This window comes from Rhinolophus sinicus, linkage group LG01 (assembly GCF_036562045.2).
Source record: "Rhinolophus sinicus isolate RSC01 linkage group LG01, ASM3656204v1, whole genome shotgun sequence".
In the NCBI taxonomy this organism is placed as follows: Eukaryota; Metazoa; Chordata; class Mammalia; order Chiroptera; family Rhinolophidae; genus Rhinolophus; species Rhinolophus sinicus.
In genome coordinates this window covers 191246441-191388169 of record NC_133751.1, presented here as the reverse complement: position 1 = coordinate 191388169, position 141729 = coordinate 191246441, and the positions used below count along the sequence as shown (strand labels likewise).

The following is a 141729-nucleotide window of genomic DNA, read 5'->3' as shown; positions in this document are numbered from 1 at the left end:
CTGGCTTCAATGATCTCTGCCTCTGCTCTGGGATGCCTCCTCTGCCGTTGTGTTGGTACTTCTCTGTTCCACGTCTGGTGACCTCTGACAGCCCCCCAAGAACTGGCAGGAGCTGCATCTAGTATCATGTATAACCCTGGAGCACTCAAAGCTTTCAACAAATGACTGGCACGTTTACCTGTCAGTTGTGCAGGAGTTAGCAGAACGTTGGAGCGTGGCTCTGGTGTCGGGCTGTCGGAGTTGAATCCTGGCTCTGCCAATGACCAGCTTGAACAGAGTTATATAGACTCTCAGTGTGTCCGTTTCTTCATTTGTAATGGAAGTAATAGTACCTCAGGGATTTGTAAGGCTGAATAAGATAATGCCTGTAAAACTGCTGAGGACTGTGCCTGTTAGCTGTCATTATTTATCATTATTAATCACCTTTTTAGGTTTAGAAGCCAATAATTTGCTCTCAACTGCCTATCTTCAGGTCATTGCTTTTCAACCTATGAACAACTAGTGTGTTGTAAAATCACTTTTATAAGTATAATATTACACGTTTAGAAAGGGTTCCCTGGACCCAATTCCAACGTGTGGGCCCCCAACACTAACAATTTTCCAACACCAACAAAGTGTCTAAGAATTCAGCTCAATTCTGACACTATCTACCAGGACATAGCATCAGATTTCCCAAGTTAAGGGCTCAGTTCTACAAAACTGCCCCCACCCCATACACACAATTTAGATACCAGCTGCCCAGACTCTTATCTGTGCTTCTGACCAACCAGCTATAGATTGGAGGCTCCAATGACGCCCTCCAACTCAGAACGCCAATCGCAAGACCTGTACCTCTGACCGACTGGCTCAAAATCAGACGTCCCACAACCCCCTTCTTGGGTTTGATTAATTTGCTACAATGGCTCTGAGGGCTCACAGAACTCAGAGAAACATGTTACCGACTAGATCACTGATTTGTTGTCAAAGGATATAACCCAGGAACAGTGAGATGAAGGAGATGCACAGGACTACAGATGTGGAAGGGGTGAAGTGCTCCCATGCCCTTTCCCAGCCTCCCACTCTCCCCACATCTCCACGTGTTCACCAACCCACGAGCTCTCTAAATCCCAACCTCTTGGGTTTTTATGGAGGATGCATTAATAAGACATGATCGAGTAAATCACTGGCCGTTGGCCACTGATTCAGTGTCTGACCTTTCTCCCCTTCTCCTTGGAGGTGTGTGTGTGTAAGTGGGGGTGGGTGAGACGTGGGACTGAAAGTTCCAAACCTTGAATCACGTGATTGGTTCTCCAGGCAACCAGCATCCCGTCCTCAGGTGCTTCCAAAAGTCACTTCGTTTGCATAACAAGAGACACCTTTATCACTCTCAACACTTGCAAAATTCCTGGGGTTTCCAGAGCTGTGAGCCTGGAACTGTGGACAAAGGCTAAATACACATGAGAAATAATATATTTGGTCATCTGAGTGAAAATCTCACTGACTATGTTGCTTATAAATCACAATATTGCCACGCTTTAAATATTGATTATAATTAAACAACAAAAGACAGGTATGTAGGAAGAAAGGAGAAAAATGATAGAAAATATTAGTGTCTCACATGTAATAAGGGTAAGTATTGTTCTGTGGAACTAGAGTTGTATGTTGAGGGGGTGAATGAGTGTGTACTATGTCGGGAGCTAAAATGTATTGCTTACAGTGGGTCACGGTCAAAAAAATTTGAAACCACCAGTTTAGATGAAATCACCATTCCTCAAAAATTCTACCCTTCAAGCTTTTCAACAACCTTGCTCCTCCTGACCTCCAAACACCACTTACTGTTCCTCACACACACCTTCACCCCTTCCTTTCCCTTCTGTCCCTCCTTGGAATCACAGAGACCCAGTCTTTCTCTCCCCCCTGATCCCTAAATGGCCTGCCCCTCCTCTAGGTCTCTTCCACTGTGGGATACCGGAGAGGTACTTTGGTACGAGACAAGTGGAAGTCAGCGGAGTTGTCTACAGATGTGGTCAGCCTCTGGGCTGAGAGGAGAGCAGGGGGCGGCAGGGCAGCGGGCTTGGCTTGTTGTAATCACAGTACGGAGAAGAAACTGGAGGAAGTGGCCTTTGGGTTTAGTGACAGGGAAGTAAAGGTAGGGGTCTGAGGGAAAAGACACTCCTGAGGGGGGAATGGGATTAATCTGGAGGGCAAAGAGGAAAGAAAGAACTACCAGAAGGAATATCTGGAAGGCGAGTCCCTGAAACAGTCAGGAGGCAGAGGTGCTCTGCACGGGCAAGGCTTGAGAAGAGAAGCGACGTGGGGCAGGCGAAGGAAAGACTGGAAGAGGCTCAGAGCCATGTCTGTGAGTGGACAGGGGCTCAGCCCCGCAAGGCCTGCCCGGAGACTGCAGAAAGGGGACCCGGAAATCACTCTGACCTGGCATGATTCCCCTCCGCCTCCCCGCCCCCTCCACGTAATCAGCTAAGTGAAGTACAAAACCCCAGGTAGCTCAGGATCAAGCCAATTCAGCTGCAGCCATCGTGACTTAAGTTACTGGTCCCTATAGCTCTGCTCAATGCAGTCTGAGCTGTGAGGCACCGAGGGATGCCTGGTTCCCGTGACAAAGCCTGATGTCCAGGCCGGTCTCCCTGCACAAGTCCGTGGCCCTTCTTAGCACAGCCCCCCCCCCCCCCCCCACACACACACACACTTCTCTTCTCCCGCCCAGTGTTCCTGTCAGGTTGAGAGCCCAGAAAATTAACAGACCCTCTCCACCAGCTCTCGGGCTCTCTCCTCACACCCAAACTCCAAGGCAAGGGAAAATGGTCGTGTCACCCAGAGACTCATCCTTGAAAGTATTTTAGTGGCTTAGTATTAGACTCCTGGGCTGGGCTGGCAGGACAGAGGACTCTGGGAGACGCTACTTCCATGAGCAGATGCCTTGGCCTCATCCCGTGGCCTCAATACCCTCAAGAGAGCAGGTCTGAGAGTCATATCACCTTGCACTCGGTTTGGATTTGGTCGTGACAGGCAGCCATGCCTCCATGGATTCTGCTTCCTCATCTGTACAAGGTAGGGCTGCTATTGAGGGACATCCAGTACCCTCTATAGGTAAACTGTTCTGTTACAGGTGTTCCACGGGGTAGAGACAGGTAAAGGAAATGAGCAAAGCCTGCCAGGTGTAATACAACAGGGATGGGGTGGGATGGGATGGGGCAAATGACCCTGTGCTCTTTCTCAAGGGGCAGCTATTGCTTCACTTCGGCCAATCGAGAAACTGGAAATCTGAGCTTTTATGTAAAAATCTCCAAAATTTTAAAGGCTGACACCTAATTTCAAAGTTTTCAACTGACATACAGGCCAAGCAAAAGCACCTGCAGGCCTGACTCAGCCTGTAGGTACCCGTTTTCCGCCTCATCCAGTGGTTCTCAAGCTTAAGCATCAGCAGGCACCCAAAGGGCTTGTCGAAACACAGCTGGCCAGGCCCTACCCAGAGTTTCTCATTCTAGAAGTCTGGCCCAGGGCCTAAGGAATTGAATTTTTAACAGTCTCCCAAGTGATGCTGCAACAGCTTCTCATGAGGCTTTGTCCATATTCTAGACAAGTAGAGTGATGATGATGATGGTGATGGTGATGAAGATCGCAGCTAACTTCTTAAAACAAGGCCTATATGTGCTAAGTATCTTACATACATTAGCCTGTAGTCTTCACAAAGGACCCAGAGGTAGGCATTATAAACAGCCCCTGATTACCAATGAAAATAGCTCAGAGGTGGTGGATTTGAAGCCAGACAGTGAGACACCAAAGACCACCTCCCCGCAACAAGGATTTCCAGACGTCCTCTTGTACAGTCCCTCATATATTCAGACCCTATAGATCATACTTTTTGTGGGGATGTCTCCACGAGTCAAAGTAAATTGTCTATTAGTTAATCATTCATTCAATGAATGCTGGAGTTTAAAATATAACTGCAAGTCATGCTAAAATGAAGAACACCACGAGCAAGGTGAAGGACTAGGGAGTGATGGAGGAAGAGGAGGGGTATTTTAAAATAAAGCAGTCAGGAAAGGCCTCTCCGAGGAGGAAGTGACATTTGAACAGAGACCAAATGAAATGAGGAAGTGAGGAAATGAGAAAGGATGAGCAGCAACGGCAAAGGTCTTGGGGTGGAAACAAGTGCGGCATATTTTAGGGCCAGCAAGACCAGTGTGTTGAGAAGAATGGGGAGCCGTGGGGGGTTTTGAGCAGGGGAGTGGTCCCTCTGGTTACAGGGTGAAGACAAGACTGCAGGGATGCAAGAGTGGAAAAAATGGAGCTGGTATCTACATGATAAGATGCTCAGAGATGCCCGAGAGATGAGCTGCTGCAACCTGCCTCAGCCTCAGTGGGTGGGGGAGGGAAATGGCGAAAGACAAGAAAGAGGAGAGGGAAAAGAAATGATTGCCCGATGCAAACATTAAAATTATCTGACAAATCAGGACATGGGAAGTTCTGTCTCCCTGAGGGGAACCCAGGAAGATAAAAGAAGAGAGGGGATAGAGCCACTTCTAAGGACACCCAGTGACCAGGTCTCCTGAGTTGCCGTCTCGGCACACAGTGCCCTACTTTGCTGGGAAGAGGGAACAACCCATGTGGGGTTTGCATCTGCAGAAAGTTGGTTCCAGTCCCCAGACCTCTCTCCTATTAAGCCTATCGAAAGTGCTTACGACGTCCCATTAGGGAAGATGGAAATATTTCAAAACTGGATTGTGGCGATGGTTGCACAACTCCATAGGTTTACTAAAAGTCATCTAATTTACTAGACAGCAAAATAATGGTATGCAAATCTTATTTCCTTACCGTTGTTTAAAAAAGAAAAAGCATGAGTTTGCTTATCACTATATATAGCCTACAGCACTTTAAAAATACCTGAGGTAACATCCAACTAGTGGAATAACAAGCATACTTTTGAAGAACACTGGAAACTATAGGAAAATAAATATTCACTGAATAAATGTAAGAGTTCTGTTTAAAAACAAACAGGATATAAAACCATGTATTATAATTTCAATTTTGTTATATGTATTTTGTGTATGTGTGTGTGTGTGAGAGAGAGAGAGAGAGAGAGAGAGAGACAGAGAGAGACAGAGAGAGACAGAGACAGAGACAGAGAGACAGAGAGAGAGAGAGAGAGAGAGACCTAGACATTAACTCTGGGTGCTGGGATTAAGTTTTATTTCTGTTTTTTTCATTCCAAGCTTTTTGATTTTCCAAATTTTTTACAATAAATATGAATGGTAAAGATGTCCCATTAAACAAGTGGGTGCAAAGTAAAACCTATATAAAATAGAGTTAAGGAAAAAAATGGCCGGAAAAGAGGTTACATGCCCTTATCACTGCCACACAAATTGTCTGTGTGTAAGACAGGAACGGGCAGAGACGAAGCACAAAGGAGAAGTAGAAGGAATAAATTACAATGTAAATCATGGACTCATAGGCTATTTCAACATTTTTCTCTTTGCTTATCGATATTTTCTCATTTTTCCACCATGAACATGTATTATTAGCCTAATGAAAAGGAGGCATAAAACCTTATAAATCGTTGGCATTGTGATGTTACAGATTACTTTCTGCTTTTTCATGGACTATTTCATTCTTGTTTTCCCACTGTGAAGACTTAATTTAGTTCAAAAATTCCACAACTATTTACGGAATGCTCGTTCTGTGCCAAGCACTGTCCTAGGCACGCAGGAAATGGAGACATTAATGAGGCAGATCAGGTCTCTGTTCTCAAGTAGCTCGTCCCACCAGCCAGGGAGACAGAGGTGGATGCAAAGAACAAAGCTGCACCTTGAGGGTCGCAGGAGTAGAGATGGAAATAGAAGGAACAAGGGGCGTTCAGTTAATTAGTCAGCAAAAACACTGTTTTTAAAAAGGAAATTCTATTCTTATTGCAAACACTTCTGACAAAAGTAGTCTTTCTTGTTTTATTAGTTTGCCAAGTACACATCTCGGATGGCCTGAGCTATGTGAGTGGGTGGGACTTGTAAGGATCTAATAGTTATTGGGCATTTGCTGTATATGAGGCACATGCTTTATATTCATTTAATCCTCACCACGGCCCAAGGCATATCATGAGGGGAAGGGGAGAACAGTTGATAGAAGATAAAATTCTATTGCCAAGCTGCCTGGATTCTAATCCCAGTTCTACTACCGATAGTTACATAACCTCCAGCACGTTTCTTAACCTCTCTGTGCCTCAGTTTCTTCCTCCATAAAATGGGCTAATAACAGTGCACACCTCATAAATTTTGTGGGAGGCACTAAACACATCATCACATACTCATTACAAATAGTACCTGACACAGAAGGCACTCTAGGATTTTATTGTTTTATATTTCTATCCCACCAAGTAAATAGTCTTGCTACTTTGTATTATCTTTTCCATGAAATGCTTCAATGTTTTTCTTCCTAAAGAGTCAATTTATGACACTGAGTCAGCAAACATTTTTGATTACCTACCGTGTACCCAGTACTGTCCTGTTTTGGGCAAGCAAATGCGAATGCACGTGACCCCACCCTGGACTTGCTCACAGGTTAGTGTAGGAGAAAAACACAAACACCAGTACCAGAACAGGGCTGGTAATTAGTAACAGTGGTTGCCTGAAAAGTTCTAAAGTCCCAGAAAACATTTTTTTCTCTCTCTCTCTACTAGTTAAAATGTGGTTCCCATTATCATGTTTATCGTATTTTCTATGAAGGACAGAAGGAATTAACGTTTCTTGGATGTCTGGTATGCGCAAGCCACGGGCGGGGTGGTGGTGGGGTTTGTCCATAACAGCAGAAGGCGCTGTGCCGAGGGCCATATCTGCATATTCTCCTTTCATCCCATGAAGCAAGTACAGTTATTATCCTCTTTTGACATGTAGGGAAATCAAGCTCCTTAGCTCAGAAGTCAAGTAACTCCCTATTGGTTATGCTGCCAAGAAATAACAGTGAGGATTCAAAATCAAGCCTGTGCCCTCGACATTCCTTCCAAAGTAATGTTCTGTGTGTCATCTAATTTAATTCCTGTGGTAAATCTTTGAGGGAGATGTCATTATGCCTGTTTGTATACATGAGGGAACTGATGCTCAAAAAATTAAGTGCTTTGCTCAAGGTCAACGTGTTAGTGACAGACCAGGTGCCTCCAAAACTGTGGTCTTTCCCTCGATGCTGTGCGGTCTCCCGTTGCCGCCTGTGTGGGGTAACATTGAACTTTCACCCAGGTGTTCAAGAGAGCATCTGAATTAGGATCTAGGAGATAGGAATTCTCATCCTGACTCTGCCATTTATCAGCACGGTGGCCTTGGACAAATTGCTTTTCCTCTTGGGGCCTGCCTGCCCTTATTTGTCAAGAGATAATATAAGGCTCACACTTCCCAGGAGTCCCCAGAAGAATGTCCTAGAAAATAGACTGAGAACAGATTCTGCTGGAATAAACCGAAGGTGGGAGCCTGGGGTGGTGCCGAAGGAGAGAAGAGGGAGGAGGTCCCCCAACTGTGCACCAGCCAGCTCTAGGGGGGAGGGTTCTCCAATCTTCCGTCTGCCAGAAGAGGAGGTGCAGGATGGCAAGTATATGACTTCTTCAGGACTGACTCAGACATTCTATTTCATCTTTGTCAACATCAGCAAATATTCATGGAATGCCATTTATCAGGCTCTAAGGTTACACACAGTCCTTACATCATGGGAGAGACAAGGCATACACACGAATGACAGAGCCAAGTAAGGAAGCATAGACCAATGCCCATGGGACTTTAGATAAGGAAGTAGGGCTAGCTAGGAGAAAAATGGCAAAGACTGTAAATGAGGATAGAATGGTCCTGCAGGGGGATTCAAGGAACGGCTCATATAAGAAAGAAGAGGAAATGAAGCCATCTTGCTCTGAGAGAGTTCTAGAAGGAAATAATGGACATGAATGGACACATTTTGAAGCTTATTAAGCCAGTTGCCTGTAGTGGAGGGTTTGCAAGATAATCTGGAAAAGTTAGAGGCCAGTCGTGGAGGACTTGAAGTGCCAGAATTAGAAGACTGTTTTTATCTTTTTATCCTCACAGAATTTTGAGCAGGTAGAGTAATGTGATCACAGCAGGGCTTTTCAGTATCACCTGGAGCCAAATACGACAAACAGGTTAAAATAGAGAGGAGATGAACAGTCAAGAAAAATATGACAAGGACAAGCAAAGATCAATTGAGTTGGAAAAGAAGACGCCATGGATGACCTTACAATGACACTCCCAGAGTGACTTACATGGAAACTAGGTCACAAAAGAGGAAGGAAAGGGTAGGCAGGGCTGTAATGAAAATGAAGAGTATTATAATTCCAGTGAGAAGCTTCAGAGTAAAGGGAAGGTCAATCAATTATGGGACAGGCTCAAGGCAAGTTGTATTCTTTTCCCCAATAGGTTAAAGACAGAAATAAAGAAGTTAGTAGAGAGAAGGTTCTAGAAGAACAGTGGTAGAAAAGACTCCCAAGGAAAGATAGATAGGGTTTGCCTGGACTTTCCCTCACCCTTCCCTTCCAAAGCTAAGCTATATGGATATATTTGGAAGTTTTAAGGTTTGGATATAGGACAAGTGGATGAGGTTACACAGCTCTCCACATAAACTCAGCTTGGCTCAATGTTCTCCACAAAATAGGATTTGAGGTTATCAGCTCTGAGGGAGATACATGGAGAAGAGATGGTGTTTTGGTATGGGTGTCCCCAGAAGTCGATTCTGAGACTAGGATTTGAGACAAGCAGTTTATTTGGGAGCTGATTCTAGGAAGCAGCAGTAAGGGTGCATACAGGTGAGACAGGGAAGGGCAGGTAGCCAGTGATGGATGCACTCTTAGGCCAGTGTCATGCAGCGTGTCATGCAGGGTCTTAGTTCCCGTTCCCCGCATAAGAATGCAGGATATGGTGAGGCCAAAAAGGAACACCCACGGAGCCATAGATGGGGAGTCATACCACTATAGTCTCTCTGGCGGCTGGGTTGGAGCTACAGGAAGCAGGAGCCACACAATCCGCACTCTGCCAACCAACCCCACTTATTGCAATCTGCCGTGCTAACTGCAATCCGCGCTTGCTAGCTTAGCCACGGAAATTATATCAGTGGCTAATGGCTAACCGGTAACAGCTGATGGCCAACTAGTCACAGCTGATGGCCATCTACTACCCGAGCCAGCACCTTTCCATGTGAGGTTGAGAGCCTGGAAACTGCTCTCTGGGACTCTGTCCCCATAGCTGGTGACCACTGTGGGAGCTACATCTGGTGGAGAGCTCTGGGAAGCAGCATAGAACACACTTCTTAGAATTATCCTGCAAGGGAAGTGATGGAGCCAGGGAACTTATCTACCAGCTCCCTTTAGTCATTGGTTTAGGGATGCTTCCAGGGGACACATCCTGGCAACACATTAGTGGACAGCGCCTGTCATGTGGGGTGTCATGCAAGGTCTCTGGTCCCGCTCCCCGCATAAGAATGCAGGATATGGTGAGGCCAAAAAGGAACACCCCCGGAGTCATAGATAGGGGAGTCATACCACTGTATTCTCACTGGAGGCTGGGTTGGAGACACAGGAAGCAGGAGCCACACAATCTGCAACCTGCCGTCTGCTTCTCTGCCAACCAACCTCACTTACTAACTGTAATCCTGTATGCTAACTGCAATCCACGCTTACTAGTCTAGACACGGCAGTTATATCAGTGGCTAATGGCTAACCGGTAACAGCTGATGGCCAATCAGTTACAGCTCATGGCTGTCTACTATCCAAGCCAGCACCTTTCCACGTGAGGCTGAGAGCCTGGAAACTGCTCTCTGGGACTCTGTCCCCATAGCTGGTGACCACTGTGGGAGCTACATCTGGTGGAGAGCTCTGGGAAGCAGCATAGAACACACTTCTTAGAATTATCCTGCAAGGGAAGTGATGGAGCCAGGGAACTTATCTACCAGCTCCCTTTAGTCATTGGTTTAGGGATGCTTCCAGGGGACACATCCTGGCAACACATTAGTGGACAGCGCCTGTCATGTGGGGTGTCATGCAAGGTCTCTGGTCCCGCTCCCCGCATAAGAATGCAGGATATGGTGAGGCCAAAAAGGAACACCCCCGGAGTCATAGATAGGGGAGTCATACCACTGTATTCTCACTGGTGGCTGGGTTGGAGACACAGGAAGCAGGAGCCACACAATCTGCAACCTGCCGTCTGCTTCTCTGCCAACCAACCTCACTTGCTAACTGTAATCCTCTATGCTAACTGCAATCCACGCTTACTAGTCTAGACACAGCAGTTATATCAGTGGCTAATGGCTAACCGGTAACAGCTGATGGCCAATCAGTTACAGCTCATGGCCGTCTACTATCCGAGCCAGCACCTTTCCACGTGAGGCTGAGAGCCTGGAAACTGCTCTCTGGGACTCTGTTCCCACAGTACCTTGCACACTGAGCATAGCGGTTTCTGCAGCAGGGTGTGGGCATTAGAAACATGCATGGAAAGGATACCAGCTGAGAAGATATGGCTTCAGCACCACGAGCATCTGCCAGAGACAGGAACTTGGGTTAACAAACAAAAAAATGTGTGAAATAGACAAGATGAGGTGTGTTAACAGTGGTTCTTCAGAAATACACAAAGGTCGTTCTTAGCGACAGTGAACATCAGTTCAGATTAAAGGGTAAGAATCTGTAATGATCTAACCAAGCAAAAATTGGGACTCCGTCATATTCCAGAAACACTTCACCATCCGAGAGAGGAGACCAGGGAATGCAGATGGTCAGAATCAGCTGTGACCAGGCATAGGCAAAGAAGGGTACAGCAAGAAGTTAGGGGATGAAAACATTCCGAGTTGTCGTTCGTGAGACCCTGCTCGCTGCGCCATTTGTCGTGCGGGAGACCCTGCTCGCTGTGCCATTTGTCGTGCGGGAGACCCTTCTCGCCGCGCCATCTTTCAGGCGGGGCGGCCTGTGGGGTCTCTGCTCCCACTCCCCACACAAGAACGCAGGATATGGTGAGGCCGAAAAGGAACACCCACGGAGCCATAGGTAGGGGAGCCATACCACCACGGTCTCACTGGAGGCTGGGCCCACCGGACGCCGACCTGCCGTCTGCTTTTCCACCAACCGACCGACTGACCGATGACTCTTCTCCACTCTCTCCTCTGTTCCTCTCTCTCTCGGCTCTCCTCTTCCGCTCTCCTCAGCCCTCCTCTTCCGCTCTCCTCGGCCCTCCGTAGTTGCAGCAGTTATACCAGCGGCCAATTGGCTAACCGGCCACAGCCGACGGCCAATCAGCCACAGCCGACGGCCATTCACCACCCGAGCCAGCACCCCTTCCACGTGAGGCCGAGAGCCTGTAAACTACTCTCTGGGGCTCTGTCCCCACAGAGTGCTGGAGACCCAGCAATGTGCTGGTTGCTGCAGCATCTAGACATGACATGGAGATGTAAAAGTAAGCACCACCATGGACCTGAGGAGCTGGAAATGGAAGATGATTGGTTCCACTGCCCTCATTCAACTGACGAAGGAGCTGAGAGGAACAGAACCAGGAGGTGACTAGGACACCTGTGACAGAATTACAACCCACATGCCCCGCCACTGCCATGGGCTGCTTTCCTTTGGGAGCCATCCCAGTGATTAGGAAAGGTCGAAACAGCAGATGGAGGGGAGCGAGAGGATAAAGAGAGTGAAATCAGAGCACGAGTGGAGCTGGAATAGCTGCCTGGTGGGTGCCAGTGGAGCCAAGCGACAGCCTTAAGTAGAAGGAGATGGTGTGGCTTTGCCATCTGAGTAGCAGTGGCTCCAGCACTCTCCTGTGGCAGCGTGGAGGCAGTCTGGTGGAAAGGGGATCTACTCGATGTATCTTGCAGCTGTGTTTGCAAAGAAAACAGTGTTTTTCCTTAGACTTGGGGGAGGTGGTGATGAAGATTACAGAGAATGAGCTAAAGCCCATTCCCTGCTTTCAACAAACCAGCTTTGGTGTTGTCAGAGATCAAAACAATAGATGTATCATCCATATGGATGTCACAGAGATGGTGTGTGGGGGAAATGTTTGCTTTCGGCAATTTAGCCCTGAGGAATTTGTTCAGTTAGACACCGTGAAGACAGACGTCCTACGTTTGAGAATAAGCCGAAAGCCCATGAGTCCTGAAAGCTGACCTGCTCAGTTTCACAGGACCCCAGAAGCCCATGTGTCTTTTCTGTATTTCCTGCACTGTTAAGGCATGACAAGAAGAACAAGTCTGACTCACTAATAGGTATGTCCCTCGCTTGGGGTTGGGGGAGTATTTAGGCCTGTGGACAGAGCGAGGAATTGCCCACATGAGGTCACATGACAGTCACGCTTAGAAATGATACATCAACCTGGTCTGTACGCTGAGGGTGGAGAGCCGCAGTCCTGGCCCCAGCGTTGGTCTCCTGCCTGTGGCCTCTGGGATATTTACTAACCTAATTTTAAAGGCTGTCGTAACTTGCCGTCTGGGATTTCAGGAGCCCTATTTCCATGGCACTGGAAAGCACCATCTGAGGTGATTGGCCGTCACCTGCAGTGACATCTGAAGTGAACAGCAGCAAAACAGGATGAGTCTCTAACCGAAGTGGGACCCTGAGGTACTGTACTGGGTGATGAGGGTGCCGGGGAGGGAAAGGCAGATGAGACAAGACTTCACGAGAAGAGGTACCTACTATGGGCAATTCCAACAAGGAGTCTAAGACCGTTCAATGGGGAAAGGACAGTCTTTTTAACAAATGGTGCTGGGAGAACTGGATATTCACTTATGAAAGAATGAAGCTGGACACTGACTTCATACCACAATCAAAAATTAACTCAAACGAATCAAAGACCCAAAAGTAAGAGCTAAATCTATAAAACTCTTAGAAGAAACAATTGGGGAGCATCTACATGACATTGGATTTGGCATGACATGATTTCTTGGATATGACCCTAAAAGCACAGCAAACAAAGTAAAAACTAGATAAACTGAACTTCATCAAAATTAAAAATGTTTGTGCATCTTAAGACACTATGAAGAGAGTGAAAAGGCAAACCACAGAACGGGCAAAATATTTGCAAGGCATATATCTGATAAGGGATGAATATCCAGTTTGTATAAACGACCACAACTCAACAAAAACAAACTCAGTTACAATAGGCAGGGAACTTAAAAGCTCTCATCCCAAGAAAAACACGTTTTTGTAACTATATATGGTGATGGACGCTCACTAGACTTATTGTGGTGATAATTTCTCCATATGAACAAATATCAAATTATTGTTGCACACCTGAAACTAATATAACTTTATATATCAATTATCCCCCCATTAAAAAGGAAAAAATAGGCAAAATTATAAATTCTGTTATGTATATTTTACCCCAATAAACGACAACAAAGAAAAGGTATTTAGTTCATAGCAGCGGAATAATAATATAGAATTTAGACCACATAGGAGCCCTAAGCCGCTGTCCTGCCTCAGAAGAGAGAGGAAAGTATTGTCTTCAGGGGAAGAACAGCATCTGGGCCAAGTGCATTTGGAGTAGGCTGAGGTGTAGCTGGGCCCACGCATGCTTGGAAAAACTACCAGATGCAGGAGAGTCTTTGCTTAGAAAAAAGAAACGTCAAAACCTCTAAGTGGCGTCATGGAGAGATTAGAAAGGGGTAGGAGGCACCATGCTAGGGAATGGGGAGGGTGCTGAGTTGGAGGAGATGTCCACTGGGGAGGAGCTGGCTGTTACCAATAGATTCTCTTTTTACATGACTAGTTCCCAGGCTTGGAGGGGGCATCAGGACCTGACCATTAAGTGTTGTCTCCACAGCGTGTGGCGAGCCCTCCCGTGGAATAGTACCCACGTCTCCCAGGGACAGATGCTGTCACTCCTGCACTTCTTTGCGGTACCTCTGTGGCCCCTGGTAACTTCCCCATCCAGCTGTGATCAACTTCCACAAGGCTGACACGGTCCTGACTCAGCTTTTCACATTCCCAGCTCAGGTTCTGGAAGTCACCCAGAGGAGGGAGTAGGATTCAGGAGAAACGTGGATGCCTCCTTCCTGTGTGCTTCCCCAGAGCGATGGTAGACCCTGAAGGCAGAGCTCCAACATATTTTGAGCCACGGGATCTAGAATCTACATTAATTTGGGAGAAAGGAGCTTTTGTCTTTAAGAAGTTTGCAGTTCAAGGAAAGGGTGTCATTCTATAGCTGTGACAAATTGAAAAAAAAAAAAAAAAAAGAGTGGTCTTTCCAGGATGAGGTTCATTGACACCCTAAAGCAGAAAACTGAGATGGGTCTCAGGAAAATAAAAATGAGGAAAGCCAGCAGTGGCCCAGGCAGAAGTCAAATTAAGCTCTCGAACCTGTTTTGGCTCAAAAATTAAATTTAGATGGGCTCCAATACGAGTAAAAGTAAAAGTGGGGGTGGGGAAAGTTTCTTCTTCCATTGCTGGGACCTAAAACCCCCACGAGTCAATGAGCTTCATGGAGACAGAAAATGTCACATTCTATCCCCTGGTGACTTGTATTCATAAGATGTCAGGCCCTTAGCAGGGTCTCACCACCCTGTGTAGAATGAATGATGGGTCCAATTAAAGAATAAAGAAGTGGAAAAATGACTGGATAAAGCTCCATTCCAGCCCACGTTTCACTGATAATGGTAATAAAGTGAAGGACAAAGTGGCCTGAAGTATTAGAGTATTTTGACTTTAACTTTAGTGCCCTTTTTGTTTATCTGGGATAATGGCTATACTTGGCTTCGTAATAAACAAATAAATGAACAAACAAAGAGTCTTGCATTGGAAGTGATTTACAATTTACAAAGCTATTATGCACACATTTTTTCCATAGAGCCTGTAAACCACCCTGGGCACTGGCATGACAGATACTACTTTTTCTTCTGACAAAGAATGAAACTGGAATTTAAATAACCTAAATAACTACAATCACAGAGCTAATCGTGGCAGAGTACAGATTTAAACCCAGGTCTGATTCTGAATGCTCTTCCTGACCTGTAGTTCTCGCTCCCAGGAGGGCTTACAGTCTGGAAAAATAATTCCAGCCATGTGTTCAGCCTGGTCGACTCCTGAAAGAGCCTTCTTGACCATCCAGGTGCCCATGAATAGCATTTGGTCTTGTTCTGGGTGGGTTGTTAATTTTTGACAAATTATGCAATTAAATTGGGAACTGTGTAACAAGTATTCACGTCTTCTCCCAGAACCAGAACCGTTTAATCCCAGGTCTCACATCTCTCACGAACTTCAGGAATTCCCATTTTCTGTGGCTGCCCTCTTCCCCACTGCTACGCTGTCACTTCTCTGCTCATTTCCCCGGACACTGGTCTTCCTTTTTGAATGTGAGCATTTTTGCCCTGCCATTTGCTGCTTTACTCCCTTCCAATGTCGGTTCTCCTCCCTCTTTACTTTTCCCCAAGGCTCTGGAGCTGCTTTCTTTGGAGACAGTCTGTACCCACTCTTTCTTTCCAGAGCTTGGGCCAGCTGGCCTCAGAAATCAATCAGTGGCCCATCAGAGACCCGGCTAGCAGCTGTCACTCCCACCATGGAATGTAGGTAAGTCCCCCAGAGGCCCATCAGTGCAAACATTTCATGAGTCAGCTCTGCTTTACAGAATCCTCCTATTTCCTGCAGGCTCCTCAAGCCTCCGCTATGTCTTTCTCTGGTAAGTCATCAATTTCTACTCTAGGAGTATGGATTCTTTGTTTTCTTTCTTTTTTTCTTGTTTTACAATGTACTGACTGATTTCCCAGGAAGCTTTTGTAGCCTCCACCATCTTCTTCGTTCTGCCCTTCTCACAGCTCTCTCTTGCCCATTTTGAAAGTTTTCCTCCTCCGTCTTATTTGGCGCTTTAACGTTTCAGCCAGCCTCCCACACCCTGAACTGTCATAGTCAGTGCGCTTCCTTCCCGATAGTTTCGGTGCTGGAAGGAGCTGCAGAGAACGTCCAGTCCAGGACGTCCTGACCCTGAGTCCTTGTGGTCCATCCATGGGGTTCTACGGAAGCTGTAGAAGTTGCATGCTCTGAAGTTTCATGCAAAATGTCATGCAAAAGTTTCGTGCAAAATGTCAAGGGTCTGGGCACTTTTCTGCGGAGAGAGTCCATAGAGCCTATTCCTAGAGACCATATTGGGATTCAGGCCCCTGATCTGGTCCAGCCTCCTCATTTCACAAATGCAGAAATGAAGATCCATAGACAGTTAATAGCTGGGAGAGGGGAATTAGGTTTGGTGCTTCTCTCATGTGCACTCTGCCATATCTGCATGGATTTTTCTGCCCTTTGAGACTTCCCTAAACACTGTTCCTCTATCCCAGATTTTCCCTTTGGAGTCTTGCTTTTCCACATGGGCACACACATCGAGTACTCCCTTTTCTGTACTCAGTGTTCAAGGCTGGCTACCCAATGTGTGGGGCCTGGCAGCGGGTGGGGAAGTCCATTTCTCCTTCCTTTGGGCCAGCCACCCCGGGGATTGTGACTTTGATGCCAAGGTGCCCTGGGTCCCTGGACTGAAGGGTCCACGCTCAGGTGTGCATGAACAAGCCTCGGCCCTGCAAGCCAGGAGGGCCGACACACCTCATCCCATGTGAGACACCACAGGGCAAAGCCCTGCTCCAATTCTCCCTGTGCCTGCACCCAGGCCAGGGTGGAGGACAAGCAGAGCACAGCCCACCAACATGCTGGACAGAGGGCAGCCACCATTTTGAGGCCAGACAGGGCTCAGGAACCAGAACTCAGAGCTCGGGAGGCAGTGGGAGGCGGACCCCACATGATCAGGGGCTCCAGGCCTCTTGGGCGTGCTGCACTGTTCCACCGGACATCACTTACAAGCACAGTCACAAGTGACAGTGGTAAGAAACTCAAGATGGCAACAGCAGAGCGAGTACCAGTCCTTTGGCATCAGCCACAGGCCCCTGAAGCACCCAGACTGCATTTCAGAGGTTTCTAAGTCCATTCACATCCTTGCCTTTATTCTGACCTCTGGACAACACTTAGAATTTACCAAATGTCTTTAAGCCCCATGTACAAGTGAAGACAAGACTCCAAGAGAGCAAGGGTAGCTTAAGCACATAAGTTCCGGACTTAGTTCAGACATGCGCTGGGCCACCTACTTCACCCCCTGGGCCTCAGTTTCCTAATTTGCAAAAGGAGGCTAATCATCTCTTTTTCAGGGTTGTAGGATTACAGTAAACAATGCATAGAACTCATTCTATAACGTGCCAGATGTAGTCTGAGTGCCCATAAAAGGAGTTATCAGTGTACCCATGGGTGTATCTGGCTTTCCCCCAAATCCTTTTCCTAAACACCTTTCACTGATTTTCTTAACTCACATGCCATCTCTACCATATTGGCTTAATGTTTTTATGTAAAACCATATTTTTACACTTACATTTATTTTATAGGATAACGTTATTCTAGTGTCATAAATGAAAGACCAATATCACTCACCTTAAATAGAAGGTAATCCTAAAAATAAATTCCTGGAAGATAACAATGGTATGAAAATGTATTAGCAAGAACGAACGATTAACGCCCCTGAGACTTCTCTTTGACTTCATCTACAGGAGTAAATTTGTCACTATTGCTTTTAATGGTATTGTGTGCCCTGCTGGTCCTTGTACCAGTTGCCATGATTTCTTGGATTTTCGTTTGCCTGTTATACTTTGGGAAACACTAAACATGAGATTAGAAAGTTGTGGAGCCAAGGTTCACAAGACATGTAGCGTGATTGCAAAAAATTAAAAACCCACACAAACCAATTCCAAATGTTTTTCATGGACACATGGATTGAAAGAATTCACATCAGTTCCTTTATAGTGATTGGCTCTGAAGAGGGAAAGAAGAGGACAAGTTTGTAGTGAAAGAGACTTTAGCCGTACTTGTAATGTTTTAGCTATTTTATCAAAAATGCTTGAAACAAATAGGAAACATTTTGTACAGTTGCTAATTCTTCATAATGAGAACATGAGTATTTAGCATTCTTCAGACTTTAATATGTTTCTTAATTTTGTTAAAATGTAAAGAAAAAAAAGAGAAAGAAGAAAAAAACTTTGATCAGACAAAATCTGATTTCTGTTAGGGCAGATAAGGTTGCTGGGAAAGATTGAAAACGCTTTCGTAAGTGAGGAACTGTATTAGTTTGCTGGGAGTGCCACAATAAAATCCCACATGCTCGGTGGCTTCAACAACAGAAATGGATTTTCTCACGTTCTGGAGGCTGGACGTCCAAGATGACGGTGCCGGCAGGTTTGGTTTCCTCCGAGACCCCTCTCCTTGGCTTGCAGACAGCGGCCTTCTCATTATGTCTTCACAGGTCTTCTGCCCTCTGTGCATGTCTGTGTTCTAACCTCCTCTTCTTATAATGACACCAGGAAGATTGGATTAGAGCTTGCCCGAATAACCTCAGTTTACCTTAATTACCTCTTTAGAGACTATCTCCTGATGCAATGACACGCTGAGACACTGGGGGCTAAGACTTCAACACCTGAGTCCGGGAGACACAGCTCAGTGCACAACGGGGATCTTAATCGCTGACCTACCTCATCGTCCAAGAGTTTCTTATCGCCTCTCTACAGAAGCTACTGCCCTCCCCGCCCCTTTCCAATGTCCCATATAGTCAGGGCGGTTTCCTGAGTGCCCCACTGCCTGCCTTTTATTGGTCTTCCCTGGCATCCACTTCTGTTTCCTCCAGCCAGCCTACTGAGTAACCCTCACCACGTCAGCCTACTTCTTCACCCCAGCTCAGCCCTGCCCACTCCCTTTGAGTCCACTTCTGTCTTGGATCCTCCACACAGGAGCCCACTGGCGCCGCCTGCATCCACGCTGCAACTCGGTAGCATCACCCAGCTCAAACTACGTACTCAGGGACAACACAGGCAAGACATTTCCCCATCTCAGATCTAGCCCCTGACTCCCCATGCCCCTCTCTCCTGTCTATTTTCTTGAGATGTGTCTCAGCGGGTGTGTTTACGGCCTTTCCTTGCCCATTCCCCTCTCTGTGTGTCTGATCATTTTCAGGTCCCAGACTATATCAGTCAGCATCCGATCAAAAGGGCAGAAACCTCTCTAGACAGATAGCCAGAAGGAATTGCATGTATGGACTGGTTTACCTGGGGGATTGGGAGAGCTGAGAAGCCAGACAGGGCACAGTGAGGGACATCAACATGGCGGCTCCTGTGAGCAAGGGTGACACCCTGGTGATGGTGAAGCAGCAAGAGAGAAAGAACTTGGGCCCACTGCTCCATGGGGCCGCCACACTAGCTCTGCACTAGGTGAGCCCGGGCTGGTAACGGGAAGAAAAATAACCTTCTATTATGTTGAAGCCACTGTTGCTCAGAGTTTCTGGTAGGGCAGCCAAATTCATATGCAGCAAATGCATCTCTTTTTATATTGTCTGTCTGGGAGCCATTTGCTAAGATAGCCTTTTCCCTTCCCTGAGGAGACAGAGCTGTGGCCATGTCCTTGCTATCTGAGATACATTTAGAGGCATCCATGATACTCAAATGAGTGCTGGAACCGGCTGTCTCTGTTTGCCCAGGAACAAGGGATTTCATGGAGGTGGACCTTTCAGTGCTTATTTGGGGAGAGTCCCAGGCAAACTGGGGTGAGCTGGTCATCCTGCCTTCTCCTCGTGCTTGTAGCAAGAGTCTACTTCCTCAAACAGAAAAGCACCGGCTGGAGTCCGAGCCCCATCCTCTCCTCCCATGCCTAGGTCCAAACTATAGCACAGGCCGCCACCCTCACTGAGTCTGATTGCTTCCCAGCATCTCTTTGAATAAGACCTGGCAGGTCCTTCTGTGCTCGCTGCTTCATTCATGAAGAGAAAACCCTGTCTCCAGCCTCAGTACGTTAAGTGGAATCGCCACAGAGATCTTCCAGTAGTCCTGGCCTTTGTACCTGAGACATTTTCCAAAATAACTTTGGTGTCTCTGGATCGGAGGCTCATGTAGCATTTCTTGCTTCCACGAATTTGCCTGACCACAAGAATGATGTCACCCCAAGTCGATGACAATGCGGTTCTCCTGAGCTACTGTGCTCTTCCTCTCTGAATGGGGAAGCTCTCAGTGAGGGGACCCTCCTCAGCAGGGCCTTTCTGTCATCCTGCTTTCCTCTAGGGTACAGCTTACTGGGCTGGAAGGAGTCGTGGGTTGAGTCCAGACCTGGTGCTTGGCAGCCTGCCTCCGCCTCTGTTTTCTCTATAATGTTGTGCAGGTTTTCTTACCTTGTAGAGCCTCAGGTTTCCCCATATCCATATGATGGGGTGCTATGGTAGGCCGAGAAATGGCACTTCAAAAGACATCCACGTCCTGATCCTGGGAACCTACAAGGGTTGCATTATTTGGGAAAAGCGTTTATGCAGATGTGATTAAGGATCTTAAAATGAAATTATCCTGGATTATTCAGGTGGGCCCTAAATGCCACCACAAATGTCCTTATCAGAGGGAGGTAGAGAAATTACGCAGAAATCACAGGACGAATTATCTTATGAGAAACACAATCTCCAATTCCAAAGATACTTAAAAGGACTGCATATCATGGGGGGCGCCCTTTTGAGTTATCATTTGAACAAGTTGGAATGGTCATTAAGGACACTGGATGTGTAATTTCCTGCCACTGCAAACTGGAGGGCTCACACAGTCCCATTGCCCAGTGTCCCCCAGCAGAAAGCCAGGGCAAAGGAGTCTGGGTAACGTAGTCCAAAGAGGTCAGTATCAAAAGGCATGGAGCAGAACAGAGGAGCAGAACATGAATCTGATGGGCAAATGGAGAATTATCAGCACACACGATATCTAGAGAAGGAGAGCTCATCAGTATGAACTCTTTCCAAGAAGGCTTTGCCTCTGTCTAGACACTAAAGTTGCTCTGAGTCTCAGTGTTCCTGACTGTGAGATGGCATAGGGTAGCAATGAGGGTTCTGTGATATGCCACATGGAAGGGCCAAGCACAAGGTCTGGTCCACACTGGAGGCCCCACATGTGTTACTCTCCTCTTTGCTGCATATGTCTAAACGGCCCTTTGACCAGATTATCTGTCCCATGATCTAATAGGCTGCACATCTCTCCCTCCCCCCTTCTCTCCCTCTCTCCTTCCCATCCTCCCTCGATTCATTCATTCATTCATTCATTCATTCATTCATTCATTCATTCAGTGTATACCTACTGAGCACCAGGTGTGACCACTGTAGATACCACAGGGGACAATGCAGATGTGGTCCCTGCCCCTTCTCCTTCCTTCATCACACACCTGTCCCCATCTCTCGGATCTGGGTCCCTGGTTTCTCTATTCTGATTCTCACGGATTTTATTTCTTCAGTGTCTACCTACCACCCACCTGTGACAGAATTGTGAGAATTGCCCTGGGGAGAAAGCTCCCTTGTTTTGACCTGGAGAAGCTGCTACTTAACTTTTCCAGGGACACTGAGCCCGATGAGCACAAGTAGGTAGAAAGTACTTGACTTTATTCTGACCATGAGTCCACGCCAGAATCGGCTACACAGCCACGCACGCAAGAGAAAAAGTTCCACCAAGAAAGACAGAGATGGAAATACACCGAGAGCCCAGAGCCTGTCTGAACTGTCATCAGAATGCCACAGGTTTGGGGATTGGGGGAGGGTAGGGTGGTTTCAGAGGCCACTAGATCCAGAGAATCTCTTGACTTGTTCTCATTCTCAGCCTTTCACGGTGCTGTTTACTGCCTTGCAATTCTAATAATCTGCGGTTCTAGTCGAAGTCCCAGCCTCTCTCTAGGAATCGGGTTTTGATCCGTAACATGATGCGGTTGGAGCAGGTGACTTCTAAGTTCCCATAGAGTAGTCCAGCTCAAATATTTGGAGTCTAGAGTTGTGGGAAGGCTAATGGGAACTTTAGGTTTTGGATATTCTGGCTGCTTCAATCGTTTTTAAGAATGTTAAAGATTCTGGGGTCTGGGTAATTTTCCTTCTGAGCTACCACCCAATCTACCGTTGGAGAGAACAACACAATTATCTTTCCACCAGAGGGCTTCACGTGGGTCTCCAGATACACCAGCACCGCAAAGTGAATGTCAATCAAGGCAAGAGTGAAGTTGCGGGTTGGGGTATGAGCCCAAGGGCTGGCCTGGTCCCTGCAGGGTGCGACTGAACTGGGGGTGTACTCACTTTGGCTATCAAAAGAATTAGATTAAACCTGATCCTGGAGCAAAATAGCAACTCTTTGCTGAATGCTTACAATATGCCAGATACTGTGCTAGGCACCCAGCAAGATTCTTGTTTAATTTTTACAATCCTCTGAGGTAGGTATTATTATTATTATTATTATTAGATGGCAAACTGAAGTTTAAAGGTTTAAGTAAGTTGTCCCAAATCCCTCAGCTATTAAGTGAAGGATCTGGGTCTGGGATTGAATCCCACATCTGTGTGACTCCGAGAGATTCCTGAGTAACCACCCGCTACAATCTCAGAACCCCCAGGGGACTTGGGAAAAGCTTTAGTTCATCATGTTTGCCTCTGAGGGACTGTTCGGTAGGATCACAATGTTCCCGATTTAAAGACCTTTGGGATAAACTTTGCAGATTTTATGTATTCATTACCCCATCTCTGGCTGTATTAAAGTCTCAGCCAGCACCCCCTTCCCCTGTTCCCAGAGGTCTCTGGGCCATGTTAATATGTCTGGCTTCCAAACTTGCTGGCTCCACACACTCTAGGCATTTCATTTGATGTCCTGTCTAAATTCTTTGGGAGGCTGCAGGAGGGAGAAACAGCAAAGTGGGCCGAAGGGCAAAGACCAGGCAGACGGATATCGAAAAATGTGATACACAAGCTCTTTTTGTTACCCATAGGATCTTTCAAAAGCCAATTATATTGCCCTTGGTTATCTTGATGTAGAGATTATCAACTTGGGCTTTAGGGTCAGCCAGACCTGGGTTCTAGTCGTAGTTCTGATGCCTCGCCAAAGTTACCTCCCCTCTTTGAGCCTCAGTTCCCTCATCTACATTGAGCTAGGAAGAAGGCCATCCAAAGTGATTTTGATCACTTCTGGAGCCCATGCATCTGCAGGGTTCAGCACCAGGCTTGCCACACAGTAAATGTTCCAAACGCGTAGCTGTTATTTGTGGTCCACTCTCATTGGCTGGCAGCTTAGCTGCTTCTCACTCATGTCATGCGGGGTGACGTAGGGCCATGTTCTTTCTGATAGGTTTAAAAGTTTGCTGCCTCAGGAACTCTTTTCTGATGTGGCTCCCCTTTCCATTTCATGAGCAGAAATAGGTACAGTGGCTTTGAGAAGAAGCGTGATTGACTAGCACTATTAACCAAGCACCAACTGTGTACAGAACACCAAACTAGAGGGACTTCTCCAATTATGGAGTAGAACATCTAGTTGGAGACATACAACCAATACTCACGAACTATCTAGGCTGCAAGAATACAAGACTGTGCATACCAGTGCTATGCTGACACAGAGGACAAATACTGAAGCTGCTTAAGATTCAACTAATGGCTCATCCAAATCCCTGACAGAGTCTCTAGGTACCTTGGGGATCTCATACTTGGTTATACATGCAAATAACCTGTGAAAGTCAAGATCATGTTGCTGGCACTCTGTGTGGGTGCCATTGCACAGGGGGGTGGCAATGATTTGTGCGTGGGCTGTAGTTTCCATTTCCAGAGGGCAGAGCTCATGTTTGGGCTCATAGGGTATTTTCCACTCAATAAACAAAAAGTGGCCACAGCAGGACTGGGGCAAAACGGTGAGAGGAAAGAACACTGCACTAGAGGTCAGGGGACCTGGGTCCTAATTCCATCATGACCACTAACTCCTTGTATGACCTTGAACCAGTCCCTTGTTCTTCTGTTGAGAGAGGTAGACCCAGATAAGGATTTCTGAATTGTGTTCCATGGTACCCTGAGGTGACTAGAAGTTCTGGAGCTTCAAGGGCACCGGTGGGTCAAGAAAGAAGACAGGTGAGTGGTGGTTTGGGACTCCAGGTTATCCTTCTCTTATCTTTCCCTATCTTCAACCAGAGCAGCCCCACTTACACCTTTTCACACACTGAGGTTCTAGGGTAGCTTTCTTGGAAAATCACCTAACTTGTCTCGCTCCATCATGTTCCTTTTTTTATACATAGATCAACTGACTCCCCGAGAAGTGAAGCAACTTGGTCATGGTTACCCAGGGAGTGGCAGAGATTTCTCTCTTTTTAAAAAAATGTTTGTTTATTTAAGTGTTTTCCCAGCACCCATCAGCTCCCAGTCAAGCAGTTGTTTCAATCTAATTGTGGAGGGCACAGCTCACAGTGGCCCATGGGGGGATCGAACCCTGGCAACCTTGTTGTTAAGAGCACCGTGCTCTAACTAAATAGGCCAACCGACACCCCGAGATCTCTTTTCTGATAATGCTGACTATTACTTCGTTGTCCAGGAAGAAATGTCACTCCCCATGGCCTGTAGTAAATTCTGAAAAGGGGTAAGCTGAAGGTAAGGCGGAGAGTATCCACTAGCAACGTACACGGGAGCACCAGCTCTGACAATGTCTGTCTGAACTCTGGGCAAAGCCCAATGGGGAAGCTGACACAGGATTGGGTCCTTGATGACTCTACTCACTGTTGATAAAGAAGGGGACCCAAGCCCATGCAAAGAGGCCTATTGGTCACTATGAGGCCTTTCTACAGTGGACATCACTTTCTCTACCCTCTAGCTTCTCAGCCCTGACCCAGAACTCAATATGACACGCAACCAGGGTTTCTTTACCCTTTGATGTGCTTCATTAATAGACTTTATTGAGCAGAAAGTAGACAGCTCGCCCATACTCCCTCTCTACTCTTGCACTATGTGGTACATTTTTTATAACCGATAAACCAATATTGACACATTATTATTAACCAAAGCCCATAGTTTACACGAGAGCTCCCTTTTTGTGTTGTATAGTCTATGTGTTTTGACAAATGCATGTCATGTATTCATCATCACAGTATCACACAGAATGGTTTGCTGTCCTGAAAATCTCCTGTGCTCCACTTTTCCTCCCTCCCCTTTTGTCCTCCCTCCAAACTCCTGGCAACCACTGACCTTTTTACTGACTTCGTCGTTTTGCCTTTTCCAGAATGTCATATAGTTGGAATTATATAGTAGGTAGCCTTTTCAGACTGGTTTCTTTCACTAAGCAATACACATTGAAGGTTCTTCCATGTCTTTTCATGGCTTGATAGCTCATTTCTTTTTATCACTGAGTAATATTCCATTGTCTGGATGTAGGATACACCACAGTTTCTCTATTTCCCTATTGAAGTACATCTTGGTCACTTCTAAATTTTGGTAATATGGCTAAAGCTGCTATAAACATTCATGTACAGATTTTTGTGTGGACATCATAAGTGCTCTACTCATTTGGGTATAAATACCTAGGAATGTGATTGTTGGATCATATGCTACAACTATGTTTAGTTTTGTAAGAAATTGCCAAACTGTCTTTTAAAGTGGCTGTACCATTTTGCGTTCCTACTGTCGTAGTATTTTTATTTGCTATTAAATGTTGTTCCAACTGGAGAAAATTTTAAACTTTAGATTATTAACATGAGTTTTATTGTTAATTTTATATTGTGCAATGCCAGTTTTAAATGAACTATAAGAACATTAACACATATGCAGAATCACTGAAATTACACAATTTGTATTTTGTAGCTCATACATGTATACATATTTCCTTCTTACCAAAGGAGTAAAAACACTAAACAAAACTAACTCAAGTGTATTTGATATGTGCACATTCTACCAATACTCTCTACCTTCAACTTAAAGGTAAGGAAGGACTCAAAAGAAAAGGATCTATGCATTACCCTGTCCCTTTCCTCATGTTGTCATTTTTAGCATAAATGGTTGGCTAATATAGGGAAGTAACATAAATAAGAAAGTTTCCTTGGTCATTCTGTTCTGCATTTAAAGCAAGTTGATTTGAATGGAAAGTGTGGTTTTTCAGGGCAGTCACCCTACTTACTCAGTGGTAGTCATGTTGATATGGAACAAGAGTGGGGAATTCTGGGGCTCAGTGAATCTCAAAGCAACCAGCTTCCATAACACGCTTATCTTGTACTTGTTTTGAATCGCACTGCGCTGCCATCTTTGCTTACAAAACACAAGTTCAAAGAGAGAATCGTTACAGATTTCAAGGTGGCTAGCAGAGCATGAAGCCAAACACAGGCCCTTCTGAGTGTTGGTCCCAGTGAGACTACATGGGTTGAAGACCCATGAACCTAGCCCTGAGTTTCCCTGAACCTTACCTATGCTGCTCCACTCAGTTTATAGCTCTGTCCTGACTTTCTGTTATATCACTCCTTTTTCTCCTTTGCTTTCATGAAGTCATAGGAACAGAGGTCTTTCTCCTATCATCTGTCTAATGTTCAAACCAGGACCCTGAATATCATTCTGCATCCTCTCTCTCCCTCAAAGTCCACATTCCATCACCAACCCCTATCAGCTCTCCTGCGGAAGCATCTCTTGAATCCTCACACTTCCCATCTCCACCGCAGCCACCCGGTTCAGCCTGCAACCCTTGCAATGGCTGCCTAATGGATTTCCCTGCTCCGATCTCTCCCTTCTAATGGAATCCCCAGACAGCAGCCAGAGTGAGCTTTCTAAGAATAAAATCTCATCAGGTTACATTCCTGCATAAAACCCTTCGATGGCCCCCAGACTCCTCAAGACCAAAATCAAGGTTTGTTCTTGGCTTACAGACTCCTGGTCTGGCTCCCGCCTGCCCTTGCAGCAATATTTCTCCCTGTTTACTCCTCACTTTTGGTGCTCCAGAAAAGTTGAACAATGTGCACTTCTTTGACTACTTCTTGCTCTTTCCTTCCCTCAGCGACTGGTACTTATTTCTCTCACGCCTCAGTGTAAGTTTCCCTACGGCCATATCTACCACTGCCATCATATCACAAAAAGCTACATCGTAATTACTGATTGGTATCTCTCACTAGATTCTAAGCTCTGAGGGGGCAGAGATCTTGTCTGGATCACTATAGGGTCCCTAGCACACTGAGTGTAGTGACTGTCACATAGTTAGTACTCCATAAAACCGTATCTGAAAGAATAAGCTCTTCCTGGGCCAACTGTGTCTCCGTGTCACAGGCCAGTGAGATAAAAGCTCTCTAGAGAGTGATTGGGTGAGTTGAGCCTGGGGCCAGCCTTTGCTAATTTATTCACATTCCTTGGCAGGCTGCACCTGATTCTTTATGTTCCTGATTCTTTATCCTTCATTGCCTGAGCAAATGTTTAGCAACTTTCCATTTGTCAGCAACAACCCAGGAAGCTGGAGGCCACAGAGAATTACTGACCTGTATGTGACATAAACATTTTTCAGGGACATCCCCTCTGCCCAGCACATACCCTTGTTAGGCCCAATCCAGAATTTTTCCAAGCAGGGTCCACCTAATCTTACGAAGCAATAGAGAGGGAAAAGGAAGTAGGGTAATTTATTGCCATCAAAAATTGTCAGCACTGCACACAGAAGAGTTAATCCAGAATGAAACAGAAAGCATTTGCTCAAAACTGATGTAACACTTTTTTCAAAGCACCTCAAATTGTTGCAAAACCTCTCTGTGTTATTTTTAAAAAAAGAAAAGAAAAACAACAATAACAAATAAAACAACAATAAAAACAGCAGTTTGGAGTTGGGAACAAAGAGTCCCAGATAGTTTCATTTCCAGACCACAGTCACTGCAAAACAATCCTTCAGAAATGCTTTTTAGGTAATAAGCCTATTTATGCGTCTCATTGGGTCTTTGTAACAATGCAAAAGTTCCTTCCATACTAATCCAAATCCTCAGCCTGCGTTTGAAGTTGTCTTTGATCTCAGCCTCTGCCTCTGCCCCCATTGTCGACTTCACATTTGTGGGTCCTGCATCATGCAGGCTCCACTCCTAGGAGGCAGGTCCCCAGGCTCACTCTCGTGAGGTCTTCATGGCTTCTCCCAGGGCATTTCCAGCTGTTATGCATCTCAGATGTTTCTCTCTGGTTTCTGTTATAAAGTTTCTGTTTGTCTCGGGTGTTTTGCAGTTTCCCTACCGTGTCTCTAAAAGAATATTTGGTTTTATTCTTCAGTTTGGGTTTTTTGGTGATTCCTGAATCAAATATTCTTACGTTTCATTAGTTCTTAGCCATCTTCCCTTCAAACATCGCCTCACCCCAATTTCTCTAGTTTCTCTTCTGGAACTCCAACAAGATAGACATGTTAGACTTTTTCATTTTGTCCTCCTTGTCTCCTAAGAACTCTTTCATAATTTCCATCTCTGGGTTCCACCTGGATAATTTCCTAGATTTACCTCCAAGTTCAAAATTTCTTTCTTTAGCAATGTCTAATCTACTGTTAAATCTGTTCATCGAATTTTAAATTTTAATGAATTTTTTTTAATTTCTAAGAAAATGTGCTATTTGTTTTATTTTTTAAATCTGCCTGATTTTGTTCACTTTCTAGATATTATGTTTTCAAAGCCTTGATTTATTTATGCTATTGGTGATTTTAACACACATAGTTTATGGTTTTCTGTGATGGTTCTATAATCTAAGGTTCTGGGAGATCCAGTCCTATTGTTTGATGGATCTCTGGACTCTTGCTTGTGGATTTTCCTGGCGTAGTGTGTGATTTCAGATTGCGAGCTCATCTGCAGCAGGGTTTAACCTGGAGAAACCAGTATGATCAAAGTGTTTGCTTCTAACACGGTATCAGTGGCACAGACCAAATTTTATGTTATTTCTTAGCCTAGGGATTTCTAGGTTGTACAGGAACTATTTATTCAAACCTCAAACCCACTAAAGGCTCATGCCAGTGGTTTTGAATTCTTAAGGGAGACATTTTCCCCTCCTGACCTGGAGTTCTGTTCAAGATAAACAAGCTTTCTTTCCATTTTTTCTCTGCTAGACATTGACTATTTCTGGTCTACGATTGTTTAAAAGATGTTGTCCTTCCCCAGTCTTGGCTGTATGTGGAAGTCTGCGTGCCAACACTCCACCTCCAAGAGGCTCAAGATCTTGTTTCTTCTCCCTGAACAGTATTAAAACCCAGGCCCCTGTGTAAATAAGACCGGCTCTAACACCAGCACCACGCCTCCACCCCCGTGGTTACGGCAAGGACAGCCCATGTGCTTACTTTTCTAGTTTTCAGATCCTTCTCGGTTTCTGACTGCTGGAGATGTTTAGACACTCAGCTTTGTCAGTAACAGGTAGCATTTCTTGTTGGTAAGCACTGTGCACCATGCTAAGTGCTTGGTCATATTAACTCATTTAACTCCCTGATACCCCTTGAGGTAGTGCTAATATTATCAGTCTCACTTTCATATCAGGGAACTGAGGCACAGAGAGGTAAAGTAACTTGCCCGAGGTCTCATGTCTAGCAAGTGAAGAAGATCAGATGGAAACTTAAGACAAATTAACTGCAGAGGCTGTGCCTTTCATCAATACGCTGTACTGCTTTCTTATTTAGGGTATGTAGGTGTTTTTGTAATGGCAAACTCTTTAGACTCCATATTGCAGTTTCACAGGGTTGCTCCCCAAACAACTAAATCAGGAATAAAGAAAGCAAGTGAATAGACGCAAATCCAGGTTCTATCACAGGCACTTCATCTACTTGCTCGAAGTAAGTGACTTACATTTGGGGGAAAGTTTAGTACATTAGAGTCATCAGGGACTTTAGAGATAATCTTTCCAAAGCGTGGTCCGTGGACCGTCTGTATCAGAATTAACCCAAGATACTTCCTTCAAAGGCAGATTTTGAGGTCTAACCCCTAACCTACTGAATCAGAATTCCTGGGGTTGCGCCCAGGAATCTGCCTTTTAAAACAAGCTCTGCATCAGGTTCTCACACTGGAGCCTGAGAACCACCACTTAGCATTTGCGTTTGAGCCTAACCTGAGTCCAAGTTTCTCCTCAAGGTCTGACCATGACAGGCACAGCCAAGCTCCCTTACTTTTCTGTTATGATCAGGTACCACACCCTTAATGCACAGGCGAGGGAGCAAACCCACAAAAGACAGCCCTCTGCTGGGGTCCCATTGCACCTGGGTCCTCCCAGCACACCAAATGCCACCCTATGGTATAATTGACTGGATTGCTGGTCTATCTCCCCATCTAGTCTGTGAAGGTAGAAAATATTCCTCTGTCAGCTTTGTATCCCTGATGTATAACATGGTACCTGATGTGTGGTCATCACTCAGTATTTATTGAATGAATGGATAAATCGAATTGAATTGTTCAAGAGCCACCTGTTAATCAATGATGCTGTGAGGGCTAGAGCCCAGGCTTTAATTATCCCTTTAAATCTTCCAGCCCTGCTATTCTAGCAGTCATTTTTCTCTCATTCTATTAGAGTCAGTGGAATTTCCTTTTCTTTCTTTCGTTTTTTTTTTTTTTTGGCCGAAAGGTAGTCTGAGGTGTGGGGTAGCAACTCATTCCTCCTCACCCCACAGAATACCGTGGTGACACAGGAATTGCTATCCGGGTATCTAACTGGGAGAGGACTGAGGGCAGGAAGGCGGCAGACGATTTAGAAGCTGCGATGGGAGAATTATGTGGAAGCTTTGTGGCCAGACAGTGATTGAAAGGGCACAACAGCCTCCAGACAGAAAGTTCATACTTGCTGGTGCTTGAAGGCAGGGCAGGTGGGCTGAGATACCAGTAGGCTCACCCCGATATCTTATGATCCTTTAACTTGTAGACTTGTCCCCTGTCCCTGCAGTTCCAGTGAACCCTGTGTCACAGCAACTCACCCCAATTTCCTGTCAATACTCCCCACCAACTGGTGTCTCTCCAAGAGATCTCAGCCCACACTCCTTTCTTCTTACCAGCGTTTGCCCCAACAACCCAGTCCCAAGTTTAGCCAGCCTGCTTAGGGTTGCGCTTCTGGGAAGAGGAGAGAGTCTGCCGAAGTCTTCCATTTTGTTTCTGGATGAAACATTTTATTCTAGCTCTTTCTATGTGCCAGGAACTGTGTGTGTTCCTCTGCAGGTTACTGAGAGGAAATGGACTTGGGTCCCACCCTGACCATTGAGATGGGAAGACAGACATTCACACACACTCACCACACCCCTTGCCAGGTCATCATTCAGGGGACGGTTTCTGACCTCATGTCTCCTTTGATGTCTCTCTGCAGGTGCCATATCTTGGGTGGCATTGTTTTAGTGCTCATGGGGCCTACGTGAAAAAGAACACTGAGGCTCCAGCAGTGACATAAATGCTTCACGGCCCTGGAATCCATGGTCTCCCCACAAAGCTTCCCCACACAGGAATCCAGAAACAGCATCAATGCTCCCCCCTCCCTCACACTACCTCACAGCGCTCCTGCTGTGACTCTGCAGTTTCTCCATCTCCCTGTGTTACAACTCTGACTCACACCGGACTGTATGGCTAAGGTTTTGCTCATCTGGAAGCGTCTGTGATGCTCTTGCAGGGGTGTGCTCAGCAGTTATCAATCATCCTGCCTCCCACCCCCACAAAATTTCCATGGCCTTAAGGAAACTGCTGAGTCCCAGTACACTAAGATATCAAACACCAAGTGACCTGCTTAGCTGTTTCCTGTCCTCTGTCCATGGATACTCATGTTTAGTTGTTTGTTTGCTCAAACGTATTTATTTAAGACAAAAGGAAATATACTGGCTCAGGTGTAAGGTGAAAACTCTGGGCATTTTGCAGGGACATTCATTATTTCCCTAGGCCCTGATTTCTCGCGTTTCATCTCTCAGCTCTGCTAACTTGGTTGGTAGCATCTCAGACCTGTCTCCCCGGGGGTGGCAAGACGGCCATAGCAGTCCAGACTCCCACTTCACCTCCATTCCAGTTCCAACGGAAGTGCCAGGACTGGTTCTCATTGGCTCTAACTGGTTGGGACTGGGTCATATGACCACCCCTGAACTGTTACTGTTGTCAGGCGGATGCGATGCACCCATTGGTGAGACCGGAGCTGCCTGCTACTCCCTCCTGTGGGTGGATTCAATTCCACCAGGACCACACAGACTGAAAGCAAGATGGGAGTTGAGAAAATGAAACTGAGGACCAAAAATATCAAATGTCTGTAACAACTAACAGTTTGAGCACTATAAACACTTCACATGCATTATTTTATTTAGCACCTAAGGTTATTTAATGACAAGAAAATCCAAGTTTTACCCCAAACGGTGAAGAAGGTGTGAGCACCCAGGTCTCCCTGATTTCAGCCATTTTCCCTTAAAGCACTCCATCCTACAAACCACTAAATCTTGAAACTGTCATCTTCTTCTACTTCTCTTTCTCCTTATTTCCCACATCCAATTGTCACCAGGTCCTATGGTTTCTACCCCTCATCCATACACACACACAGTCTCGACTCCATCTGTCTTTGCTGCCATCTTGCTGCCCCGTCCTAGGTGGCCAACATCACCTTTCTCCCAAATAACGACAATAGTTGCCTAAGGGATCCTGGAGTATACAGACCACAATACCCCACATTAATAGACTCAGACTAGACACAGCTCACAGATCTGCTTCATTTAAGCATGGTTTTTCTGAGCCAGCATTTTAAACTTGGTAAATTCTACATTCCCAAAACATACGATTATTTCCAGTTTCTCTTGTAAAACTGGAAGATCTGACAATATTAAGCATGCATCTCCCCACTCCGATAATGAATACAACCGCAGAGCTGCTGCCTGTCTTAGAAGGAGCATCCATGCTTTGGTTTGCCAGTGTTCTTTACCTGTCCTTGTTGTTGTCTTTAAGTAAAAATTAAGTATTTGAAGAAGTACTATATCCACAGGTTTAAAAGTCAGAAGGTACAAAAGGGGGTACAGTGAACAGTCTCCTTTCAATTCTTATCTCACAACCAAACAGATCCCCTCTCTTGTAGCCTTTCAGAGAGATTCTGTACATTAACAACCAAGCACACACACACACTCTTTTTTCCTTTTCTTTACAAAAATGATAATACACTAAACTCCCTGTTCTTTCACTTGCTGTGTTTTCTTAACAATGTCTCTTGGAGATTAGTTCGCGTCTGTACAAAAAAAAGCTTCCTTGTTGATTTATTTCTTCCTTCCTTCCTTCCTTCCTTCCTTCCTTCCTTCCTTCCTTCCTTGCTTTCTTTTTACAGCTGGATAGAATTCCATCATATGAATATACCATAGTGTATTTAATCAATACCCTATGATGGACTTTTGGGATACAGTAGTTCCCTGTTATTCACAGGAGATATGTTCCAAGACCCCCAGTGGATGCCTGATGCTTTGGATAGTACAGAACCCTACATATACTATGCTTATTCCTATATATACATACCTATAATAGCTTAATGTATAAATTAGGCACAGTAAGAGATTAACAACAATAACTAAAAATAAAATAGAACCATTAGAATAATATACTATAATAGAAGTTAGGTGAGTAGCATCGTTAAGTAAAATAAGGGTGACTGAACATAAGCACTGAGATAGAATGACAGTCGATCTGATAACCGAGAGGGACCCTAATTGACTAACAGGCAGGGTGTGTCTACGGCGTGGACACTCTGGACAAAGGGATGATTCATGTCCCAGCATGAGAGCTCATCACACTACTCAGAACAGCATGAAATTTAAAACTTATGAACTGTTTATTTCTGGAACTTTCCATTTAATTTTTTTGGACCACAGTTGACCTTGGGTAACTGACACCATGGAAAGCAAAAGCGAAGATAAAGGGAGACTAGTGTATTTATTTCTAATCATTTACTGTTATAAACATTACTATAAGAAATAATTGCATACCGGTGCTATTTCACATATAAATAAGAATAAATTCTAGTAGTAGAATTGCAAGGTCAAAGAGTATACATTAAAATGAAGCTTTGAACTGCAAGGGACAAAACGTGGTATCAGCAAGATTAAAGACGGCTCTTGCTACGCGACATGGACTGACCCATACTGATGTCTCGCATCCATCTCTTCCACCAGAGAATAAGTTCCAGGAAGGCAAGAATCTGTCTTATTGATCACTGCCTCCTTGATGTCTAGCACCTGCCTAAAACATACAGTGTCAATAAACAGTCTCAAGAGGAAGGGAGAGAGGAAGGAAGGGCTATTTTAAATAGAGGCTAGTTCTCGGGTACGATGACCTTGGAGAGGTCCTGTTCACTCAAAGGTCCTGATTCCATGACCTAATAGAATAAGAACTTGTCAGGCCATCTGAAAATTCTCCAAAGTACACTAAAGGGAAAATAAGAGTAAGGCAACACCAAGGTCAGGCCATAGGAGAGTAAGGGAGCTTCCTTCTGAGACAAGGAGCAGTATCAGATGCTACTCTCCTAGTTGGACGGAGTGGGAACAATATTGCAGAAGCTAGCCTCTCTCTATTCCAGGAAGGGAAAAGTTGAGCTGGAGATCGAAAGATGGTCCATCAGGGGAAAAGATAATCAACCCTCTGGCCTCGTTTTAGTTTTAACTAGATCCACATTTGCTCTCCAGCTTGGCAGAATGATGTTGACAAATGCCTTTCCTTTTCATCCAGATATTCCCCAGATGGCTTCAGGAGTCCCTGAATAGTATGTTTTGGCACAAATTTACCCATAGGATCTTCAAGAGGTCTTATCCCTAAGCAAATTCAATAAAACAAATTGAATAGTAGCTAGAATTTTCTCCAAACCCAACACTGAAGCCTGATACACTTTTTAAAAATGGAAGCCATCAGTACATCCTCAGTAAAATTTGTTGAATCAATGAATGCATGAAGACAGAGTGCTGGAGGTGTAGGAAGATTCAACTAAGGGTCTGAGAACTTCTTCCCTCCCAATTCAATAAAACCAAGTTTGGGAGGAGGAAGGAGAAAAAGAAGGACTAAGGGGAAAGGGATAGAGGAGAGATGCTTCTGACTGGAAGGAAGAGGCTGACCCTGGACATGAACCAGGAGAGCAGTGAGGAAGAAACTGTCCGTGCTCTGGGTGAGAGACAGACAGACATATCAAGGAGAGGAGAGGAAAAGAGAGGAGAGGCGGGAAGGTGAGGGAAAGGGAGAGGGGAGTTAGGGACACATAAAGACCTGCGAGGCCACTAGGGCACTGCCCTCAGCCCCTGCTACACCCCCCTGAACATTCCTCACGGAAAAGGCAGGTCTTCCTAGAGGAAGCCCACAAGAGCCCAGAGGAGGCTGCCTCCTGGGAGGTTATGGGAACGGGGGCTGCGGGCAGGCCGACTGCAGAGGCGTTTCGGCAACGGTTTGCCCTGGTATGTGAAACATTTTTCCTGCTTGGATAGTTGGCAAACATTTTAGAGGCAAAATGGAATTTATTAACAGAAAATATTTGTCAAGGATTGCTTCCTCTCCCCTCCCTCTGTTCTTTTCTTCCTTTCCTTTCTTCTCCCCCCTTTTTAAATCTTCCTTTTCCCAGGGTGGAGAACTTCATCAACAAGGTTCTTTCATCTTCTTTTGTGGTTTGGATCTTTAAGCCTGGCTTGAAAGGAGAGGGAGATGGCTTTAGGGGAAATGCTCGGCCCTCTGCCCATAGGAGGGCTTCCTTCTTTACACGCAGGTGTCAACTTTCTCTCCTGGCAAAGCCTGGGCTGATACGGAATTGTCTTTCCAGAAGAGTTCCTTCTCTTCACGCTGGCAGGGGTTTAGAGCCTTAAAGACCTGGGTCTGAATCTATAATAACTCGTAGTAGTGTGGCTTCCATCTTTTTCAGCCTCCATTTCCTTAGGAGTAGAATGAGGTGGGAATAATACTTATCTCTTGCCATTGGTGTGAGGGTGAAATAAGAAGTGTATGTTAAGTGTCTGCTACAAGATCTGGCTCAGAGTAAAACCTCAATGAATGTTAGTTCTGTTCCTTCTCATACAGGACAGAGACCCTGGTGGTAACCTGCTCACAGGGTTACTAAACAAAGGTTCAGAATCTGGTGGCTTTGGGGATCAGTTAGTAAAGGAGAGGTAAGACCTCGCCTTCATAAAACCTACACTTAACCAGAGGCAGCAAAAATAGATAATGTTTAGTAAGCGTTTACTAAAGACCAAGTGTTCTAAACACTTTACCGGTGTTATTTAACCCACACACTATCCTACTATTATCACACAGCTCACACTCACAGAGTGGCTGAACCAGCCTTTGAACCCAACCATCTGGTTCCCCAACCATGACAAATGTCCCGTGGCTGCAGCAATGAAACGGAAACACAGAGTCATATTCTAGAAATTGAATGGGCTGGAGGGATCCGCTTTCCCAGACCTGTTTTGCAGAATATCAGGTCAGTGTCCTGCCACCAGGAAAGAGGGGCATGGTCAGATCTGCTGGTTGCCAGCCTCACTGCCCGTGAGAACCATAGGTCTTAATTTCAATTCCCCAATGGGAATGCAGCCCAGCCAAAAAACCAAACAACATTTTCTGAGCACCTTTGATGGGTGTGGGCCCTGCGGGAGGCATCAGGGAGTGCATACGCCATGGGCGGCGAGGCCTGAGGGTGCAGGGCCCTTCACTGTGGAACAGGGAGTAGGCTTTGTTGGCCATGTTAAGCTCATCTCTGCTGAATTGGAACATGGCAACTGCAGAAACACGACTCCAGAAACCATTGTTAGGCTCTGTACGGAGATGCAGAGGAAGAGGGGCCTGTGGCTGTGTCTCTTGAGGGTTTCAGAAAAGACTTATTTGCAACGACCCTGAGAAACCATGGGCTGCATTCCATTTTTTCCCATCTAGGCAGAGCCCAGCCATACCTGTACACATGGGTACAGCCATAGCAGTTCTTAAAATATTGAAAACCATCTGCACGACTTGGTGAGGTGCCACTACCCCAAACCCCACCAGGGCCCCTGGCCGCTGCACTCTCTCCTGGCTCCTCCAGACCTCTCCCAGCCCAGCAACTAAAGAGAGCCTGGGGAACAGGGTCCTGCTCTTGCCCTCAGTTGGCTATCTGTTAAGCTTGATCTAGGACAAAAGTCATTCTTACTGTTTGTAAATACTTTGAATGTCACCCCCAGGTGAAGCTACCCAAATGAAATGAGGCATCTAAACAGAGCCACATGGGGTCCATCTGGATGTCACACACACCCCTCCCCTCCTCGCCAGGAGAAATCCTGCAGAGGAAATCTGAAGGGGTAAGAGATGCAATCCAGTGGCCAGGAGAGTGAGGGTTTGGACTTCAGCTCTGATTAAGGGGCAATCCTCCTGCAGCATGCTGGGGTTTAAACACAGGGCTCGGGCGCCTTGCACAGCCTTCTGCCCTCGGCTGCCCTCTGGCCCCTCCCCAGACAGACTCAGAGGGCAGACCTAGCAGCCAGCGGCCACATTATTAATACTCCTTGATCTGCTGGACTCCCTGTGGTTTCCCTGCCAGCGGAGCAGCCCTCCCCTCGTTGCATAGGCTCAGGGCTTATGCTCCTAGACAACACGTGCTGGAAGAATGCAGGTCAGAACAGCCACAGAGGGCTCCCAGCAACCCATGAAATGCTCTGCCTGCCAGGGTCCTCCAAAGGTCATCCAGGCATGATTGAGAACAGGAGGCTTTCACTGGGATCCAGACATTTTGCAGTGACTTCCAGGAGATGGTGTCGCATATCTTGTGACAGTTGGAAAAGGGTTTCTTAGTCCTCATATAAGTCCCTCCCATTCAAGGGAGAAAGAGCATGTTGGGACAGGGTGGGAGGGCGGGGTGGGAGCTACACACCCATACACCTCCCCCTATATTACTGTGGAGAGGCAGGGGCCCGATGGCAGCTCATTTCACTGGCTCTGGAGCCAGACCATCGTGGGTGCACATCTGGGCTCTCCCCCGACCAGCTGTCTCACTCTGGACAGGTCATCTAACCTCTCAGAGCCCAGTTTCCTCATCTACACAATGGTAATAATAATAACTTAGGGTCCTTGTAAGGATTAAATGAGGTAATGAATGTATTGTTCGTTCCCTCTCTCCTTCATCATATTAAGTTGGGCAAGAAAACAAAAACCATCTCCCTAGGCATTCCAATATTCATAAAGTTTAGGCATGTATTTCTGCCTGCTCCATTCTTTCTACCATATCTTTACCTGGTCTATGCTCCCTGGGTTTTCCCATCTCCGGTCCTCCCCGATAAAAGAATAACAGAGTGAGAGATGCCCAGTCAGTCAGGAGATGGTTCCTAAGCCAAGCAGACATTTCAGAAGGAATGGTTTCTGCCAGTCCGTACTCCGTATCAGGATCCTCCCACATGGTCAGTGTTTAACCTGGAACTTTCCCTTCTAGGAATCAAAGTGAAAACATTCGAAGATTTAAAGGTTTAAAGACTTGAAGATTTATAGGCAAGGATAGGTGACGTGTGTGTGTGTGTGTGTGTGTGTGTGTGTGTGTCTGCGTACTTGACACATATTTATTTGACATTTAAGTTGTGATATCTATGATGTGTCCAGTAAATTATGCTAAACAAATTAAATAATTTGTTTATTTATGCTAGCACACTATCAAGCCATTAAAAATTAGGTTTGAGAAAATACTGAGAAGGAGAGACTCTTAAGATATAAAGTACAGTGAAAAGTCGAGACGCAGAACTGTGTTTATGGCATGATCTCAAATATCCAATAGAAGGGGAATTCTGGTCAGTCGTGAGTGTTGGAATTGGAAGTGAGTTTTATTTTCTTCATTACAAAAGTAATCCATGTTCACTGTAGAAAATTTGAAATATGCAGAATAGTATAACCAGAAAAGGCTGATTTTGATTTTAAAATCTCTTAAAAGAATGGTTGGTTTCCAATCAACCCACCAAAAACATGAGCAGTCAAAATGATCAGCTTCTCCACTCGCTGCTATCACCTCCAATGTTTGTAACACTACCCTTGGTACGTACCTACACACACACACACACACACGCATGCGTGCACACACACAAAGCACACCCCGAGATGTCACCAAGCCACAAGGTCAAGTCCCTTGGGGGACTTGCAGGAGCCTGAGGTGAGAAGAAGATGCCTGCTGGAAGGAGAAAGGAGAAAAATCAAGGAGGTGGGGGGAGGAGATTGTGATGGAGATGTGAAGGGGCTTCTAGAAATAAAATTCCTACTAACGTCACCTTCACTCAGAGAGATAAGCTGGGAGTCTTTGCCAGAGGCAGAATTTTCTACAGGATGATTGGAGCTGCCGGTGCTTTAAGAACAAGACAAGCGGCTGTCTGGGAGGACTTGTTGGCTTACCCCACAGCACCAGGTAGTCCTATTGCCCGATAACAAACAGCCCTGCGACTTGGTCACTTACTGCGCGCACGTACCTGCGGTTGGGCAGGCTGGGGGGGGGGGGTAAGGGGCGTCTCCGTCCAGCGCGCTGTCAGCTGGGAATCCTGGACCGAGGGCTTCAGGATGGCGCCCTCACACGGGTGATGGGCACTCAGCCCTTTCCTCTCCACCGGCTGCTCTGGCTTCCTCTCTGCCGGCCTGGTGGCTGGGTTCCAAGAGCAAGCACCCCAAGAGACAGGGAGTGGAAGTACCAGTATCTGAGGGCCTGGGCGCAGACATTGGCACAGCCCTTGGTCTATTGTATTCACCTGTCAAACAGTCACAAGGGAGTCACAAGGGGAGGGGAGACATGACACCTCTCAAGAGGAGGAGGGTCAAAGAGTTTGGGGGCGATGTTTCAAAACTGCCACAGGGGGGCACAGACAAGGTCACTTCTTGGGGGCTCCTCCAGGCCAAGCTGGTCGCAGCGTCGCGGCCCTCGTGAGGCGGGATGGAATGAGAAGTATGTGGTGGTGAGCAACCTCAGGCCCTATCCATGAAGCCGCAGCCTGCTCTGGCCTGGGAAAGGAAAGGCCGGCTGCTCTCAGTTCTGCCCACCACCCCAGCCCCACAGCTGGACAGTCCAGACTCCAGCTCTCCTCCCACCACCCGCTCTGTCTGAGGACTCGGAACAACCTGCTATGCCTGATGGTCCCCAGGGCCCACGTGAGTAAGTGGAACGTGCTGTGACTTTTCAGAGCCAGCTCTAGAAACCAGAGGATGTCAGGGACCACTCGGAGGTCCTGCTCAGAGGTTCCCGGCAGGAGACTCAGGCCACTTTCTCTCCGTGGGAATGCTGAAGGGACTGAGGAATGATGAGGGGGAGGAGGGGCTAGTAACACTTTGTCCAATCAGTGTGCAGCCCTGTGGGACTGGTCCTCTCATGGGACTTTAACTCCCATAGCCTCTGACAAGGGTCCCCACCAGTGGAGTCCAGCCCCTCATACTCAGAGGACACCGAGCAGGGAAGAGGCTGGCCTGAGAGAGTGGGGATTAGAACCCAGTTCTCCTGGTCCCAAGCCAGTGCCCCTTCCACCAGCCCATCTCTTAACGGCACGTTCATGAGTGAGGTACTTACACACACAAGCTCATCTTTGATGAGAAAATATTTTCAGCCCAGCTCCTCCGCCAGAACCCCCCAATAGCGCATCTAAACATTTCCTCTAAAGAAGCCAGTAGCTGAGGAGAGAGCTGCAAAGACAAGGTCACCTGGTCCCACTCCCAACTCAGCATCCCTACCCACCCCCACCAAAAGTGAAACTTCTCCAAAGTCACCAGTGCCATCTTTTGTAAAGGTGGGAATTGTACTTCCTGTGACATGACACAGCCAAGGCTGATATGCCATAACAATACTCTTCCAAGGAACTGCTCTTAGGTGAGAACGATGATGCGGGAAGCTTATATGTTTATAGGGAGGCCACTTGTGCCCCCTCCTCACACACCCCATGTTCCCCACGCCCAGGGTGAGAAGCACAGCTCCTGAGCGGGGGGAGTTGCTAGCTCACCTGAATATTGTGCCAGCCAGTGGGAGGAGGATTGGCACCTGAATCCAGGGGCTGGGCACAGGAGCCTGGAGTGTTAGAGTTCTATGACCATATAGCTCATCCCCCAGGCCACCCCATGAGGCTGTGCAAGTTGTAACCTGCCTCAGGGCACCCAGATGAAGGGGCCAGTGAAGGTGAAATTTGGCCTGGGACTGACTTGCCCGGACCCTGTGCCCCTCACCCATCCCCACTGGCAAGCAGAATCCATTCTGGTTTGCAATCATTTAACAAATATGTATTATTGACTGCCCTTCGTATCCACAGCTTCCGTATCCACGGCTTCCGTATCCACGGCTTCGTATCCTATCTGTGGATGCAAACAACCTCAGATGGAAACTATTTGGAAAGAAATGTTACATTGTCGCTAACATGTACCATGTAGTTAGGTTGCTTCTGTGCTGAACATGTACAGACTTTTTCCCCTTGTCATTATTCCCCAAACGACACAATATACCAACTATTTCCATAGCAGTTACACTGTATTAAGTATTACAAGCGATCTAGACATGACTTATGGGACGGTGTGCATAGGTTATAAGCAAATACGACTCCATTTTATATACAGGACTGGAGCATGTGTGGATTTTGGTAACTGCGGGGGATCCTAGAACCAGTCCCCCAGACACCGAGGGACAACTGTACAGTATGTGCCTGGAACTGTTATAGACACTGGAATAAAGTGAAAAACCAGGCAAACAAAACCCCTGCCCTGTGAAGCTGCTGATCTCCTGGAGGAGACAATATAATGTCAGGGGATGGTGAATGCTGTCAAGGCCAGTAACGTGGAGAAGGGATGGAGAGTGTGAGAGGGCTGTTTTAGACACCCTGGTCTGGGAAGAGCTCTCTGGGGACATGATATCTGAGCAGAGACCGGAATGGAGTAAAGGAACCACTAGGAGATGGGGCGACAGCAAGACCCAAGCCAAGGAGGTGTCCCTAAGTGGGAGGGCCTTGGTGTTTCAGTAAAGGGAAGAAATGTAGGAAATGAACCCCGAGAAATAAACAAGGGCTCCGGTTATCTCTACACTGGTGTAGAACCTAAAAGGAAGAAGGTGGGCTTGGCATTTGTTCAGTACTGACAATGAGCCAGACACCTGCCTTATTCAGCTCTCAAAACCATCCTAGATGGGCACACACAGGCTCAGAAAAGCTACTGGATTATACAATATTTAGTGGTGAAATTGGGACTTGAACTCAGGAACACGTGATTTCACAACCCATTCTGTTTCTACTGTGGCATGTCACCTTCTGCAAAACACGTTTTTTCTCTTAGAGAACTGAGGCACTTTTATCTAAGCAGTTACTGTACGGCCTGTTGTCTGAGCATTAGACAAAACCATGGCAAATGGCTGCCCTCTGGGCGTCAGCCTTGACAAGTGCAGACAGCAGAGCCTGGCCCTAACCTGGGACTGACCCCTCACCTCCACCTTCTTCCCAAGGCTCTGGAAGGGCTGAGGGCTGTGTGGCCATGAGACACCCAGAGTCCAGGACAGAGAGAAATGGGGCTGCGTGGCAGGAGGTGTCTACAACCTCACCTCCTCCAGGTCTGGGCCTTTGAGTCTCTTTCTTGGAACCAAAGGAAGACTGAGAAGGCAAATGAAAAGATGCCCAGAGGCAGAGCAGAGAGCACGGTGCCACTTTTAGAAGTTCAGCGAGTTCTGTGTTAATTCTGTGGTAATGCCCTCAGAAACCTTTGTTTTTTAGTGAAGGTCCTCGAGAATCAAGGTCAAGAAACCACCCAGTGACTGAGATGGAATTAATCAGCCATATCCTCTCTCTTCTCCCTAACATGGAAGGACCAAAGGACAAACTAGAATAGTACAGGGGCTAGCTAGGTAGAGCCCAGGGCTGACCCATTTAACCAGAAGGTTCCACCATGGTGGGCAGAAAGGGCAGGGTACGGCCAACTGGCTTTAACTCAGCTTAAATCCCAAAGCACCAGGCCTGTATTCATGCTGCCCGGATATGAAAAAGGATTTGGGGTGTTGGTTGTTGCTTAGGACAAAATTGCTCCCCTTCCAGTTCTGAAAATCCAAGATGTATTTTCCATTTACTTAACAGAGAAAAACTTCTACCAAGTTTCCTTTTAGTTCTCCTCCATCCCCTTTTCTTTCTTTCTGTTTTTATTTCCTAATCTGTGTTTGAGTGTTGACACTCTCATGCTCTCCCCACCCCCCCTCCCCTTTCCGTCATAATCCAGTGCAAATAAATGTTTTTCTTTGGGGCTCAAGAGGGAATTTCTGACATCTGGGAACCTGGCCGAGGTATATGTATTTATAATACCTGAGTGCCATCTCAAGAATTCGCTTCATCACTCTGGTTCTTTGATTATCATCTAATCAGATGCAAGGGCAGAAACACTTTCTACCGTGGCACCAGCCCCGACAGAGATGTACTACCAGCTGCCACAGCCTCTGCCCCGGTTGTGCAGCTCAGAGACACCATCAGTCATCTTCTTACCAAGCAAAAATTTTAGAAGCACCATGTTTCCAGAAAAATAAATAGGACGCTCTAAAATAGACATCAATCATAACATTTGCTCTTAGCTTCTTTGAAAAAAAGAAAGAAATGAGCATTGGAATAGATCAATCTGGGATTCACGCTTTCAGAATGGGATTAAAAAAACACACAGATGAGTCCGAGGCTGGCAATGATGCAAACACATCAGCTTCATGTGTCGAATTGCTTTTCTGATTCGATGTATTTATGAGCGCCCTACGGCCCGCCTCAGAACAGAGACATGGAGTAGTGAGAGACGCTTTGTTATCAGGCAACCCTGGTTTCCAATCCTCACTCTGCCACTTACCAGCTGTGCATATAAAAATACTTTTCTGAGCGTCAGTTTCCTCATCTATAAAATAGAGAAAAAAAATATCCAGCTGCTAGGCTTGAAAGGATTCAGTGAGATAATGTCTTAGAGCCCTTGATAAATGGTAATTTCCCTCATTTCCACATCATTGCCTTGGGTGCAGGAGAGAGATGATTCACACAGGTATTACCACACCCTAACCATCAGGAAGATTACAACCTTGTTGAACAGACAACACTTAGTAATACATAATAAACTGCCACATTGGTGCCAGGCTGGAAATAATCCACACACAAATAGTAAGGGCGTAAGGGGACTGGCTTGGCTGGGGACACTTCACAGAGGAGATGGGCCTTGAAGGACCGGTAGCTTGGTATTCCAAGGCTGGTATTCCAGGCCCAGGTGTGGAGGGAGAAGTCAGCCTGACATGCTGCGGGAGAGGAGGCAGGCAAGACGAGGCTGCTGAGAGAGCAGAAGCCCCCGATGCCCCTGGATATGGCGGGGGCGGCGGTGGGATGGTGCAGGGGCGTGGTGTGGAGACGGTGGGAAGCCGGGGAGAGGCAGGTGGGCATGACTTCATCAGAAATGGGGTTAATTGTAGGTTCTCATAGCATGAGGTCAGAGTTTTAAGGAATGAAATGCTAAAGGTCATGCAGGAGGAGGGAGTGGGAGAATCAACAAAGTGGGGGAAGGGAGGTCCACCGATGGCTTGGACATGGGGGGTGGAAGGGAGGAGTCAGGGATGGCTCCTGGTTTGGGTCAGGAGGGCCAGGGAAGTGAACGCTGGAGACTGAGAAGTTAAAATGGGGGGGGGGGGGCAGAGAAGAAGGCCATTTGGTCCATTTTGGACAAGTTTACGTGAGACGACTGAACAGAGCCCTCTGGGTAGATGTCTCAGGGAGCGCACACCTCTCGAGGGCGGAGCCTGGTGCCACTTCTATTTCGCTCTTTCTCCCACTTCCTCTCACTTTATTCCAGCATCATGTTTCCTAAAAACCTTCACTGTTTGTATAACTGGGTCTGCCTGGAGGCAGGAAGTCATGCAAACTGCGCAGAGGAAGCCAGATGCTTGCTTAGTACCTGTGCTTCTTAAGTCTTAGTTGAGTCCCTGAAATATTAGGTTGGTGCAAAAGTAACTGCGATTTAAAAGGCTAAAAATAATGGCAAAAACCGCAATTACTTTTGTATCAACCTAAGTCAGCTCGTGGTCCCCCAAATGTGGTGTTCAGACTCCCTCATCTTTTTGCAGAAGAAAATGAAGAGTTTCTGGAAAAGGACCTGACTCCACATCAGGCAAAGTCTCACATCTCAGGTACAGTGGACGCCTCAGAGAACCTTTGAATGCCCAGGTTACTTGGGGGTGTTCTTTATATGCTTAGTGATATCCTTCCCTGATCACGCCTATGCCAAATATCTCCTCCCAGTTGGTACCTTGCCATTTCTCTTTCCTGAATGCACCCCTGTATGTACCCCTGTATGAATGGTCAGAGGCACCTGGGATGGAGCCTCTTGCCCACGCAGTCTGCCTCTGGCGAAGCCCACCGTGACCTACTGCAGTTGACCATGGCTCCGGCTGGCAGAGCTGTGTGGGGTTCTGGGCACCGGAAAAGCCAGCAAGCCCAGAGGCAGCCAGCATCAGGGATCAGGGAAGGAAGGCAGCTCCAGATGGAAGCAGCAGTGTGTGAAGATGCTTGACTGCAGGCCAGCCCCCGGGTGGGGGGAGAGGTGCGGGGGCTTGGAATGCCCTAAAAGGTTCCAGACCAGTGGAGAAGGGCTGCTAGGAAAGGCTGAGAGCATCGGCGTGCAGACCTAAAGGAACGTCTGGTATTCAGCACGTGTTCGTAAGATTTGGGGAATGACAGAGTCCCCAGGATTGATCACCCTCACCCCAAAATTCCCATGTCCACCCTCCAGCCTCCTGCCATGATTACCAAAGCAGTGTTTCTTGAACAGAGATGGAAATCTGCCATAGTTCTTGGGGGCCATTCATTCAAGATCCCCTAATGCCTCTATTGCCATCTGTGCAATGTTGAAAAGGATGGTAAATCCAACTTCAGATTTTTCTAGATGACTAGAAGGGAAAAGGTAAAGTGCAATGAAATGGATCAACGTCAGAGAACAGAGAGAACTCCTCAGCAGTCCGAGAGGGTGTAAGGTACAGACCACACACTCAGAGTGAGTTTTAGTGTCCTTTTGTGGAAGAGACAACCACACTGGGCCTCGGTTTCCCCATCTATGAAATAGGGAGACCATTCTCAGCCTTGCCTTATTGATATCACAGAGAGTAAAGCCCATATGAGATGCCGAAGACCTTGACATGTCGAAAGGGCCTTCCTCCCTAGATCATCTTCCAGAAGCACGAGATGGGTAAATGGAGCCAGAGCTACCTGTAACGTGCTACCAGCCTGTGTTTACCCTTTCGGCTGACAACACTTCGCCTGCTTTCAGATAATAACCTACTTTCCTCCCACCAAGGGACCTGGCGACTCCCAAGACGTGGTGATGCCAACCGCTCCAACACCAGCCTCCACTGAATCTCCCAGGTAGCAGGTGCAGGCTCCTCCTGGAGGCAGGGACCAGCCATGTGCCCAAACGGAGGTGAAGAGAGAACGCTGAGGTCTGGCGTAGGGGCAGGGAAGCCTAAAGCCCCTTCTCAACCTGCAGGTTTCAGTGCAGCCCTAGAGGAACCCTGGAGTCTCAATGAGGTGTCTCAGTGGGGGATGGGGGGTAGGCCTGAACTAGTTTGGGGTCTCCAACCCCTGTCTCAACTGCAGCAGCTCTGATGTTTAAAAATAAATAAATAAATAAATAAATAAATAAATACACATATATATATATTTCTGTATATATTCTGTATATGCTTTTGTGTGCAAAAGTGGTTTTGAGGGTTTAATAATGTTTATGAAACTGTACTAATATATTTTATAGATAAAGAAATTAAAGCCTAGAGAAGAAAGATTGACTGTACTCAATATTTCTTTAGAATCAGACACCAAATTCCACAGAATTCTACCGGGAAAAGTGCCCACGCTGCTGACCCCAAACTGATGTAATATGCACATAAGTCCCATCTATCCTTATATGCTTTTTATGTCTTTCTTCAGCTCTCCCCATTCCTTCAATTCCTAAGTACTCCTGGGATAGGCAGAGATGCTACTTAGGAAAATGTCCCCTTTGTATCCTCTGTCTAGGAGACTGCAGACCCTCCCCTCAGCTCTGTTTTGTGCACTCCCATCATTAACACTCTGTAATTGGTACATCTAGATCAGGGGCATCCAAACTTTTTCAACGTTTTTCACCAAGGGCCATATGCGGTAAAATACACAAACAGCCGGGCCACTCACTCGAGGTGAAGTACGTATTGCCTCACCAGGTTTATTTAAGTAAACTAAATATATTTTTGGAATTTGCTGTGGGCCAATTAACAATGGATCGCGGGCCGTGGTTTGGACACCCCTGCTCTAGACGATGAGCACCTTCAGGGCAGGGACCAGTTCTAATTCCATAAACCTGTGTAGACTCCATGTTAAGCACAGTGCCAATAACTCAGAAGGAGCTCAATAGATGGTTATAAAGAGGGAGGGAGGGAGGAAGGAAGGTACTTCTGCACAGGCATGATCTCCTGGTTTCTCTTCTCTAAGTAAGCTAACCCCCCATCCCCCGCCCCGAGTTTGTTTTTTTTTGGGTTACAGAGGGCGAATACTGTAAATTCTCTCTAAGGGGAAAGCTGGGCAGATGTACTTGGGAACATTAAAAAAAAACTAGGTTGGCATTGGAGAGGAAACAGCCAATATATTTAGCTACCCATGGCATGCCAAGGCCTTATTGAGACAGAAATAAGCACTGTAGGAGGAATCTCAATTAAATATTTTTCTAAGCAGTCAGTTCTGGGCTTTGCCTGAACATGGATATAGAGCTGGGGTGAAGCATAGGACAGAAAGCCAAAAGGATTCTGACTCATCTTGGGGCCCAGCTACTTACAACATGAAGTTGGTGATTCCAGGGGTAAGGGACTGGCCTACCTTCCATGGTCCAAAGGGCAGGACACCCTCCTTTCAGGCCCTTTCCAGACTCCCCTACATTGGAAGGACCCATCCTCTCCCCCACACCTATTAAGTACCACCATATACCTGAAATATTCTTCCTATGAGCTCCACGCAAACGTTTCCATTCGTCAACACTCCCTGAGAATCCTGCCTCATGGAGAGAGTGTTCCCAGAATGAGGGGAAACAATGGAATTTTGGGCAACCTGCTTATCTTTGTTAAAATTCGCAGCACTTCCATCCAGAGGCACAGGGATGATCACCCCCAGCTGATTGGGGTTTGGGGCGGGGCGCTTTGTCCAGGCAAGGTGAGGGTGCAAAACGGTACCTGGCGGTGCTATAGGCAATTCAGTACAGAAGCCAGGTCTGTCTGCCAACGCACACACGTGTGAATAATAGCAAGTATCTTTCCTTTTTCATATTTGGGATCACACTGCTTTGAAAACAGCTTTTCTCAGTTAAAACTGTATCATCAACATTTCTCTATGTCATTGAGTGTTCTTTTACAACGTGATTTTTAACATCTATATAGCATGCTCTCAGTGGGAAGTCAGACTTTATTTAGCCAACCTCCAGCTGTTAAGCATTTAGATTGTTTCCTGTTATTATATCGCTAAAATGAACACCCTCAGGGCACAGCCCTGCCTTCATTTCTAATCATTTCTCATCATTTCCACAGGCAAGATGGCCTGATGGGTAAGAACAACAGCCTTGCAGCTGTTGTCACTGGATCTCAATCCCAGTGTCACCACGTTTTTATCATTAGACCTTACTCACACGATTTAACCTCTCTGGGCCTGACTTTCCTTATTTGTAGAATGAAGATTTACTTGTAGAAAATATTACTAGCACTCACCATATACGGCTGTCCTGAGGATTAAACAAATGATTCAATGTAAAGCGCTTGAAGCACTGCCATCCTTGCCATCGTCATTGAGAAAGTACTCCATAAACTTTGACTGATTATTACGTCTTTGCGGTTATGGTCCTTGAAGAATTTCTAGATTAATAACTTTATACATATGTAAGGCCTTTGAAACATATTACCCAATGTCCTCCTGAGGGATTGTGCCAATTTACATTCCCACGAGCAGTTTGTCAAGACGTCGGCTCGTCCACAGTCTTCTGGCTCTCTTCTCTGAAAATACCCAGGGTGTTTGCTTTCACCGACCTGGATTTCTCTGCAGTGGTAGGATTTAGCACTATTGACCCTTCTGTCTTGAAACCCTCAATTCCCTGGTTCTCTCCCTGTTTTCTGGGTTCTCCTTTGATCTCGCTGATCTTTCCTCAGGCCCAGGCCTCAGCAGTTCCCTTCTTCCTTCTCCACACCCTCTTTCTTGGTGCCCTCATCCACTCCAATGTCCCTTCAGCTTTCTAACGGACACCGCTAGTCCTCACCCATCACTAATGTCTCAGTCACCCACCTTGTGGGAGTCCCATCACCTCAAGTCTCCGGGTCGAACACCAAATCCACCGTATCATGCTCCCCTTCCCCCACCTCCCCCAGGCAAGCTCCTGGTTTCCGTCTTCCTGTCACCAAAGCCTGAAACCTCAGCGGGGCCTCTGACTTCTGCTCCTCCAGCATCTAAGCGGTCATCAATCACACCCATACATTATTTTTCCTCCGTGTCTCCTGGAGTGTCTCTGCCTTCCCATTTCTAACACTATCACTCTTGTTCAAACTTTTATCATAACATAGATCCTCTTGCCAACCAGCTCTCTCCTCCTGCACACACTTCCTTTGCTCAGCTTTAGCATGGATCTCTGTAAACGCCCAGCCACCCCCGACCCCCTACTCAAGGACCCTGAGCCATTCTCACTGCCTGAATGAAGCCCATGCTCCTGCATTCGGCATTCAAGGACTTCAAAGACCTAATCCTACTCTATATTTCGGGCTCTGTCTTCTGGACATTTTCTTTTGCAATTCTCTCTGGAATGTCCATTTGCTCTAAATCCCACCCGTCATCCTTTGAAGCATTCTCTTCCCTGAAGGCTTTTTCTGATCACTCTAGTCCACAATAATAACTCATTTTAGTTAGGACAGCTGGGCTACAGGTACTACTTTGAGAAACACTCAAACTGGCTTCAACCATAAGGATATTTGCTAGCTCGCATCAACGGAAATCTAGAGAGTAGCTAGTGGGGTCGGCTGTAGCAAACACTGCCGCTAACTATCTCTTCTTCTTTCCTTAAGAGAACTTCAATTTTGTTCAAGGTCCCACCTCTCCTTTACAACAGTCATGTGCTCCGGGGAAGCTGATCTCATCCTTGACTTGAGTAAGTGGTGATTAAGGGCACAGGTGCTGGAGCTTGAGTTCAAAATTTGGTCTGCTGTTTTCTAGCTGTGTGGCTCCTGGGCAGATTATTTAAACCCTGTATTTTCATTTCCTCCTGTATACAACGAGGATACTAATAGTACTTCTTCTAGAGCATTACAATACATGGAAAGACCTTAGAACAGTGTCTGGCATGTAATAAAAGTTGTATTATGGAGTGCTTGCTATTTTCACCCCAACTAAGATGATAAGACAATCGAAGCATTCCCAGGACACTTGCCATTGCCAGGTTCGGGGTAGCCATGGGATCTAGTGCTCAGCACAAAGTCGTGAGGGCCATCTGCTGGGGACCTTCTGGGGAGGTGATCCTAATTCTGAAGGAGACACAAGGTTTCCCGACCCTTGTATTTTCACGGCTGGGCCACGTCTGAAGTCTGACGCCTGGGATGTGCGGCCTGAGGGGAGTGGGCCTCAGTGTTGGTAAACGACATCGTCAAGGACGCAGACGCTTATCTCTTTGCTCAGCCCTCTGCCATGTGCTGGCTTCTTCCAAGCAGCAAGTTGGTTGCCACAGGCCCGTCATCGTGTTCCAGGCACAGAGGGATAGAGAGAATGCCCCCTTCTGTGGCTCTTCAGGAGCGAGAGAAAGTTTCCCATGGGCTGCCCAGCACACCCCCATTCCTGCCTCATTTGCTAGAATTGTGTCACTTGGTCTTTCCTGAACCAACCAATGGGGAAGGAAGTAGGATTTTCTGTAGCCCAGTGAGGGCAGACTTAGAGCTGGGAGCGGGATCATCAGCTTCCAGCAGCTGCTCCACTGGATCCTTTGTCCCCTAGAAGTGGTGTCAAGATGAAGGATTTCCACGCTGGGCTCAGCACTGGGTTGTAGTCCTGGCAGCTGCAGGCTAGCTGTGTGACTTTGAGCAAGTCACTTAACTTCTCTGGGTTGGTGTGCTCATCTTGTAAGTGGGAATAGTAACCCTACCTTGTTATAAGAATCCCATAAGGATATGGGAGACTGTCCTTTGTGAGCTTGAGTTGCTCTATAAATGTAAAGTGTATGAATTTTAAGGGGCCGCTGACCTCCTTTACAAGTTTACTCTTAGACAACAGAGCTCTAAAGCCAGCAGCCACTTTGGGAAGTGAGTGGGGAATCTGTCTCCTTCCTCTCGCTGTTCTTTCGAGCTGCCTCATCTCATAACCCGCCACGGGTCATCTGTCCATCTCCATCCCTGGAACCACAGGCCTCTTTTGGAGTGGAGAGTATTTAGGGAAGAAAAATGTCCTGCCTCCTTCAGATGCCCACACCTACCTGCCCCTAATTTCACTGCCAGGAGGGCTACGATGTTGCATTTTCATCTAGAAGCTCTAGGCCATCTTGCTTTTGATCCAATCTCCTGGCATCTGTAAAGGCCAGGCAGGAAAGGTTTTACACAGCAGCTGTCAAGAGCATGAGCCCCAGAATCCGCCAGGCTCTGAGTTAGAACCTCAGTGGGCTGGTTGACTGAAGCAAATCATTTAGCCTCTGGACCTCAGTTTGCCATCTTTAAAATGAGGCTACAAATGTCTACTTCCTCGGCTGCTCAGAGAAGATAAAACAGGTAAACCAGTTAGCACTGTGCCTGGCACGTAGCAAGAACACACCAAGCAGAAGCTAGGCTTTCTGTCATGTTTATAGCAACTGTTGGAGGAGATGCGAAGAACATAATTCCAGCTCCTCTCCAGCACTTGAGCAGGGAGGAGCTTTGGACAGAGAATAAAGAGATCTGAGTTCTCAGTCCTGGTGCTGCCACCATGAACTGTGTGATCTTAGGCAGCCCTTTCCTCTCGGGGCTTCCACGTCCTCATCTATATAGTGGCAGGGGCGGCATGAGCTTACGCAGCTGCTCATGAGTTTTCCTTTTGTGGCTTCCAAGTTCTTCCATGACAAGACTTTCAGAGTCTCCTCCTGTCTATCTGATTTTCCATATTGGCTCCCAGGACTGTCCATGTCCTGGCATTTACTCCAGGGGGCTCCTCACCGCTTCCGGCATAGACACTTGTGATGCAGGGTCTCAGCTCCCGCTCCCCACATAAGAACACAGGATATGGTGAGGCCAAAAAGGAACAACAACGAAGCCATAGATAGGAGAGTCATACCACTATATTCTCAATGGCGGCTGGTCAAGACACAAAAGCAAACATCTGCCAGCACCCCAACAGGGGTCTTCCTGTACCCCAGTCTTTCTGGCGGCCGGGGAGACACAGGAAGTAGGATCCACACGATCCACAATCCACCATCCACACTTGCTAACCAAGCCACCCACCCCCTAGCATAGCCACGGCAGTTATATTAGTGGCTAATGGCTAACCGGTAACAGCTGATGGCCATCTGATTACAGCTGATGGCCATCTAATAACCGAGCCAGCACATTTCCACGGGAGGCCGAGAGCCTGGAAACTGCTCTCTGGGACTCTGTCCCCACAACACTGAATCTCCAGATTGGCGCTGTGGCTGTCCTCTCACTTCCACCCCGGACTCCTCCTGCGTTTCTGAGAATCCTGTCCCTGCCCCCCACCCCACCCCACCCTCGCCTCCAGGCCTTTGTGTCCTCTCACTTTCTTGTCCCTTGCCAAAATTCCTGGTTCCCTAAGCCAGGTAGGAAAGTAGTTTACTTTGACCCAATCTGGCACTTTCTCAGAACCTCCCCTGCCTCTGGAGTATTTTTGGTGTTTGGGCAGGGCCCAGAGAGCTAGAGAATTCCTTTCCCTCCTTAGCGTGGGTCCCTGTGTTGGCATACCAACAGCCCCAAATATTTAAAGCAATCATGAAAATGAGCTCAGAGTCTCATGCCAGAGCCTTGAAAGGAATTAGGCTAAAAACAGGACAAAGGACGAGGTGAGGCTGAATGGAAAATGCCATGAAAGGCACTGCCCGGCACAGCCAGGGCCCCGAGCTGTCCTCACTGGCTTCATTCATCTGTAGCCAGGCACCGCGCGGGGCAGAGGGGATGCAGAGTTAAATGAATCATCGTGCTTGACCTTGAGAAGCTCCCAGTCCAGCCAGGGAAGCGACACAAACAATCACCGTACAGTGTGGAAAGTACGGACAAGATGCCATCAAAGGGACAATGGAGCCACCAAGGAGGGGTCATCAGCTTCGGGGGAGGTCAGGCCTGACTTAGGACAGGTGCTCACTAGGGTACCAGGCAGAAGGTGGGGGAGTGGGTGGGGAAACAGCAGATGCAAAAGCACAGGAGCGTGAGGCGGGGGAGGAGAGGGACAAAGTGCTCAAGCGCAACTGCGTTGTAACCTGTGAAGCCCCAGCCTCTCCATTGGGCATGTTTATGCACATGTAACGCACAGGACAGACACTGGAATGACACCCAGCCTTACACTCTAACATTTTTTTAAAAAAATGCTGACGGAGATGGACACTTGGATGCATGTAGACAGAAAGAAAGTCCTGGGCAGGAAGCCTTCATCAGAAGGGGCTGTGAGTGCGAGCCCAGTGTTGTGTGTGCAGGGGCCGGGGTGGTGGGGCTATGTGTCCACGCAGCAGCACCTTTCCTGTGATCAATACAGGAGATTGGGCCCCTGCTGGAGGGGAGATGGGATTTCCCAGATCCCTGGCATGATGGAAGAGAGTCAGCTTGGCAGGCTGGGAGAGCTGGCAGTCCCCCAGCACCTGGCGCAGGGCCGGGAAAGGTGCCAAGGTCAAAAGTGGTTGCCTGAGTCAGCGAGCTGTGGTTAAGGGAGCCCCAGGGCCTGCTGGTTACCAGGAGGAGATGGAAGAGGCAGGGCAGGCCCAGCGCCTCCTCCTGCCAGAGCACTTCCACGTCCTCAAAACAGGGGTAAAGAGTAGCTTTGACCTGAATCTTGGGGTGCTGGGCAGCCACAGGGAAGCCTCTTTTGGAAAGAAATGAGCAAAATGAAAGTGATGTGAGCAGAATGGTCATCAGGTGCTATAAAAAAGGAAATCTGTTATGCCCAACACATCTGCTAATAACAGTGGTGTTATTCTTCTCCATCACCATCTTCTTTGTTTGTTTCAATGGTTCCAACATTTACTGACCATCTACTACGAGCCAGGCTATATTAAGCCTCATTGGCACGTAATCTTCAAGAGATTAAGTATCTTTACCGATCTCATTTTACATGAAAGTCCAGGATGCCGTAAAACTTAAAAAGTGGAAAGTGTTAGGGGCTGAATGTGTCCCCCTAAAATTAATATGCTGAAGTCCTAACCTCTGGTACCTCAGAATGTGACTGTATTTGGAAGTAGTGTCTTTAAACAGGAAGTAGAGTCTTTAAGTGAAGTCATTAGGGTGGGCCCTCATCCAATATGACCAGTGTCCCGACGAGAAGAGGAAATTTGGACACAGACGGGTGCAGAGGAAGGACTGTCATGCAGGGTGTCATGCAGGGTCTCTGGTCCTGCTCCCCACATAAACACGCAGGACATGGAGAGGCTGAAAAGGAACACCCAGGGAGCCATAGATAAGGGAGTCATACCAGTATATTCTCTCTGGCGCTGGGTTGGAGACACAGGAAGCAGGAGCCACACGATCTGCCACCTGCCGTCCGCTACTCTGCCAGCCAACCTCACTTGCTAACTGCAATCCCCCTCTCTGCAATCCCCAATCCACAATCCGCACTTGCTAGCTCAGCCACCATCTACTGCTAGCGTAGCCATGGCAGTTATATTAATGGCCAATGGCTCACTGGTTACAGCTGACGGCCAACTAGCCACAGCTGATGGCCATCTGATCACAGTTGATGGCCATTTACAACCTGAGCCAGCACCTTTCCATGTGAGGGCGAGAACGTGGAAACTGCACTCCTGGTTCTGTCCCCACAAGGACCATATGAAGACCCAGGGAGAAGCAGCCCAGGAGAAAGGCCTCAGAAGAAACCAACCATGTCAACTCTTTGACCTTGGACTCCCAGCTTCCAGGACTGTGAGACAATCCACTTGTGTTGTTTGAGCCGCCCAGTCTATGGCCTTCGGTCTTTGCTAGGGCAGCCCAAGTGGACTCAGGCAGGGAGCCGTGGCCCAGGACTGTCTAGAGCAGGGGTGTCCAAACTTTTTTCAACGTTTTTCACCAAGGGCCACATGCAGTAAAATACACAAACAGCAGGGCCACTCACTCGAGGTGAAGTACGTATTGCTTCACCTGGTTTATTTAAGTAAACTAAATATATTTTTGGAATTTGCTGCGGGCCAATAAAAAATGGATTGCTGGCCGCAGTTGGTTCGCGGGCCGCAGTTTGGACACCCCTGCTCTAGAGGAACCGGGAGAACCCTGTCTGCAGGGAGCACAGGGTGCCGCATAGGGGAGCTGACTGCCACATGTCTTTGTCTTGCCCTTGGCTGCAGGGATCCTGAGGATCCTTCAGCATCCTCAGCAGAGCTCTGAGGGTGATAGCCCCCCATGCACGGGGTGGGGTGCTGCAGCAGCGGCACAAGTGATGGTTTCTTCTGTGACAGGACCAGTGCTTGAAATCAATGGTATGAAAAGCTGGAGTTTAAAGAGATGAAAACACAAGACCTAAGACAAAGCAAAGCCATCGCAATCTTTCTACTCTACAGACCTTTATACACCAATCGCCACGAGAGGTGGGGTCAAAGGGGCAGGCCAATATTTCCACCTGGCTGGAGAAGCAAAACTGGTGCCCCAGAGGAATCCACGTTCTCACGTGAAATGGACCAGAGCCCTGAGGATGGGCCTCATGTGACATCATCAGGCTGCATCAGTAACTAGCAGTCACTCTGTTTGGGCTCTTGGATTCCCAGAAGCAAGTTCATTTTCACAGGCAAGAGGCAAAATATATTGTCTTAGGTTTGGTAAAACGAAAAGCGGTGTATCCAGGGAGTGGGGCAGGACAGAGGCTTTCGGGAATTCCAGCTGGCCCGACACAGGTGCTGTGGAGGCCCAGCTGGCTCTGGAATCTGCAGTCAACATGGAAATCACCAGAAGCGCAGGAGGAGTGAGGGCATTAGTTTTACAGGATGGCGGGGCCTGAGGATGTGGGGAGGGAGGCATCCTGAAACTTTAAGGAAGTTGGGTTTCTGTGTTGAGAGCAGACTTTAAAATAGGTTAGGACAAAGAGAAGGGCTGCTGAAGACAGGGATCTGAAATGAGGAGGACGTCCTGGAGGAGGCACTCTGGGAGCCGGGCTCCAAAGGAGGAGGAAGATGCAGCTTGAAGGACAGAAGAAGGTGCTTTTTCCCATGGAAAATGTGAGAGAGAAACTCAAGAAGGTTCGGTGGACAGAAGGCAGGAAGCCATCAATGACGAGTTTAAGCTGGAAGGGGAGCCTTGGGCAGCAGTGAGAGGGGTGCGTGCATGTGTGTGCATGCGTGTGCGCATGCGTGTGTGCGTGTGTGTGAGCGTGTGCGTGCGCGTGTGTGTATGCACGCGCATGAGTCCTGGGACTTGAATGGGGAGAATTACCTGGTCACACATCTCCTGGGAGAAGCTGGGCTAACAGCGCCAGAGCTAACAGCTGGGATTTGGAGAGGGCTGGGGGAATTAATTCAGCAGGCACCTTCCCTGGTGAAGGGGGAGCAGGGAAAAAGGGTCATGAAGGAGGCCTTCTGGATTTTCAGTCAGACCTATAGTGTCAAGTTTCAACTCCAGTGATATCCAAATGCCTCGTATTTCTATTTTATCATTTCCACACTTACTTCCAGTAAGCAGAGCATGCCATCTGCGCAATGTTGGGCCAAAGAAATAAAACCCAAGAGGAAATTGCACTATGGTGCAGCATAATCAGTCCGATGTGCCTGGGGTAGTAGCTGAGACGTGTGTGTCTTCACTTACGGTATCTAAGTGTTAACACCCTGATTGTTCTGAAGCTGGCATTTCCCATTTGCTCTGGCTGAGGGACAGCTCCAGAACGAACCGTGGAGGGGCAGCTTTCCGGACTCACCGAGCTTCTCTCCCTGCACCTAAGTCACATGGCTCCCCAGTCCCTGCAAATGCTCCTCATGTGCGGACAGGTTATACAGTTCGAGACAAGACACCAGCAGGAGTCCGGGTTTGAGCAAGAACCAAATAGTGCAGCAGGGAGGCAATGCGAGATAGATGTCAAGTGATAAGGGCAGGAGGTGACCTGCCCACTCTTCCCAGCTGTGTCCCTTCTTAGCCCTGTTGACGTGTCCTCTGCAGCCCATGGGGGCAGTGGCCCATCTTGGGCAAGTCATGTAAACTCTTCAGTCCTTAGTTTCTTCCTGTGAAAAGCAGGCTTAGGAATGCCGACCTTGCAGGGCTGTAGGGAAGGTGAAGATGTTACATAGGAAAAGCTCCTAGCAGCGCCAGGCACACAGCATGCACTCAGGAAATGCTTTCAATGATAATACCAACAGCGAACACTTACATTGTGCTTACTACATGTCAGGAATGGTTTCAAGTACTTCGCATCTATGACCAACTTAATCCTTCACAACCCTGTAAGGCAAAGTCCATTATTACCTCCCCATTACAGAGGAGAATGCTAAGGCACAGAGAGCTTCTGTAACTTGTCCCTGGTCACAGAGCTGCAGCTCTGGATTTAAACTCAGGTGGTCTGGCTCCAGAGGTTGGTGTGAATAAACAGGTGAACTAAATCAAAAGTCGTTGTATTGGCAGATGGATGGACAAAGAACGTGGATCCTCAGGAGCTTCAGGAAGAGGTGGGTTATCCAAGTAGCATACTGACAACTTGAAGACTGGGGGTTCTAATCCTGGCCCCCACGCTGCCCAGTCCATCATCTTGTTGCTCTGCAGTGGCCTCACCTGCTCTGAGCTACAGGTGAAGGCTGCCTCCTTACAGAAACAGGGACAGCATGCCGTCATTTGGAAGGTTAGACTGGAAAGGACCCGGAGATCACCTAACCCCTAAGTTTATGTTTGAGGGAACTGAGACGAGAGGGGAAGTGACCAGCCTGGGGCCACGCGGTGCCTGCTGAGACAGCCCACTCCTTGCCCAGCACTGTTTTTACTATACCCTGTGGCTTCTTCTTCACACCTGGAAAAGTCACATCTGGAAGCTGGGTGAGAAATTATGGGTGGAAAAGCAAGTTTTAAGAATTGAACACATTGCGTGGCAGATTGTTTTACAATGAGAAGGTCTTTCTTTGTTGCAAGCAAGTTCCTGTATGAGTCAGGTGACGTCATCAGGCCTTCCTTGCCTCTCCCCTACCCCTGCTTGAAGGCACAGGGAGATCACAAAGGAGACAGGACACCTGTACAGAATGCACCTTCCTTGGGCCACTTGCTGTTTCCCAAACACACCTAGAGCATTCCACATTCCCGCCCAGGGACACTTGCTCACGACGTTCCCTCTGCTTGAATCCTCCCTCCCCAATCAGTACCTGGAGAAACCTTCCCCAGCTTCAAGGGTGCAGCTCCAAAGCTGTCCTCTCTGTGAAGCGTCCCAACCATCACAGCCAGAATGGACTTTCTGAGCTCCAGAGACACTTCAGGCCAGCACGTGAGCCAGACCTGGGTGGGAATCTCCGTGCTCTGCTGGCCCCAGGTGTGACCTCTGGGGAGTACCTTAACAGTCCGCCTGGCTCCATTTTTCCACTTATCTAGTGGGGATGACAATAATCCTCTCCTTGTGGGTTTACATATATTAACACAGAGCACAAGGCCTGGAGCTCAATGAATGGCAGACATGACTGCCTCCCTGGGAGGTCTTCCTGCACATGCTGTGTTGATTTATGGCTGTTTGGGTTTGCATTTGATCTCTCCTCCTACAGATACCTATCTTGTCAGGAGCTAGGCCAAGTTTATCCTTCCACTCTGGCTGCACCCTGAGCCCTGCACAAACTCAATGCTCAGTGAGCATGTGTTCAATTGAAGTGAACCGGACACAAACAGGATGAGTTCGTTGTAGCCAAGAGCAAGGGGTTATAGCTTTTGCAAAAACCTTCGGCGACTGCCTTTCTAAATAAGCTTCAGACGTTCTGGGTAGAAATGGAGAGTGGGATGTCACTCCCAGCTCTCATTACTGGTTTTCTTACGAATGATAAAAACAATAACAATAATCTCCACCCACTGAGGACTTCAAACAGTCCATGTCAGGTCCTTTGGACGCTTGGCCTCATTTAATGCTCACTGAAATCCCGTGAGGTAGATATTATTATTCCTATTTACGGATGGGGAGACTGAGGCTCAGAGAGATTACATCACCTCCCAAAGCCCAGACACCAAATGTACAGCTGCGCTGGGGTCTGAATCCGAGGCTGTCCCAACTCCTGAGTCCACATTCCCAAGTCCAGGGGTCTGAAAACTCCCTCCTGCAGTCTGCCCTGGTTTCTGTAAGGCCATTAAGCCAAGAAGGGTTTTTACACTTTTAAATAGTTGGGGGGGGGGGGAATCAAAAGGAGACTAATATTCTGTGACATGCAAAAATTACATGAAATTCAAATTTCAGTATCCGTAAACAAAGCTTTATTAGAACACAACAACATCTGTTCATTAATGTATAGTCTGGCTGCTTTTGTGCTATAAAAGAAGAGTTGGAATATTTGCAAGAGGAGGCTAAATGGCCCTTAAAGGCTGAAATATTTACTATCTGGCTCTTTACAGAAAAGGTTTGCCGACCCCTGCTCAGTGCCATGCTGCCTCTTAAGGGTAACCATCCTGCAAAGACAACTTCCTTTCCAGAAAAGTTATGCTACAGAAAGGGCGCCCATCCCTGCAGCAATCCATCTTGGTCTTGGATTCTGACGTTCCCTCTGCATACTGAACCAGCCCTGGGCTCTCCCAGCTGTCACCTGGCTTCCAGTGCAATTTGAAAGACAGAGCTGAGGGCAACCTTCAGACTCTGCCAGGCAGGGACAGGCCAGAGCAAGCCTGGGAGGAGAGGGAAAGGGATTTAGACCCAGAAGTCAGCTTGACTACTTTAACGCCTTCACCCCTTGATTCATGGTTTCCTGCCACATCTTGTTCAGCTGTGAACGTGCCTGGGCTCCAAGCAGGGACAGGCAGGCTGAAACCCATGAAAGTACAAGGGCCTCATACCCCACGATGTTTTAGCTGGTCTCCACCCTGGCCAGCCTGAAGAGGCCCAGCTCAGCAGAGCCGCCTCTGGGGGACCGTGGGCCATTCCCTCCTTTTCCGAGCCTCAGTCTCCTGATCTGTAAAATGAGAGGTTGGCCTGGCTGTTCTATTCCCCGCATGGCCCCCACACCTGCAGAAAGCAGGTGTTCCCCTTCAGATTGCATACAAACTCCAGGAAATTCTACAACAGCCTCTGCCCTTCCTGTGGGGTGAGTTCCAAAGAGATGTTGCTCTTTGTGGCCTTCTTTCGTTCAGCAGAAATGTTTCAGCATCGGTTGTGTGTCCATCTCTATAGAGATATGAAGGAAGTCAAAGTAACAGCAGAGCTTTTACAAGATGTACCAGATGAGAAGCTACAGAACAATCCCAGCGAGTCCAGATTCCTCGGACAACGCCGAGTGCCTGCCGTACACTGGGCACGCTCCAGGTGCATCCCACCTGCGTGCGTTCACTGAAGCCACAACACACTGCTGTGGCCCAGGCAGCCCCAGGCCCATTTACAGATAAGGAAACTGAGGCTCTGAGAGGTTGCTTGAGATGGAAAGGCTATTAAGAGGTGGCGAGGCTTTCACTGCAGGTCTCATTGGTTCCAAAATCTGTGTGTCCTGAGTGGATACAGGATAGGGATGTTAAGACAAATCTCTTTGAGAAGAAAAACCTTCATTCCACACTTATACAGCGGCAGAAAGCACTGGACCAGAAATAAAAAATTCTTCTAGGCCTAGCTCTGCCTTTCAATGAGCCACACAGCCCTGGGGGAGACTTTTTCCCTCCCAGGGTCTCAGGAGAAGCTGGACAATGTAATTTCAAAGGCCCCGCACTCTGCTTCTCTCTGCGCTTGCTTCACAGATGCCGTACTTGGGTGCAGCAGGCTTGTTCAGCTCTGGCCCTGAGCTGCAAAGCTCAGCCCTGGTGCCCATAACAGCACCTTGAAAAGACAGAGAAGCACTAATGAAACTCAGTGTTTGAACTATATGGATTTAAGCCACAAAACAAAAATTTTTTTTAATGGAGACTAAAGATGTTATAAATAGATGCTGTCTTCCCTTCCTAGTTCCATCACCTTGGCTTTCACGGAATTCTTTCCAAGAGGAACTTGGAATTCTGTTGAATTTGAGTGTTCAGAGCCTCCTGCAGCAGGAAACGAGACACCTGGATGTGGAAAAGGAAGCTGGGAAAGGGGTGGGGTGGCAGAAGGGGACTGAGGCCTGGAGGGTTTAGGTGGCTGTGGTCATGAGGCCCTGTGCTAAGAGCTGGTGCAGAGCAACACCGCACAGACCTTCCAGCTGCCTCCTCAGGAGCCCTAGGCTGGTTCCTATTAATTAATTGCTTGATTATTGATCATCCTTTCAATCTTATGGGCTGAAAACTAAAGTGATAAGAGAAGAAAAATTAGCAAGACTATTCACAGATTTTTAGATGGGGAAAAAAATGAGGGCGCTTCTAACTTGACACCCTTAGCAAACAAAAAGAAAGTGTCGGGGAAGGGAGGTGACTTGTCACGGCTTGCTGGCAGGGAGCTCAAGACTTCCAGAGGCCCTGGGCCCTTGTTCTTTGGAGGCTCTCCATCACGTCAAGCATGTCTAAATGTACCCACATTGAAAGAAGTTTGTCCACGTAATGGCTAAAGCATATTTCTAATTTAGCTTTTGAAGTGGTTTGACTATCAGCAATTTATTAAATTTATGGTTGCTTGTGCGTCCCTGGTATTTTAATAAATATTTCTAATTTAGCTTTTGAAGTGGTTTGACTATCAGTAACTTATTAAATTTGTGGTTGTTTATGACTCCTTGGTATCTTAATATTTGTAGTCCCTGGAATTCCTGCAAAATACAAAAACCTCAACTAAAAGTTGTTTTCATAGGAAAAATTTAAATGCTAAATTTAATAATTAATGAAGGTGACATAAGAAGTTTCGGTTAAATATGTTAATTTTGATCTTGCAATTTCTTTTTGGTATCTTTTTTTTGGGGGGGGATTCAAAGTGTCTTAACGCCTACAAAGCTCAGAAGTAATAGGCACTGAGAGCTAGTGACAGCAGAGGTAGAAACTCACACTCACTACTTCTGAAACCAATGCACCCTCCAGAATGCCAGTCCTAAACGAGAAGAGAGATGTGCGCCCCCACCCTCATTGGCACTGTCAAACAGAGCGCCTCCTGTCCATTCCCACCTCCACAGGTGCTGCTGAAGTGTGGAGGTGATGGGAGCCAGGGGGTCTAATGCCCTCCTCCCCACACAAACCATTCCTGAAATAACCTGCTGAGCAAGGGGCTGCCCCTCCCTCTTTTGGCACCTCCCATGAACCCTTTTTTTTTGGTGACTCCATAAATCATCAAGGCTCTGCAAGAAACCCATGTTCAAGGTTTCCCAGAATCACCATTAAGTAAAACAAATGGGGGGGGGGGGTGATGCTTCTTGAAGGCTGACCCAGACAGAAGTAGAAAGAAACTGACAATGTAAGCTAGGAACTGCAAGCGGGTGCCAATCAGATCTTTGGTTTCCATAACGGAGCACAACTGCTCTCCTGCAGCCTCCTTTTCATTCCACTTGAAGCTGCGGGGTAGGGAACGGAGAATGCTTTGGAGGGGCAGGGGGGCTGAGAATGCGTACAGATGAAGGTGAGTCAAGGTTGGGAGCAGCAGATGAAAAGCTTCCCCGTCATAATCACAACTTCTCTTTACCTTCAGGGACCCAAGGGAGGACTGCTAGGCAAGAGAGAGAGTCTGTCACACAGGGTGTGGCAGCACAGGGACTGCTGTGTGACCCCTCTGACTTCTACACCTGAGAGCACACAGCAGACAGAGCCAACCAATTAGATATGCAATTACCCATCCCTGCTATGTACAAGTGTCGATGCATTATTTATTGATTGCACCCCTTATCCACTTAATTAATTCCTGGACTCGCTAAATGTTTAGCCTGTGTCCCTCAGGCCTCTTCAGCACAGGCCCCGTGAGCAACCAGAAAGCACTGGACTGAGCTTAGTTCTGCAGTCAAATATAATAACGATAATAATAACAGCTAGCACTCCCAGGCTTCTCTCTTGCACCAAGTATTTTGCTAAGCACTGCAATCTTGTCTCATTTAAATCTCAGAGCAACTTGCTGAGCTAGGGATCGTTGTTATGTTCACTTTACAGATGCGGACACTGAGGTTTGAAGATGTTAAATACCTTCCCCGAGTCACAAAGCTAGGGAGAGGCAGAGGCAGAAATACCCAAGTAGTGGGGCTCAAGTCCACCTTCTGGGCTAGACCCCTCCACTGCTTTCTGACTGTTATTACAGGTCAGCTGGTGACCCGCACTCACGCCCATCGTGGGATGAGGTAGGAATCCTCCACTGGACTCGGAGTGGTCATTCATAAAGCACCTGTCCCCGGGGACTCCGTATCTCCTTTCTCACTCCACACCACTCCCCCGTGGCATATGCATGCCATGCAGCTGGAACTAGCTTCGCTTCGCATACCCTCTCGTTTGAGCGTGTAGCCACCTACGGGGTGGGCAGGCAGGCAGGCCCCTCTACTCCCACTCAACACATGGGGAAAATGAGCATAACAGGGGTGAAGAGACTTGTCGAAGCCACTGCAAGCATTTGGTAGACTTGCAATTCTAGCCTAGTTTCCTAGAGCCAAAGCCATCTCCTACTGCTGCTGGTACTGGATACCTCAAGGTCATGACAAGGGAAGGAGACTCTCCAGGGTCCTTGGTTCTATGGCTTGTTCTCCTCTCACCAGAGGTCAGAAAACAGCTCTCTGGCATTCTCCATAATAACTGACAATGGCAATTCCTTCCTAGCCTACACTCGCCCCTTAATCATCTGTTCCTTTGGATTATGCAGTTCCCCAAACTGGCCTCATGCTTAAAGCACTGACGTGCCCCTGGAGAGAGTAACACACCAGCTCCCTAATTCTTTCATCTTGAGAGAGTTCCCAGTCCCTTTGGGACAGGAAGGAGACCACTGAGCTAAAAGGCGAGGGGGCAGGGGTGAGGGAGACAGCTGAGGGGAGGGGAGGAGGACGGCAGGCCATATAAACCGTCCCAGTTCTGCCAAAGTTGGTCCAGCATATTACAGCCAGCCTGCTGACCTTGGGGAGTAGGAGACGGACGCCTCCATTTTCTGACCTTTGCTTTGACCCTCTCTGCTTCTTCTCCCTCCCACTTACCTGGACCACCTCATTCTTGTTCTAGCAGTGTTGAAAGGATGCCAGGATTCACCAGGGGGATCAAGTGATCAGGGTGGGGTTCATGGGGAATGAGTTCTCTGTCAGACGCAGCCTGGCTGCAAATGAGGCAAACTATTTACACAGGGTCCTCAGAGTCAGAGGAATCGTCCCAAAGGCTAAATTCCCAAAGAAGTCCATCATTTCTCAGCGCAGCTAGCTTACCAACTACCTTATGTGACCTTGGGCAGATTGCCTATCCTCTCCAAACTCAGTTTCCTCAACTGCAAAATGAGGCTAGTACAAGACCTACCCCACAAAACTGGCTGAAGCTCAATGAGACACTCCGAGTTCGTTATAAATTCTCAGCCAACAGATGTCGTTATTCCTCATTCACCAATCACTTTACCCCTAACTGGCTGTTGCACGCAAAGTGCGTACCGGATTCCACCATTGAATCGTTTTATTGGAAGAGATAAAAAGGCAACACGAATTTAAAAAACAACAAACATGTTAGCATAAGAGAGTAGGCTTGGAGAGAGTCCTGAATTGAAGTCAACAGCAGCCTGGCCAAAGAAATGCCAAGTTCTCTAACCTTTGTACCACACTTCAAAGGGCATTGGCCCCTGACTCACAGGTAACACAAATATTTATTACTCTAATGTACTTCTTTGTTCAATACACTCATCCCGTTTTCCCTGGGTCTTCTCCACATTCACCAATATTATGGCTGCCTTTTAAGCAGTAACCCTCAAATTTTGAGCGTGACAAAATTATGATAGTCATCTGTTTAAAATGCCAGTTTCTGGATTTCACACCTAGAAACTCTGGGGTGGGCCCCACAAGTCTGCACCTGTGGGTGACCCCAGACCCATTCTTACAGATTAAGTCCCAAAGGGCACGAACCGTGTCATTTAACTACCCAATGTATTGCCAATGCCCAACTTTTGGACAAGATGCTTGCTAATAAATGAGAAATACCAGGAAGTCTGAATACTTGCTTCTTAAGGAATATACATTTTGTCCTCAACATTATTTCACAACTTCAACCAATTGCGTAATTCCCACCCCGCCTTAAGAATGAAATTCCAGCAACGTCAGCTTTCCTGTATGAACTTTTCTGGCTCCTTTGTGGCTCCCCAGCTCCCAGACCACACCAGCACTCACTTTACACTACTCCTTCTGTTGACTTGACTGCTCCTTTCGCCACCAGTAGTCTCCTCCCATTCCTTGAGAACAAGGGCTTGTCCCCTTCTCTTTCCACCATCTAGACCGGTGGTCAGCACTAGCTCAGCGCCTGTTAATGGAATGACCCACACAGGGGATACGATGGGACGGCCGGGTGGTAAGCACTTCAGGATGGGAGGAGGAAGCGAACCCTCTGTGATGTTGTAGTATAAAGACTTCCCCATCCGAGGATGAGCCATATGACTATGTGGTTGTTTTTTAAGAAATGGAGACTTCGATCTTGTCCATGGTTTGGGGGTTTTGAGAAATTATTTCAAGGACTGGTCATCAGCAGATGTTCCTTTTACTGTCTCTTAGTCCTTCATACCTATTTGACATCTTGGGGCACGTGTTTCATCGGCTCATGTCAGAGACCACTCACACTAAGATTACCTTTGTTTACATCGCAGAGTATCATAAAGTGCACAATTCTCCATCAATGTCTGGTTACCTCGCCAGGAGCACATGCTTCCCACACTGCTGCCCTCCCACAGGGCCGTGTGGTTTGATTTGGTCAAGGAACGTGCGCAGCAGTGACCAGCATCACTCCCAGATGGATGCTGTAAGAACAGGTTTGTGTTTTGAATGTCCAGGTCCCAGAAGGTTGACAATGACAAGAAGAGCCCCGAGCTGACCCACAGTGGACAGAGAGGATGGGCAAGCAGCGAACAGTTTTGCTCTAAGCGCTGGCATTTGGGAGTTGTTATACCACATAACCTGGCCTGTCCTGGCTCGTGTCCAGATGCCTGCATGTCTTTTTTTTTTTTTTAACTTTTATTTATTTAAGTGTGTTTTTCCAGGACCCATCAGCTCCAAGTCAAGTAGTTGTTTCAAACTAGTTGTGGAGGGCGCAGCTCACAGTGGCCCATGTGGGGATCGAACCAGCAACCTTGTTAAGAGCACCGCGCTCTAACCAAATGGGCTAACCAGCCGCCCCCTGCATGTCCACTTTTTTCAATCAGTGAAAATGTTCATGCACAACTAGCCTGGTTTTATGATTTTAAGAAAATATATTTCTTAAAAATACCTCCATGAGCCTTAGTTTCCATTCCTGTCAAGTGAGGGAAAGAATAACAACATAATAATATCAAATGTTAATTGGATGTTTATCATGTGTCAGGCTGAGCACTTTAGAATAACAGCCCTATGAGGTGGTGTGACTATTATCATCCTCATTTTAGAGACAAAGGGCCAGAGGCCTGGAGCGCTTAGGAAAGTTGCTCAGGGAAACACAGACACTAAGAATAACGTGATGGATGGATGAAACGGCCTGTGGGAGCCTCGTCTCTTGACCTCTGTGCTGCACCTGTGGGGTCATGGCTAAGATCCTCTCCTTCTGACTCACTAGGGCTGTGACATTGCCATATGGTAACAACTACCCGAGGATTTCAATTTTGAAACCAAAACCCATTTTCACCACTGCCCTACTCTTGTGGGGTTAAGAAAATCGTTTCTACCGCTTTCTGAATGTCCTGAAGGAAGGACTGGAGAACCGGAGTGAGTGCCCCAGTCCTCACAGGAGGACGGCCCCTCCCGGGTTCAAGAGGTCCCTCCAGCTACTTCCCTCTCCAAAGTCGCTGTCTTGCTGTGTGAGAAATGTGCCGCCAAAGCAGAAAGCCTTCTTGCTCTTGCCAGGTTTTTATATATGGATGAAAATCGCTTACAAAAGTGATGGCCAGGGAGGGGGACCTCTCCTGGCGGAGGCCAGGGTGAGGGGTGCGGCCTCATCTTGTGGCTCTGGACTCAGGTTCGTAGCCCCAGGCCCTAGGGAACTTTGTTCCTTTTATTCTGCTAATCCTTACAACAGGCACTCCTTAGCCCCTAAGAAAGGAGCAGGCATAGGAGTTTTCCCAAGAGTGGAAGCCCTGCTCCTTTCACAGAACGGCATTGGCAGAACATAGACCTCCCATTTCTCGAGACCACTTAGACACTGCAATAAACGGACCTTCCTGCATCCATCTCCCTTCTTCTGTTAGACAGAAACCCAAGGCTTTTTGAAAGATCATTTTCACTCTCTGTGGCCTGGTCTCTTAATGACCTTGCTCTTGAGAATGAAAAAAAGCTCACGAGTCCAACTAACCTGAAGAGACTGGTTCCTTCAAAGGGTCAGAAATGTCAAACCAAAGGCCTCCAGTCTCTTAGCCCCTGGGCAGTAATGAACGTCTCATCCACAAACCTGTGCCCACAAACCCTGAACTCCCGAGGCCTGCTGAGATGTGAGCCTGGGTCCTCCTCATCAGCGAGGGCCTTGAATCAGGCTTTGGCTCTGTCGCCACCTACTTGCAGGACTGTGGGTAGGTCACTGCACTGCTCTGGATCTGCACCTCCTTCTCTTTAGAATGATGGAACTGGATGCGGCAACCTCAAAGTAGCCCCCCCAGCAATGACTCAGGATGCTCTGAGGTCTAGGATTCTGGGGACAACGTGGACTTAACTGTCTTGCCTGACTGTTAGCAAGAACGGCGTCATTGGTTTACCTCTTCCCATCCACTCCCGCCTCCCTACATGTTACTGGAAGGCTGATTTCTTAATTTCTGTTCCCTCTACCTACCTGCCCCCAAATGTCATCAGCCACTTTGTTTGGATCCTCAGCAGCTCTGGCAAAAGGACATGGCTGAATTGCTGTTGGGGTTTATCTGGGAATTTCACTCATCTGTCTTCTCTTCAGTAGAGTTCATGGAGACTGGGTTCCATTCTGGCATCTCTAAGGGAGCAGAGCTGAAGCACGAGGACAAGATTGGGAATTTTTAGGGTCCTAAGCAACGTGATTTGAGTAACCCCTTCTGTTTTTCTACAAGACTGTTCTACCAACAGCCAGTGGCCAATGGCAGAAACAGGTCAGCCTCCTGCTCAGGCCTGTCTGACCACAACCCCAGTGCCCTCCGTTCAGATGCCCCCAGGCATGTCTTCCTTTGGCCTTTCTCCCTTCCCAGTATCCTGCAGTACTCCCCCGACCCCCAGCTGATCTTGGCCCTGACTCATTGGTGCTGAGTCAACAAAGAAAAGCAGACCCTCAGGCAGCTGGACGGTAGACCTGGGCCAGAGCCTGCCCGAGTGGAGGGGAGGGCAGGTAGAGGCGGGAACCCATCAATCAGCCTGTCACCAAGTCTTTGCTGAGTCCCCCAAGGACTTGGTCCCCTGCCGAGCTGCATGGTGAAGTCCCAGAAGGGAAGACAGGAGTCTCTATTTTTAGCAATTAAAGATATGTAGTTGGAGCTGTTTTGTTTTTGGGGTTCCCAAGTGTGCTAACCCACGATCACTCACAGGAGGGAAGTTTGCATACTGCCTCTAACAGCTGCCACCATGGAGTTTAGGGAAAGTTGGAAGGGCGCAGCCAGGGTAGGGTTTTGAAGCTGTATTTGCAAAGGTTTGGATGTAAGATTATGTGAGCTGTTCTTAAGAAACAGAGGAGGTAATGGAAATTACGGATTTTAAAGCCCAAATCCACACCTTTGCTACCTCCATTGCCACCAGCCCCCACATTTCTCTCCTACGGGATTGCTGGGTGTGGGGCACTTCATTTCAGTAAAAGAATTTTTAAAATGTCCCTGCTAAAATGAACCGACTATGCTACTCTCCTTTCTAACCCCATTTGTTCCCAGGGTTGCATTTGCAGAGGGGGCTATAGGTCTAGAAGAGATCCAGGGGCACAGAGAAGAGACTTTGGGTTGAGGAGGTTGCACTTTAGAATCCCAGAGCCCTAACTCAATGACTTATCAGTTGTGTAACTGAACTGGGGGCAGTTATTCAATTCCTCTCAGCAGCTTCCTGCTGAGGATTAAAGCAACCTCACAGGGCCTTGTGAGAAGGGGAACAGCTGCTAGCACTTCAGTCACTTCTGTTAGGGAAATGGTACCTTCATAAATGGTATGAGTAAACATGAGAATGGGAGAAACAAGCTAATGGGGGTGGGTGGGGGGGAGGCACCAGAGAAAATGTCTTTCTCATTCTTCTGAGTCCAGACTTGATGAGCAAAACGTATCCAGGGCTCCCTCTGCTGTCCATTCTCCGCACTCGTCTTCCTGTATCATCTAAGATGCCCCGATTCCTTAGTCCCAGGCACAGGCTGTGCACTCGCCGGGTTTCATCAGTGTGGTCATGTTCACACTTTACCACCACCTCTTGGAAACATGGTTTCCTTTCCATTCTGTTGCTCTTCCCCTAGTTTTCTGCCTTTGTCTCATGCCTAAGTTGGCACTCCCATTATCAAAACCCTTCACAACATGCCACTCTGAGAACCTGTCTCTTTATCTGTGAAAATAAAGATTCTTGGAAGTTCAAGCCAATAAACGACAGAGCGGAAGATGGATAACTTCTGGATCCAAAGCTCACCCTTTTTCCAGGAACATTATCCCTCTCTGAAGTGTGTCACCATAGACATAACGTTTAACTTCTCTAAGCTACTTTTCCCTCTTCGGCTGTAAATAGGGGAAACAATCACACTAATCCCATGAATTTGGTGTGAGAAGGGTAGACACTGCGGGAGAAACGGAGAATTGGCAATAAGAGTACAATCCAGACTCGCTGTGATCTTACAGCACAGGGTGCTCACGTCGTGGGAAGTTGAGCATGGCGAGTGCTGAGCAAACAGGACATGACAACGGGTAGGGCTGGGAAGGTACGCAGCAGTAAGGTCACAGCCAGCCTTGTAAAATAGTCTCCCAACCCCAGTGCAGGGCTGTCATGAGGAGTAAATCAGTTTACGCAGGTCCAGCCCTTAGAACACAGCCAGGCTCACAGCACGGTGCATGTGTTAGGTATTCCCAGTGAATTCTCCAACTATTAATCACAGCTTAGAAACTAAAGCAAGGAAATAAATATATGAACTGAACAGCCTTAAGTTGATGAGTTAAAGGACAGTTGCTTGGGAGAAAAGATTAGAATAAGAACATTAGGAAAGAAGTGAAGACCCATGTCCCACCCATATAATATTGGCCTTTGAATCTTAACATATTACGCCATTGCATGTGCACGTGTAGAGGTACACACACCTCCCCTGGCTCCCTTCCAAATCATATTTCCACTGAGCATCCCATTGGCTCTTCCCAGTGGTGGCACCATTAGGGTGTCTCCCTGCATTAGTGTAACCTTTTGACCTACTTTTGGGGGGCTGCGCTCTCACTTAGCTCCCCCCATTGGTTCATGTCTTACTCTAGTTACTCAATTATGAAGGCCAGTGTGTATGATGGTATACTTAATACTTTTATCCTGTATTGAGCTTTTTAAAGAGAAAAAAATCCTTTAAAACTCTGAAAATGTGTTCAGAGACCTGCACACCCTAATTTGAGAACTGCTTGATAAGTAAAATCTTACTTAATTAAATATATTTTAACAATGCATTATCACTGCAGAAGTTTTGTTTTTACAACTGGTAAAAATAATTTTTAATATCATTAACAAAATGAAAATACTAAATTAAAATTTAGCAGACTAGAAAAATACACCCAAGTTCATCTTAATTAGTTAGTAGGTTATTTGTCCCAAAAGACCTATACTTATTAACTCCTTTTGATCTCCTTCTTTACCTTTGTCCGCTTGATCACATTATGGAAATTTAAAAATAACGTGGTACTTACTAAACTGTTATACCAGCTCTTAACCATTTTATACTTGCCCTCAAGATGAATCTGCCAAACCTTACACTTGTCAGGCTATGTTCCTTCCTTCTAGTAATACTGTATCACCCCCTAGCGTTATACACAATGCCTGCAGCCAATACGTGCTGACCAATTTCTTTGCTTTTTTGAAGGGACGAATATCTCTGTAGGTAAGTACTTTCCTGATTTACAGATTAGTTTCCAAAGAATATATGTAAATCCATTGGGTTCCAACGCCAAAATGCACCATACAAACCTTCAAAATATCTAGAGTACTGACTATACTGTGACATCCTATGGAGGATGCTTTCCAAACTCAGTACAAAACCAACAGTAAATACAGTAACATACACACGATTACTGTTTTCCCGTTGACATTTTTAAGGTACATCAGTGTTTAATGTCGATCTAGGAAACAAAACAGTGCAGCAGATGTCAGTAACAGAACAAACACAAAGGGGTGGCTCTAATTCAGCTCGAAAGGTTAATTTTTTTTTAATGATTAGCATGTTACTATTATACCTTGAGCTGCTGAAACATTTCTTGATATTTTAAGTTTCTGCTTCATAGAAATAACTATTTAGAAATTAACTCCCGTTTCCCAGCTTACAATGATCCCGGCTTGCTGGCTCTTCTTGGTCATTGGTATTGACTTTGCAGAATTTGTCAGCTCTTGATTTCCTCTAGTCAGTGTTTCTCTAAGTTCAATTAATTCATTTTGTTCCTTAAGAACATTTTCAGAGCCATCACCTACTTACCTAGTACTTCATATCTTCGTCAATGGCCCAGAAATGCTAAAAAATCATGTAGTTTTTTTCTGTATGTTTATCAATATTAATGTCCCTCTTTGTCTCTAGCAATGCTTTTCTGCCTTAAACTCCACTTGGTCGAATATTAATAATACAGCTCATTTCATGGCTTAGTTTGCAGGTTGTATCTTATCCTTTTACATTAAACTTTCCTGTAACTTTTTCAGTGTGTCTATGTCCTTATATTTTATTTATATCAGATTCCTTTATCTTCAGGTATGCCTTTCTTTAATCTATATTTTGTGTATGTAATCCCATTTGACTATTTCAACATTTTAATTGAAGCATCTATTTATATGTAGTTATTACTGACACACACGTGTATATATGTATATGCTTAATCTACCATCTTACTATGTATTGTATGTCCTCCTAGTTCTTTTCTTTTCCCTTCCAATTGCTTTTTAATTCTTTTCCCATTCTATTAACTTGTTAGTTAATACATTATTTTCTATTTTTAATATTTTTAATGATTACCAGAGATTACATGTATTTGATTGTTTTACCTCTTCCCCAAGTGTTAAGAACCTTAGAACACTTAAACACTATTTACCCTCTTTAGCAACCTACATGCAACTGTTGTCATACATTTTTTCTTTTAAAGTTTTATTGGGGAACAGTGTGTTTCTCCAGGGCCCATCAGTTCCAAGTTGTTGTCCTTCAATCTAGTTGTGGAGGGCGCAACTCAGCTCCAAGTCCAGTTGCTGTTTTCAATCTTTAGTTGCGGGGGGCACAGCCCCCATCCCATCCCATCCCATGTGGGAATTGAATTGACAACTTCCTTGTTGAGAGCTTGCGCTCTAACCAACTGAGCCATCTGGCTGCCCCTGTAATACATTTTAATATAACCCCCAAATTTACTGTTATTTATAGTCTACATTCATTTGTATTTACTTACACATTTCCCTTTTGTTGACTTTCATTCCTTCCTGCATCTTCAAGTCTCTACTTTATGTACTTCCTGTCCAGTGGGTGGGTCTGTGGTGATACTATTTGTTTGAAATTGTCATTTCACCTTCATACTTTAAGGATATGGAGAAGAGCAAAGAATTTGAAGAACTTTGAAGACATGAATCTATTGTCTTAAAGTCTATTGTTATTAAGTTGACTATCTTATTGCTGCTTGTTTCTTACTGGCTGCTTTTCAGATACTCCTTTTCTCTTTGGTATCATACTACGACGATATTCTTGTGATTTTATTATTTTGCCTAAGACTTACAGCGATTCTTGATTCTGCGGCTTTGTGTTTTTATCGGTTTTGGAAAATCCTGAGCCATTATCATCCTTTTTCTTGGACTCCAATTATCCATTATTAGAACTCTTCATGCTCTCTCCTTTATCTCTTACATTTATTTGTACTTTTCCATTGGTTTTTTGTGCTTCTTTCTGGATATTTTCTTTTTCTAGTCACTAATTCTCTTAATCAGAATCTAACTTGCTGTTAAACCCATCAATGGAGTTCTAATTGGTTTTTAATTTTTTAGTACCAAGAATCTTTTTTTGGTAATGAAATTCTTAGTCTTCTTTTATTTCCTTGTCCATATTAAGCAGTTTTTTTAAAGTCAATTTCTGATATTATTTGAATACCCTGGGGATCCTTTTCAGTTATCTATTGTTTCCTTAGATTTTAAAAATCAAACTTTAAAATACTGTCTCCTTGTATACTTGTTTTTACTTGGATGTTAAGACATCATATGTAAAAAAGTAGAGATAAGTTGAAGCTTAGGATCTTTTTTTTTCCCTTCCCCCAGAGAGGATTTACATTTGCTTCTTGTAAAAACTTAGGGCACTAGTAATTCTAAATTAACTGAATCCAATCATGTATGAAGATGATTTGGAACTCATCTTTAGTCCCTGTGAGGGTTTATTTGTTGTTCACTTCTCCTCTCAGGGTGTAGACTGCTGGAGTCTTACTCTATATTGGGATCTCACCAAATCAAAGGAAGAGCTCACACCCAAGCAAGAACCAGGGCAACTTCAGGGAATCTGAGGCAGAAATTCAGGGTCTGTCTCTTAGGGTTCTTGCCCTAAGACTCAATTCTAATTAGCCACTTCTCTCTGTGTCTGACTGCCCAATTTATAAATTCCTGGAATAATTCGATGAGTTCTAGTTTGTGTCATATGACAATCCTTCTGTGGCCAAGGGAAAATATCCTGTTATTGGTAATGCTACTGTAACCAAACGGAATGGAGGTAAGCTGCTCAAAGAGATTCTGGGAGACAAAAATAATGTTAATACAGAAAATAAGGTAGAGGAAGGAATAGATGACATAGAATGGGGAACAAATTTAGAGAATATCACTTCAGCTCTAGAAATGTCAAAACACGTTACTATGAAATATCTGGTTCAGGGTCCTGGCAGGAAACAGATGGGACACTCAAGTGGGGTAATTAAAGGAAGTTGAATAAAGGGACTAAGGGCAACAGTGTGGTCAGAATTAAGGAAAATCAATAATGGATGAAGTCTTCCAGGACTAATAATCCCGGGGAGGCATTACGACCTTAGACCTACAGGAGTAAGGGGACAGAGTACTAAATCTCAGGGAGAGTGGCTGTAGATACAGGAAAGAGTCACCTAACAGAGCTGTAGCCCTCAGTAGCACAGTCGACCTGAAGCAACTCTGCAAGGAGCAGCAGGGAAAATACCATGACTCCACTTTCTTTCCAACTGCTAAGTCTTCTCTGGTAACTTCCATTTACTGAACCTAACCAGAAGTCAGGGAACAAGGGAACCCATTGCTATAGGCCATACAAACCAGAGAATTTCCCAGAGTACAGAGCTGGATGGTAAAGGTGAGGTATCTGGAGAGACTCCCTTTTCTGTTTGTTGGTTCAGTGGCATGAAGAACCCAAAATGATCAGAGAACTGTCTCAAGGTTTCAGTTCAAATGGAACCAAGGTTGTGTTCCCTGGAAGAAACATTACTTCCTTATGCACTAAGACCTCCAAACTCACCACTCAAGTCTCAAGCAAGGGAAGCAAAAATGCCTTCAATGGGCAGCCAATTAGCTCAGTTGGTTAGAGCACAGTGCTCATTAACAAGGTCACTGGTTCAATTCCCACATGGGCCAGTGAGCTGCGCTCTCCACAACTACATTGAAAATGACTTGACTTGGAGCTGATGGGTCCTGGAAGAACAGCTCCCCAATAAAAATTAAAAAAAAAAAAAAAAAAATGCCTTCAATGAGTCAACTAGCCTAATTCTGTGATGTGAGTCCCACTTCCATACCTTTGATGTCTTGACTCATGCATCCTGGCTATGGGGGAGAAAGCAGCATAAAATGACAGGTTTAAGGTATATACTGTAGGATAGTACCTAACCTCACAGTGAGTTAACTCCTAGCTGGTCCAGCCTTTAGCAAACCACTAAGTTGTGTTCAGCACTGGCCTCTCATTCCAGTTTGCATCTCTGCAGAGATAATAGCCAGGTCACCCTTCTTACGGGAGGTCCATCTCTTTGAGCTCATACACAGGCTGTCTCTGCTATCATGACTTTCATTCACGGGCCTATCGTAGTGGCTGCCCCCCACAGAATGGGTTACCGAATTTATCTGGTTTGGGAGAGCGATATGCATAGTGTATGCTTTCTGCTGGGCATTTACATGGGCTATAACTATCAACTCTATACTCATTCTAAGAGTTCTATCCAACAATTCTTGCAACATCTTTGTCACCAATCTTTGATCCTTGTTCCTTCCAACTCTTTGACCAGCTGACTAACCCGTTAACCACTGCTCATGAATCAGTAAAAAAAATCTATACCCAAGCCATCTCTTCTTGTACGCAAAACGAGTATTACCCTAAGTTCTGCCCACTGGATTTCCCTCCACTACTGCTTTCAGGGTTACCTCTGTCCACTTTCAGCTAATGCCAGCATAGTGACTGCATCGATCCATAAAGCATTTTCCTCTCCCATTAACTGATAGAAACTCCCCAATGAGGCCAACTGAATTAAGGGAGAAACAGCGAGGCAGTAGGAGCATATGCCTGTATGTACCCAGTCATTATGTCATTGGTGTAACGGATCAATATGATCTTCTGAATTATCAACACGGTCAAGATCCTTCAGGATTATGAGAATAAGTTGATAGCCCTGAAATAAAGCAACTAAAGCATACTGCTGTCCCTGTAAACTAATTTTGATTACTTTGCAGATAAGGATGAGGGGGAAAAAACCCCCAAGCTGGTGTTAGGTACAATTCTAGAGGTTTGCACTTGACCTTTCCAAACCTAACAGCCTTTCCTCCACTGGCCAAGGGACAAATGAAGAAACTCCCCCCGTTTCTAAATACATATATTCTCATTCTACATTCTGGGCATGGGGTAACAGGATGGGAGCCATCATGCCACATACCCACTGACGACTCAGTCCACGACATCACCTGTCATTTGACCTCCAGAAGCTCCCACTCTGACCATGGTAAAATGGCCTCAGGTTTCCATGGGGAAGAGTTGAGAAACAGTTTAGTGTATTCTTGTGGCCATGTTATAATGTTCTTTTAAGAGTAGTACATTGGCAAGGTGGTTTGAGGGACAAAATACAAGTGTTACTTTTAAATTAGTGGTTTACAGTAAGTAGTAAAAATACAATACATATAATTCCATTTTGATGTTAAGGACACTTTTCCCTCCTAAAATTATAGCCAATCTCTGACTTTCTTTTGGAGATTTTTGCTGTCCTGTGTACTCTTGGTGAGACTAAGGTGCCATGGCATGAAAATTAACCCATTAGGCCAAGTGGATGCACTTTTCAGGGTTTTTGACTCTGGAAGTGTCAGAAAGACATGAGATCTGATCCCACTGGGGATTGCCTTAGTTCTTCCCATTGATAACTGTGAAGACGCCTGGTTTCTTCCTCTTACAAATCTAGTCCTATTCTTTTATCCTGTGAAGCACTATTACCCTCCAATAAATCTCTTCTGCTTTAGTTAGCTTGAATCAGTCTCTATCACATGCAATAAAAAAACTCTAGCTGAAAACAGGTGGGAACCGGGGCAGCAGCTCATTAACTTTTCCTGAAGCTCAGTGCTCTTCCTTAGTGTAAAACTCAGTTCCTGTATCATTTGATGCCAATTCTCTGAAGAGGGTTGGTTCCATTTACTTTATCATCTGTTCCTTTACCCATAGTGCTTAGGGTAATCCTATTATGTATGGTTCCTGTATCAACATAGCTAACCCATAACATTTTCTCCAGACTGGAATGCTAGAATTTAACCCATGGCATATAGGTCCACATGATTTCACATAAACACAAACAGCACAGGCAAATCCGATGCAAAAAAGCAAAATAAACCTTCCCCTTACAAGGTATATCACAAGAGCCCAAAGAAAACTTGAACCAGAGCGCTCTATCATACGGGCATGTTATGTGGTCAGGTGTGTGCATACGCACACATACAGGGTATGATGGATACCTATTAAAAATATTGCTTTAGCTCCTCTTTCCCCTTCGGCCAAAAATCTACCTTAAAAAAAGCTTCCACCGTCAGAACATTACATCTGTTCCTCCTTTCCCATCATAATCTATCCTTTGTCAAAGGCAGTTTCCCTCCTGATTCCCTCTGTTGGCCTAACATCCCAACTGAAAAACAGAACCAGTATGTCCAAAATTAGTATTCTTTCCGTCCAAGATTGCGGACTTTTATTTACCTTGGGTTCCTCCTGGACCCCACCCATCATTAGTGAGTGTTCTGAAACCCATTTTACCTTGAGAGAAAAACCATCACACCCATTTTACAGATGAGAAAACTGAAGTTCAGAAAAGTAATAAACTTGTTGAAGGTCACTCATAAGACATTTAAAACTCCCACTTATCCATGTTCCTAACTATGCTACACTGACTTTTCTCATCCTGATGTTTCCAAAAAATTTTTAGAAACATTTCCCAGTTCTGGGGAAAGAAAAAATAGCATTTTGATTGAAGCAAGCATATAATCCCTTTGGAACACACTCACCAGTTTTCCACACCAGGAGTTTGTAAGTTTAATGAGGCATGCTGTTTCAACCCTGCTAGTGAGCTGAGTGGTGATCACATCTGTACTTCAGGGTGGTCAGTGCATACTGGTTTATTTAATGAATGGTCTCTACCCTCAACTAATCCTTCATTAGCTGAACCCACAAAAAAGACCTGTGTCTTTGGTGTCAGCCGTACCATCCACTTTCCTGACACTCTTTCAAGGGCCCTGGTCTACAGGGTTGATTGTGGCACGACACCAACCTGAGCCTTGACTCATTTTGACTATGTATCCCAAAACATATCAAAATTTATTTTCTCTGTTGTTGAATTTTGGCCCAAATGCTAACAGCAAAATGGCTCTTGGCTTTCCAGAGGAACATAGTACCAGTAAAGCATTTTTCAACTCCTTGGTTCTGGTTGCTATATTTCAAAATTGCTGTTGCAGATGTATTATTTCCCATCTTAGTTGGGTCTTCCCCAAATCCCTTCTCAGTTCTCAGCTGCAGTTCTTGGTTCCAGATCTTGGTCTATAATCCTCATCTCTTACTAATCCTTAAAACAAAGCTTATGTATCCCCACTCCACATCTCCACACCCAAAACAAAACTTGCAATTAAATGTGCTCCCATTTTGGCTTTGTGGCTACCTGTACATTTATCAGAGCACACAGTAATATTTAGGATACAATGAGATTTAAACTTAGAATCTAGCGAAGAACACACTTTATTCACATTTGTATCCCGACGCAAAGTCAATGAAATGACTCAGACTCAAAACAACTGTGAAAACAAGCCAGGGGGTGGCTGCTTTTGTAAGAGTAAAACAAAAGTGGGGAATCTTTAGTCCATTAAGATAAAGAAAGCACATATTCTGAGCCCATAAAATGTAAGGCAGCCTCGTACAGACCAGGAGCCAGAAACCTAATTTTCAGCCCTACTGCCACCAGCTGCCTCCTATAACCTTGAGATAGACATTATTTCCTTAGCCACAAAAATATTTACTGTTTCAATAGCCTCGAACTGGTGTTTGTTCCCCATCCACTCTTCTATCACAAAAAATGTTAAAAGCAATATAAAATGTCCACGATTATCAGTCTGGACCAAGAACACACGGGTTCAAATCCCAACTCCATCATTTACAAGTTACATAACTTTCTCAAATGTAAACAGGGGTATTGTCTACAATTCAAAAAGTCATGGGATTAAATGAGACTCAGTATTCAGAATACTCAGTCTCAACAAATGTTAATTACCTCACTGCTTACAAAATTCTCATTACTCTGTATTGTTTACAGAATCAAATTCCTAAGCAAAGTAACACAACAGCTTTCAAGTAAGACTCCAAATTAGTCATCTTAGCTCACATCACATACTCCATTCTACTACCAGGCACTGTTCAGGACACTTAAGCAGAGGTTAAGTAACTTAACCTAAACCACACAGCTACCTAAGCGTTTGGCTGAGCTGGTACCTCTTGACCACAGCCACCTAATGATTATTCAAAACTCCCCATGTTGATGTGAAATCCTAGCACCAATCTGGGGATTCCTGAAGACCTGTCAAACATTTCTAACAATCCTGATTTGTCAGCTCTGGTCCTACTTCTACTGCCTCACGGTACCTAATGATGTTTCACAGTACAAAATCAGTTAGCACCATTTTGTTACAAAATTCAGATCCACACATTTACTCATGAAACATTTAAGCCCACTAATGTGCAGGAATTATACTAGGTAATGAGGTTACAATAATAAACAAAACTGTTAGGGACAATAACCCAAATTAAAAACCCTCCAGTTATTACTATTGGCCTAATAGGAGCTTTGCACAGGGTGTTACTTAGAGAGGTATTGTTTGTGCCAGAGTCAATGCTGAAGTGAAGGGAAAAAAATCTTACGTGCACAGGCCATATAGAGCATTTAATAAACCTGGATATGGGCCCAAGAGAAAGATATAGGAAAACTGGCAGACAATTAAGTGACAAATAAAGGTGATGAATATTAATCATCTTAACTATTCACAACTCTTACATACCTTGAAGGAACTTATTTTATTAGTGTGACTATAACAACTTGAATAATTCAAGCCGGCAAATCCTTGTGTGCAAACTGAAAAATGAAGTGCAGCTATTTGCAAAATTTGTTCTGAAATTCTAATTGCTTCACACCGATTTCTGCAGACACTGATACAATGGTCAAACAAAATACCAAAAGAGAAAGTAAGTCATCCTACCTTTAGAAACATTAAGAAAAATATTAACTGTGATTTTAAAACAAGTTTGCACTATTTTAACCAATGTATCTCAAAGGAGTTGAATTGGCAAAAACAAAAAAGCAAAACAAAAAACAACAACTTACAAAAAAGCTAAGACACATACCTAGTCTGTAAGGCTTATATTCTTATGTCATGTATCATTTGGCTACTGAAAAATTAGGATTTTAATCTCCAAGTCTTTTTTGAGAAAGCAAAATCAATGCAATGCAAACCGTAACATCTAATTAATAAAATTAACAAACCCAAGTAATTTTGTTACATAAATTAACCCATTTATTCTAGGCTAGCAAGGTTTCAATTGTGGAGCTTCTACTGGTCTTTCAATTCCTTCAGTCTTCTGATGGCAGACTTTACTGTGACAGCAGAAGTGGTGCTGGAAAGAAAAACAAATTTGGTTCCGACATAATTAACTTATGTTAACATGTGAAATGGCTAATGAGTTTATCTGCCTCATTTTTACATTACAATCTTAATGATGGCATCCTTTAAGAGTCATATCTTCAGGCTCTTGCAGAATTAGATAGGCAATATCATGCATCCGATTTCTCAAACAGAGCATAAAAAAATAAACTTGGAAATACAGTTGCAAGAGGCTGGCCTAAACTTATTAAAAGGGAATGAACAAAATGTCAGAAGAAACTAATAAATTATAAGATGGTACAATAAATAAGTTATCAAGAAAACATCTAAGGCAGTACAGAAGACTAAAGTACATTTTGGAAAGAGCTATTAAAATGACTACAAAAAATTTTACAAGACTCAGGAACTGTATCTGAAAAACACAAGCCCACCCCATATGGTGGGTATATGAATACTAATTCATTTTACTGTCACAACCAAAAGCACCCTAGTCCCCATTTTCCCTCTACTCTCATCAAAACCTCACAAGGCGCTTATATATCCATAATTCATTTCAACATTTTCCGATATTTTACAGCGTTTCAGTTTTAAATGTAAACGTTCAACCACACCAGCCAAATCATTTTATATGAAGCTGGTTAATATATTAGACAGCACAAGTCAAGACAATGGCCAGAGAACACCTCAGCCTTCAGGGTCGGCAATGAATTCCAAAATTAGAGGCTTTAGCTTCCAGAAATGGACAACCCATGAGGCTGCTCAATCACTAACCAGCATACAGAGGTCAATCTCAGCCGTGACCACCTGGACCTTGTCAGGATCACAAAGCGGAAGAGATCCAACCAATATTGTTTAGAATGGCAAAGGTATGGTGGTCCAGATAGCCTCAAGGTTCCTTAGACAGTAATAAGCCAACTGACCTCTTCATTTTTTATAAAAATTTGCAATGCATGTTAAGGTTCTGTATAATTTCAGTCCCACTAACGGACCTGTACAATATCATGACAATGATGGCCCTCCCCTAATTATAAAATTCGAAATTAACATGAATCAGACTTTATTTCAGTAGTTTCCTTTCTATTCTTTGACGTAAATGAAAACAAACCGTAACTCCCGAGTCCTGAAGAAACAAAAGCATCCCTACTTTATTTTAATCTTTTTAAATTATTAAAACTAGCCCATACAGCGTTAAACCTGGAATACGACATGGTCCGCACACTTTCAAATACCACAAAGAAATGGACTTACTTGTAGGTCCAGGCACCACCAGCTACTGTTTTCATGCAAGAACCACAGTGCCAGATCCCCACAGCTCGTCTCTTCATCTTGGTCTGTAAGAGAATCAATTTCCTCTATGAACCAAATAAAAGCCTTTTACCTTACGAACACGCTGGAGTCTAAGCTACAGTAGAAAACTAAAGTTGGCGCATTTAATTGGGTTATGTGTGTTTCTAATATCCCTGAATTCTCGAATGCAAAATTTACAGTCATCGTGCTGGCACGGCCAGGGATTATGAAGAACCCCCTCCCCACAAAACGACAAAAACAGACTGCTGTACACAGTCCTTTTGCACACAGTAAACATACAAGTATTAAATGAAAACCTCTAGCAACACCACTAGACAAAACTGACAACTATTTCCCACAAAGCAGGTTGTACTCACGCTGGGACTCTCTGTCGAACATTTTTATTACCCTTTAGCTCCCAAGTGTCTTTTTTAAAATGAAAAACGTTTTACAAAATCTAAAGTTCGCAACAATACTCCATCATAACTGATGAAACAGCATGAGCAGTTCTAACTGCTGTTTCTTTAACAGGGGCCTCACTACGGAAGGCAATCTCCGCTCCCCCTCCCCCGCCCAGAGACCATCTTACTTTGCCACAGAAGGAGCAAGTGTACTTGGCGTGCTGGCTGATTTCAATTTTCTTCACCATTTTCCTGAGGGAGGCGCCATAACGGGTCCCGTATTTACCGACGATGCCGACCTTCTTCGTGCGTTTAGCCTGTTAAGAGAGAAACCAGCGACTTTAGGACCCAGATACGGAGACCCCGTCCCCGAGTCCCGGCGCCTCCGTAACCTTTTCTCCACCGCCTCAGGCCCCTGCCTGTGCCTGGCTTCCCCATTCCATCCCGACGAAATTTAGGCCCAGGGAGAGTCCGGGTCCCGAGGGCTCCGTTAACGCGGCCAGGATGGACCAGGACCCGCCAAGCCGCCCCGCCCCTCGCCTAAGTCCGCGTCCGAGAGGAGTTCTGAGGGCACAGAAGCCGAGGACACAGGACAGGGCAGGCAAGCAGAGATGGGTTAGGGCGAAGAAACCAAGACAAAAACGGATGCAGGCAGATAAACTTCTAGGCCTCACAGGGACCAACACTCACCATGTCGCTTCAAACCAGGCCGGAACCCAGAAAGGAAGTGGGGCAGTGCGCAGGCGCAGTTTAGGCGGACGAGCGGAAGTGGCGAGGGGTAGGCCAAGCTAGGATATGAGCTCTATGATCCGGAGGTTTCCTCAAACCTGCGGCCTTCTGGGGAATGTGGCAAGCAGTCACTCCGCCAGGTTTACCGTGATTCACAAATAGTAGCAACGAGCTATAGTGGCAGCACCTTAACCCATCCACATTATTTTACACATATCTCACAAAACCCTGCAAGGCTGGTACTATTTCCTCCATTTTATGAATAAGGAAAAAGGCAAGTTTTAAGTGACTTGCTCACTGGCTCTTGGCTTACAGAAGTGCTTAAATCTTATGATTCCAAGTCGCATTGCTTTCTACATTATACCTTCTGAAAGCAGCAGGCCTTGTGCAGGGGGCTGGTATAGTGTTGACTAAAAACCAAGGCTCCACTCCGATGTACTATACTAATGTAAGATGTTACCAATATGGGAAATTGGGTGACAGGGTATACAGGTACTGTCCTTACTGTCTCCTCAATTTTTATATAAATTTATAACTCTTCTAAAAAATAAAGTCTATTTTAAACAACCACCACCTAAAGTCACCACAAATCACCTCCACGAGGGCAAGGCCGATGTGTCCACCTCTGCAACCCAGGACAGCAGAGCCTGGCACTGCTCTGCAGCGTGGATACTTGTTGAATGGAGAAATGGTACCTTGCATGGTATGATGTTGAGATGGGTTTGTAAAGGGTTTTATTTGTCTGGGCTTCTCTGCTTTACAAGGTCAATCCCCTTATGTCAGAACTGAAAAAGGCTTTAGAGATAATCTAGCCTATTCTGGAAATTGGCCCAGGGAGGTTAAATGACTTGCCCAAGGTCATGTAGACAATAAATGACTTCCAGACCAGTGCTCTACTATATCACAAGATTCAAGCTGTTTCCTCGGTTTCAAAGTGGGTATACAACTTATAAGATTCTTGGGAGGATGAAATAACATTTGTGAAGTGCTCTAGTGGACATTTCTAAGCGATTGTTAACTGTTATTGAGATGATGATGGTAAGACCTGATTTCAATGTCTCGATACCTTTTCAATCCTGTTTCCTCTTCTGCCATGCTCAGGGGACTACAACAGATCTACTTTCTACATTCCCTTAATAATATGCCCATCTCTTTTCTCAATTTCTTTACCTTGGATAAAATGAACCTATTACAGTCATAGCTACTGCTACCTAAGTTTCCCTCGAGGGAGCAGGATGCCCCTACCACAGACTTCACGTAGCCTTTGCTTCTTTAGGGTGAAGAATAGCAAGGGGCCCAGGGAGCAAGTCTCTCCTTCCCCAATAGAGAAATACACTGCAGTTGGCGGCGGAGCGGGGCTGATTCCTGGAAACCTCTCCGCCAATACTATACCCTGCCTCCAGAAAATTATAAATTAAAACAAAAATGTATTCACATTGATGCAAACAAATGGGACTTGTGGAAGGAGGGTTGAGCACAGACTCTAATGTTCCCGTCTGTGCTTCCTGCCAAGCAGTGGTGGCTCACTTGTCCTGGGTGAGTGGGTAAGCACGGCCAGCCTCGCGCTGGGGCAGCCCAAGCTGAAGTGAGCTCTCCTGAGCTGGATCTAGAGTCTAGTTCAGATCATCATTTAGCACATTTACCACATCCCCACCCCGTCCCCTGCATGAATAAGAATGCAATAGACTGGTTGAAAACGAGACACTCTGTAACAGGAGGACATGTTTCACGTTCAAAGCAATTTTGTCAAAACTGAACAATTCTTTTTAAATAGCAAGCTTGAGGGTGTGCAAATAGCACTCTCATGAATCAGCTCTCAGTGGCTTCAGAGAATTGTGCCTCTCATAAAATCTCCATTTTTCTTATCTGTAGGCTAGTAAATCTCCACCCCTATTAGAGGACCATCAGGTGTAGAGATGGTTAACTGTAATGTGTATCCATAAAAGTCTCAGTGAAAATCTCTATTGAGTCACTCCTGCTCCTCAGAAGCACTCAAAATTCACTTTCACCTTTAGAAAAATAAATACGTTAAAAGTTGGCTTCAGAGAAGAGTTCTTTTAGCTGTTGAGTCAACCAGTTCTCTTGGGGCCACATGGAGCATTATATTCTTGAAGGAAATCTAAGGTGCCAGCATCATTGTGAATTCATGTCATGCTGGAGATAGAAAGGGCTTATTCTGGAGACCCAGGCTCCATGTTGTTCCTTCACTTCCGGCCTGAAGGGCTCTTGCTTGCCCTTCACTGAAGTGCCTGGTGGATACAGAAGAGCAAAGTCTACACAGAACTGTTAAGAGCCTTTTGCCCCAGCTCTACAGGGAAGAGCTGACTCAGCAAGAGGGGGGACAATGTTTGCCAAGACCAAGACCTGGACACCTAGAAAGAATCAGGTGTCTGAAATGAATTCAGCATGAGGATTCTTTTCTTTCTCACTTCTCTCCACAGATTTATTTAAATGCATTCTAGGTCTTTTTTTAAATGGAGATTTCACAGAGCATTGACACAGGTAATGCAGCCATCAGGATGGGAGTTACTCTGCAACTCTTAAAAGAGATAAGATAGCAATGGCCAAATAGTTTATGTGAAATAAGCCATTTTCAGTACAATTTTTGTAAAAACAAATTCTATGTAAAGTCCTCACTTAACGTCATTGTTTCTGTGATTTTAAGTGAAAAGATGTATAAGGACACCAATTTTACCATAGGCTAATTGATATAAATAAGACAAATTCTTATGGCATCTCATCAACATTATAATGAAGATGTTGAATGAAGCGATGTTTATTCAAGAACCTGTTGTATGTTTCTATATAATTGTATGCTTGGGGAATGTATTACCAATGGCTCCATCCCAGATTGTTTATATTGGTTATTACCTTTAGGAAGTAGGGCCAGGAGTAGGAGGGATGAGAATGTAAGACTTTCATTTTTTATTTATACATTTCTAGGTTAATTGTCACATCAAATTCAGAACAGTGAAAAAGGCACTGCAGAGCAGTATGTGAAGGGAAATTCTCTTCAATAAGTGGTGCTGAGATAACTGCATATTCATATGGGAAAAAAATTAACCTTGACCATACCTTACCCCATGTACAAAAATAACCTCCAGGTGGAATGTAGATATAAACATTAGAAGCACAACAATAAAGCTTCTTGAAGATATTAAATAAATAACCTTGGGGTCATGATTATACAGGTGTTTATTTTGTAATACTTTGTAAAGCTCTAAATTTGTCTTATGAACTTTTTATGTATTATATTTCATCCCCAAAAAGAGGGATGAAGACCGGAGGAGGAGTACCTGGTACTCAATAAAATCTGTTTAATGGGTTGGGGGGAATGTGGCAGAGAGTCTTACAAAATCAAGTAACTGTTGGCTGTCATAATACCCAAAAGACTGTGCATCACAGGCTTCTCAATGATTTCCACTATGATTAGGCATCAATTCCTTTGCTGAGACCCCCGCAGGAAAACGCACAACCAAAATAAAGCGTAAGTATGAGACACTACTCCAATGAAACCCCTTTAAGCTTCCAAGCCATGTTTTACCTTATAATCTTGAACTTGGTAAGAAGTGGAACCATGGGGTAAAAAATAAGGTTAGACGTCTTTTTATCCTCTTTTCAGTTTAAATTTCACCTAAATAGAGCTTCAGAAAGCATCAAGGTTCAATAGACAAGAATGCACAGAGAAGGCAAACCTTAGCCGGCGGTGAGGGGATGGCACCTCCAGTTCTGATTCTCAGCTCTCCCTCTGACCTAGAAAAAGGCTTGTGTGAAGCCAAGAAGACACAATTAATTCAAGCACAAGTGGATCAAAGCTAACAGGATCTTCCTTACGCTGGTCCCAGGGACAGAAATTAACCAGGGTCACTCAGGGTACAAGACTCCACTTAATGACCCTGGTAAGGGGAAGCAGAGACAGTGTGAGTGGACCTGGGGGGACTTTTAGTAAAAAATTGTCCCCTTTATGGGGATAATTGATGACAGAGACAGGAGTGGAATGAGATGGGCTCAAATTTTCTTCATTCTAACTGACATTTCCAGAAAACATTCTGGCTGCTGGGGTGTATATGTCTGGATCAAGCTGCCAAGTACAGGAGGAAAGGGAGTTAGTGTGGAAATCCTTCCTTAAACCCACAGGTATCCACTCTCTATATAAATAAATCCAAGTGTCTTTTACTGAATCACAGAAATGGCCAGATGGCTCTCTATAAATTTCAGAGGTACATTTCAGACGGTTTAGTTGAAAACATATAGGCTACAAGGTATAAATAAAATTTGCTTTGGAGGAGCTCAGGGACATCTCAGAGAAGAGTTTTTCTCCAGAGCAGCTGAAACTGAGGTTCAATTAGAGGCCTCAGATGCAGGCTCAACAGGCCACATTTACTAAAACCACAGAGGAATAAATAGTGGTTTCAAATACAAGCACCAAATTGCAAGAACAAAGGGCAAACCCTCCAATGACAGGCACTGATCTGGCACCTTGCAGTATCATAAGGGCCACTCTGTTTGTCAGGCTCCGAGGTGAATACAGCCAGGATTTGTTCATTTAACAACGATCAGTGAGTCTCCTAAGCAACAATGGGTATGTGTGTTTCAAAATCACCTACACACTTCACTTTTACTTTTAAAGCAAACGCATTGATCTATAAATAGGTCATAGATCGCCTAGCTACATTCCTGGAGTAAGGGGGAACTATTAATAGAAGTAAGGAATGAGATCCTATGATCTCATTCTCTAAGCCATTTAAAGAACCTGACCAAGCTCCAGCGGAAAAGCTGTACCCAAACGTCTCTGGACACCCTGAGGGGTGTTGAGTGAGCAGCAGGTGAGTGTCTATTAATGTCAAATACACATTGGATTTTGAAGTATGGAAAAAAAATAATGTAAAGTTTCTCAGTGACTTTTTAGTAGCGATTACACATTGAAAAGACAATATTTTGAACATATTGGGTTAAATATTACTTATTTGATCCCTCTTTATCTTTAAAAATAATTTACCAGAAAATTAAAATCACATATGGGGCTTATGTTACTGGAGAGTGCTGCTGCAAACCAGGGGTTAGCCAACTGTGGTCTGCAGGCCAAACCCTGCCCACCACCTGTTTTTGTATGGTCTGAGAGTTAAGTGTGGTTTTTACATTTTTAAATGATTAAAAATAAATCAAAAGAATAATAATTTGTGACATGTAGAAATTATACGAAATTCAAATTTCAGCGTCCATAACAGAGTGTTATTGGAAAAGAGCCGTAATCGTTTGTTTCCGGATTATCTATGGTTGATCTGGCATAACAGCAGCTGAGTTGAGTAGTTCCAACAGAGCTGTCCTGGCCCTTCAAGCCAAAATTTTTACTATCTGGCTATGCACAGAAAACGAAACCCCCGCTCTAAACACTTACTTTTTAATCTTTCTTCTTAGGATATGTAACTATTGCCTCTCCCATGATATGATAACCTCTGCAGAAGTGCATACTTTTTCTCGTGTGTTTGGCGAGTTACTGCCAGCACCTAGAACAGTGCCTGGTACGTAAGTATTTGGTGAATCAATGCATTTTCAAAGTCTGTATTTCGGGGAAGCATCTCATTATTTAAAGAACATGAATTACTACTACTACAACCTACTGTCTGCTAATAAAGACCCAAGCAAAGCCACGTAGAATGAGGTTGGAAAGGAAACGCTGATCCTGGGCCTGGTCACTTGCTGCGGACGGAGACAGAGACCAGCACCCCTGTAATGCCAAGAGGAGCACAGGCTTTATAAACAAAATGTCTTCGTTTATTTTAATGAATTCCATGATTTTCAAATGCTTTTTTTGCCCCTCTTACAGGGGAGAGGTAAAGCTGTCCCAGTTATCAAAAAATTCAAATCTCCTTTTCTTCAGGGGACTGCCCGTCAGTGCGCTTTCGTCCAGCGGGTCTCCTGTGTCCTGGGAACTACTTCCTGATGTTCCTGAAGCACTTCCGGGGTCAACGGACTCTGCTGCCTCGAGAAACGCCTCGTCGCTTCCATCTTCCTCAAAGGACTTCTGGAATAGGTCATAGATCGCCTGCTGCTTTGGGTCCTTCATCAGAGAAAGAAAAGGAAAGACAAAAGAATCCAGGTTCCACACTGACTTCCTGCCACTGTGGCTGTTGAGAGCACACACAGGTGAGGGAAGGGACTGCACATTTCACATCATCAGCTGCTGTATGATGCTGTGAGCAAGCCAGCTCAGTAAACTACTCATCACTAAAGCAACCTCACTGCCTTAGTGTCTGAGCTCTTCTGTTCTGCTCTTTGGGAAAAGAAAAAAGACAAGAGAGAGAAGTGGTTGTCCTTTCAGATGGAAGTGATACTAAAGACCATTAAGGTCAGCCCCACGCCGTCCACATGTCGTCCTCTAGGGTCTTCTCATCACCTTCTGAACAACTGCAAGGTCAAGGAAATGCCACCACGCAAGGCAGCCTATTCCAAGTAGAAATACCTGTTAATGTGCATTTGATTATGATGATGGTAACTCTATGTGCTAATTTGGGCCAGGCATAATTAATGGAAGCAAATTCAAAAATCAGATTAATATTTCACTTCCCCTCTCAGAAGGCAGGATATCTTAGTGAGACATAACCTCTTTTGCTTTTGTCTCCTACATAGGAGTCAGTATTTTCTTTTTCTAGTAGTTGATGAAATTTTCAGCCCTATTTTAATAAAAAAAATTGACCTAATTATTAGTCACAATAAATATTGATCAACTCCATTTATATTATCTTGCACCTGAAATTCAGAGTAACTGAGGGTAAGGCCAGTATGAATTAATGAATTTCTATTTGTAACTAAATAAATAAACTCTTAAACTCATTATCAGTAGCTGAGAATCCTTTAAAAATAAGACTCTTTTTATAGGTCATATAATAACCAAGCCTCTGTTAAATATTTACCATTCAACTGAATTCAACTCTCCATTTAAACCCATGATCTCCAAGTCTTAGTCATCCCAATAATTACATTCGGAAGAAAGGATTTAGCTGCTAAGTAAATGTAAATGAAAGACCGATCCTCAGACTCCTAAATCTTAGTGTCACCTATAAGATTTTGTTGATTGAACTCAGCCTCTGATGCTTGGCAATTCCACAGGAAAGACACGGCACCTCGGCTTTCTGACAAGCAATCCTAGGGCCCCTTTCTGTGGGAGGCTCAGACCTCTGTCCAACCTCTTTTATTAGAAATGATTCCCCCTAAGGAGTCGCCCTCCAGCAGGCAGTACCTCCCGGGTCCTCACCTTCCACGCCAATCACCTGAGCAGGTGAAAGACAAGGTTTTGGAAGTCTTTGTGCCTCTTGCTTCTCTCCAGTGAGTGACATTGAAACGGAGAAGAAAGAGGCTGTGGCAGCAATTGGGCCGAGTGCTAGGCCAGGGCAGGCTTCCTGGGCACTGGCTGTCCTCTCTGGAGGCCAACAAACTTCCTCTCAGCACCTCTGGCAAGGCCCACCTGGCCATGGAAGGATGCTCACTGGCCTCTTACTCTCCTTGATAATAAGAATGAATGCTGGGCCGAGTTGGGAAGCTGTCTAGCTTGGGATGGCTTCACAAGGCCCATAACTGTGGGCAAGTCTCACTGTTCTGCATGTCTCAGTTCACCCTTCTATAAAAATGGGAGGCACTGAGAATAAAATGCACCGACAGAGGGGAAAATATGTTATAAAAAAGCAATACCCGATTTTGAACATTCCTTATTCTGTGCTGGGGACATGTCCCCAGGGCTGCCCTGCTATGTGGTATTGCTATGTACTTTCTGCAACAATTCAACAGTTGCCACGGGGTGTTTTCTGTCAGTTCCTAATGGCCTGATGGAAGAGGCAGCATTTGGAACCCTAGTTTTATGAGACTCTCTGAGGGAAGGTCAGAAGTAGGAGTTGTCGGGGGTGGTTGGTTAGCTTAGTTGGTTAGAGCGTGGTGCTGATAACACCAAGGTTGCCAGTTTGATCCCCGCATGGGCCACTGTGAGCTGTGTTCTCTTTTGAAAAAACAAAGTAGGAGTTGTCAGTGCCATCACTTCTCCATAAGGACGCACAGTGGATTGAACTGAGAATGCTGCAGGCTCCGGGGCAGGGCGAGGCCCCAGGAGTGATTCATATCTTCCCACTCTGGACCCACGGGCTGGGCGGGCAGCTTAGTGCCTCCCTGTGCCCCAGTGGCGAGGAGTCATGTGCTGCTGTTACCTTGCATACGAAATCAGTGGTTTCTGTCATTTCTGAAAAATTGCTCTCGGAAACCCCGGCTTCACCCAGAATTTTCATCTTCTCTTGAATCAAGGGCCTGGTGGAGAGAAATGAGCTGCAGTGAATCCAACCTGCACAGAAACAGCAGGCTGATGACAATGAGACCACCCTCCGTGTTCTTGGGGTGGGGGGCTGCGACATAGTGTTTCACATCTTTGTATCCCTCAAGGCACAGTGCCCATCCTGAAATATCTGCCTCCTCTCAATGGTAAGCCACCCCATTTAGGGCTCAGATCATCAGGTTCAGAATACTTTCTGAGGGAATATGTGTAGGAAATAAATGCTGCCTCATTACAACTAAATCTTGAACTTGGTCTTGTTTTGAGATGCCCAACTAACAAGTCCACTAAACCAACCCCGGGCAGTAGGGACGAGCTGCACGCCCGGCAGTGGTAAGACCCCTCAATCACAAGGCTGGAAACAGATGAGTGGTGGAAACTGAGACAATCAAGAAACTTAGTACCAGGAAGGGGGAACTGGGGTTGGGAAGGAGCATTTTGGGATTTTTTGCTTAGATAACAGACATGAACCCCCAGCTCTTTGACGAAGCACGACATGGCCCAGAGTGAGCCACTTTCTCCTGATGGCCCAGCAGCTATAAGATGGCCTTATCATACCAACGCGCAACATAAAGGGGCAAAGGGGGCTGTCACCTGTCTCAACATGCCTTCACGGCGCGGAACAGAGTGTTTTACAAATGCCATCTACATTTCATCACAGCCATTTCTCCTCCCTGTCTCAAGACAGTGGGAAAGGAGCCACAGTCCCTGTTCCTACAAGATTTGCTCCTGCACCCTGCAGGTCAGCAGTGAATGCTGTGAAGGAGCCAAACATGGTCATGATGAAAGTGGGAAAGTGGGAGGGCATTCCTAACAGATGTTCTGTGGGGATCCCTGAAGCCTACTGCAAAAAGCAGAAGCAGTTAGAGAGCAAAGGAAATACATAATCTGTGTCAAGCCTTGCTCAACCCCAAGTGCCGAGCCAGTGGCCGGCCATACCAAATGTAGTCGTCAGCCGTGCCTCTCGCCACGAGGTAGTGGATGCCCACGGAGCTCAACTGTCCAATGCGATGCACCCGGTCCTCAGCCTGCATCAGCACCTATGAGGCCCGGGGATCAGGTTGTTTGTAGGTCAAGGCCTGAAGCCGCTCAGCCCAGCGCAGCAGGCAGCCCCTTGCCCCGAAGCCCCACCACAACCCTTCTTCCTCAGAGGACTTCACTGCCGTGTCATGTGGTGGAGGACCCATGAGCCTCTCCCTACAAACGACCTGCCATCTGCCAAAAGACAGAACCAAACAAAACACTGGTCAGGGAATTAAATCTGCAGCTGGATAGCTGGGGGTGACCTTTCTGTGTCGGGCACGGTACTAGGTGCTGCAAAGGGGACGCGAGCTTTGCTTCTGCCATCAGGCTGGGAAGAAGGACAAACCAAGGAAACGTGGCATACATCCCTTCTCCCTCTCCGTGAACTAAAAACAGTTATCTCCCAGCTACACAAACATGTTAGGAGGTAGGGTAGTTTTTGATATGGTGGACGCCCTACAACCAAGAGCACTGTCTCCGTTATAAAATGCCCTCCACCTGGACGTCCCCCCATCATTAAAGCAATCACCTGTGTGTGGCCAACGACAGCAACTCTATGTGAGAACATGAGGGGAAATCAATTCTTTCTGGAGCTCAGGAGAAAACGTAATGAGTCCAAACAAATGTCTTCTACCTGCTGTCCCAGTTCTCAGCTAATCAGATAAGGCCAGTGGCACAATGATCGTGTTCAGGGAACACCCACAGCGGTCGCCCTGTTGTGGCCCCTGTGGCTAAGGCAGCTCACAGGGATGGTTACTAAAGGGGGCACAGGGTGGAAAGCCAGAGGGCTGGGCTGGGGCCTGGGGCTGCCACGAGCTTCCCTTTGGTGACACATATGCACCTGAGCTGTCTGTGCCCCAAATGCCTCATAGAGATGTGACTTCTACGATTCCTCCTATGACTTCAGTTTTCCCATTCAGTTTTCAGGCGGAGTCGTCCTACTACTCAGGGTTGCTGTGCAGACCTAACAGCTAACCAACAGATGTGCGCGTCTTCACTTAAAAGAGGTTGGTGGAAAGCATAAACATGCTTATGAGGGCTAATGGAAACCGACAGGAGACGACACTGGCAGCAGGGACAGCTCTCAGAGCCCTGTCTTCCCCACTGACACCAGCTCCATCCACCCCATGGCCATGCGTCCCATACCCCTGGGTTCCAGAACAGCTCGGCAAACACCACCAGGTTGGCCGAGGAGAAGGTGAGGCCCATGTTGGCAGCGGTGATGGACAGCACGGCCACGGCGTGCCTCTCGAACAGCTGGAACTGCTGGCACAGACTCTCTCGGTCTGCCGAGGAGGTGGAGCCATCGATGCGGATGTACTGCACCTTCTGCGGGACACGGGAGGGAAGTGAGGTGGGCTGCCGCGGTGCCCAGAGGCTGCAGCTGCGGTGCCCAGAGACTGCAGCCGCGGCTCCCAGGGCAGGAACACGCTGCTGCTCGGCCGCGAAGCCGGCTGGAGCATCAGGCTGGTTACTTGGTCCTGTCTTGTCTTTCCTTGTGTTTCGAATTGAAATTTGTGTTGAGATAATTGTAGATTCCCAAGTAGCTTAGGCAATAACACAGAGCGATTTCTTGTACATTTTGCCCAGTTTCCCCCAGTGGTTAATATTCTGTAAAACTATAGTATAATATCATGACCAGGATACTGACTTTGATACAAGCCACAGACCTTCCTCAGATTTCCCGTTACTTAAACTCGTGTGTGTGTTCTACACAATTTTATCACCAGTGTGGGGTTTCATGTATCTGCCTTCACAGTCAAGATACCGAACAGTTCTAACACCACCAGGATTCTCTGTAGTCCTGGTGACCATGCCCACCTTCCTCCTGCTACCTCAGGCCCTAATACTCCATCCTACATTTCTCAAATGTCTTCATTTCAAAAATGTTACATAAATGGAGTTATACCGTGTGTACATCTGGATAGGGGACACGTAGGTGTTTGTTGTGTTTTTCTCTGTACTCTTCTGTATTTTTGAAATATTACATAAAAAATGAAGGAAGACAAAAGGTAATTTATGGTCCAAAATTTAACCAAAAAATGATAAAGGTGGTGAAAATATGATGTATTTAGTTTTAATGAACATCCCAGGAAATCCCTCCAGATATTTTTCACTCAATTTAATGAGGATCATAAAACTCTGTATTGAAGTTGGCACATGGCCACGTACAATGAATAAAACCACCTTGATGGTAATAAGGAAGCACAAAAGGGAGAAAGAGGAGAGGACTGTCATACAAATACAAATACTTGTCTCCACCAAGGAGAACAATTTCTGCTACCTCTTTTCTTGTCAATTTTCTAATTATTGACATAGAGTGATGGGGGACCCACTGGGAGATGTTCCCAAAGCAAGATTTCTGGGATATCCGTACGGAGCATGGAGGAAGTTAAATGACACTGCTGGGAAGATATTCTGACCGCACTGTGGTTCCACAAGCAAGAAGAATTCTTCAGGAAGTCGTTAGCAATGTTTCTGGAAACCATCAGGAGTGCCGATCACTCCTCCAACTGAGGAGGAATCAGCACTCCTTTGCTGATGTGACCTCAGACTACTCAGAACAACTTAGCAGCCGACACACAAACAATAAAAGCATCCTGTGTGAAATTTCAAAGGGAGCTTACCTTTCTCTCAAGCTCCTTGGTAATTGCATCCAGAACCATCTTATGGTGGGCAAACACTAGAAACTTCTCTTTTCCACTTTCCAGCAGGTCCAGGATATATTCACTGCATTTGACAATGAGAACACAATAAGTTAAACCTAACACTCACCCAGTTTAGGTTAATTCCTGAAAAGTGACTGTATCTGTAGCAGACACCTTCAGGGTACCTGTCCTTCCCGGCCCATTCGCTCCCTTCTCTGTGAGCGCACCTCTCCCCCTTTCCCTCCTGCCAGGTCACTTGAATAAAAGAAGCAAAGTTAGGAGCTGTGGGGAAGCGAGCTATCTTTTGCCAGGTGCAGGAGTACTTCCATACTTTTTAGTCATCTCTCATACACAAATAAATTGAAGTACCTGCATGTTTTATGTGTCTTTGATCTGTTACTGAAACATTCTTATTACCTGGGATCATAGAAGATAATTAACAGTTAGCACTTTGCCTGCCATTATCTTTATAATGAGTTTTCAATACAAATTGAAATGTCTGTAGATCTGAAAATGCCTAGGCAGGGGATTTAGGGATTCTTGACTGTAATCGAATTTCTTCACTAATCATACCGAAGAGATGGTCTGGGAAAGCTGTCCAGCTTCTGCCCACATCTGGGCCAGCAGTTAAGTCAGCAGTAGGTGAATTCTTTCCCGAGGCAAAGGAATATGGGGTGAAGCACCTAATTTACTTGGTCTTCATTCTCCCTTTAATTTACTTCTCTCTAATACCTACTGTTTTGTTGTTGCTGTTGTTGTTGTTTGACTTCCTGTACCTTACCTTACCTGAGGACTGCAGGGGAGAGAGTTACCCAGTAAGCATACACTGGAAGCTTCCCCGGGACAAGTACCCTGCAGAGGGTTCACAGTCCCAGAGCAGCTCACTGCTCCTGCAGGGTGGCGGGAAGGTGCGGGAAGGTGAGCTTCCGGGGACACAAGGAGCATTTGCTCCACCAGAGGCCATCCCCACACACAGTCGTGTCTGGGCAGAGAACAGACACTGCCCTCCTCGGAGAAGGACACGTGTCAAAGGTTTCCTGTTACAGTGGACTGTCCTCTATACATCTAAGAATTATTTTCAAACAACACTATGGCCAACCAGGGTATGGATTTGAGTTCCATTTGTGAACTAAATAGACTCTAATTAGCTTGAGACATAAAATTTGCCATGATCTAAGCAAAAATGTTGATTGCTACCACATTAACAAGTCGCAAGGCCATGAAATCCATGTGGGCAACTCAGTCACCAGAGGCCCCCATTTTCCTAATGGCTCTCTCCCCTTTACAGCTCAGCCATGGCTTTATTGCTCTGCCCTTCCCTGCGTCCCTAAGTTACCAGGCTAAAAGTATTTGCCTAACCACAATAACCCTGGCTTTTGTGTTGAAAGATGCCCCTTAAAATGAAAACAAACAATAGCAAAAAAGGGAAGAAAAACAACCAGCAGAGGAAATTGTGGTTTTAAGAATTATAATCTAATTTCCACCTCCTAGCTGTGTTTGACTGTGAAGTCCAGAGATTTTCATGAGATTTACTCAGTTTCTGCACTTAAAAAACTGTGCCAACATGACTCATTCTACTGATTTCACAAAGAGGCTATAAATGTGAAACAAGTTAACAGATGTCAAAATTGTTGGAACGATAAAGCACTACATAATTTATAACAGAATTGTGAAATAGTATGTGTGAGGTGTGGCATGGAATGAATGCTTGTGTCAAAATATTCCTAAATGGGAGGGTATGGAAAGGTAGAGCCTATGGCAGGTGATGGAGTTAGGGGTCTTCTCATAAAAGAGACCCCAAGACAGCAGCCATGTGAGGACACGGTGAGAAGAAGGCTGTGTACGAGCCAGGAAGAGAACCCTCACCAGACTCTGAATCTGTTGGCGCCTTGAAGTTGGACTTCCCCGCCTCCAGAGCTGTGAGAAACAAACGTCTGTTGTTTAAGCCACCCAGTCTATCAGTCTGGAATTTTTGTTATGGCAGCTTGAATGGACTAAGACAAGGCATTACCACATTTATTTACAAGGTGGCAAAATGATTAGATTTGTAATTTCTAAGAGACATGGTCGTTCTGGGTCTGGCACTCAATAAACCCTGAGTTTTGTAGGTCATACGCTGACAGAGCGAGGGGAAGGACCCACACCCCTGCCATCTGTTATTCGGCAGCATATGAGAAATGGGAAGGTGGGGACAATTCAGATTCGTTTCTGAGAGATAAGTTTCCAGGCCATAAAAACCACATCTGGAGTTCATTAGTCTCATCATAGCACCATAAATGAAAAGGGCAGTGCCCAGAGGGTGAAGGAGAGCTGGCCAACATTCCGCAGCCTTTGTGGAGAATCTTAGATTTGAATACTGCAGAGAACTCACTCTCTTACCGCATTTAGGGGCACAGAGGGAGAGGGGTGAGGCTGGGAGACATGGCTGAGTGAGAGGGTGGGGTAGGCTGTGTCTCCACTTGTCCACAGATCTCGGTCCCCACAGCCAGTCTGGCACCGCTCAACCCACACCAAATCCATTCTCATTGTAATTTAATCACTTGCGCCATTATCCTGCCCGTGTCTCCCATGAATGTTAAACAATAAAAAAGTCAAGCAAACTGCACATCACTAGACCTGTCTCAAGTTTCTAAGAACCACAGGGATACTTGAACATGAGTGGGTTTTTCTTTCTTTCTTTAAGAAAGGCAGGCAATTGAGATTTTTTTTTTCCAGTCAGTGAATAATTCTAAGAATAGAAATTACTTCAGCTTTAGTTTATGAGGTGGAAGGAGAATTAGGCGTGACAATGACCCCTTGCTTGTATCTTTTGAACAAACTTTGAAATTCTCCTTTCTCTGTAGGTAAATAATGGCTGAAACATCATGTCTTTGGAGAAGACCAAAGAATCACCCAAGGCAGCTTCTCAGTCTTTTATGAAAGCCCTAATTTTTTTCCTACAGGCAAGTGAGAGGAAAACTCCCCCTTAGTGTTTGGGTCACCCCACCCTCCTCATGTGTGGCAGCAGCTCCAGCTCATTTGGGTTAAGCCAGGATCTCACAGGGACCCAAGCACATCCTGGCAGCACTGCAGTGACAAGCCTTCTCATGCCTGTGGGTGATGAGGCTGTGATGCCCTAAACCTTACATATTTAAAGTAGCTGTAATTGGAATCTGATCATTTCTTACCGAGCAGTAACACCATTCTGGCAGACTAAGACACAGGTGTTTCTTTCAAAGACGAAAGAGAGAGACAGCCAGACAGACAGACACTTGGTGACTACTTACATGACAGATGGGATTTTAGCTTCGGCTGTTCTGTTGAAGAACAGAAGGAGGGCTTCTCTCTGCTGTCCTTTCTGTAGAAAGAGAAGTCGAGAGTTTCAAGTCTCCTACTCTGAGAACTGTGTGCTAAGATGACATAATTATGGCCGCTATGAGCTTTACAAATCCTAACACCAATCACCAGAGCCAGGAGACCCTGACTTATGCCCTCACTTTAGCCAAGCCACAGGAACTGCCTGAACTCTGGATGTGCCATCGGACACATGGCATAACTGTTACTCTGTCAGCCACTGAGAACTGTTGTGAGAATACAATGAGGCAAGGAACATGAAAGTTCTTTGGAAAGGCATTTCAGGTAGGGTTCACCATACACACCTAGCTCACGTGATCAGCTGAAATGCAGCCTTGCTAAGGACACCTATTTACTATAGCCTGGGGACAACATACACATGCCACTAGCCCAGTGTGTTTTTGCCTCTCCCTGTTCTTCTGCCAACCTGTGTCCATACCCAACTGACCAAGCTCACCTCCATCGAAGACTTGCTGAATCAGTTCCTACCGACTCCAACCAGTTTATTCTAGCATCATCTCAAAACCGTCGCTCACGGTTTCTGGCCTGTTTCCCACGTAAGGTAAGTGACTTCTCAGAAGAAACCATGTTTTCTTTATAGTTTGCATCTAAATAAATCCTAATAAAGAATGCTAACACAGGAGATGCTCAGACAGTTTCATAATGAGGTACATTTACTATCACCCTGGGCTCCCAGAGATAAAAGATACTCTCGTTCCCATTGGTGGGGCACCATCTCCTTCCACTAGCAGGCATGGGTTTACAGAGGCCCCCATCTTCTCGTGCCGGGGCCTATGAGGCCAGTGACTGACACGACAGCCTCCTCATGGAACAAAGAAGTGAGCCAACAAGAATAACAGCTGTGGTCCAGAACTCCTTATTCCTGGGCCCTTACTAACTCAGGAAAGCAGCCACAGCCAGACGGTACCTTAAATTATTGATACCACAGATGGTGGAAAATGCTGCCTAGTCAAAAGAGTTTCTTGGCTTTAAACAGCATATTTCCTTTAGGTCTTGAGACGAGAAGGAAGGAAGATACCCAGGAACCACAGGAATCCGTGGGGGCACTGACCCCTTTCACTTCTACATGCATCGTGGCAGCAGAGGCCACTACCCCTCTTGTGTGGTGACAGTAGTCCAGCTGAACAACTTAAACCTCCTGGGAACTGATATTGAAGGTGCAGCTCCCTGGAAGTGTATGTGAACTTCTCAGCCACAGACCAGTTTAGACGGATGAGGCTCTGGACACACAAACTCCATGAAGTCCGTTCATGTACCCTCACAGGGTCCCTTGCAGCAGGTTAGGCCCTCTAACTTAATGTAGTTCCTAGTAGGATATGCTAAAGGGACAAGCCAGGGTCCTTATGAGGACCTCACCCGCCGTAGGTGCAGTGTCTGCCTCAAGCAGACCGCACCTCAGGCACCCTCCGTCTACAATTTTCCTGCTGTGTCCTTCGGAGACTGTTGTTACTCTTGTCATCCGTCCCACCCACATTCACTCACTCCCCACTTGCTAATAAGAAAGGGAGAGGGCAGAGCAAACACAAGGAGAGACATGGTGAGAGGCACTTTCGGAAACCTTGCCCCAAGATGTACCACAGAGCTGAGGCGAGTATGAGGAAACAAACACCTTTACTGCACAAGGGGGCCCCCCCGTGGCTGACCTTTTGGGAATCATTTGTCAATGTGTGCCAAAGACTTCAAAATATGCCCAACTCTACGATCCAGAAATATACTCCTTAAAATTTATCCTCATGGAACCATCGGACGCACACAAGTTCACATGTAAGCCACTTTTCCAGTGTGGTATGACTTAGCATAGTGAACAACGGAATTAATTTAAATGCCCAAGTAAAAATGGCCGGCAAAACTATAATATAGTCATGTGAGAACACACTATGCAGTGTTTAAATATTATGTCTTAAAAGAACATTTAACAACATGGAAAGTGTTCATGATATAGTTTTGTAACCTGTTTTCTTCCTTGCTTGGTATATGTTTATATGATCCGAATTCTGCTTTTAAACTGTACTGTGGGTGCCAAAAAAATGTATACACATGATTTGTATTCATCTTTTGTTATAGGTATATATTGAGTATTACAATTTTAATACAGTTTTTTCTTTTTTTAAAATATATATATATATATACATATATATATATATATATATATACACACACACATATATTTTTTGGCACCCTCTGTATATATTGCTTATTATATACATAAGGTTTATATATATAGTATATGTTTATATATGTATGTATATATTTTAAAGCAAAAAATATTCATACATTTTATAGCAAAAATATGCTGATATATGCAAATGATATGTGCTGAAATTATGTGATATAAAAGATAGGTGAATCATTTTTATAGTATAGTAGTAAAAATGTTACCTATTGTAAGTACTTTCTTTTATTTTTCAGATTTTATACAACAGACACATTGAATTTTTAATGTGAGAGAAATCAATAGTTTTATCTTTAAAAAAACCAAAAACCAAATACCTCCCTAAAACTCAGTAGGCAGAATACTAGTCCATTAATGATCTCACTTCTTTTGCCAGCCATGGACCAAGAAATTTTAAATAACCTGCAATTCTTTGTTCTTGCTCCCTAGACTTTTATTAAATTGACCCAGTGGGGTTTCGGATTTATTTTTCTATGTTGGAAATTTGAATGGACTGTCAAACGGCAGAAGGGTGAACTGATATTGTCACCAGGAAGTCTGCATGGCCTTGTTCCATTTTGCTGCTTGGGGTCTTGCTGATCAAAAAAAAGGCTTTAGACAAAAGATGATTAGAGCCAGCTTTTCTTAGCCTGTGAAGAGATATCTATTATTTCAGCTCAAAATGAGAAAAAGCTTTCGTTGTACATAAATTGGCAGCTTCACCTTGGCTTCTGTAATTTAAAGCTTTTTAAAAAATGTCTTCCTCCATGTGGGAAGGTGTGAGGGAACAAAGACAAAAAAAATCAGTTTTTGACAGGTCAGCACTGCTTTGCTGGAGCCACCATAATGTGCAAAATTGCAGGGAAACTGGGCCTAAAAAGGAACGATAAAAATGGTGGGTGGAGGAGTGACTTCCTATTGATTCACAGGCCTCCTTATTTAACTAAAACCATAAAACCATGATTCCCCATTTTAACTCTTGGCTCCGGATTCCATTGCTGGTCCAGGCTAAGAAGGAGCATTGATGGCCACCGAGTCCAATGGCCGCGCCAGCTGACGCTGGCTCCCCTTCCTGAGCTCAGTCAGCGCGGTGCTCCGGATCCGACACCCAGTGTACAGAGGCACCAACTGGTGGCTTTCAGAGTAAGAAAGCTTCTGATGGTCCATACCACAAAGCTCCTAAATGTATTTTCTCCTTGGATTTTCCATTATAAAAATGAATTTAAAGAACACAAAGGAGAACCACATTTTCAAGGGTTTATCTTACTATCAGAAAGAATTCAGTATCTGGCTTCAGCATCTTGCTGACGGTAATAATCTGTACCAACTCAGTTTCTTTCGTTCAGGGACAACCCTTAATTTTCCTAAGACTCCATGGAAGCAGATAGCAACTCGCAAGCACGGAACTGAGAAGAGCTCTAGGTTTTTTCTCTGCTGGATTCTTGAAGAATTACAGTGCAGTTTAGGCTTCATTTTCCTAATCTGCAAAACAGCATTAAGACGCTGGGACGTTGAAGAAGTAGAGATGATAATCACCGTACAGGTGGGGTTCTTTTTTGAGCAGTTGGTACTCTCCTGATGTATTTTTCCAGCACCAAGCCCAGGACGCAGGTCATGGCTTCCTTTTTTAGGTAAGAAAATACCAAAATATACCAAATAATTTAAGGGATTTGCGGAACTACCAAAAGTCATAAAACACCCAATATTCCTGGTTTCCATGGTTCAGGCTGGTCAATTTCACATCATTGACTATAAACTCAGAAATGCAGCCTTCTGGGAGATTACAAACTCAGAAATGCAGCCTTCTAATAGCCCTCTGCTATCATCTTTGGAAAGAGCCACTCCCTAACTTAAGGAACTATGCAAGTTGACAGAAAGTTGAACAAATGCTTTCAAACCTTGCTGCTCTAAGTACAAAATTCCCATACTTCTATTTCTTTCTTTTTCTTTTTGGCCACATCGCACAATTTACGGTTGCATCTTAGCCAGTTAATAGTATTTTTGTCCTCGATTCAAAAGCCCACTTTTTCAGTTGTCTACACTGGCTGTTTTCAACATGATTCAGGAGGTGGACCAGGTATAGGCAAGGGTGTTCGTCTCTGGGAAGTCCCATGAAATACCGGCAGACTTAACTTCTATCACACAAACGGGGACTAAAACATAGCATTTGATAAATATTCAGATCTTTGCATCTAAAAGTATGACATGTCTGAATTTTTTCTATTAATCTCATATTTGCTGTACTTACTCATTGGCTTTCTTATCTGGTAGAGTTCACTAGCGGGCAAAAACTAGTAGACATTAAATATTTAAGAAAGTTATAAGAAAAAAAACTTAACACTGAGATGAAATTTTCCATATATTGACTTTTTATCTTTAGAAATAAGAAAAGACCACCAAGACTGATTTTAGCAACAGAACACTCTGGTTCCACTCATGGATCCAAGGAATATAATCTCAGGACTGTTGGCCTGTACTTCCACATCAGCATTGTGGATCTTTGTTTGCAAACTCCACAGCAAAAACAGATGCCTGCTCATTTCCTCCAGAGCATCCAGATTATTGTATGTATGTAATACGACATAAATTAAACACAGCTTGACAATTGACCCATACATCCTCTACCCTACCCTCTGTTTTCTTAAAAGTTACCAGTTAGTCTGGTTCATCACACGGTAAAATAACATTTAAAAAAATCATGCATTCTGTCTCTTGTTATTTTATTTATTTTGTAATCTCCCAGAAGGCTGAGATCTCATTTAGGTCTAAGTTTTTTTATATAGGGTAATATCAAGCCTAGATAATGCTTTATGATAATGCCAGAAAATGTCAATGCTTGTTATTTTTCTTGGCAATGAAAATTGCAAGGTTTGTCCCAAGAGGACAGAGAGGGAGGTGGTGTAGATTACTTTATGGTACTTAGCACAGTAAGACACTAACGACAGATATAAAATTAAAGTGTTTGGAAAGAAATAAAACCACCATAGTGGAAAGAACCCTAAAATATAGGGGTAACAGGCTTGGATACAGCCTCAGCTCTGCCACAGAGAAGCCACAGGACCTTGGGTGAATCACAGTTTCTATGAGCCTCAGTTTCCCTGTATTAAAATGGGGATCCTGCCAACTTCCTACCAACCATATATGACTATAATTAGGAAGCAAAGGGTTAAAAGGGGTTGAAAACTCGACTTCGTTAAGTAACTGTCAACTTGTTATTTTGACTAAAGCAAATGACGTGGGATGGTTAGAGGGTTTTAACATATCTATCAAACAAACATAGAACTAATTTCTAACAACTGTTCCTGCACCGAGGCAGTCTTAAAATATACTAAGCATAAATTCCAATTTTCTTTGAGGGAGTCTGAATATATATCACCATCCTGCACTTGCCCTGGGGCTTATTTTGATGACCATCCATCAACAGCGATCTACAAAAAACTGCAAATTAATAAGAGATTTTCGAAGTAGACTAAGTAGGCTGAGACATGCAACGGGCTCACCATCCTTGCCCAGGGAGGTGGGAAGAAGTTACAGAAAGGCAAGTTCAGAGCACTCTGGGTAATCTCCACAGAGCCCCTCTGGGGGAAAAAAACCCAGTGAACACAACTTCCAAGTCCCCACCTCCAGCCCCGGACTCACAGATTGGTTCTTGGTGGTCATTTCCTTGGCGGCGACATCCAGGGATGCTCTGAGCGTGGCACTGATCCGACCTGGGATGACCACCACCATCTTGCGCTGTTTGGCTGGCAGCTGGGACAGGACATCAGATTTGAGGCGTCGCAGCATGACCGCCTCCTCCAGCAGGAGCTTCAGCTCTCCCAGGTTGGAGGAGCCTGAATAATCCCATCCCCAGGCATGCTGTGGAGGAAGGACAGACATACAGCCCGTTAGACTTTCCCAGGGCCACGCTAACAGGGCTGTCACCTCCAGGTAGGTTTCTCTTTGCACACCCTTCTCTTCCCGTGGCTTTGTTCAGAGAACGTCAAGTGGCTTTAAAGAATGAATAAAACCCCATATGTGAAACAGAAGGAAAAGGGAAAAAGAAGTCAGAGGTGAAGTGAACCAAAAGCACGCATCACGGCGTTCTACAATTTGGCACTAAGCTGTCTAGCAGCAAACGCAAGAGGTCAGCGGTCTGGTGTCCATTACATTAAAAAACAAACACGACACCAGCTTGTCAGACTATTCCTGCACACTAAATACAGAAATGCTCTTCCCTAGGGCTTATACTCAAGAGTCCATCGTGCAATAAAATAACGAATGCTGTCAGTAATACCTTCATCGGATTTGACTTCCAGGGATTTAAAAAGCTGTTGGTCCTCGGTGCGGGTCACACCAACACGACCGAGAGCAATGTAGTAAACGCAATTGCGGGTTAGTGGTGGGATGAACGGGAGGAGCCCAGAACACAGGTTTTTGCCAGTCTGGCTGAAACGAGAGGTGGGCTGCAGAGTGCCCAGCAGTCCTTCATAAACCTGGTTCCCTCATTCAGTAGCTCATGGGAACCAGTGAGCAAGAAATGTTTACTCTCTGCCACAAGGCTAGAGGAGACGTTATCAAATCAAATAAAAACCCTATCTTTCGGACTGATTTCTACAGTCTTATAAAAAAACAAACAGGGAGCCAGGGTGTCTACGTCCTTATATTTTTAGCCACTCATCTCCCCTCCTGCCTCACTCTCCCCTAGACTGTGAAATACCGAGGGTAAGGCCGAGCCTCACTCATTTCCGAGGGCCAGTGAACCTAGTATAATTGTGGAGACGTGGCAGGTGTCCTATAAACCTTTGTAAAATAGAGAACACAAAGAGACACTCAAAGGTGGGGAAATAAAACGATCAAAAAGTGCTTCTGTTAAAAAAATACTCTGAAATCAACTGGAAGTTCTCGGCAAATGCCTTCATGGTATGTGGTCGAAAATGAGCTCAGCACGGGCGCTCTCTTCAGTGGCTTCTGCTAACGCACGAAGGTAGCCACACACACACACACACACACACACACACACACACACACACACACAAAGCAGCCCTGGCCGGTGCATTAGATAAAAATCACGCTGGGAACAAGTGGGTATCATAATTAATTTGGATACCATACTCCTAAGTTCTAATATTATCCGCTCTTAATCTTGCAGACTAAAACCCAACAGTACCAAAAATTTTAAATTGGACTTTGGAATAATCACAATCCAACAAGCTTTTATTGAAAACTTACCACGTACCAGGCACGGGGTGAGGTGGAAAAAGGACACAAAGATGAAGGGGGCATCGTCTGTTTGTTTTATTGGATGGCGTGTGTGTGTGTGTGTGGGGGGCAGCCAAGAGGAGGGAAAGGGTGAGTTTGAGAATGGATTGAGAGACGGAGCGATGGTAGTAGGGCACTAGAAACACAGAGGGGGCAGTTTGGGGAATAAAGGCAAAGGCCTCCATCTTGAGGCCCTCCTCTCACCAGATGAGCATTATTATCCCATGGACCCAGGTGGTCGAGGAAGAGAAGATCCTTTTTCAGAAAGTGGATTATTTGCAAATAGGACAAAGGTACAAATCACACGTGAAGATTTTATGGGACCATGAAAACTATATACAATCAATCTAATCTGGATTGATCTACGGGGAAAGTGCATTACAGATTTTGTTAAAGAAGTGTATGGCTTTAAGTAAGTACATTTAATAACTGAGAAATTGCCTGTCTCGATAAGAAGCTAAATATAGTTTGCAATTAACTTTGCAAAGCACTACAATTTACATTGTAAGTGCTTTGTCTGAATTTAAGTAGATGTTTTTAAAGTAATTGAAAAGTTTTATTTTCTTTCAAAAATTATTTAAAACTAAAGCAGAGCGTCGTATTTCCCATGAACTTATACAGCAAAGCTCCTGATCAAATGGCATGGGCAAGTGGGTAAGGAAGCTGCAGCCACTTCTCCAAAGTGTCAGGCTCTTCGATGTAAATGTAACAGCAGCTCGGTATGTTTGTGATTTTATCACAAAGCCGGAATCCTCAAGGTCTGAATTAATGAGGATTTAGAGCCCTGCTAGTCCTCTGCGGCAGGGGCAGTCCCCTCAGGAAAGAAGCCAGAGGAACTCTGGATGTGGCTTTATTAGGGTGTACAAAGTGACAGCAGAACAAGTGGGGACAAGGAGACTCAACCTGCACTTGAGAAGGGGACCAAGTTTGGTGTTGGAATTCAGGGCCACTAGAGCCTCACGGGAACAGAGTTGAGGAGTGAGAGAAGTCTGACCTGGCTGTACTGGTGAAGGACGAATTCACTGCCTTGGCCTGGGTTTTGAAAGTAGACATTAGAAGAGAAATTAGTGAAACCTCCCTTCTGGTTTTCAGATCACGGGTGTTCTGGAGCCTGGATTAAAGAGTTACTTGAAACTCAGGGAGAAGACGGGAGCCAGCCACACCCACACCCCAACTGTCAGTAATGACACCAACTGGGACTTCTGCTTCGATCCATCATAGCAAATCGAGTCCCCAGCACACCAGCAAACAGCTGAGCCGTGTCCCACTGGGAGGAAGAGAGCGATGGAAGCACTAAGCCAAGGAGGACTGTGTCTCTTCCCACAGAGAAAGCAGCCCAATCCCAGAAGAAAGCAAGCAGCTGACTAAGGAAAAAATGAACACCCACGCAAACAAGGAGCCGATTCGCTGGGACATCCTTTCTCAGGTTATTTTTGAGGAAGAACACTGGAAATGCGCACAGGCTTTGGCCAATCTGGCTATGGCTGTCTGACATTGAGTGACTCCCAGCTCAGGCCAAGAAACATGCAGCAAGAACACACTGCTGACCTGGAGGGGAGACAGGCAAGGACAGAGAGGACGTCCTAGGAGCGCTGGCCATCTGGGGATGGCCTGGCTCCTGGAGAGACATGGCCGCGAGGCCCAGTTCAACCTGCAGAAGGCAGAGAGGAGCGCGAAGGAAATGAAAGAATTATACAAGCCTCAGAGAAAGACCTCTCAATTGCTTGGGGCAGAGCCTCCTTGGCCATCCACAGGTCGAACCTATACTTTGAAAAGGCAATCGGCAACGTCATTCCTGCCAGGGGTGACAGGATGTCAGCTCTGAGGAGTCTACGTGAAGAAACTGAAGCTGCAGGAGGATCCACACCCAGGTTCCTCAGCAGTTGCAGCCGCCCATTCTATCTGTTTCTTCGTTCACTGACATCAGCCCCCAAACTGCAGAGGTGTCTTACCAGCCAAGGATTATGCCACATCTGGAGATGCCCAGCGCAGGAATCTGCAAAATTCACCTGTGCAAAGTGTGGACATCACGCCCACTGTGCATGTGACCTGTGATCTATTGGTTGATGAGGAGATCCAGTGATAAAAGAAAAACACGGGACCCTCCTCTTCCTCTTCTACCTCTCAATCTCCTTGACGCTTTCCCTCTGGCTTACAAGAGAGATATTTGTAGCAGCTAGAATTGTTATGACCTTTATTCAAAAGTGAGGTACTGCGGGATCTAGAGGAAAGCCAAGCAATGAATTTATCTTTCAACAGTAGTCTTTTGTTTGGCAAGGTCATCATTTTGAAGTAGACGGCTTTGGAAGAGACATAAAGGAATCTGTGAAGAGAACAGTGTCCCGTGCTCAGCTGGCTTGATAAGGTTAATGAACACTAATGAATTCCATGGCCCAACAGGAGAAATATAAGATTTATAAGTATTTTTAAAATGTTTATTTTCTCTGCATAGAAAAATAATCCATTTTGATGTACATTACCTTCCAGTCGTATATGAGACAGGAAGAGAGAGGATGGAGCGAGAGAGGAAGGAAGGAAGGTAGGAAAGAATGAGGAAGGGAGGGAGGAAGTTTTGCATCCTACTTTTTGCACACTTGCATTGCCCAATGTCATTAAATAAACATTTTTCTTCAGTTTTAAAAAAATGAGGTTTCAGAAATCAAGATTTTGGTTGCAATGGCATTTATGGCTATAAGGCTTCCGCTGCCATTTTTAGAGAACAGAAACTGCACAGATTGTAGCTCCTGAGACACCTGCCCCACTGGCACCGTATTTATAGAACTAACGCGTAGGTCAGAGGCTTCCGGCCCGCCAACCAAGCACAACTCACTACAAGGAGTCAACATTTACGAGCCGAGGCTCAGGACGGGAACTCACCCACGGCCGCCTGAGATCATGCTCTGCTCTCCACCTGTCCAAACGCTTCCTTTGCCTTTTTTGCATGGAGTAGCTTCACTGTTTCAGAGGATGTTTTCATACTGCTCCCAATCCAAGTGAACTTCAGCTGCCTCATCTACTTTCTTCCCTCTGCCTAGGGCCTCGGCCTCACCTCCAGCTCGCCTCAGCAGTCTACGTACCTACCCATCTGCCACTGGTCCCTTTATTAGAAAACACTCACCTGGAATCACCACAAGGCTTAAAACTAGGTGGAACTGTTCTCACCTTCCCGAGGACACCCCTGGGTCAGAGCGGAACTAAAATCTTGGTCTGGCTCCCTGGCCAGTGCTCTTCTGATCATACCACAGCCACCGAGAAGGGACAGAAAGGTGGGTGTCAAAATCAGGGTGAGGGATGGGGGAGCCGGTGAGGGATGAGAGAGAGAATCGGTACCCGCTTGGCATCACAGTAGCGAAGTCCAAAGCTGTGGAACTGAGGGAAGAAGGTTGGCTTCACTGCGATGACCTGAGTGTAGAGCTCTGACGGCCGCGACATGGCTGGAGTGCCCGACAGTAAGATCACCCGCTTGGCAACCTGGAAAACAGAGCCAGACGTGCTGAGAACACAGAGAAGCACATGGGGAACATCCCGAACGCCCCAACGACACAGGCGCCCAGGGACCGTGCAAGGCCCTGGAAACCAGCACGAACACCTTTCATTCCTGGGCACTCTGATTGCTGGCAGGTCTCAAGTCTAATCGTCTTAGAACCAAGGCAGATCTAGAGTCCAGAGAAACTAAGACTGGACTCACTCCAGAGCTTTGTGTGGCCCATGACCTGGGATCTTGAAGCGAAGGTACCACGACCAGAAAAAAAAGAGCATGCGTGTCCCAAAACTTCATGGTGTGACCCCTGGGAGCAGGTAGATGTCATCACCTACATGGCCTTTGTAGCACGCTCTGCCCAGCTCTACGCTGGCACTTAGCACATGACATTGAATCCTGCCTTTTCTGTCTCCCTCACTAGACTGCAAGCTTCTCGACATCATGGATAGGCTGTGTTCTCCTTCATTTTCTGTAGCACCGAGCCTGGTACAAAGCAAGTAATGAAAACATGTTCATCGTACGCTGAAAAATATTCAGAAGGAGGCTAACTAGTGTCGTGCGGACCATGGGGTCCACCCAAAGAATCCAGCACCGGAAGTGGAAGTGGTAGAGACAGCAACAGCTCTGAACGTGCAGCGTGGATTTCTGACGTTCAAGTTGAACTTATGAGCAGATAAGGACACCAAGAACCAACCCTATCTCACTCCCAGGAGGAAGTACAGGCATTGCCTGTTATATCAGTCACAATTTGATTCTCCTTAGAAGAAAAAAGGAGACCATCACTAAGTTAGCTGCCCAATGTGTTGAGCCTAGAGATCCCTGACTCAAGTTCACACAGCAGTGAATAAGGACTTTCAAAATGGGACCCGGATCCATTTACCCTAAACTCAGTCCAGGTCAGCAGTCTGTTCAGCAGTGAGTAGGGTGGAAATAAATAGTTGCTCGGTTCCAGTGATGAAGCTCAGATTGCTCACTACCATGACACTAACCTGACCTTAAGGGGGTGAGACCCACATATCCCATCTCTTATTAAGATGGAAAAGGGGGTGAGAATAAAAAGGAGACACTGCCCACCGTATTAGAACACGTAATCGCCAAAGATTACTGGAGGTAAAATTCACTTCAGCCCTGGGAAGGGACCCTACTGTGGAGCGCGGTCGTCTAGAAACAGCTTGTTAACCACTGTAACCTTGAGTTAATGACAGTGGTATAAAGCAATCACATGCAGTAAATCACCTTGGGGAGGAAATTAAGTTTTCATATGGATACACTTGCCTCATAAAAATAAATAAATAAAGGTGCAACAGAGGGAAGAAAATGATTCTTTATAAATATACAGTATATACAATTCTCAAGGTGCACTCTTGCCCTCTGCGCAGCCACCAGTACCCAATTCCATTATGACAGGAGAGCTATGAATTTCCCCAGCTATAATTTTCCACAGTTCAATTACCCAGGCCCTCTAATTTCCTGCCCGGTTTAATGCAGGCTCATTACAATAACAATGAGCTTCTTGAATGACGTCTGTAGCATCGCTTGCCTTGGCTCAAGGCAATTTCAATGAAACAGGGAAAATGAGAAGTCTTATCAATAAGAGAGAATCGGCCCATCATCCCAAACCTATTTCCCAGGTCTTTGCGATTGTTGTCTGGGGCTGAGCCAGGGCAGCAGCTCCCAGGTCAGGTGACGGAAATTCACTCCAGGGTCAGGTATTTAAAGGGTAGAATTAACACTGAGTCAGTTCTCCCACATGCTGCCCAGACTATGGGGTGATGGAACCGTTGAAAATGGACATTTGTGGGTGTTGGAAAGCGGAGGCAGCGTTATGGAAAAAGAAAAAGGCCAGCTTTAAAAAGAACCAGAATGGTGTCTCATCTATTACGGGCTGACTTAGCCTGCTCCGTGCTCAGCCCTAGTATGTTTATATTGTCACCACTGCCACACATAATACGTTTAATCATGCCCAGCTACACATGGTTTATATGTCACCCTCCACCTTTGAGAACTTCCACTGTAGGAAAACATAAATGCACAAAACTGTATAAATAAACACTTCACAGTTAACTCCTCTGTCTAAGAAGAGAAAGCAACACCCAAGAAACGTACAATGGAACAATGTAAAAATTAATTTGTTTGGTCTGAGAGAAATTATGTGATTGACATGAGCAGACACCGTGAGTCACAGGGGCAGACGACCTTCAAGGCCATGTTTAGTTGCCTCAAGGGTCACAGGTGGAAGAGCGCCACAGGTTGACGGCAGGGTAAGTTGGTATATGTAATTTGTCAAGGAAAACCCAATGGAGTAATTCAAAGTGATAACCTACGCATAGATTTTAAAACACGAGCCAGAGAATGTTCTATTGTAAAGAAAAGCCTGAAGTTGTTTTAAGTTCAGACAAGAAGTGGTATGGGAATTCTTCATTACTTTCTTCTGCTGCCTCTTTTTTTCCCAACTGAGCTAATAACTTGCTTTACTGAATTATTCTGATTGACTATTCACATATGTCACCAGGACCCCAGACTAGGAACAAAGTCATGCTCCCCAAATCTTAGTGCCATTCTCATGCCCAATATTATTCCCAACAGTACTCTCACTAAAGTTGACGCAACAGGCAAAGTCCCCTATGATTTAGAAACGGGACATGAGAAGGCAGCTGACACCAAAGAGAAGGTCAAGCCTGTACCACCCAAGTGTCCCAATACTCGGCAGCCCTGATGTGGCAGAGACGTCGGAGCTACGTTTTAGTCAGTTCAGAAGTCAATACAGAATCTTCAAAAATAAGGATAGTGGCAAGCACAGGCTGGGGACAAGTGGCCAAAAGTACACAGATGAGGAACAAACGCAGGATCATGGCCACTCCCCAGGAAGCACCAGCAGAGTCAATACCTGAGGACTGAGTGAAATCCAAAGCTTGAGAAGAGGGAAAGTCAGTGTTCAGGAGGAATCGGGGGACTGGAGTCTGGGGAGAAGATGGGGTTCTGTCCTTCACTCACTCCGCTCCCGAGATGCTGCTCCCGTGACAAACAAGCCGAAACAAGACAAACGGCACGGTCATGACCACTGCTGAGCAGAGGTGCCCCCAGGATCAACACAGGGCCATGGCCAGCAAACGGCCTTTCGGAGCCTCCACTTAGGTCAGTATATGTCACGTAAAAATGGTTCCTTCTAGGTCTAGCCTTTCCCCACAAAGACACAAAGTTCCAGTCAGAAGTCTGGATGGCACTGCTGTTACTAAACCGATCTGCATGAGAACCATAGTGCTTTCAAGCTAAGTGAGTGTCGCTGCTTTGATAGAAATGGCATTGATGCCACGTATCAGGCAATAGCTCTTGGGTAAGAACAGACAGGACGAAGGCTGTGACCACAGGTGTACTGGTTCAAAAATGCCCAAATGTTATGAGACCACATCAAAGGGTATAATTATGGCTGATTACAGTTATGCCATTTCTGACCTCCGAGGCATGCAAAACACTTGCGTATGAGTATTATCAAGATAGCACACTTGTTAAAATTAACACTAAAGTGGGGTTTTTTCCCCTCTGGAAAAAAATAGTCTATTTTAACTTAAGTATAAGATTCCAATCATTTCATTTAAGACTGATTCTGTGATAAATTGAGAAAATTTACCGGAACAGCTGGACCACAGGGACTCCTCCTGTCGCCTGGTCATACTGGGGTAGAGAGCAGACCCCCCAGCTGACACTTCTCTTCCCTCTGGCTTGAGGGGCAAAGAGCCACCTCTCCTAGACACAGAGGAACTGGGTTTTCCACTCCCCGCTTGCATACCACAGGAAAAGATGGTCACTGTGGTACTGTACGTAACAGCCAAAGCCTGGGTACAAATCCATCAAAAGGGAACAGACAAAAAAAAAAAAAGGGAACAGACAATACATATTATGACAGACTTATATAGTAGAGTCCTATTTGTAAGACTGAGGTCAAGTTACCTGGAATGAGGTGGAATGAGTCCCAAGATACACTATTAAGAGAAAAAAGGAAGGTGCAAAAATGTGGTTGCCGAACACTCTAAGAAGGGAGAAAGGAAACATACATGCATGTACTTATGTGGGCATGGGCTAATTTTTAGACGAAAATCTGAAAATCTGGTAACTACAGCTGCCTTTGGGGAAAAAGATCAAGGGACTAGGGTCCAGAGGCGGGAGAGTTAGTTTTCTCTGTATACTCTTTTGTAGGACTTGATTACAGCATCCATTTTGACTATTTTAATGAAAAAGGAAAAAGCTCATCCATTTTAGACCACTATTCTCACCTCACCTAGCCAATCAATAGAGATATAAAAATGATTCTGCTCACACAGAAAGAGAAACAGTTATTAGGAAAGGATTTACGGGATTCTGGGGCTTTTCCCTCTAAAGAAATAATCGGATACTGTTAGTAATGTTATAATACTTGTTTAACAGTAAAAAGCACGGCAAATAGAACACAGCTAAAGAAAACCTGAACATATATCTCATTGCTCAAAAAGGAAGATTACTGATAACCTTCAGTGCTAGAGTTGTGTAGAGAAAAAGACTTTGTGATTCAGGCTGAGTCCAGTTATGAACTCAGTGAAGACGGTTATGCCTACCCAGACTGGACTTCAGAAGCATCTAGCAAAAGGTTAAACTACGACACAGCAATTCTGAGTGCAGAAATTTGTCTTATAAGGAGAAAGTATGCAAGTTATGAATATATGGGTGATGTTCACTTGCAGAATTATATGTAACAGCAAAACAATGTCTAACACTAAGGGTTAAATTATGAAATGTATCCATGTAATAGAACGCTCCAAAACCATTAAAAATTATGATCTTGCCTTATACTGGTTAGAAAATAACCAAACTGCTAACAGTGGTTTTCACTGTTGGAGAGTTTAAAGGTGATTATAAAGATGTCCTTTATAGTTTTGACTTGCCTACGACATTTGTATATGAAAACAGAACCTTGCTTAGTAGCCCAGGCAAACGCTGCTCTGGGGAAAGAGAGCTGTCACACTTCCCAGGGGACAATGACACCAGTTTCTTATCACCTAATCAACATGTCCAACGCAAGTGGCTGCTGTTGCCATTTACGAAACCCACATCTTCTGGACGTGATCTGGCCTGGCTATCTCAAAGATTGCATGGCATAATCTATCTACTTCATCATGCACATTTGCTGAAAAATTTTAAAACATTAATGATCAGAAAATAGTTCTAAGAGATGCACAAGTCAGAGGAACAATTAAGTGGTATTAAATTAGGTCCTCATATAGTTTTATTTTATTATGTAATATTTAGGTGTACAACTTTCTAATTCGACATCTGTATACACTACAAAGTGATCACCACCAAAAGTCTAGTTACTATCCGTCACCACACCACTGACTCCCTTCACCCCTTTATAAATGGCTTTTTAAGGTATATTTACTTCTTCTCAACTGTCTTATTCCAAACTATTTAGATTCATTTCCTTAGATTACTTAGGTCAGTGGTTCTCAATAGAGATGGGGAAGAGTGATTTGCTATCCAGGGGATGTTTGGTAATATCTGGAGACAATTTTGGTTGTCACAACTCGGGGGTATTACTGGCATTTAGTGGGCAGAGGCCAGGGATGCTGCTAAACGTAGTACAAAGCACAGGACAGTCCCCACACAACGCAGAATTTTCCAGCCCAAAGTGTCAACAGTGCTGAGGTTGAGAAACTCCAATCCAGATGAAAATACAGCAGAGAGATGAAAGCCTCGGTCAACAGCGTCACACAGAATGCCTCACCGCCACCTCCACTCAACCCTGCTGATGGTCCAGCATCATGTGAAGTCACCATTATGGAAGAGAATGGCTTCAAGACACCCTCATCAACAGCAGACTATATTCATGGCTCCTATTTTAATGTTAATTCATCCCAGTTCTACAGCAAATGCAGAGTAATATGTACTAGTTAACAGTTAAAAAAGAATTCTTTTAAATATGTCACTTTGAGATACACCCAAGATATTAAAGATGTAAATGCTGCTTTAAAAGGTCGGGCTCAGAAGCACACATTTCAGAAACCAGCATGTGGTCCAGCGGCGCTGCTCAGGCAACGGGGGCATTAACAAGATCATTGTTAAGAAGCTTCCCTGTTATACTTTTAATGATGTAATCTACCCATTCTGCAGTTTCTTTCGTCTAAACAACCAGGGGTACAGATTTAATTTTAGTTATGGCTATAAAACTGGAATCACGGTACCCAGGTGTATTAACATTTTTCAAAAGAAAATATATTAAAGCTTCCCCAAAGAAGGGTCACCACTCTGGGAAACACATTTATGTGTGTCCATAAATGGCCCCTGACCTATAAATATTTATGGGTAAAATGAGCAAAGGATCAAGGTTTTTAAGTAAAGAACTTTTATTTTTAAGTTTGGAGCCTATGACATAATCCTGCTTTGGAAGGTGTGTCGTATTACTTGTTATTATCATATTACTTGCTTTGCCTAAAATGAAACAAATATGAAGTGAGTTGACACTCATGCGTGTGTGTGTGTGTGTGTGTGTGTGTGTGTGTGTTACGGGGAGATGGAAAAAGCAAGTTCATTTTCAAATGCTAATAAGCTTCACTGACATTTAGCATATTTGTTTTCTCTAGTTTACATACAACTTAAAGCTTCTATTTTAAACAATAAAATAAAAGCTGCAGTTTTAAAATGCTGGTGTTAACACAAAAGCTGCTTTAATGGAGCACAACATAAACACATGCTTTTGTTTGCTCAGTCTACCTAAACCAAAGTCAATTCCCTCAACATCTCATCTCTGAGATTTCTACCTTGTTACGAGAGGAAAAGCTACTTTTCTAATTGTACTATTTTCCCCCCCAATATTTAGAAAAAGGTCACTACAAAAAGATGCAAGAAAATCTAGGGGCCTTCCCTCTGTCGGGACACAAGGCACTGGCACGGCAGTGTGTGCAGATGAAACACGGACCTTACACTTCACGCCTGTCAGAAGAGAATACCTTTACATGAAGATCTGAAGCGACACTGTATACACACCCCCACCTGCTCTGAGGCCAGGACTCAACCAGCCAACGTGCTCAGGCACAAGTTTAGGCCACCCCAGAAAGGGTGGCCCAAGAAATGGGCACCGGATTATATGGCACGTCTCAGCTTTGCCAACGCTTCTTGCTGATACGCACTGGCCTGGTTCTCAGCCCGTACAGCTCATCTCCCTCAGCACCATGGGCGTTCTGCCCCAGAAGCGACTTGGAAGACAGGCAGTTTCTCCTGAGCTGTTCAGGACACGCTGCTGGAGGCGTCCCTCTGTCTGGTCTAGGAGGAGCCCAGGAGGATGTGGATTGCCGTCCCAACCTGGCCTGTGACCTTCCACAGGTCTTCACCTTTTGAGAGACAGGCGACCGCACCAACCACGAGTTCCTTAGCAGGACGTTAGGAAGAAACAGGAATCTAGCACCCCAGCCCTAAGTCAATGCTAAGTCACGCCCACAGCCCGGATTGGCAGCCCCTGCTCTCCTTGACCTCCTGGCAGCCTGAGCAAACTATGCAGGACCTCAGTGCAGAGTGGGCTCAGGCTCCGAGTCTGTTCTCAGCAGGACTCACCTTGAGGAGGGGCATAGCTGCGCGACAGCGAGCAGTCTTAATGTTTTTGAGGAAGTGAGATTCATCCTGAAAAGCAAGTCACATAGGTGAGTAAGGTCAAATGCTGAGTGGACGGAGACAGAGCCCACACAAAGCATGACCTGGCATGGCAGGGAATCGAGGATGCTCCCTCAGCACTTCCTCATTCCAGGAGACAGCGGAGGGCCTGCGGTAAGGACCCAGGCTCTGGAGCAGCTTCTCCCACTACATTCTGGGCGAGTCAGTTCTCCACCTATAAAATGGGTAGCGACTCCCCTGCCCTACTCACCTCACAGGCTGCACTGAACAAACTGCTGAAAGGTGACTTCTGCTTTGTTAAGACACACCTGACCTTTGCGTGGCACTGGAGCAAAGTGGGCTGAAGACCTACTGTGTGCCCTGCCCTGGGGCTCAGCCCTCACCCCCAGGGGTTCGCTGTACAGGAAGGACGTCAGCCACACTGACAACTGATCAGACGATGCTATAAGTGCTGTCACTGAGGCAGGTGTGACAAAGTACTGTGGGAACTTGGAGAAGGGAAGACATGACTCCTGACTGCCATGTTTAGAACATGGAGTTTGGTTATTTATAGCTCTGCATTCTGTGCATAAGCAAACTAGAATATGTCATACTTTCCAAAGCCAAATGAGTAACTAATACATTCTTAGTATTTAAGGAGAAAATTTCTATTTTGATATACATTTAAGTTACTTGCTATGTGACCTGAGCAACTACTTGACCTCGCTATAGTGTCAGTTTCTCCATCTGTAAAATGGGTATAATTCCAGTACATCGTGTACTGCGATGTCCAAGATCTTAAGCGGGGTCACACACATAAAGCCCTTAGAACAGTCTTGCCACTTAGTAAGCGCTTAGTGGTATCAGTCACCATAGGGTGGGAACACCGGGGAGATCCTAGCTCGGTCACTAAAGATGGTCTATAAGAAAACGCCCCTGGCTCCATTTCAGCTAAAATGAACCAAAAAAAGGACCTCAAAAACACAATGTAGGGGAGTGTGAGATGAATCCCCAAATGTCACTGTATCTACTCCCAGAAACCTGGAGTGTAACATTCGTACTCCTGTCTGATGATGAGCCATACGACAGCCAAGAAAAAGGGGCTTATAGAAAGAAATAGCACAAAGTCCAGAGTATGTGGAAGGGACTGGACCCTTTTAACCAATGGGTAAAAATGTACCACAATTATAACGAACCACTATTATATAACTCACCACAAGGAATGGCTTGTATCTTCATATACAAAAGTGTGACATAGAACTGTCACTTTAGTCCTTTCTACAACATTTCTCTGAAGTCAGAAGAGGACAGAGATCTTAATTAACTGAAGAACAAACTGTCAATGGTGGTAAGCGGCTTGCCAAAAATCATATGGCAGATTAAGCACTGAGTTGGACACAGAAAGACGTGAATTCTAAAGCTAGGTGCAATCCAGCTTTAAGCAATGACTCTCTATCTTGCCAGCTTCGGGCCTATGGTCAAATTAAGTAACCTCTCTCATTGTCAGTCTCACCAGCTCTGAAATGGGGATAATATCTTCCCATAGGGGGCCATCGGGAAGATCAGCGATTACAGGTGAAATACCTGATACAAGAAAACACTCAAGAAATGAAGGCATCATTCCTCCTACACATCGTAGAAAACCATCGTCTTCACCCCGGGGTACTTCTTTCAATGTTTTCATTTCACATGCATGCTAATATTTTTTCAAAGCCACACATGAATTTGTGCCAAACCAGAAATGACTCCTTCAGACTCGTTACCCTTCTAGTTTTGAAACAAATAAACATTTAAGTTTGCTTATGCTACAGTATGGTACTCATGCTCAAATCATAATCATAGATCCCCAAGGTCAGGACCTGTGGCTGCTCCTTCCCTTCTCTGAGTTCCCATGATATTTGGTCCACACGTCTGTGAAAACACTGTATCACCATCTGGTGATCTGTGCACGTGTCTGTCTGTCCTACTGGATTGCGGTTCCCTAGAGAGCCGGGGCTGACTGTCTTTTCTCCACACCTTAGTTCATAGTACTGTGTAGGGCATGGAGCTGGCACTCAACGGTTGGTTAGATGAACACAGATGGTTGCACCCTCCCCGGCCTCCAACAGCCAGCCCCGTGCTGGGAAACCCAAGGCACAGAGTCTCTACTGCAATCTCGTTGACCTATGCGACTCAGAGGCTTTACCCTTTTGGGGCCTCCTAAAAACTCCTTTCTCTCCTGGTGGAGAAGATATGCACCCTGATTTTGAGCATCGAGAATTCTCCACTGCCAGGCGACAACTCTATTTTTAAGAGAAGGAAAATACCACTGGCTCTTAAAGTTCACACATTTGAATCAAGAAGAACCTTTCACATCGTCTGGAGGCATCAGGTTTCACTGTTTTTCCAAAAAGAAAAATGGAGGTAAACTTGCATTGGAAATCATCCACCACACACTTTGCCCCTGAATGTCTGTTAGCGGTTCCCTGGCCTGGGGGTGGGAGAAACTGCACACCTTTCCTACTTTTCACTTGTGAGCCATGCCACACACTGAGTACTGACGGAGGTGCCAGCACCAAGTCTCTTGAGAGGCTAAAGGAAGGCAGGCCAGTAACTGGAAGATATGCTATCACATACAGGAGCAGGACTCAAGTAAAGCCATCTTTAAAAAAACAACTTAGAGTGAAAAGTGCTTTCTTTGAGGTTAGGGGGAGGGAGTGCCTACATATTGACTGGAGAAAAACTTATTAACTGTTTGAACTCCGTGTCTGAGACATTCTGACAAGAGGGCCCAGGTGATGGCACATGGTCTTGCTGTCCAGGTTGCAGTTACTGGAGCCTGGGGCGGTCTGGAACCAATGGGCTGGCCTCCATCCATGCCCTCACATTGGGGAGAGATAGGCTAGCAACCCCCAATGCAGACCTAATACGTCACATTTTTCAAAAAGCTCCCCAGGAGATTCTAACATGTAGCCAGGGCTGAGACCCGCTAATTGAGAGAGATGAAACATCAGCTCCCCATGAAATAAAAACAATGACTTCTGTTCTCCTAGAGACTGAGTGGGGCTCCGTGAGAGTACAGGTATGAAAGTTCTCGGGGCTTTTAAGAAGAAAGTTTCCAAGGAGATAAAGTCCTTAAAGACTTTGTCAAGTCACTTACTATGATGACAACTTTGAAAGGGGTTTTTAGCTGTTTTTCCAACTTGCTCAGAAGGTCAAAACTGACAATGTTGACTAAGCCAGCGGTCAGGCGGTCCTTGCCGGTCACCACGACATTGATTTGGTCTGGGCTCAGGGACGGCAGCCACTGAAGGAAGGCCTGGGGATGACAGGAGGGAACAAAACCAAGATGTCAATCAAGCCCAGCAGCGCCAGCTGCGACCCCAGCCAGCCCATCAACTGCACTCTCTCCGTGTGGACCAACGTTAATACTCCCTGAAAAACAAACTTGCTCTGTGTCCCTCCACGTCCTCCTGCGTTTGCTGTAACCCTGTCCCCACGAACAGCAACCACCTCCATCTTCCTCATCCATCCCCTCCCCTTCACTTTCCACTAACAGGACATTTCCCTCCTTCACGAGCCAAGTGCAGTCAGAGCAGTCACTTTGTGGTGTCTGTGGATGTCCTTTCTGTAATCTCTCACTAGATGGCACGTTTCTATGGGGAAATGTGACTGTTTTAAGAGAAATTTTATAAAGGAAGTTTCAGCAGAGCTTGGTATACTGAAGGCACTGATGACGATGAAAATATTTATGTCCATATTTTCTATAAAGCCACCTGCTCTCTCCAGAGAACTTGCCATCCCTAGCCAAAGCCAATATCTAGAGCCAACAGAAGGCCACCAGGTGCCTCCATGTCAGCGCTCAGGTGCTGTGCCTGGGCCAACACTATTCTGATACCGGGAGTGCTGGCTCTTTCTCCAGTCTCATCGGACCATGTGATTCTTCCCCAGAATTTTTGAGGGTTCTGTGGGAATCTAACACACACAAAATAAATCTGTGTTGAATTACTAGTTTCTAGAGGTACTGGCAGAATTCAGGTCACAAGCACAGGATAAAGTTGCAGCATCCATTTGTAAAGTTTTGGTTTCTCTCCACAAGGAAGGGAGTGCCTGTGCACATGGCTGGCTGACAGGCTGCAGGCAGAGCTGCCTCTTCTCCAGGAGCAGTTCCCAGGGACTCAGGAAGAGGTCACGGTCTGGGGAAGCCAACACCACCAGGAAGAGCATAAAGCTGGGAAAAGCTGCAGACGATGAACTGGGGCTTCCTTCTACTTCAAGGATTTTTATTCCTTTCACAGCAGCACTCTGGTCTCTGGATTTATGGCAGACAAAGCTCAAGGCTGATGATGATACAGCTGAGGGCACGTCAGAGTCTTCAGCCATAAAGGTACCCTACACACAGCGAACGCCCTGCCCTGCCCACACCACCCTCCACAGAGCACAAAAACTCCGAGCCAGGAAGTCGGGGACGCGACGTCCAGGCCCGGCACAGCTCCTCATCAGTAGTAGCAGTAAGTGTAGAGCTTAACCCCTTTGGGACTCCATTTTCTCATCTGTAAAGGGGACTAATATCTAGTGTGTCTACTGCACATGGCTATTATGGGATTACAGAAAAATGAAGGAGGTCAAAATAGTTTGAAAATTCAGTGTGGTCCAGATGAGAGGTGCTATTAGCAGGGGTGCAAGAAGGACTCGGGAAGTGTCTGCCGATAGACGGAAGCAAGCCTGAGCAAAGAAGCCCTTTGGTTTTCTTCCCTAAAGGTAAAACCTGATTCTAATTTGGAAACCCATGCGCCTAGCCTCGACTTGGGAGGCTATTTCATCTCCCTTCCTGCCTTCAGCTGAAACAGGGTCTTTAAAGATCCCAGGCCCTGTCCCCAAGCTGTTATTTGATTACTCTTACCCTGAGGAAAACTTTCTTTGTTAAAATCACAACACAAAGAGAACTGACCTGCTCCCAGGTGAAGCGCACAGACGATGGCACCACCACCAGCAGCGGCCACTCCTTCCGGTAGAAGGCGGCGATACAGATGGCCTGGATGGTCTTCCCCAGGCCCATGTCATCAGCGAGTAGCAGACGGCCTCCTTTTGCTATGGCAAAACTGAAAGCAGACAAGGTAAGGGCAGTGACACAACTCATGTCCCAGGGACACGAGTTACCTGCCATCACACCACCACGTACCAAGCGGTACACATGGCCCAGTGTGGGCTACCATGCCAGCCAACACGGGCCCTGCTCACAAGAAGAGGCCTGCTCCCCAAAGAGGGAAGAGCAGGAGCCAATTGGGGGCAGAATAATAATAATTTTAAAAAGAGTCAAAATAGGGAAAGTGTGAAATGGTGGCCAAAAGGTAGGCAGAAGCTCTAGAAGATAATTAGGTCATGGAAGCCAAGGGAGGGAGTTTATAATAAGGGAGTCACCTTCAGCCCGGTGCAGGTGAGGCCCAGGGGGATGAGAAAGGTAGAGTGGGAACAGTCTCTAATGAGGGGCAGGGAGGGGAGCAATTGTTTCCGTGAGAGACCTGCCTAGAAGGGGAGGAAAGAAAGAGATGGCGGGGTCAAAATACAGCTTTCTGAAGATCAGAGAGGGTGTCGTGTGCTAAGGGCAAAGGGAAGGAGGCAGCAAGGACAGAAAGTTCTGGGGAGGAGGAGGAGGAGGAGGAGGAGGAGGAGGATGGGCAGAGGAAAGGGTGGGGCAGGCGTTTGTCTGGGAGGGAGCAGCACTGCTGCTCAGCCCAAGTGCTCACTAGCAGGCAGCCTCCAGGGTCCCACGGCCTCCAGTGCGACGACTCTCGCTAACAATTGGTGAGTGAGGGCACATCCCACTCCTCTGGAGCCCGACTGGCCTGGGTTGGAATCCCTCCCCCACCACTTAGACGCTGTACACCTCGTACAAGTCTTCTAAGCTTGTGCCTTGGCTGTCGGTGGAAATCACAGGACCCACCCCTGAGACTGTCGCAAGGATTCAAGAAGTTCATATGGAAAGCGCTTAAAACATGCTGACGCCATCGTGTAAGTGCCGGGAGGAATGTTCCTCTTACTGCTACTCCTATTACTCCACAAAAAGGAGGAAAATAACCGAGATGCAAACAGTAAAAATGTCTTGCTCAAGTCACCTGATGACTCAATGAAAAGCTAAAAGGATCCTGCGTGCCAGGTGTCTGGTCTCCTGTTCCAAATAGCAGCCCTCTTTCATCTGAATTCCTGAAAAAATGATCATTTGCTCAGACACTGGAGAAGCCAGGCCACTGGCTCTTTTTTGTTCCCTCTCACACAGTAAAGACAGAGAATGTAACCTCTTCTCATCAGCAGCTGGAATGGCTGACAAGAATGCGAGGCTGCATGGGGCTTTTCTGAATTGCCTGGAAATAGCGTTTCTCTCCTTGAAAGGCCAGCGTTCGACAAAGGTGGGAAATAGAGTAGCAGATCTGTGGGCGGCGTGTGGCCAGCACGCCCGGGCTCCCAGCGCATGCACACAACAGGTGCTGTGTCACAGCACTTCTCTGTCCTCCCAGCAGCCACAACAGCCCACCCAGTGAGGGGTCATTCCTTCCAGCAGCCCTCAGGCCGTGGCCACCGTATTCCCTCAGTGGAAAGGCAGGGTGCCACCTCACCTCTCTGAACAGGCCCAGCCTCCTCTAGGCACACCTGCCTCGGTTAAATCTTTTGGACCATTTCCGGGATCAACCCACGACTCAGACAGACGCAGGGAGGGCAAGTGTGAAAAGACATTTTTTTTACTTCCCTTTCTGATTTACGAAACGGATGCCCAGGGCAGACAGGGAGCACCCAACCCAGAGGGCCTTCTGTTATGGCCCCTTCAGCACAACCGTTTATGACACGGTTTAGTCCATCTGGTCATTCTCAAAGCAGAATGGACCCTTGAATTTCAAGGTCTTTCCTTTTTCCCTGCCCTGAGGTAGGTTGCCCAGCTGAGGAACCAAATGACAAAAGTGAGAACAAAGAAAACACCGGGATGATAGAGAAACAATCACACAGCTGAATGCCATCCTCTACAGGGTGGTTTGGCTTAACAGAAGAAACACTGCACTCATCATTAGAAAGCACGGATTTAAGCCCCAGTTCCCCTTTTGCAAGCGGAGTGACGGTAAGCAGACGGCCGTCTTTCTGAGCCTCGACTCACTCGTCTCTTGAGAGAGACCATTTACTTAGTCATTAGCGGAAGCTGATGTATATCGAAAAAATTTTGCTCTGTAAGTTTAAGGGAGTTTTTGATTGTAGTTCTTACATATGAAAACAAACAAACAAACAAACGTGGAACTGACAGCCCTCTTCAGAGAATAAAAGATAAAATCTAGATTTAATTAGAAACTGTCGAAGAAGAAAAAGTATAAGCACCACTAGCACTTTTAGAGCCATAGAGAAAAGGCTGGAAACTGCCGGCCATGCTCCGTTCTGACGCACACGGCCTGGGAAGCCTCGCACACAGAGCCCCTCAGTGGAGACAGGATTAGCCGGCATGGCCGGCACGTACCACACGTGCCCAAGGATCTCTGCCGGAGCCATGAAGAACTTGACACTCCAGGCAGGGTGGACAAGCTCTCGCTCAGCATTAATGAAGGGGCCAGATGAAGAGAGAGCAAAAGAGAAAACCGCCCTGAGCCTGAGTAAAAGGAGGCCCAAAGGACATCACAACAGATGAAGGACTGAAATGGCAAAGTGTGTTACTAAGAGGCAGGGAAGCCGGAAGGAAAGGAAGAAACGGTACGGGCAGGGCTGGGGCCGTGGGACTGCAGGAAGGTGTGACTGTGCCCAAACCACACACAGAAGAAAATCTGTCCGAGACAGTAGCCAAGCTTTAACCAAAACACCACAGCGGGCTGCACGCAGGCAGGCTGTCTTCACTTGTCTGTGCCATTGACCATTTAGTTCCTTCCCTTGCTCAGGATTCTCCTCCAACCACACCACCTAGTAACAGATCCAGCTTTTATTATTTTTTCTGGATGGACTATCAAGACCCTCTCTTTCCTCTTCTCGATCTCCCATATTTTCACCAGAAAGCAAATTCAAACCTGTGATTTTACTTCTCCCAAGAAACTGGAAAAAAGGACAGGTCAGCACATGGGTTTATCTTTTTTCTTTCTATCACAAGAGCACCCTGACTTCCTGTTGGAAAACTACCACCTCCCACTCTCAGCTCAGGTAATTAGTGTGGGGCAGGCCCCCTGCCTCTTGCTCAGGGGTAGCCTATCACCCGGCCTCACCAACAGGACCTCCAAGGCCCCCAGCCCCAGTGACTGGCTGGTTCCAGCATCAGCACCAGATTTCACACATTTCAGTGGTGGACCCATAGGAAAGGCGTGCTTCCACTGGGCTGCTGAGCTGATGGGTACAAGCCAGAAACCCCTGGCAACCACAGCCACCACACTTGAGGAGCATCTGGCTGAGAACAAAGCAAACCAAGAAGAAAGGAGAGCTGAGAGATGGACAGAATCCTGATGAGAGCTTTTAGAGACCCTGGGTTTTCTATTGCATGCCCCCTGAGAAATCTCTTTCCTTAAGCTAGTGTGAGTTGGGTTTCTGCACACTGGCAATAGGGTCCTGATTAAAGCATGGAATTTTAAATCAATGGTTACAATCAGGCTTTGGTAACTGCACAGCTGGCTGTTTAATGCCTAGATGCTTCTAGACGCCTGTGAAAGATAAGAATTCATAAAAGAAGGAGTATCTGAACACAGCTGGTGGTAAGTGATGAACTCTGAGCAAGTGGAAGATGAAAAACTTACTTGACTCCAGCTCTCTGAAAGGGCAGCAGACTAGACACGAGTTTGGGGTCCACTCTGGAAAGGTCTGTCTCAGGGATGTCTGCTGTGGGACTGAGAGACGTCTTCTCCATCTGAGAAGCGAAAGCCAGGGTGAGTGTCTTGGGCAGAGGACTCAGCTGAACTTGTGGAAGAGAGCGTGCCCTTTCAACTAGGAAGGAGAACAGAGGCATGTGAATTGGAGTCTTATGTCCAAGAGATCTCGTGAAAAGAGAAGGGGCTTCAAAATACAAAGTTCAATGGCTGAAATTCTGCTTCTTCTCAAAAAAGAAACTGGAGAGAAAATCAGTGACTGACAGATGTATCCCAGAGAACTAGTTTTCCCTCGCTATTCCTTAATTTCTGCAAATAAGAGGGCAATCAGTAATACAAAATTGATTTTCTACACTATACACACACCAGAAAGAACTACGAAGTGTTTTCATCACCCATTTTTTAACCTACAGTAATTTTAAAAATCATCCTAGTATGCCCATTCCAATAAATAAGGACCCATATTCTTAAAAACAAACAAAAAATCAGCCCAGAAAAAGCAAGACTTAGAATGAATAAATCTTGTTTCCATTGTCCTTATGTTTTACTTTGGTTTCGATGTTTGAGAAGTCAGAGAACTCTGTAACCTGCTGGTAACAGGCAAGGAAGCACTGTGCTCTGTACAGAGAAGCCGTTAGGTGTTTCCGAGAAAGACAAGGATGGATGGTAGTCCTATTTACAAACAATGGGCAGAGTCCATGCAAAGGCCACATATAGTGCAACAATGCATGTGGCCCTGCACGCTTGACTCTTTCCATAAAAGAATAATGATTTCCCCTTGAGAGGTGAGATTTACAGTAGTGAACTCAGGGGTGAAGCAGCTAGAAAATCCATTAGTCTGGAGGTGACCTGCTAGCTCCCTACTTATCCTCTAAAGCAGGTGTTGGCAAGTGAAGGCCTGTGGGGCAAATCGGCCTATGGCCTGTTTCTGTAAATAGTTTTACTGGAACACAGTTGTGCCAATTTGTTTATGGTCTACGGCTGCTTTCAGGCTACAATGGTGAAGTCGTATAGCTGAGACAAAGGCTGCATGGCCCAGAAAGCCTAGAAGATATACTATCTGGCCCTTTACAAAAAAGCTTACCACCCCCTGCTAAGCTCAAAGTCTAAACTATTGCTAAAAGTGACCATGACTCTGACTCTTTCCATTAAAGTTTATATGTAGGGGTCTTTACTTTCCTTCCAGTGTGCTGGTTCCAGACCTCTATCTAATGAATGGGGAAATCTCTTCCTCTAGTCAGAGGGCCATTAACCCAAGTGGGAAAAAGAAATTACCTGATGTCTCCATGGAAATGAAAGCAAATTCATGTCATTGATTTTGCTCTTTGAAAGAACTTAGCCTCAGCTGATTTTAAAATTAAATAGGGGGGAAAATAATTTATTCAATAGAGAAACAGAAAAAGAATAACCCAGAGATACAAATAAAACATACACTTGGGGGAAGGGCAGGGAAAAACAAGTTAAAAAATGACCAAGTTAGAGAAAAGATGCTAGACCTAGAGATTGGTAGAATCATCATTAAACTACTAATCACAGCCTGCTGTCCTACGGGATGTAGCTTTCTACATGTTCCTCCTTTTTAGTACTGGCCTTTGAAAAATCTAATTAGAAGAGTGAGCATTGTTTACAGGTCCTCAATTGCTCTTTATCCTTTATATTTTCAGGAGCACCCTGGGAGAATCATGGTAACCCATCGAGGCGACAATTATCCTCAGGAAAGAAAAAACCGGGTATGTTTCATTTCTACCCAATATTATTTGAAATTGTAAGGTTGTTAGTTCTCTATTCCATATGGTCATGTTTTTTTCTTCATATCTTCACAAGGTATTACAAAAGCCTTTTGCCACACCATCAACTGGCTACCACTGCAAACACCGGTGTGCAAATGGAGGGCTGAGCCATCTACTGGTCCCTTAAATTGCTTGGTATTTTCAATCCATTTAAATCCATTTCCGTCCTTCACTAAATATGTAGCAGCTATTTCTGGAAATAGTCTGCAAGAACAGAATCACCAGGATAAGGAATTAGGTAAGGCTGACAGCTTTAATATAAAAGAAGACTGTCCACATTGACACAGAAATACATTTTATGCCTCCAAATTAAATGTGAGCGTGCTGATTTCTGCACACTTCAGGAGACTGCACCCTCCATGTGCTTTCAGAAACCATTTTCATTTTAATCCTACTGATCTTCAGAACTCACCTCATGAAAACTAAGAAATGGCTGATAATCCAGCTGGTGTGAAATGTAGTGCTTTATAAGCATTACGTTCTTTCAGCCACTCAAGAGGAAAAAAAAAAAAACTGGGCTCCTCTGTTTCCTACCAACTGTCTCCAAAACCCTATGCTGCTATGTCAGCCGACTGGGTGTGATTCTGAGAAAGCCCCCGTTCGCTGTCAGTGACTGGGCTCCTGTCCTTTCCCCGAGGCAGGAGCTGACAGCAATGTGCTGCCTGGCTACTGAGTCATCTAGAAGTCATTTCTGTGAAACGGCTCCTGGACAGACCACCACCGATCCACGCAGCAGAGCAGAGATATGCATGTTTTCAAATGGGAGCTGACGAGACGGAATCACTGAGGGGGATGCAGAACGCTTCTGGATGTGACAGTCAGGGGAAAACAAAAGGCCTTATGCCAGTTTCACTACGGGGAAAGGCCTCAAGTCACTTACAAAAGACAGAGAGGGAAAGCTCTTAGAGTCCCCTGATCTGGAGAAAACAATTGCCACCACATCATCAATGAGCATTCATATACTCAGAAGGTCTTAATGTCATTTTTAATTAGGCACATGTTACAGGCACATGTTCACTAGCTCAGGGTCAATAACCTAGATTCACACATGAGGAACCAGCCCGAGGGATGAGGAGAGGTGCAAAGCTCCCGTTTACCGTCCGCGAATGGTGGGATCAGAGCTAAACCGGAACTGCGGTATCCCGCAATGCCCGGTCTCTTTTGCCGCTTAGTTCGTGCATCTGACTTCTAAATTCCCAAATAGGTCACGTTACAAACTCAAAATCGCAATTTCAGTCTGATTTTTGTCACTGACTTTATCGTGACCCTGGGATGCTCCCAATAAGGAAAAAAATGGTTTCCTTTCTCTGGGTCCAAGCTTTTCCCGATTTATGAGCTGGGGGGAGTATCAGTCTTCCCTTCCACAAGACATTATAATCACAAGACTGCACGTAGAAAAGCTATCTGAACCCTAAAATCGAGAATTCTTAACTCCAGATCCATGGTAAAATTAATACCCAATGCAAAATTTTAAGTGTGGCCATTATGCGTATTTTTCTGGATGAAGACGCCATCATTTTCATCAGCTATTTCGAGGAGCCTATGGCCCACAAGAGCTGGAATCATTATATAACCATGAGTCACGATTTTTCAATATTATATTCATCTGCTAATGCTGTAAGTATCCTGCTTTTTGTCATTCCACGGAAGTCAAGTCTTTATAACTAACATATTTACATGTCTTTCTGTGGTCAAAAGGCAAGGGGACGAGAGAGAAAAATTCACTCCTTATCGTTCATCAAAAATTCAGCTTTGGCCAAATAGTTCACCCTGAATCACAAGTTCCGAACAGCAGCAGCCATGGAGTCTCAGATCAACGTCAAGCATCCTTTCTGCTTCAGCTAGTGTTTCCTGACACCAAGCATCCGATTGTATCCAAACTTAACCTCGAGTTTGCAACAAGTCTTTCCTCAAGGAATTAAAAGCTCTTCCCTTATATTTAACTTCTGGTAGTAGGGCAGATATAGATTAAAGAGCCCTTTCTTTCTAAAGGGACAAATGGAACCAGAATGCTGAATCATCTACCTGATATTGCATAGTATGTCATATAAAGAGACAAAGGAAAGAAACCCAGCTTTTCCCTCCTCCTTACAGCCCTAGCCTGGTGGGCATGAGGGCCAATGATTTTGAGCTCCCGGGTTGGATCATGTCTCTCCTGGCCTGACTGGTCCCACCACTGCCTGGGAGGCCCACCAAGGCTTCAGGGGGGTCAAGTGGGAGGAACATCAGCTGTGTCAGCTGCATAGGCACAGCAGAACCATGACAGCTTGGCAGGCAGGTGACAGACTGGGATCCTAGGACAGGCTAGGCTCTGGCCATGTCCCCCTTTGTCGGGCACATTAGAATGTAGTGCCCCACCCAAGCAGGGCACAGAGAAGAAAACTGAGGAGCCCACACTGGCTTCTCCTTCTTGTAGTCTTATCTGTACACATATCCCTTCCCTTGGTCGGTCTCCAAAGTGCTCACTAAAAGCTTCCGCACCCTGGCCTAGGCTTTCGCCTCTGGTAGATCGTCTGGTTCTAGAAGTAAATTGAGAGGCTCCTTTTAGAGGGAGTCTAAGTAGATTACTACTGAGCAATCCTAGCTCACCTCTGGTCCCCAAAGTCCACGTACCCTCACTTCTAATACTTCTGGGATGGGTGGGAGGTTTCACGGCCTCAGGAATCTGACTGGTACCGCTTCTCCCTGATGGAAGAAGAGGCCCTGTGTCCACCTGGGCTGTTGTAAAACCACCATCTCAGCAGACAGGCACGCAGCTGCCTGAGAACACCTCTGCCTTTACTTGTCCTGCACACAGCATGGGATGTCACCGCAACGCAGGGAGGAGGAGGTTCTTTTAAAATACATCCAACTTAAGGCAGGTAATTAAAGCTTCCTGATAGCATGATCTAAAACAAGCAAGGTGGGCATCTCACTTAGTTTATTGTGGTCTTCCAAGAGAAAGTTCCACTTCCTGGTCTTGACATCTGCAATGAGAACAAACAAACAAGCAAACATGATACTCTGCCCTTTTGCTACAGCCCCACACTCAGTCTTCCCTGGTTTCATAAACCTCCAGTGAGCTCGGGGGACATGGCTGGTCCTGTGCCTGGCACTGGGGATACAGAAATTGAGGGTGCCTGCCATTGAGGTTTTCACAGAATTCAGGAGGAAAGACAAACAGTCACGGCGACAATACTGGGTTGTAAGGGCGGTGACAAACTGTGCTTTGGGGAGACGCGACGGGGGATGGCCCAGCAGGTCAGAAATGCCCTGAGTTTCTGAGATCGGGGGTAACAATTATAGCTTACACTTGTTCGGTGCTTCCTTTAAGCCAGGCATGATACCAGGAGATTCACACCCACCTTCTCCTCACTATGCTCTAAGCTGGGCACTACTTCCAGCTCCATTCTACACATGGGAAACAAGCTGCACGTGGTCGGAACGGTCACATAGCCTACGTCAAAATCCCAGTTCTGCCACTTCCTAGATGTGTGTGACCTTGGGCAAGTTGCCTAACTTCTCTGTGCCTCAGTTCTCACATCTGAAAAACGAAGATATTAAAGCCGCTGCCTCACAGGGTCCTTGGGAGGATTACAGGAAATTTAAATATAAAATGCTTATGAAAGTGTGCCTGGGACAGTGAGCACTCAAAATAAAGCAATTTAAATCATGACTACTGTTATTATTATTATGAGGCCATCTGGTTGGTATCGTATAGCATAAACTACACACAAAATTAACTAAAGGGTAAGCATCTCACTATCCAACAATGGCTAATTACCTAAGAAAGGTTACCCTCCCCACTAATCTATCTTCTGAGAAAATCAAGAAAACTTCAACTTGACAAATGCTTTCTGAACAGCAAAACTTAATTCTTCTCTGTATGACCACTGGAAAGCACGGCGGTCAGGGAAAAAGCATTATGGACATAGTGGGTCAGATTCCGGAGAAAAGCAAGGTAGCCTAGGTGTAATCTGACAGAAAGCCCCAAAGCTGACAGACTACTCTTACTGTGGGAAGAGGGCAGGAGATTCTTCCTGAAAACAGCTGGATCCTGACACTGGCCGAGCAGCAAAGGGGAAAGTCTGCAAATAGGAGTGACGGCAAAAACTCCAACTGTGGGTTTGGATGTCTGAGTGTGGGCAGGACGGGGTGTCGCTCTTTCAGCTATGCACATTCCCAGAACAGCAGGCTGTGTCAGGAGTGTGATTTCAAAGGTCACACTTTTCAGAAGACCCAGGTCATCTGAGATTGCCTGTTAAGGGCCACCCCAAGCTGAAGCCGAACTTCATAAGGGGGCAGGAGAGGCAAAGAATCCTGGCCCTTGTGTGAGCAGCTGTCTCCATGACTCAGGCTGAGCCTACCACATCTCATCGAAACTCTGCTCACTGGCCTGCTCTTACCAGTTAAAACTCTGTCCTCTAAAGGATAAAAATGTAACAGGCAGAACCGTCTTCCTCCTGAAGGAGCCCCAAGCCCTTCGATGAAAACTCACCGAGCAAGTAATTCTACAGAGGCGTCTTCCACGACATTGTCTGAACATGATGCTTCAAAGGCAAGAGGTGTTAAGGGTTTGCTTTCTACTTGCCAAGGGAAAGGCTACAACCATGTCAAGAATGGGAATATTAACCCATAAAAGCCACACTGTTTTGTAAGACAACATGGCCCAAGCTAAGAATGAAACCCAGGAAATCAGAATTCTAAAACTGACTTTTGCACCTTATCCAAGGGGGCAGCTTTTGAAGAACCTCCCCCAAAATAAAGGAAAACTGCTTAGCTTTGGGCAGTGGTTGTCAATCCTGGCTGATTACGAGACTCACTGAAAGATTTTAAAAATACCACTGCCTAGACCCACCTCAAACCAATTTACTTGGTATCTCTGGGGGGGAGGCAGGCATATTTACTCTGGGGCAGGGCCCAGCAGTCTGTGTTACCAAGCCCTCCACGTGGCTCTGGAGCATGTTCATGTTTGAGAGCTGTTGCCTTGGTCCGCACAAAGGCGTTTATTTTTATTTTTAGGGTAAGCATCTGTTTTTCAAGCTTTGCTAAGGACAAAACATAAACAGGTAGATTTAAATGGCTGAAGCCGGAATTTACCTACTTTTACCAAGAAGACACTGACCAGGTGACTGGGGAAACTGTGGGGTCTTCTCTTTGGGAGGCCCTGAAGGACAAGACAGGCCCCACTATGTGTCCCCGACCTGGCACAATGTAGGTATCACTGTTCTACAATAAGAGGAGCAGATCCAAGAGGCTCTACCAAGAAAAGTCATTTCTGAATATTGAAAGAGAGAGAAAAACACCCTCCTCTGAGATCACACACCACTGCACATCCTGGGAATCAGGCAGAGGCCAGTAACTTGCCGTAATTTCCGGAATCCATCTGTTTAAACAGTGTGACCAGCTCTTCTGAATAGTCGATGTCGGCTTCGAAGCGGGCCCGGGAGATGAGCATGCACTGCCCTTTGACAAACCTAAGGGAGGAGGCTGACGGCAGGCTGGTCTGCGCCACACTGCTGGCCCCTTCCAAAGGCTGCAGGACGACCGTGCGCAGGCGCTGGGCTGCTCTCACTGCCGAAGAAGAAGAAGGACAGAAGTGTCAAGGTGGGTGACTTCCACGTGCCCTGGGACACACAGGCAGGCCGAGGAGGCAGGGGCAGGGGGCAAGGGGCATTCTGTCCGGCAGGTGGGCAAGAAAAGGCACGGCTGGACTGGCAAGGTTTGCAAGTGCTTTAACTGGGGCTTTGGGAATTTCAGTATTTGTTAAACATAACTCTTCTGCTCCTTAAGCTTTCAAATTACAACACTTAGAAGTCAGAAACTAAAAGGAGGAAGAGGGATCTCACCAGAAGGAGTCAATTTATTAGATAATTTCTGCTGCTGTGTCAGAGAAGCCACTAGAGTCAACCCACCAGAAATCACCCATTTAATCCTGTTTCCAGGCCACTTCTCTGCTTGGAGAACAAGGGAAAGAGACAAAGGACTGTCGGGCCACAGGAGCACAGTTTTGTACCTTATTTTACCTATTACTGATATATTTTACAGGTTAATAGATTTGACTACATAAAACTAAACTGTCAAAAAACACAAACTGAATTGAAAGGGAAAACTACTGAATAAAGATAATTGCAAGAATGATAAACAGAACTCAAACTTAAAAAATACCAAGACCACAAAAGATAAGGAGAGATGTCTCTAGCAAGAGAGGGGGGGAAATGACTATTAAACATTTTAAGAAACGTTCAACTCTATAAATCATCAGAGAAATAAAAAGACATTTTTTTACTTATCAAACTTAAAAGATGACAAAAATAGATATCTGTATTGCTAGTTGGGAACAAAACCTTTTGGAAAACAATGTGGTAATATATAGCGAGAGCCGCAAAAAGTGATCATAATGACTCAACTTCTAAGAATCTCTCCCAACTAACAATCGAAAATACAAAATTTATGGATAAAGGTGTTTCTTACAGCTTTAATGTGGAAAAAACTGGGAGCAAATTAAAACAGACAAAAAAAACCTGCAACTACTATAAAATAATAATGCCAATGGTAATTGACAAATTGAAAAAAAAGATACAATAAAATAGAAGAAAATGATTTAAGCAATTTATGACACATTCATACAATAGAATATCATATAGCCATTGTTTTTAGGAAGAAATTTTGGAAAAGCCAAAAACACAAAAAAAACAGTGTTAAGTTCAACAATATGAAATCATTTTTTTAGAGGTCAAAGTGGTCCAATAATGGACACCCACATTTTCATCACTCAGAATTAACTGTTAACATTTACCATTAAAATAAAAACGCAATGCTGGAATACTAAGTGAAAAAGGCAAGATAAAATTGCATTACATATATAAAATTTTGTATATTTTAAAAGGGTGGAAGGAGCAAAACCAAAATGTCAATAGTGGTTAACTGAGCAGGGAGGTTATGGGGGATAGTTTCTCTTCTTTGCACATTGATATACTTTCCATATGTTCTACACTGAGTATGTGGTGGGGTTAAAAAAGCAAAATCCAGAGGTACACCCAAAATGACAAAAAGACTGATAGAGACTGTCTTTACATATTATATTGATGAAAAGTATAATCTACTAAGAAGACACAGCAATCATGAACCTATCCGAAAATTTAAAAAGAAGGATAAATGCACAACTCCACAATCATTAAGACTGTTCAAGGTACAGCGTGGTGGATAGCAGATCAAGTGTGCAAAACACTGCTAAGGAGCTAAACAATTCATAATCAGTAAAATTCATCCAAAACCTATATAGAGACTTTTGTGCCCATTAAATGGTTTTCAAAAAATATGTGGAGAGTGAGCAAAAGCAATCATACCACACAGAAAACCTAAATGAATTTGCAAACGCCAAAGTCATACAGGTCACCATGCATTGCAGCCAGAGAACAGGAGTAAAAAGATGATAAAACAGACAAAATCATGACAGAGGAATTCACTGATTTAATCCACACAACCATGAAAACCAGGTGTCAAGACCTGTAATTCTAACCCAGAGGACTGGCTCTACCCCTCCCAACACCTTACAAATGGATTAAAATAACAGTAAAAATGAGCCTCGCAAAAAGGTCACCAGCAGATACCAAAGAAAAGCATACCACCTAATACCATACGTTTTAAGAGATGGAGGCCAAGGAGAGAAATAGGAACTTCTGCAGGGGGCTGTCCCATCAGCCCCCAGGAACTGTACTGGTGCTCCAGAGAATTCTACTTCATGTCCCAAATCTGTGCAAGAGTGACCTCACCATGCATCCTCATCTTTTTCGTTTTGAATGGCGGGGAGGGAGGGAAGAAAGGGCATAGAAATGGCTCCTGGGAGATGAGAACACGCAGGGAAGAGGTGCAGGCTTAAGGCATTAGGAGGTGACAAACTTTGGTGTAGGACTGTCAACAAAATCTCAGAAGACAGCGGTGTATGCAGGGTCCCGACGACATCCTGACCTGGCCTCCCCACACCTGGCCTTGGCTGGAGTCCTGCACTCTCGAGTTAACTAGCCACATGGAGAGTGCTATGAGGATTTGGGCTGTCTGTTGAGATGTAAACCTTCCTGGGGGCAGGGGTTGGCATAGCTGCCCGTCATGGCTGGAATCAGCAGGCCAGTGGGAACATGTACTCTGAAGTCAAGACTGTCGGGGTTCGAATACCAGTTGCACAATTTATTGGCTGTGTGACCCTATGTTAGTTACAAAGTCTCTCTGGTCCTCAGTTTTCCCATCTGTAAAATGGTTGTTCTATGGAATAAGAGACTTAACCTATGTAAGGGGCTTAGCACAGACTGGAACGTAGCAGGCTCCATTAAGTGCCAGCTTTTGCTAACACTACCAGTGACTTTTACCCAACGAGCTGACTCACTAGACTGGCCAGAGTGAGAAGGAAGAAGAACACTGGGATGGGGCCCACAAGCGAGACCACGTCTGCTACTCCAGAGAAACTTTTCAATTCCAGTATTTTCTGCACGAGGGGTGACGACACACCTACTTACTCAGGGCACTGTAGTCGCTCATGCTGAAGTTCCATGTCTTGGTGGCAGGATCTGAAATGAAACAGAAGTACATGGTCTGTTCACAGTGAGGTTGATGACTGTTGTTATGATTTGTACTTGAACACTCAATAAAAGCTGAATGAACGAACGAATGAATGAATGAATGAATGCTACCTTCAAAACAGGTGACTGACAAGCCCCCACTGATTTACAAAATCTTTGGAGAGGACAAATAGCAACTATAAATAAGGATAATGCTTTTTATATTGTGAAATTCAAGTCAGGCCCTGGGATGCTAAGGGCCTTACCTAAGAGGGCTGAGGGCAGAGGTGGGACTGGAATCCAGGTTCTCTGAGACCCAGTGTAGTCTGGCAAAGCTCAGGTATGAGAAGGCGTGTGCACGGAGGCATGGCAGAGCTAGCTAGCTACATCCTGGCTCTGCCCTTCAGACAAACCTGAGCATCATACTTCACCTTGCTGAGTCAGTTCCATTGCCTTTAAAATGAAAACATCTACTTTCATCAAAAAATACTTGTTAGGCTTAAGTGCTACAATGCATATATAGCACCTGGCAGCGGAGCTGGCCTCTCATTACACATTCATCCATTCTCCATATGGCCATGCAGCAGCCCCCAATTTTGGCAGCTGTTTGAAGGAATGTCTATGACAAAAGGAAACACAGGCTAAAATAGAAACATGTTAACAACTGGATGGACAGAATGTGCCAATGAACCCTCTTCATATATATGAGGAACTGCTGTATTAAAAGAGACTCTAGAAATAGAAAACAAAACAAAACATCTACAGAACTAGACTGAATGAACACTCATTACCGTATCTTCTGCTGGGCAGACTCTTAAACACAGCAATAAGCTCTGCATTGTATCCAACCTGCACCTGGAAACCGTCTCCATTCCTTACACATATTCCCTCCTGGGAGCTTACTGCTTTGGGGAGTGAGGCCCCCAATTTCTGTTGGAGTCTTCCCTCTGTTCTGGGCGTCACTTGTCCCGAGCCATAATGGACATCAGAAATGTTCTGCCCAGAAGTGGAGGGTTTCGCTGCCGTGGCCTCTAATTCAGGATCCCTGGGAAGCTGTCCAGAGGAAGAAGCTGGCGTATCCTGGGAACTCTTTGCTTTGGCCAAAGACTCATGAGTTGTGTTAGCAAAGGGTGTCGATTTGGTCCCGTGTGATGCCTGAGGATGACTCTGACCTAACTCATAACCTGCGAGCTGCTGGATGGAAACCCCTGGAGGACTTTGTGCCAATGGAGGGGAGATCCCAGTGAGAGTCCTTTGACTTGGGGGGCTGTGGTGTGGGCAGGCTGTGGACATCTCTTCTTGCCTCTTCCACATCCCTTCTGCCCGCTCTGAAGTACTGAGATGAACACTGCGGGCGTCATGAGGTCTTTGGTCACCAGGAGATGAACTACTGGGATTCTGTTGCTTGAAAATGACACCATGGCTCACTGGCTTAGAAGGATCCCTGGGGAGATTCTGGAACGCGCCTTGCTTGGACTGGGAAGGGTGGGTAGTGATGGAGGGGCCTGAGCCGGCGTTCTGATGCTGTTCTAATAATTTCTCGGCTCTACGGGCCAGAGCCTTTTGTCGATTCACTTCAATCTTTTCCCTCTGCTCCTCTGTAAGAGGCAAGGACATTTTAACAGGGAAATGCTAACGCAGGAATGGCAATCTTTAATCAGAAACGTGGCAAAAGCTGAGGAAGGAGAAAAAAAAAAAAGATTGAAATACACATGAAATGTATTTTTTCTGTTCCAAACTTGATCTTAAAAGCTTTTGTCCCAGGAAATGCACAAGAACAAAAGGATATATTAAAGTTTCTTTTATAGTTACACACACACACACACACACACACACAGACACTAAAACAATGACCCTGACAAAGAGCAAAAAGCAAGATTGAATCCAAGCTGAAGCAGTATTTCAGTGGCAATATTTTTCTCCCTCTTATTCCCTAGACAAAGTGTGTTATCAGATCCCAAGGAAATTACGCAGTGGAACCTAATTCCATCAGATAATGAGAAAAACATTTCAAACTAGAAAGGACATGGATTAGACCGACATGGATCAAAACAACCACCTACCATGGTGTGATACTTGCTAACGTAGACTCTTCCCAACCTGGAAGAAGGAAAAAAGCATTAGCCTCACAAACTGCACACTAAATTCACCCCTTGAAACCAATCCCCTTATCATTCCTGGCAAACCAATCTGCAGGCGGCCAGCTGCAACCCATAGCGCAGCTGGCCTTACGGCCTGCCTTCCAAAATGCACTATCACGCCGCAACCCAGTGACTCTTGGAAAAAAACAAGGGGGAAAAAAAAAGTAATACATGCTCATTGTTACAAATTCAGATGCTACATGAAGACGTAATGAAGAGTAAAATTAATCTGCAATCTCACCATCCATCAGTAACTACTGTTCAGAGTTTACAGTATAGTTCTGATTTGTTTTCTATTCAGATCCATAGACACATCCCACATATTTGGAATATATATGCATTTATTACAAAATAGGATGATTATATACATTGTGTTTTGTACCCTGCTTCTTTACTCAAGTCATTTTTCTACGTGCTGAGCCACTTTTGCAATATTCTAGAACCAGGGAGTTGGACACCAATTTCTCTGACTGCCTTGGTTCAGACTAAATAGCCCCCACCCGTGTAATAGCATGTCATGCTTATAATGGTGACATAGGGGGCACCCCAGAGCACTCTTTAGGCCTCTGAGAGGAGCCTGAGGGTTCAAAGGTTTCCTTCCTGCTGGGATTCCCTTTGGCCAGAATCCCAGGCAATATCCCCAGAGACTTTCCACTTCCTCCAACCACCAGCAGTTAGGAAGGGATTGGGAGAGGCTTTGTTCCCGGGGTACAGATGAAGCCCTGAAGCTCCTTGGGTAACTTTCCCACCAGGCTTTCCAGCACCCCCGAACTCTCCAGGTTAAGGCCCGAGGCGGCAACTGCTTCCATTAGCCAGGGGCAGCAAGACCATGGGATGAAGTCCCACTAATCAGCCCCAAACCATAAAGCCATTGCACCATACGGAGGCCCCTCTTCCCCCGCTCGCTGGGACCTCTGTTTCTACCCCATTTGGGGGGCGCGCCTCACTTCCGTCCCGCAGTAAGGATGAGCCACGCTCCATTTCCATCCCTTAGTATTATCTCCACTTGGATTCATCCTTCCCTTTGGCTCACTCCCTGCTCCAGGATGGCATTTGGTCTCGTCCGCCTTCCTCCCAGTCTCCCTTCTCACCCGAATGCGAGCCACATTCACCGCGGACCCCGAACCCAGGCGCGTCTCCAGAGGCCGTCCGAGCCGGATTACGCTTCCGGGTGGACCGTTAGGACCGGCATTCGAGCGCGACCAGTTCGCCAGCTTTATTGCAACGGCTGGGCCTGAAAGGCGTAGGGTGCTTGGTCACCGAGGAACTACACTTCCCAGCGTGCAACGGGACCGCAGTTACGCCTCAAAAAGTAGGAGTGATGACCCCGAAGACTGGAGCAGTGCTGGAGTTTCTTCTGGGATTTGTAGTTTGGGCCAGGCTCCTGGCCCGCATTCGGAACGACGCATAGTCGTGGGCGGGGCGAGGCTGAAGGGATGCACCCTGGGAATTGTAGTCCTCGGTTCCCCCAAAGCTTAAGCCCAGCACGGATCATGAAAGCCTGGGTCCCAACGTTGAGGTTTCCAAAACTGGAGTCTCGTTGTCAGAACGGTCTCCAAAAGGCATCGCAGACGGCCAGACTGATTTGGTAGTTCATAATAAAAAGTATTCCCTCGGGTATCCATTCCTGGAGTTGATAACCTTGCAATTTAAGTTCCCATCTCAGGAACAAAGGCGAAGTGAGCATCATCGTCGTCATCATCAGGCATTGCTCTGAGCATTTAATAAATCATCTCCTTTAACCCTCACTACAACCTTATAGAACACACATTGTTGGTATCCCCTTTTTACAGATGGGAAAACTAAGGGCTATTCTATAACTTTTTCAAGGCCTTGTTAGGCGATTCGTGATTCTGAATCTGAAGGCTCCCCCCGCCCCCAAGAACAAAATTAGTAAACTGATACTATCAGAGTCAGATTAACCCATTTCTGAGCCCCAGCACCCTTTTCCTTCCACAATCAACTCCAGTTTACACATTGGTGGTAAATGTAATATTCCCCTATAGTCAGTCTACATATGAATGCTACTTTGTTTTCATACATAGCTTATTTAAAAACAAATAGGTAGATCTCTACTTAAGGATTTTGGAAAATGGCCAAGACATATTGTTAAGAAAAAAAGCAAAGCACAGCCATGCATATAGTTCGATCCATTAAAAAAATTTATTACCTATAAGAGTATGTAAACTTATAGAAAAAGGTCTGGGAAGGAAATTTAAAAACTTACCAAACTCTTCAGGATCAGGAATATATATTTTTTTGAATTATTTGAATTTTCTTATAATCATCATATAGAACTTGTGTAACTTTTGAACCAGTAAATCAGTTTTTTTTTTTTTTTTTAAATGACAAAGATATTGGCCTGTCTTATTGGACTTGGCTGACTTTTAATATTAGAAAGTGTTCAAATCTCAGCTCTACCCCATTTTACTGGCCACATAAACACAGTAACTGTGCCGCCATGTTCTCATCTGTAAAGTAAAGATGGAAAACAGTACCATCTTGCTAAATCTTGTTGTGAGAATCAAAGCAAGATGATATGGGAAAAGTGCTTAGTGAACTGTGAAATCTCAGAGCAGATGGGAGAGGGATGTTGCTGTTATTTGAGGTAAATCTTCTTAGGTCTTTCATTTCTCTACACCAGGCACCCATTTCCCACTATGTAATATGAACAGAAATGGATGGACAACTTTTCCTGTCCTTCCTGTTTCCCACAGAATCAGTTAATTTGCTAAGAAAGCTGGGTGCTGTGCACTTCACCCATGCCTGCCACCAATTCCTATGACAGTCACTTCACTTAGTTGTGCTCAGTCGTCTCACGTGTGAAACGATATATTGCCCTTCGGTATAGCTAAAAGGGCATATGGATGAGTGGACCTTGGATCCTAGAATTCCTATGGATTCATGAATCTTATCCCCCAAATCCCAATTTGGTAGGTCTGGAATTGGATTAAAAGATGTGATTACCTTTCTCGCTGTAAATTTCTAAGAATGGGAAATTTAAATAAGAATTTAGTAAAAACAAAACAAAACAAAAAAAGTAAACTAATTGGATACCACTCAATATTCATCTCTACTTGGCCAACAGCATCATTTATTGAGGTCTTACCATATACAAGGCTTTAAAAAAATAATTTCTATACTTCCGAAGTTCTTGAGACAACTTACGGTGAAAATGCATTCATTAAAAGGTTTAAAGACCTGGAAGAAAGCACAGGAGCCAAGAAATGAAGGGAGAGGAGAGGAGGGTTGGAGCAGTTGAGCTCCACTTTAACTCGGAGCTTCCTGGCAGCTAACGCAAAAAAGTCAAAAAGTCGTGCAAAGCCTTCAAATAAACAGTGCACAGCTGAAGCTCCCAGAGGATCAGCTGAACAGTCCCAAACTGGTTTGAAGCGTCCCTTGGTTGCCTTAGAAATAGATAAACAAAAGGACAATGTGATGAGTATTTTGTAAAGTTAAAATTTTTAAATGATTTATAAAATTATATAAATTGCAATTATATTGTTTCATACAGTTAACATAAAATGACGAGAATTCGTCTCATAGTTTTTAATGTTTAACTGGCTTTTCTTTAGTAAAGTGGTGATGGTTATAAATGCCTTTATTTACCAAGGTAGAAAAGTTGTTTTCTCCTCCAAAAGAATCCAATAATGTTTAGTCTGTGAAATCCAAAAGCCTGGCAGACACATTTGTAAGGTATTCCGGAGATGCCTAAGATGCAGTTCCCATCCGTTGAAAAGGTTACAGTATTTGGAGGATAGAAGACAAGCAGCTAAAATGGTCAGATGTAGCTAACGTCCCAGATATCCGTCCCAAATATGGCATGGCACATGCTTATACTAAAAAAGTGTTTGTTGTTTCTCTGAAATTCAAAGTTAACTGGGTGTCCTATATTTTATCTGACAACCGTGGAAACAGTCCACTTCTATTATCAGTGGCTCAGGACTCAGCTGAGCAGCAGACAAATAGACGTTGATACA

General features: G+C 45.5%; 2 protein-coding genes, 1 long non-coding RNA gene and 1 pseudogene across 4 annotated transcripts; 2 read left to right on the top strand and 2 right to left on the bottom strand.

Annotated features, from left to right (window-relative positions):
* The first annotated feature begins 14952 nt into the window (after positions 1-14952).
* LOC109445076 (uncharacterized) lies at positions 14953-46340 on the top strand. The gene is made up of 4 exons (XR_012489690.1): positions 14953-15309; positions 15440-15523; positions 44760-44822; positions 45986-46340. It is a non-coding gene; the product is annotated as an uncharacterized LOC109445076 (long non-coding RNA).
* Positions 46341-79989: 33649 nt separating this feature from the next.
* On the bottom strand, positions 79990-82749 carry RPL37A (ribosomal protein L37a). The gene is made up of 4 exons (XM_019727070.2): positions 82624-82749; positions 82122-82250; positions 81494-81576; positions 79990-80258 (listed from the first exon to the last, which is right to left on the bottom strand). The coding sequence occupies exons 1-4, from the start codon at positions 82624-82626 to the stop codon at positions 80195-80197; spliced, it is 279 nt and encodes a 92-aa protein (XP_019582629.2). The 5' UTR covers positions 82627-82749; the 3' UTR covers positions 79990-80194.
* A 5666-nt stretch (positions 82750-88415) lies between these two features.
* On the bottom strand, positions 88416-139079 carry SMARCAL1 (SNF2 related chromatin remodeling annealing helicase 1). 2 transcript variants are annotated; one of them, XM_019727054.2, is made up of 18 exons: positions 138841-139079; positions 137672-137708; positions 136400-137283; positions 135567-135617; positions 132421-132627; positions 129990-130040; positions 125216-125402; positions 121420-121570; positions 119629-119787; positions 116454-116519; positions 108725-108865; positions 103793-104011; positions 97914-97984; positions 94627-94729; positions 93146-93328; positions 91916-92016; positions 90858-90954; positions 88416-88723 (listed from the first exon to the last, which is right to left on the bottom strand). In XM_019727054.2, the coding sequence occupies exons 3-18, from the start codon at positions 137223-137225 to the stop codon at positions 88484-88486; spliced, it is 2853 nt and encodes a 950-aa protein (XP_019582613.2). In that variant the 5' UTR covers positions 137226-137283; positions 137672-137708; positions 138841-139079; the 3' UTR covers positions 88416-88483. The 2 variants fall into 2 exon arrangements, with proteins under 2 accessions (XP_019582613.2, XP_074169046.1); XM_074312945.1 differs by having other exon boundaries at positions 136400-137206; positions 138841-139078.
* Positions 106037-107568, top strand: LOC141567933 (tetratricopeptide repeat protein 23-like pseudogene; annotated as a pseudogene).
* Positions 139080-141729: the final 2650 nt, after the last annotated feature.

What these genes read in the sequence shown, in the direction of transcription:
- RPL37A (XM_019727070.2), bottom strand. An exon ending in CTTGCTCCTTCTGTGGCAAA is followed by an intron (nt 81,577 to 82,121) that starts GTAAGATGGTCT and finishes ATTCTCTTACAG; the next exon opens with ACCAAGATGAAGAGACGAGC. An exon ending in GGTGGTGCCTGGACCTACAA is followed by an intron (nt 80,259 to 81,493) that starts GTAAGTCCATTT and finishes TTTTCTTTCCAG; the next exon opens with CACCACTTCTGCTGTCACAG.
- SMARCAL1 (XM_019727054.2), bottom strand. Translation starts at nt 137,225, where the DNA reads ATGTCCTTGCCTCTTACAGAGGAGCAGAGGGAAAAGATTGAAGTGAAT. An exon ending in CAGCTATGCCCCTCCTCAAG is followed by an intron (nt 108,866 to 116,453) that starts GTGAGTCCTGCT and finishes TCTGTTTTCCAG; the next exon opens with GTTGCCAAGCGGGTGATCTT. An exon ending in CCACTGATTTCGTATGCAAG is followed by an intron (nt 88,724 to 90,857) that starts GTAACAGCAGCA and finishes TCTCTGATGAAG; the next exon opens with GACCCAAAGCAGCAGGCGAT.